Source organism: Staurois parvus, unplaced genomic scaffold, assembly GCF_062004578.1.
Source record: "Staurois parvus isolate SC_StPar_1 unplaced genomic scaffold, SC_StPar_1.0 ptg000832l, whole genome shotgun sequence".
In the NCBI taxonomy this organism is placed as follows: domain Eukaryota; kingdom Metazoa; phylum Chordata; class Amphibia; order Anura; family Ranidae; genus Staurois; species Staurois parvus.
The window spans coordinates 2,117,968-2,262,146 of NW_028318628.1; the positions used below are offsets into that span (position 1 = coordinate 2,117,968).

A 144,179-nucleotide genomic window follows, 5' to 3' on the forward strand; every position below is an offset into this window, starting at 1 on the left:
TATACCTATGCTTAGCTCCCTAAAATGATGGACCAGTAGTCACCTGAATTCAACACCTCTTTCTTGCCAGAAAACTGGGACAAAGCCTTTACCTTAATGTAGGGAATATCTTTGGCCAGTAAAGCCCAAGCGACCAGTTTTAAAATTCTCACCCCTTGTATAAATGACCAACTGTCCTCCAAATCTACCCTTCAGTCCCCAAAACGATGTTGTTGGTGTCTAACTCATCCAGGAACGCTCATATATCTGGTGGTCCTGTTCCTCTATAAAAGAATTCTGGGATAAAACTCTTTTATTTATACCTCAAGTTCCTTCAGGCCTATATTCTTTTATTAAGATAGACACCATCACCATTTTTTTCCAATGCAAAAATCATTAACATCAGATTGAAAAAAAAAAAACTGGATTTTTGCTTGCAGGTGATTGGATGGTTGAAATGCTTCATCTTACTTGGCTAGGTAAACATACCCTTAGCACAATGAACAGTCTCTATATTTTTGGTAAATGGTCCCTACTGGGTTGACTGCAAGGTGAATGTTCATTGAGCTTAGTAAATACAGGAATTTTTATTTATTTCAGTTAACCAATCTTTATATCTGTGTGCTAGTGTTCATACATACTCTACAATACACAATATACTGTGTGGGCCAGTGAACATATACAGCATAAAGCATCTCCCTTGCCCCTTAGCACACCACAATATACAGATGTGATTGAGATCTGTGTTGCGGTGCACTGATTGCAAAGATTGCTGCTTCGTTTGTTCAGTGTGCTGATGCATGTTAAGGGTTCCTTAAAGTGAATGGGCTATCTTAAATCTATTAATCCAATGCTGTGTGGCAACATATGAATGTGTGCTGATGTGTATGTGTTAGCCAGTGGATAGGTGTGAATGGACCCTAATTGTTACAATACATGTTACAATCACAATCAACTTTAATTTTACCAAAACTGTAATATGAGGACCTTCCTGAACTATGGAACTAATCTGTACCCAATCAGCCAGGTCCTTGCACTGAATAGTTACATAGTTGGTAAGGTTGAATAAAGAAGAGAGAGAGAGAGAGAGAGAGAGAGAGAGTGTGTGTGTGTCTGCTGTTGCTGACACCACCAACTGTAGAAGGGAGTCCACACCCTTACTGCTCTAACAGTAAATAATCCCTAATGCAGTTTAAGATAATTGTGTGGCCATGTCCATATGTCCTCTTTAGAGACCTAAGATTACATAGTTTCCTTCGAATTCTAGAGCCCCAATTTAAAGGTTTGTATTTTGCTATCGTATCCCTAGCATCTCTTCTCCAGGGAGAATAAGTTTAATATTTGTAGTTGTTCCTCATAAATGAGATCCTCCAACCCCCTTATTAACTTTGTTGACCTTCTCTTGACTCTGTCCAGTACAAGGTCATCCTTTCTCAGGATTGGTGATCAGAACTGAATGGCATACTCAAGATGTGGCAGAACCAGATTTTTGTAAAGTGGTAGATTTATACTCACCGGCCACTTTTTTAGGTACACCTGGTCAATTGCTTGGTAACACAAAATACTAATCAGCAATCACATGGCAGCAACTCAATGCATTTAGGCATGTAGACGACTTGCTGAAGTTAAAACCGAGCATCAGAATGGGGAAGAAAGGGGATTTAAGTGACTTTGAACGTGGCATGGTTGTTGGTGCCAGACAGGTTGGTCTGAGGTTTTCAAAAATTGCTGATCTACTGGGATTTTCACTCAAAACCATCTCTAGGGTTTACAGAGAATGGTCCAAAAGAGAAAATATCCAATTAACGGCAGTTGTGTAGATGAAAATACCTTGTTGATGTCAGAGGTCAGAGGAGAATGGGCAGGCTGGTTGCTGTGACATTCATATAGTTGAGCATGAAAGCATGGATCCATCCTGCCTTCTTTACATGGTTCAGGCTGGTGGTGTAATGGTGTGGGGGAGATTTTCTTGGCACTAGCAAGGTGTACCTAATAAAGTGACCGCTGAGTGTATAATCTCTTGAGTAAATACCCTTTTCAATGCATGCTAATAGTCTGCTAGCCTTGCTTGCTGTAGCTTGGCATGCTGATGCTCAGTCTGTTAACTACTAGGACCCCCAGGTCCTTATCCATCTACAATTAACCCTAGTGAGCAACGTGCAGTCGTATTTTTAGCTCCTATGTGCATTACTTTACATTTTCCTCCATTGAACCTCCTCTGCCATCTACATGCCCACCCCTCTATTATAACTAAGTCTTCTTCTAAAATTGCTATGAGGAGCGTTCAAGTCAAACTGGAACTTTTGAGTTTATATAATAAAAGAACAAATTTCAAGGAGTGGAAATTTCATTTATTTTTCAACACTCTCTCCTGCTACATTTATACACTTATCCCAGGGTTTACCTAATGCATGGAAAGTTTTGACGATGAAAGATTTATCAGTACGCCTGAACCATCCTAGAACAACCTGCTTCACTTTGTCATCAGTGCTAGAATGCTAGTATAAAATAGTGCAGTGCTAAAAAGTGTATGGGTATGATAACAATGATAAAATGATATAAAGGAATAATAATCAGCACATTGTAAAGATAATGACATAAGAAACAAAGTGATGTAGCATCAATAAACACCGCTCTGTGCACTGACCAGCTGGTAAGATATGGGGGGCCTCCGTGATTCGGCAGCATAGCGTCAAAGGCGTGCAGGCTCCTCCAAGACGCGTTTCTATTTCAGGTACTTATATAGCACCATCAATTTACGCAGCGCTTTACATATATATTGTACAGTCACATCAGTCCCTAACCCTCAAGGAGTGTAAAATCTAAGGTCCCTAACTTACATTCATACATACACATACTAGGGCCAATTTAGACAGGATCCAATTCACCTACCAGCATGTCTTTGGAGTGTGGGAGGAAACTGGAGTACCTGGAGGAAACCCACGCAGGCACAGGGAGAACATGCAAACTCCAGGCAGGTGGTGCCATGGTTGGGATTCAAACCAACGACCCTAGTACTGCCAGGCAGAAGTGCTAACCATTTAGCCACTGTGCTGCCTCTACTTGGGATTCGTACGAACGTACTTCCTCAGTTGGGGTATGGCATAATGACGTTCTTATGTCATTATCTTTACATTGTGCTGCTCTGGAAGGACATTGTCCATCACTTTGATTTTATACATCCTTTATGATTATTAATAAAATCCATTTTTAAAATACTACACTATGGGCATTCCCCTTATGGCTCTTTGGTGAGCTTTTAACCCCACAGAGCTCCCCCTGGTGACCATCCCTGGTTTATGAAGAGGCTGAATGCACGTCCTTTAAGTGGACCCCCGGATGTAAGGACACCCTGACGTTATGCACCACTCCTAAGCTGCACCATCTTAAGAGGGATTCCAGGCAGACCTCCACCTGATTAAAGATATTGCGCATTCCCTTTGTGCTTCCGGTGAGTGTGCATTTTATCTATTTGTTGCCACCCACCACCCTGTCTGATGACTGATATACCACCAGGATTAATCGTGTCACCTTGGGGTCCATTCATGATTTTTGACTTCTAAATCGCATTTGAATTTATGGACTTTTTCCCTAATATTTCATGATTAAGAGCTATTTTATGATGGTCATTTATGGTTTACATTTATCCCTTGCATTTTATTGATTATTATTCCTTTATATTATTTTATCATTGTTATCACACCCATACACTTTTTAGCGCTGCACTATTTTATACTAGTTATTACTGAAGGTTTTATGGTCTCCTTTCTGGTGCATTCTCCTTGTTAGTCAAGTGCTCACTTATATACCTTCTTCTATGGTGCTAGAATGCTGACCTCTGAGGATTTGTCTCTTGGGCAATTTCACGACAGGTTATGCATCAATTATCCAGGATAAGCTGTTCTATGTGCTGAATGTTCACAGGAATGACTGCTGTGGTCTGGAAACCACCACGGCCAGGATCAGACGTATGGCCATCTTTGAAACTGTGGCTGAGTGTCTCATCACCGCACTGTGCTTAAAGTCTCCTATAGGTATCCATGGGTTTTATGCCTTCATTCACAAGAAACTTCATCACCACACGCTGTTCCATGCACATGCTAACACTGTTGTCTGCCATCTTGAATAACGTCTTCTAGACTGGCCCATGACATGTGTGCAGCCTATCAATATATTATATTATACTTGACTGCATGTGTACCTCATCCCTATTATACAATACAAAAAGAAACAAAACCTGATGGGACTTTACTGGTATATAATGCAGACAACCTCATGTTGTACATAAAACATGTTTATTGAAATATATCTTCCAAACACATTGTATAAAAACAGTACTTGACTAATGAGCCCAAAAGATCACAGCATAATGTTCTGTGGCATCAATATCTTCCAGAGGTCGACGCGTTTTGCTTATAAGCTTCTTCAGGACCCCAAAACTGGAGGCAAAGAAATCAGATGCCCTAACTGGTAGATGTATATACATATAGATCATTAGTTATACAAATACAATGTTATATTGTTAATGTCATTGGCGCATGCGTTCTGAAGGGATGGCACAGCATGCGCAGAAGTGATGTCATCGCAAGCTCCAGCAGTAGGAATGGCCCAGAAGGAAGATGGGTGAAGATGGCGGCACTGGGGAGCTGTGACAGCGTGGCTGTGTACGGGTAAATCTGTCACAATGTACAACGTGGTGCACAGCAGTACATTATGACCTAAAGCTGCAGGGGGCCATTATTATTATTTTTTGGGGGGGCGGTTTACTACCACTTTAGCTGAAAAAAAGTACCTTTTCCTACTTTCATCCTCCTCCAGATCCCTCTTTTTTTGCTGCTGTGACCTGACTTCCTGTTACAGGGTGGCTACGTTCATTCTCCATAGATCCACCATATGTAGGAAGGTAGTCACCCTCTCTTGTGCGCTGCTGACATGGACTATGGGATATATTGTGTGCATAGGGCAGCGTACATGACTGCAACTAACCGAGCTCACAGAGAATGTTACCAGGAGGTAGACAAACACAGCAAGAAATCATTTCCCCACAACTAGATGACAGGACCAGGAAGTCGTACAAATGTATTATATTTTACATCTATCAGTGTCACCTTCATACACGAGGACATATTTAGTTACAAATAAATCCTTACACGGGACGGGTCAGCCGTCACCACACAACAGTAGCCACAGCTCATGTGACTCTCTGATAGCACATGGCAGGAGCCGCACCACGTGTCCCAATAGCTGCCCCTCCCCTTCTCCCGGCTTGGATTGGGTGACGTGTTTTGCCTGCGTTCTCCTGAGTTGGGTGTCGCAGGCTGCTGACGTCCGTCCCGGTCACCTCTAGTGAGACTGTCATAATGTACCGAGCCCTGAGTACCGGCACACAGCGGGGGGTGAGGGGTGCTATATGTAGAATGCAGGGTGGAGGGGTAGAAGTGAAATGAGGGCATTGTTATGGAGGGTGGCTGTGTCCATAGAAGTCCATGGCTTCTGTCATAGGAGACGTCAGCTGTGTGCCTTGTATTGCAGCTGCTGATATGATGACTCCTCATGCTGTCTGTTTTCTTGTTCTGTATAGTTTATTGAATGTTACAATATAAATGTAAACCATGATGTGTACATATGACGTCATTCTCTCTGTTTTCAGTGCTCTGCCCTGCGCAGGTTGCTCAGCACTTTGGTGGTGGCAGAACATGACACGCAGCAGCTCACCCCCCTCACCCTCAACGCAATATCTGCTGCCAGGAGACTCGGAGGGGAAGTGTCCTGTCTGGTGGCTGGAACCGACTGCAGCAAGGTGATCGTCCTCCACTGACACTGGACGCATGTCTGCATGGCTCTCCTTATATGTGTCTGCTTGTCAATTAGCACACCATGGATCATCGAGTAATGTCTGAATCTTTATTGAAGAACAGTCACATGACCGAGAACATTTGTTACATGCCTGATGAAGGGGCCCTGCATGGCTCTGAAGTGTTGCACTATGTCCTCCGTGATATGATCAAAGATTTTGACATTACTGTGTTGTTATGGTTTTGGGGTTGTATTTGAGATGTGCAAAGAGAGATCACACAAATACTTATAAGTAAAACATTTATTACAAGTAATGGCAGATGCAGAAAAAGAAAATCTAACAAGAATGCTTAACTAAAGATGCTGTTTCCGCCATGGGTCCCTCCATTATATGGCGTGGCTGATGATCAGAACAGACAGATGCTTAACGCAAGCTCTGGGTCGAGACAAATACTTCCAGTCTAGCTGTGTGTTATATACTGGACTTGTGTGCAAGCAATGGACTACCCACCCCCCATGCAAACAAAAAGGAGAGCAGTGGTCTGCCTTGTCCAAATAGTCACATTCCTTTGTTATTTAAGGTAATCAGACCTTGTCCTCATATAGCCCTTTAATCAAGGCTTGGAGGCCAACATTAATAAGGAAGTATGTAATATACAATTTCCCCATCAATTACTCAATGATCCATGGTGTGCTGTTGAATATGTGCATTTGATCTGTGATGTCTCAAGTTCCAGATGGTGGTTGTTTCAGCACCCGTTATTCCTAAGCCTCATCCAGGAAAGTGTGTGTAATGGGAATATAGATATTTACATGTCAATTAGATCTCCAAGCTGCATCTTAGTATCTGCATCATACTGTAGTGGTGAAAGAGACCCTGTCACCAACCTAAAGCAGAACTTCACCCAGAGGTTCCATTTTCTACCTCCTCCCTCCATCCCTTTCCACTTTAGGAAACTTTTTTTCTTTTTTAGTTTGGGGTAGAGGCAGTTACCTGGTTTTTACAGGTATCCACTCCCACGTCCACCTGGATTGCCTAGGTCGGGTGTCGGCAACCCGCGGCTCCAGAGCCGCATGTGGCTCTTTTTCATCTTTGCTGCGGCTCCGGAGCACACTGCCCACCAGGTGACAGGCAATAGGGTTTCAGTGGTCGGCAAGCCGCGGATCGCAAGCCACATGCGGCTCTTCTGTGTGCCGGGCGCCCGCTCCCCTCCCTCCTCTTTGGCGGCCGCCTCAAAAGTCAGGACTTTTGAGGCTTTTAATCCGGCCCGCGGAGCGTGGAACATTAGCTGTCAGGATGTAGGCGGGGCAGCCAGGATGTAGGCGGGGCAGCGTGACGAACTCCTCTCACAGTCCGCTCTGAAGACCGGAACACAGCGCGGGAACACAGCGAGAGGAACGCGCGGAGCAAAGGTAAGTGAATTGAGACAATATGGGGAATTAATTACTATAGGGGGGATGAATTACTATGGGGGATGAATTATTATATGGAGGATTAATTACTATGGGGGATGAATTACTATGGAGGATGAATTACTATATGGGGGATGAATTACTATGGAGGATGAATTACTATATGGAGGATGAATTACTATGGGGGATGAATTACTATAGGGGGGATGAATTACTATGGGGGATGAATTACTATATGGGGGATGAAGCTAACTGCACGATCCTGTATATAGCATTAAGGTAAGAAACAATATATGCAGTGTCGGATTTGTTTTAAATGTTGCAATGGTTTTGCGGCTCCCAGTCTTTTTTTTCCCTTCGGAAACGGGTCCAAGTGGCTCTTTATGTCTTAAAAGTTGCAGACCCCTGGCCTAGGTGATCCAAACAGAGGTTCACCCCCCCCCCCCTTTGACCACAGCCTTCTGGGACACGTCACAGGTCTCAGAACGCTGCAGTACCATTCACAAAGTGTGGCTCACTCGTGCAGTGGGAACCCGGCTGTGAAACTACAAGACTTCACAGCCAGTTTCCCTTGGTAAACATGCTAGTACCAGGGACCTGGAGAGCGGTAAAACACAGGCCTGGGTGAGGATGATGCTGGATCCCTGGATAGGCAAGCATCATTTTCTGAGATGTGCTGCTGTGTCCTCCTTTCACAGAAACCTTCCGTCTCCAATCCCCCCGTTTTTTTCCAATATGACGGGGGGTGGTTATAAGAAATAAAGGACTGACAAGTTGCATCAAGAGCGCTTAACTATGTGTACCCTTTTCACCCAGATCCTCCATTCATAGAAGCCATACATCTTCTATAAATAACACATGATTGGAGGGGGTGGATCTATCAAACTTCCAGACATCCTTCATTCATAGATTCTGTTTTATTCATTGAAGCTGTAGTACGACTTCATTGAATGGAGGAGATGGGCGGAAAGGGTGGGCATAGTTGAACACTCTGAATGAAAGCCTGTCACAACCCCTTATTTCTTTAAACCCCCGCCCCCCCCATACACGCACGCACGCACACACCGGGAGTGGAGGGGGCATGGGAAGAGGAAGATTTCTGCTAAATGAGGACACGGAAGCACAAGGGACACATCCCACTAAAAGTAAGTAATATCACCCAAACCGTACTCTCTGCTCCTCGCACGACCTCCTGCTCTCTAGCTCCCTTGTCTCTTCCTCCCATGCTAGTCTTCAGGACTTCTCCAGAGCTTCCCCCATCCTCTGGAACTCTCTACCCCAATTTATCAGACTATCGCTTACTCTGCTCTCTTTTAGGTGATCTCTGAAAACCTATCTCTTCAGGGAAGCCTATCCTGCCCTCAGCTAATAATGGAATATTCTATTCCTCCTACCAGTCTATCCCCCACAGTTATTACCTTTTGTACCACTAGCCCCTCCCTCTTAGATTGTAAGCTCCAAGAAGCAGGGCCCTCCTAGCCCTCTTGTATTGAACTGTATTGTTGCTGTATTGTCTCCCTTTATATTGTAAAGCGCTGAGCAAACTGTTGGCGCTATATAAATCCTGTATTATAATAATAATGCCCCTCTCACCCTCTTCGTCATAGCTGTTGTTAGATCGGCTGTGGCAGGAGGGGAGAGGGCAGGTCAGACTTTATAACTAAGGTTAGGAAGCAGTTAGAACCTGCATATACTTTGTCCCATAAAGTACAGAACTGTAATATAAAAATTATAATGGTAGAGCTTTTTACTTGCAGTGCTCCTTTTGAATGGCTATTTTTTTATTGACTTTGATGCTTCTCTGAACTTGCTGGGCAATTACCACTCCTGAATGTGTCAAATCTCTAGCACAACCACCCTTCCTCCTTTGTGCTTGCACATCATAGTTCTTTCCTCTTCTGAAAGTGTCTACTGTCTGAGCTGATCCAACTCCCTTTCCCCACCTTACATAACCTTTCATGTAGCTGCTGGGGGAGATGTTAAGGGTAATTCTATAGAGTGCTACTTGACAACTCTGAGTCTTTGGGTCTGCTGACATCCTGTCTGATGTTGTGGCACCCAGCAGCAGTCTCGTGGTCCATTCACACTAGCCACTAAGTTATAATGCAGTGGCTGGTATACAGTTTTGGCATATTGCACTGTTACTTTTTTCAGTGCACTTCCCTTGCACACCACTGCACTGCATTGGTTTAAACCAGGCACACAGGAGACTAGGCATTTTGCCTTGTCATGTGGTAGGACTGTGCTGGTGTTGATGAACCCTTAAGGGGTGCTTTTACAGGTAAATGACATGCATACAATATGTTAAATGCACATATAATTTCATGAGAAGATAAATGTTAAAATAAACGGTTGACAGGGTCTCCTAAAGCAGAACAAAAGTCCATGATACTTTACGTCTCCTTCAATGGTCCAATGTTTCTCACTGGTACCAGCATCTTTTATCCAGCTTCTTCTGGGTGCTGGAGTGGGATGATTTCACTCCTGCGCATGTGCGTGAGTTCAGTCATCCCAGCACACATGACCTATGCTGGAATATAAAATGAGCTGCAACTGTGCAGCTTGGTGTACATTCCAAAGAAGACTGTGAGCAGTCAGGTAGGTTTATTTTATTTATAAATAAACTTACACCAATCCAGGTATTTGTGCTCCTATCTCAGTATCATTCACTGCTCTGCCACTTCGCCAGGGTGTTAGTTTGGCTCATCAACACCACACACTGAAGATAAGAAACTGCTCAAGATGGCTGCGGTCCTTATAGGCTTTATGTCAAAATCCAAACACAGAAATCATCAAACAGCAGTGGAGGAAGGAAGAACATTGATGCATTTTGCTTCAGGATAACTATGTTGTATTATGACTAAGCATTTGGAAATAGCAAAGTGCGAAATGCATCAATGTTCTTCCTTTCCCCACTGGTGTTTGATGATTTCTGTGTTTGGATTTTGACAGTAAAGCCCATAAGGAGTACAGGTAACCGGAATAGTTATTAATCTTCAGGATTATTTTATTATAGAAGAGACATTTCTTCAAGCTCTTATTGCTTGCACTGCAAAAAAATTACTTAGATACTCCCCTCTCCGACTAAATACTCTGCTTGGTAGCTAAGCGCTTGTATTCGTTGACAGCTTTATTTAAAGTTTTACAGACAGAGCTGTTATAAAGAATTCTGAACTGAGAGAAAATGGATGTTGCTGTGACATCTTCCATTGGAAACTGCTATTATAATTTAGTTTTGAAAATGCTAATTACCTAAGTGACTCAGAAGCAGGTAGTATTCAAATCCATAATAAAGTTATTGTTTCTGATCTCCATACTTCACTTATTACCTTAGAATAAAGACTCAGAAAGTACTGAAGATAACACATTCATTTCACAAATTTAACACACCAGGATTAGAACTCTTCTTTTTTTGTGTATAAATGAGAGTGACATTTATTGTTTGATGTGTTCAGTGAGAATGAAATGACAATTACTTGGCTAGATAGAGATCTTTATCTTTGTTAACGCCTTGTGAACTGAGCCTATTGGATCAACCTGTCAGCAGGGGAATTGACACTTTCACAAAAAGGGATTAGAAATGACATCAATCATGTTTTTTTTCAGCTCTCCTGGGAATTGTGCATTTACCTGTACCCTGAAGAGTTCATATGGTACCATCCAACCACACATCCCTGTGGCTTCTTACTTGGCTGCTGCTGTAGGGAATCTGCATGTGGAGTTTAAGATCCTGATGAAGTCTAGAGTGATATCTTCTTTAACTTTATTTTATTACATTTCTAGGTAGCAGAGCAGTTATCAAAGGTTGAAGGAGTTTCCAAGCTGTTTGTAGCTCAACATGAAGCATATAAAGGTTTCCTACCAGGTGAGAATTATATTTTTGAAGGAGTGCTAATGTCACAAAATGACTGCTATATCTCTGTGCCCTTTTTATATTTCTCACTTTTTAGTCTGCATATTCTCAAGCATTAAAAGAGAAGCATGGGTTTCTATCCCCCCCCCCCGAATTAGACTTACCTAGGTAGATGCAGCATCAGTCCAATGATGCACCTGTCCCCCACCAGATCTAAGTGTGAACTCAACGATCACATGATCGCTGTGTTCCCACATCCACTCTGAGCAGAGAGCGGTGACTGTCAGTCACCGCTATCTGCTCTGCTTCCCCATTCCCCCCCACTCGCTAGAGCACTGAGGTGTGGAGGGAGCAGCTGGCTCATGCTCTCCAGTGGCTTGCTGAGAGGATGAGCCAGGTGACACTCCAGACTCTGGGATGGATCTCGACTTTAAAGTCGGGATCTTTCCCCAGCCTGGACCAACTGAGTGAACTCCACTCCTATGATCCACAGGAGAAGTACAGCCAAAAGGGCTGACTAAAATATACTATAAATTCCAGCTTCCATATGTACCAATATGCAGTACTATGTAAAGTTGTGAAAGAATGCTTTCACAAATGAAAGTTCATAGTTTATTTTTTATCAGTTAACAAAATGGAAAGTAAAAACAGAAGAGGAATCAAAATGAAATCAGAATTTGGTATGACCATCCTTTGCCTTCAAAACTGCATCAATTCTTCTAAAGTAGGTACACTTGCACACAGTTTTTGAAGGAGCTCAGCAGGTAGGTGGTTCTAAACATCCTGAAGAACTAACCACAGATCTTCTGTGAATGTAGGCTGCCTCAGATCTTTCTGTCTCTTCATGTAATGCCAGACAGCCTTGATGATGTTGAGATCAGGGCTCTGTTGGGGCAAAACCCATCACTTCCAGGACTTCTTGTTATTCTTTACACTGAAGATAGTTTTTAATGACATTTTCTGTTTGTGTGGGAATACATTTTGTGGCCACTGACACTCCTCCCTGATGGTATGACATGAAGGATAAGTATCTGCCTGTATTTTTCAGCATTGAGGATACCATTGATCCTGAACAAATCTACAGTTCCATTTGCAGAAATACAGCCCCAAACTTGCAAGAAACCTCCACCATGCTTCAATGCTGCCTGCAGACACTCATTGTTGTACTGCTCTCCAGCCATTCTGTGAACAAACTGCCTTTAGTTACAGTCAGATATTTTATATTTTGATTCATCAGTCCAAAGCCCCCGTTGCCATTTTTGTGCATCCCAGTTCCTATGTTTCCATGCATAGTTCAGTCGCTTAGCCTTGTTTCTATGTCCTACACTCACCTGCACAGTAAAAAAACATGCAAACCACTTCAAAATGCCTCATAAGCTACTCTGCCATGTTTGTCGCTTGTGGGGCAACCCATTCACATCAGTGGGCTGCCCTATGTGTGTCACAGGAAAAAACAACCAAAAACCTTGTGCTCTCACTATGCTATGTGTGAATGGGGCTTATAAGTGAAATTCATGTGTTTACAGAAAAATTACAGCTGAGTGTCTCTGTCCAGTCCCTTTAATGTATTTTTTTTATAAAGCTGGCTATGCACTATGCGATCTGATTGTACAATTTCCTTTTATATACCAAAATTATGGAATAGGAGGACACACCTGAGCAATCCATTAAAGTTGTATCAAATCAGTCAGGTCCTTGCACTACATAGTTGATGGTAGATCTAAAGGAGATTGTACAGTCAGATTGTACAGTGTATGGTCACCTTTAAGGAAGAAGTAGGAATGTGGGTGAAAATAAAGAGTTGGTACAGTGATGAGAGAGGCATTGTCAAGAGGGGTAAACACAGCCTATTCTGTGATGCAATAAGATGGTGCATGATGGGATATGAAGTTTCCTGGATGGTCAGGGCTCAGAATACATTCTTTTTAAATTTTAAACCGAGAGGTGCAGATTGAAGGCTGCCATGGACTAAGTAAGTGAGAGATAAGCACATTGGGTTGGCTTGGGCAAAAAAGACATTAGAAAAGTCTTCTTTTTATTATGAAAAGTGAAATTCTGCCTGGAAAGGTGAACTTAGCCTTTATGTCATTGACATACATTAAATATTACCAGTAAAAGAGAAAAAGAGAAACAATACATGGTGCAAAAGCTGCTATGCAGTAATAAAATATGCCTTTGCTGCAGCTGTGAACTGCTTTTGTCTATTTAGTCCATACAACTTTCAACACTGTTCATGAGGCTCTCAGACTTTGGTGCAATATTTTTTTTCCTCTGTGTACCATTAAGGAGATTTCACTTCCTGACCTGTTGAGATTTAGCGTTATTCCTGTTTAGTTGTTGCCAGGATAGGAAATGAAGGGGGATCTCTGTAATGGACCTGTGGATAGCAGTAAAACCTCAACAGGTACAGGGGTTCTAACCCTTCCCCTTCTCTATCCGAAACTAAGAGAAAAAAGGTTTTGGTTGGACACATACTTTAAAGATGTACCTCTGTCTAAACCCTACACGGAGTGCTTCTACTGTAAGCGGCTCTGACTGGGCAGGAGTAGTGTTGGAAGATTTCTATAGTATCCTAAACACAAAGAAATCTTGATTTGTTCTACTTGCACTGTCAGTTGGAAGGTGGACATGTTGCTGAATTTTTATAGAGCTCAATTGATGCTGGAGAGGCATGGTCCAGGTAAATATAGTCTTAAAGGACAAGTATAGTTGTTTTCAGATATTAAATGTAGAGATTTGTTTAGTGACTAGAGGAAGAGCACACCAGGCTTGCAATTGCTCAGCCTCCTTTATCCCTATAGTGTTTAACTTTGTTATGCCTCTCCATTTTCTGGATTTTCAGTGTGGTCTTTCAGAGTGTGAACTGTTGCATGTTTGCAGGTCTGTAAGCTTTTAGTCATTTACATATTTATTTGTTGTGCTTGATCAATAATATATATAAATTGTCTCCTGAACTTTTTCTTGGCATACTTCTGTATGATCCATTATTAAAACAAAGTCTTTCTTATTAGAGGAGCTGGCTCCCTTGATTCTGGAAGCACAGAAACAGTTTAAATTTACCCACATATGTGCTGGAGCATCAGCCTTTGGAAAGGTGAGTGAACTTCTGTCATGGCTGGACATAGAGGTTGTTTTGAAATGATTTCATCAAGGCTAAAATGTTCATGTATGTATTGGTCTGTTCACCCAGTGTAGACTTGAATTTTAGCTTAAAATGGTTCAAAAGCCTGAAGGTTTTTACTTTTAATGTATTCTTTGCATTAAGGTAAAAATCCTTCTGTGTGCTGTGTGCTGCTCCCTCCCCCCCTTAAATTTACCTGAACCCAATCTAGATCTAGCAACGTGCACGAGTGCAGAGGCTCCACTCTCTCTCCTCATTAGCTCAGAGACATTGGCTCCTGCTGTTAATCACAGCCTGTGAGGAGGGAACAGGGGCGGGGCTGAGCTGGGCCTGAGCAGGCAAAAGTGGCTTGCTATGGGGGCTCTCAGTGGGGAAGGGGGGGGAGGAGAGGACAGTGCTGGTGGGGGACCCAGAAGAGGAGAATTAGACCTGCCCTGTGCAAAACCATTCATTGCACACTGCAGGTAAGTATGACAAGTTGTTTTGAGAAAAAAAAATGAGCCTTTAAAACCAATTTAATGTATCCAGAACAGTAATCATTTGTGAAAAAGATTTTTTGAATGCACATAACATTATCTATATGCTAATCTGTTTTGACGGTTTGTTTCCTTTTACAGAATTTACTGCCAAGAGTAGCAGCAAAGCTTGACGTAGCACCAGTATCTGATGTTATTGACATCAAGTCTCCAGATACATTTGTGAGGACAATTTATGCCGGTGAGCAGACCTGTACAATCTAATCACAATCAGCTTTTTGATTCAGGTGTTTACCATTTGAAAAATATTACCAATTATTCCTTAGACCTCTGTCACACGGGCGGACCGGTTGGGTGTGTCTGTCAGTTTTTTAGGCGGACCCGATCAGACGCTCACATATGTCTGTTTACACCCACCAACTTCCAAACCTATCCACTAAGAACAGATGGAATAGGGATCCGTTTCACCATCCATCTGGCGGACTGGATGGCCATTGGGTGTAAATGAAGAGGTGGTCCGTTTATATCTGACTGCCCCATAGACAACAGTGGGCTGTGTCTGCTCTGCACAGGCGGAGCAGACATGGACCTGTCATTCGTCTGCTGAGCTGGGATCAGTGGACAGATCCCCCGCTGAGCAGGTGGATCCACTTGGCGGAGTCCACCCGTGTAAAAGGGGCCTTAGACATTCACATATTATTGCTTTCAACAGGAGGTTGGGACTCTTGTAAAACAAGTAACATTTTTTTTTTTTTCCTATGCAGTCACGCCTTTGTAACACCTATGGGTTTGAGTTGGAAGGACTCCCTTTTTGGAAGTCCAAGTGTGCTAGTTAGCATTACGGTGCATCCTTAAAGTGATATCAAAGGCATTAACCACTTGCCCTCCAGAGGATTTACACCTCCTTCCTGACCAGGCCATTTTTTGCATTATGGTGCTGCATTATTTTAACTGACCATTGCGTGGTCATGCAACGTTAAACCCAAATGAAATTTGCGTCCTTTTTGTCCCACAACTTGAGCTTTCTTTTGGTGGTATTGATCGCCTGTGTGTTTTTTTTTTTTTTTTAAATCTTTTTGCGCTATAAAAAAAAATTTTGAGAAAAAAAAACTATTTTTGACTTTTTCCTATTAAACATGTCCAGCAAAAAAATTAAAAAAATCTAATTTCGTCATAAATTTACGCCAAAATATATTCTGTTACATGTCTTTGCTGAAAGAATCCCAATACGTGTAAATTAATTGATTTACGTGAAAGTTATAGTGTTTACAAATGGCAGTATATATACTGGGATTTTTTTTCCATTTCTCCTAGTAATGGCAGCGATCAGCGACTTATAGTGGGATAGTGGCGGACATTCTGAAACTGGGAGAGGGGGGAGAACGGGCTTGGTGTCACTGACATCCCCAGGGACACCAATACAGTGATCACTACTAAAAAAAAAAAAAAAAAAAAAGAAGGCTGAGAGGAGCATTCTTGAGAAAAGAGGATTTTTGGAAAGCTAGATTACCAGCCTTGTCCTTAGTCTTAAAGTGAATAACAGGAAACTATACAAGTTTGGAAGATAAAATAATTGGCATACATTCATATTCAAATCCTACAGTTCTGGATTTACTCTAGGAAGGAGTTAAAAAGGTGCAGGTGACGGCTTTTATGGGTTTTCTAGAAATAAGACTGACAAAGTTCTGGTCAACTTCTAGTCTTATATGGTGGTCCCATTTAGGGCTCCCTGCCTCATAAAGTACCATGGCCTCAAGGTTGATGGCCGCATCATGAACAAAGAGGGCAAGTGCTTCGTGGGAGGAAGTCTTTAAAACTGCGGTATGGTACTCAACCCATGCTTTTGGGAAATGCTACTGTTTCAAAATGTTGTTCAGCCAGGACCTGTCCTCCAGAAAGAGAAAGTTTTGCAAGTTAGTGCCTCCCCCACCATCCCCCAAAGTATGTTTACCTGTTTATTTCCTCAGGTAGCTGTCCTGGAAGATGATTTGGGAAAACCATGGTTGCACTTACTGGTAACATTACTTTCAGGAATCTTCCAGGACAGCATCCATATTCCCACCCAGATGTTTTTGGTTTAAAGTGATGGTGTTTAAAATTGTTGCATTTGTACCTAAAAATTCCCCTGGTATACATTGGTGGAGGTTCTTTACTTACCACAGTTGAGAATGAATGTTACTGTGCACTGTCTGTTAGACCATGGTTACTTGTTATAAAATCACCAGCCCTTCACTGCCACTCAGATATTTTCTCATAATTTTTACATGTCACAAAATGTTTCAAGCCATGTAATAATTATTGCCATGGTTGCCTACTAATTAGAACTTTGCCCAACTAGATTGTAAATAATTCTCTCAAGTATTGTTAATGTTGCCAAATACATATCATCCTGATATTTATATAGAAATCTAAAAGTTCAAAGCCTAGTGCACTTTTCTGAACATGTTTTATGTTACAGCCATATTTAGAGCGTAACATGAAAGATGGTGACATTGCACAACTCCTGACCCTCAAACCGCTCCCCATCCCCCTTACCTAAAATGCAGGGTTCTTCTCCCTGTTTTCTTTTTCTCTTCTGTTGTTGTCTCTTCTTCTGTTTTCATTTGAATTTGATGCTTCTGTGTGTGGATGTCTGCGCAGCCACATCATATATTCACAGATCCATTCACAAGGATTTGTGAATGGAAGACTACAGGTCCCATCTGCCACCGCGCCATCCAATAACTGAAGGTCCGTTTGGACCTATGAGTGGAGCAGTCGTCTGCAGGAACATGTGCATTGGTCCTGCTATTCAGTAACCGCAGATGCAATGCTCTACAGGCTCCAGTGCAAAAATTCAATAAATGCATTTACGTTAATAATATAAAAAATGTGCATTTATTAGATTTTTTACAAAAGGTGGAGCATGCGATACACAGCTTGAGGTGACATAATTCCTTTATAGTTATCTATAGCTGAGATTTGTGCACTGGTATGCCTATTAAAGTGTATGTATGTGAATGTTACGTCTGATATTATTGTAGCCTAAATGTGTCTAGTAAGGTATGTTGGTGCCCCAAACCGTAGCCTATTGTGTTTCAATGCCTTTGAACATGAATACCTAATCGTGCTAGTCCCCCTCCATTACTTTTCTATGCAAAGGAGATTGGTGCTAGCATCCTCAGTTTGCATCTAACTCTATCTCAATTTAGGTCCCAATTGATCCTAAGTGTGTTGTTTTAGGTATCGTTCCAAAGGAGGCATTACCTATGAGATATAATCTATTATGGACCAGCGCCCTGTATACTGCCCGTAAGCGTATTTTGCAGAGGTGGCTCTCGCCTACCCCTCCCCCAACACTTTCACAATGGAGGGATATAGTGAATTCCACTTTAAAGCGGGAAGAACTAACATATAACCACAGAGGCTGTCCCGGGAATGTTCATAAAATACGGAGGTTATCCTCTGCTGAATTAACCTTTATCCCCACTGAAGATTAACATGATAATAATACATTTATTCTCCTAGTAGACTCCAATTTGGAGTGTTGTCCTGCATAGGGTTATATAATCTTAAGAGAAATGCATGTTACTTCCTGATGTGGAAATCTGTCCTGTTAAAGTAAAATAACTGTCTTGATAAGCTAAGTATTAGTTGTAAGATGAAAATCTTGGTTGCTTTATTCTAGTATGATCCCGATGGAACAATGTTTCATGTAAGCCGTCAGTTTTCTTTACTCGCCATCATATGATGGTATTGTCTATGTCTACTTTTATTTTGTTTTTTTGTAAATGGGGAAAAAAAAAATTTTTTTAAAATAAAAATTACCTTATTAAAAAAAAAATAAAAAAAAGATAGATACAGGTAAGCCGTGCCTATGCACAGCATGCCTGTATCTCTCCATAGTCAATTTTACAGAAAAGCTTCACCCCCCTGTCCATCTTCACCAGGGTAGTTGACAGCTTCTAGAGCAGAACATACACATACAGGGAAAGAAGTTTGTGCTGTCTATGACGTCAGTTGCAGCCTGGAGGGCAAGAGGGGCTTGCTCATGGACACACATATCAACTGGTTTACAAAAAGGCGTTTAACGTAAAAATACTTTATTAACGTTTTCTATATTCTGAGCCATCTCATATTCATGATGTAGTTAAAACTGAACTCCAAATACAAATTCTAAATATATACACACACACACCTCACAATTTCAAGTCCTGAGATAGTAGCCAGGGCTTAAGTTACTTGCCACCAATTGCCCCACCCAAACCCTACCCTGCTCCACCCCCCCATTCCGTCCCTAAACACTCCCTCATAAATTATCTCAAAGAATAGCACTGTTAAATGGTTTATGCAGAGTTAAAAGAAGATATGAAGGGGAGGAAGGAAGGGAGGAAGAAAGCAAGGAAAGTAGAGAGGGAAAGAGAGGAAGAAAGGGAGGGAGGGAAGCAAGGCAGGGGTGGAAGGAAGGTCGGACTCACATGGATGGTTCCCGCCTCACATGCTCAGTCAGGAGCATTACAGAGCTGCCGGCTAGTCTGTGTACAATTTTTGCCCACACATCCTTTTCTGCATGGCACGAACTGGAGTGTTGGCAGGCACAAGGGGAGGCAGAGCAGATCCAGCCTCTTTCCTCTCCTATTGGTGTGGAAGATGGGGGGAGGGGCTGGGCACTGAGGAGAAAGAAACTGAAGGATAAGGGATGGTCGCTGCAGTGGTGGGGGCAGCGACAAGCACCAATCTCCTATGGCTTTCAGTGAAGCAGCTAGAAGCCGCTTCTCCTCCTCTCCCTCGGCTTTTAGCTGCTTCATTGAAAGCCATACAGGTCAGTGCTTGTCACTGTCTCCACTGCTGCCTCTCTCACCCACCCCTAGTCCCGTCGCTGCTTGCCTCCATGTTATTTCCACTTCCCCCATGTGAGCGGGTGAGTGATATTTTTGAGGGCTGATATATATAAAAAAAAGTTTTTGTTTTTTCATTTTGTGTGTATTAAATGCTCTGTCATACCCCCTTTACATTGGTAAAATGTGTGTTGTGGTGCCATTCATTGTAGCGGACATGTGTTTATCCATTGAGTGCACTGGGTTTAAAAAAACCAAAATAAATAAGTGCATGTATAATATTTAGTACATTGAGGTGCACTGATGCCTCTTTAAAATGATTTGACTGCCTTAACCACTTTAAGACTGTCCTATAGCAGTTTTATTGCTACAGGGCGGCCCTCCTGTGTATATACGTGATTTTACACTTCTGCCATAGTGGGTGCGCGTGTGCTGCCAGTGGCTCGCTTCTGCTGTGAACACTCTGCGAGTCCCGGAGAACAGATGTTGGCCAGCACCCGCTGATCGTCAGGCAGGAGAAAGAACAGAGCTCTGCCTATGTAAACAAGGTGGGGAAGTGAAGGATTGTGTGGCCCTGCAAAGCTGGGAACATGATCCTTCACTTCCCTCTAGTACAAGCAGCACCTAGTGTATACCAAGCACTTGGCTAGGCACACATTTAACTCTTTGATTGCCCTAGATGTTAACCCAACAAGTGTCATTAGTACAGTGATCAGTGCATATTTTTAGCAATGATCACTGTATTAGTGTCACTGGTTCCCACAAAGTATCAGTGTAAAAATGTTGATCTCAATATTGATCGCCACCATTACTAGTATAAAAAAAAATTAATTACTTTAAAAAATTCCAGTATATGTCCCATAGTTTGTAGACGCTATAACTGTTGCGCAAACTAATCAGTATACACTTATTGGGATTTTGTTTACCAAAAACATGTAGCAGAATACATTTTGGCCTAAATTTTATGAAGAAATCTTAATTTTTTTCATTGGATATGTTTTATAGTAGAAAATAAAAAATGGGGTTTTTTTTGTCTTTTTTTTTTTTGTTTTGTTTTGTTTTTTCAAAATTGTTGGTCTTCTTCCTTTTTATAACACAAAGTAAAAAGATCAAATACCACCAAAAGAAAGGTCTATTTGTGGGGAAAAAAGGGCATAAATTCCATTTATGTACAGCGTTGCATGATCGTGCGATTGTCAGTTGAAGTAACGTAGCTCCATATCGCAGAAAATGGTCTGGTCATGAAGGTGGGAAATCTTTCGGGGGTCAGGTGGTTAATGCAGTATACCTTGACATGCATCATTGCACAGGAGCATGTTCATAAAGCAGTGAATGTGACATATCAAACACATTCAGGTGGTTCAACATTCCCTGTAATTTAAAGAACATGCAGCTGGAGGATTCACCCACAGTTAATATTTGGTGACATATGGTCACATTACCTGCTTTACAAATATGCCCTGTGGTGAAAGGGGGCTTGGACTTTTCATAACTGTGTCCCTGTTTAGGAAATTTCACTTAAAGAATATCTATAGCCAAAACTTATCCATCCAAAACTGGAAAATAAATTGGTCCCAATTAGACAAATTTGACACCTGTGAGGTCCCTTGCTGGTGCTGGCATCTTCTTCCTAAGTTCTTCCAGGGGCCAATCTTTGGCCATTGCAATTGGCCGGCATGGGATGATGTCACTACTGTGCATGTGCAGGAGTGCAGCCATCCCAGCTCCCTAACCGTGTGCTAGAATGTAAACTGAGTTGTGCATTTACAGCTCTGTGTACATTCTACAGTAGACTGCAAACGGGCGGGTGTTTTCTATTGCAGAAGAGACTTTGTATGTCTCTTCTGCAATAAACACATTGCCTGTTTGCAATTAGTTTTTTTTTTTTTTTAATAATTAACCTTTAGTTCCGCTGTTCCCCGCAGTACAGGCATAGTGGGCATTCATCCCTGAGCTGTCCCAGTGCCTTTTTAACCACTAGCCTACAGGGCACTTATACCCCCTTCCTGCCCAGGCCAATTTCCAGCTTTCAGCGCTGTCGCACTTTGAATGACAATTGCGCGGTTATGCAACACTGTACCCATATGACATTTTTAGCATTGTTTTGTGACAGAGCTTTATTTTGGTGGTATTTAATCACCTCTGGGTTTTTTATTTTTTCTTAAACCAAAAACCACTGAAAATTGTGAAAAAAAAATTCTTAGTTTTTGTTATAAAGTTTTGTAAATAAGTGATTTTTCTCCTTCACTGATGTGCGCTAATGAGGCTGCAGCGATGGGCACTGATAGGCTGCACTGATGGACACTGATAGGTGGCACTGATGGGCACTGAGGAGGCACTGGTAGGTGGCACTGATGGGCATTGACAGGCATCACTGATGGGCACTGAAAGGCAGCACTGATACATGGCACTGATCTATGGCACTGATAGGCAGCACTGTTAGGCGGCACTGACTGGCACTGTTAGGCGGCACTGACTGGCACTGTTAGGCGGCACTGACTGGCAGTACTGATAGGCGGCACTGATTGGCATTGATGGGTGGCACTGACTGGCACTGATGGGTGACACTGAAAGGCAGCTCAGATGGGCACTGATATGTGGCATTGATGTGCACGGATATGTGGCACTGATGTGGCACTGATGGGCACTGGCACGAGGCACTGACATAAGGCATTGATGGACACTGACAGGTGGCACTGCTGGGGCTACACTGATCATCAGGACACACTGATCATCAGTGCCCTGATGATCAGTGTACAACCTCTGCGGAAAACCAATTACTAGCTCTCATCTCGAGCTGTCAGCGTGACAGCTCGAGAGGAGGGAAATGCCAATAACCGGCATTTCCCTATTTACATGTGATCAGCTGTGATTGGACACAGCTGATCACATGACCGAGCCGACATCTTCGACTCTTTCCGCGATAGGTGATCCGCTGTGTCCGAGGGACACAGCGCACCGCCGATCGACGCGTTCTCCCTGAGCCGAACATGCGCAGTGAGAATGGGAGGACGTCATATGACGTCCTCCCAGAACAAGAGAACCACCTTGTGCCCGTCATATTACTATATGGCGGGCGGGAGGTAAAAACCTGGCCAATCTCAGTGGTTTCTGTGGTCCCCGTCGGCTGGAATTGCTGGCTGTCTGTGAAAGCAGGGACCCAATGCTAAGCCCAGGGGCTGAAATGATCAGCTCCTGGGCTAACAATCTTGCTACACAGCGCTTCATAGCAGAGTGCATTTAAAACTGTGCTTCCACATTGTGTTTACATTCGAAGGCATTCCATGTCACAAGTGACATCACATCATTTCAAGGAGGCTGGGACAGAGCTTTTCTAGCTCCCAAAAATAACATTCCCTCCCCATGTTAATTCCCAATGATGTTGGATGACCTGATTGACATATTGCTGCGAAAACATCAAATTCCTATGGAAGTGAATGCAATGTTGTTCAAATTATATCACAGATCTGTGAAAGAATCCCCATCATGCTGATTTGTGGCCTTCTCTGCTAATGTTAAATGTTCTTAATGTTACGCTTACAATTGATGCAAGCCTTTTTTTCCCCTGCATGTGAAGCAATGTAGTGTTGAAAAGCTACATAAAAATGACTAATTTGATACATTTTTATTAATCATTGTGTTGATTTTTATCACTTTGTTGATGCATTGGGAAAAAGGAAGGTTAATGCAGTTTTTTAAAACGTATTTTGTACTATGTATTCCCATTAAAAGCAAGAAAATATAAAGATCTCTAAAAAAAACATTGTCAAAAATGAATAAGAAATGCTTTGTTTCAAGTGGGTTTAGGGCGAAAAATGGCCTGGGAACTCAAGTGGTTAAAGCTGAAGAACACTGCATCTTCACACCACAAACCAATATTTATTTTCAAAGCAGACGTACCCATCCCCACATATTTTCATGCTTTATTTTGCTTTGAAAAACACCCACTATCATTTCTGGCCGTGGCCATCTTGAGTAAGGGCAGATGATTAATGTAACATTTACTTCCTGGAATCCATCTGCCCTTAGCTCAGGCATAGATGCAGGCAGGAACTGTGAAAATTCCTCCTCCCATACTGAAGACTCCTGGGATGTGTGATATCATTTTTTCCTAGGCCTAGAAATCGGGAAGTAACTGAAAAATGTAAAAACCATGAATATAATATACTTTTCTATCTATTTACTAATGGTAGCAGAATAAGGATTAAAAATAGTCAATGTTGATTGAGAGAGTGAAGTTCTGCTTTACCTTCTGTCTTTCTGCCAAATTAGAAGGTGACAAGAAATCTCCTTAATACAACATGGACAACATTTAATACCCGACTGAGATCCAGCCCTTTACAGCAGTATTATAAATGTAGGGTTTCATTGCCAGTTTTCTCTCTTCCTGTTCTATTAATATTTGTTTCTATAAGTGTAAGTTTTGTGTGACATAGTGTGATGATAACATATCAATGGCTTTTTAACATTGAAATGTCAATATTTTTGCATGCCAGTTTGATTACATAAAGACTTGATTCTGAAATGAAAATATTACTTGCATGAATGTTCATATATTCATGCTGTATATCTTTTTATTCAGCCCATCTGTGTTTCCCCCTTACCCTTAGATAGACCCTTTGCATATTTTGCACAGAGTAATATCAAATGTTGTCTGCCCACATGCCCTGTTAAATATTAATAATTCCTGCTGTTCTGAGAGCTCGTCACAACAACATACAATCCGTGTCCTTGGGATGAGAAATCCCAGTGGGAGGACACAGCAGAGTATCCACCTCCACCAGTCATGTCCCAAGTGTCAAGCACAAGCCTGGCCGGGGCAGCTGTCACACAAATGGCACAAGTCCTGATTGTTACGGAGGCTGATATTCTTTACTGCTTAGATAGTTTCTGATTTTTTCTTTTTCTTTCTGATTCTAATAACAGATATTCAACAATATTGGTAAAATTGTCAAAGCTCTCTCTGGTTGTTTAATCGTTTCCATACCGGGCACTTTTACCCCCTTCCTGCCCAGGCCAATTTTTAGGTTTCAGCGCTCTCACACTTTGAATGACAATTGTGCGGTCATACAACATTGCACCCAAACTAAAATTTTATAATCTTCTTCACACAACTAGAGCTTTCTTTTGGTGGTATTTAATCACCACTGGGGTTTTTATTTCTTGCTAAATTAACAAAAAGAGACAGAAAATGTTGGAAAAAAAAAACCTGTTTCTGTTATAAAAGTTTGCAAATAAATAATTGTTCTTCATAAATTTAGGCCGAGATGTATTCTGCTACATGTCTTTGGTGAAAATAACCCAAATTAGGATGTATTTTTTAGTTTGTAGGAAAGTTATAGAGTTCACAAACTATGGGATATATCTGAATATTGATCAATCCTGAAGTACAGACAGCCAATCTAATTTCTTGAGGTCCAAGAATGTCAGAATAGTACAGATATCCCCCAAATGACCCCTTTTTGCAGAGTAGACAGTCCCACGTACTTCATAAGAGGCATGGTGTGTTTTTTTAAGTATTTTTTTTGTCATAATTTTTCGGAAAATGAAAAAATTTAAAAAAGTATTTTCACTAATTTTCTTTTACATACTGTCACCAGTGCAGTACAGCATCATCATATAACTAGTATGGCGGTGATCAGGGACACTGACTGGTGACAGTATGAAAAAAAAATATATAATTTCTTTTACATTTTTTATTTTTAATTTTTTTATTACATTTTTTTTCTTAAGATTTTCTTTTCATATTTCACTATGACCAAAGTAGTACAATGTTACCATAGTAACATTGTACTACTTTGGGGAAGTGATCAGTATTTTTTTTTTTTATACACAATTTGCTTATAGCAAAGAATTACTTTGCTATAAGCAAGCATTTACCTGAATGACATCGATTCATTCAGGGTTTTTTTTTTTTTTTTGTGCTTAGCTGTGATTTGGCCAGGGCTAATCACATGACACAGCTGGGCTGTGATTGGCCCAGCTTGTGCATGTGATTGCTGTGACCATTCACACTAGTATACAATGGATGGCATGAATGAAGCCATCCATTGTATACAACTGTCATGTGACCTGCTGTGATTGGTCACAACAGGTCACATGGTGACGGCAACGGGGCAGGTACTCAGATCTGTCATCAGCCGTGTCCAAGGTACACGGCCGGTGACAGATCGCGCTGCTGCGCAGCTCTGCAGGTGCGCAAACTGCGCATGCCCGAAAGGACGCCATATGGCGTCCACCCAGAAAGGTAGGGGCTTTTGCCGGCCGCCATTCGGCCGTAGGCCGGGCGGGTAGAGGTTAAGGAAATGTATACATTTACCTCCCTTCCTTTACTCTTGTTATCCTTCTCGGACCTTCAAGACTGTTCCTCTATTTTTGTCTTGAATACTTATTTATTATAAAATATGATTTACTCTTTAGTTATGAGTACTTGCTCTAGACCAGCAATGGGCAAACTACGGCCCGCGGGCCGTATACGGCCCGGCGGACCTTTTAATCCGGCCCGCGGAGCGTGATACATTGGCTGTCAGGATGTGTGTAGGCGGGGCAGCGTGACGAACATGAGGGGAGCTAGGCTCCTCTCACAGTCCGCCCTGAAGACCGGAACGGCGCGGGAACACGGCGAGAGGAACGCGCGGAGCAAAGGTAAGTAAATTAACACAGGGGGGACTTGGCTTACTACTTGGGGGGGAATAGTACTATGGGGGATGAAATACTATATGAGGGATGAATTAATATGGGGGATGAATTACTATATGGGGGATGAATTACTATATGGGGGATGAATTACTATGGGGGATGAATTACTATATGGGGGATGAATTACTATATGGGGGATGAATTACTATGGGGGATGAATTACTATATGGGGGATTAATTACTATATGGGGGATTAATTACTATGCTTACTATGGGGGAATATTACTATACTTACTATGGATGACACATACACATCATTCATCTACTCTTGGTCCGGCCCCCGGGTCCAATATATGAACCCATTGCGGCCCTCAAGTCAAAAAGTTTGCCCACCCCTGGTCTAGACAGTTTTAATGGCTGGCTGACACTAGGAATCCTACAGGAACGTGCAGTGCACTCCTGTGTGTCTCACATGCAGTTTGTTGCGATTTGAGCACATTCACTTTGAATGGGCTCAATCACACTGCAGCGCACCAAAAGTAGTGCATGAACAACCTTTGGAAGCTCATTGCAATCAGATTTCATGGTACTTCTGCAGGCAAATGCATTACATTTGCGACCTGCATTTGGGGTATCATTAAATTGGCACTGACACCTGCTGCAGATCTCAACTCTAGTGCATATTGAATACTGTGTGGGGAAACGTGCATGGAACGTGGGTTTCCCACACCCGCTTTCTGGTGTGATTAGGGCCTAAAAGTTTGAAAGGAAAAAATTCCAAATATTTTTTGGTTGTTTAATATACTTCAGTTTGCTAAAATAGGACAACCTTGATATATTTGGGAAATGAAAGACCTTGTCCTCTCCTCCCTAAGCAGACACGACATGTACCATAATATATGGTTGTATTAGATTGATTTGATGCGGTAAAGTCCTTCTCCAAGGAGTTTCCATATCCCATATACTGTTTCCCCGAGCTCATCTGTGAGAGTGCTATCCCTTCTCCCTCCTTCACCTGTATGTCCAGCCATTTTCCCCCATGCTTTCCTCTGTCCACTATTGCCCCTTCTCCCCACTCTAAACCAACCCCCCCCCTTTTTTCATGACACTATTACAGCAAAGGGATTAGAGTTACAAAGCTAAAATTAAGTGTCAGTGCACATTAGCAAAATATTAGCAAAGCTCTAGAAGTGACCTTCAAGGGATGTTATTAATACTTGAAAAACACAACTTCAGTAAGCCTTGGCAGGAAAGCTAGCAATGTGTGGATTTGCTTAATAAGTAAACCAGCTGCAGTATTGTGCTAAGGTGATTTTGTAAAAAATGTCATAATAGGTACAATCAAATATTTGAAAAAAGGATTCAGACCTTGAAGAACAATGATGGCCTGCAGTGTCTTCCAACCAATCCAGTTTACTGATGTACTCAGGGGAGTTATAGAGACAATGGGGTGGGTTTATGAAATACTTTGAGAGTGTTCACACAAAATAAGAGTGAGAAATGATGATTTATTTTATCTGCACACAATTGGATAATTGATGTTAGCAAGAGATTGCTTTGCACATGATTGGTTAATTGAAGTATATCTTCACTCTTTCTTATGTGGGCATTCTCAATCCTTTAGTAAATTAGCCTCCTTGTATGAGCCTATAGTATGTTGTATTAGATGGTCTGAGGAATTTTATGAGAAAAGGTTAAAGAAGAATTCCAGTTATGGATACATACCGTATTTCGCGCTCCATAAGACGCACCTGACCATAAGACGCACCTAGGTTTTAGAGGCGAAAAACAAGAAAAAATTCTGAACCAATGGACTGCAGACATAGTACAGGAGATGACCAGAGACTGCAGACATAGTACATAGGATGACTAGAGACTGCAGACACAGTACAGGGGATGACCGGAGACTGCGGACACAGTACAGGAGATGACCGGAGACTGCGGACACAGTACAGGAGATGACCGGAGACTGCGGACACAGTACAGGAGATGACCGGAGACTGCGGACACAGTACAGGAGATGACCGGAGACTGCGGACACAGTACATGAGATGACCGGAGACTGCGGACACAGTACAGGAGATGACCGGAGACTGCGGACACAGTACAGGAGATGACCGGAGACTGCGGACACAGTACAGGAGATGACCGGAGACTGTGGACACAGTACAGGGAAAATACCAGGGACATAGTACAGATGTCCAGAGACTGCAGACAGTGCAGGGGATGACAAGAGACTGCAGACAGTAAAGGAGATGACCAGAGACTGCGGACCTTTGGGGAGGGGAAGCGGGTACCTGAATTCGACAGGTACCCGCTCCCACTTTCGCGGAGTCGTCCTTCCCTCTTCTTCCCGCGCTGGCTTCTGTGACAGCCAGGTGCCCACTGCGCATGCGCGAGAAGTGCTGCACTTTGTGAATGGCCCGGCGCCTTCTTGGACCTGTCATATGTCCCAGAAGACACCGGACCATTCACAAAGCCCAGCGCTTCTCGCACATGCGCAGTAGGCACCCGGCTGTCACAGAAGCCAGTGCGGGAAGACTGTACAGTGCTGGAGCTAGGAACAGGTAAGGCCCTGCAGGAGAGAAGAGCTGAGCGGTCGGCCCGATATTCTGACATGGTGGCGGCAGAAATACCGGACCTGCCGCTTTATATTCGCTCCATAAAACACACTGACATTTCCTCCCTTTTTTGGGGGGAAAAAAGTGCATCTTATGGAGAGAAAAATACGGTAGTTAAATTGATCCAGCTTGGACCAATGTACGAGGTGTGTTCAAGTCAAACCAGGACTTTTGATTATACAGATATAAAAAAAGGATGCTAGCGTGGCAGTACTACATGCAGTAGTGAGTGGCAAGTGTGTACTATTACTGAAAAGCAGAGCACATGTGGGTCAGTCCAGAGACCGTTCAGCAAGATGGCGGACAACAGTGCTAGTGTGTGCATGGAGCAGCGTGTGGTGATGAAGTTTTCTTGTGAACAAAGATGGCCATCTACAGAAGACTTCGAGCACAGTACGGTGATGAGACGCTCAGCTGTAGTAAGAGATTTGATTGATGTCAACGTTTCAAAGACGGCCGTACGTCATTGACGATCCTGACCGTGGTGCTTCCCAGCCCACAGCAGTCACTCCTGTGAACATTTAGTGCGTGGAACGCCTGATCCTGGATAATCGACGAATAACCTGTTGCGAAATTACTCAAGAGAAAAATCTTTCTGTGGGAACGGAACATGATTATGAAGTGAAGCAGGCTGTCCTAGGATGGGTCAGGTGTACTGACAAATCTTTGTATGCTGAAGCTATCCAGGCATTCGGTAAACACTTGGAAAAGTGTATAGATGAAGCAAGGGGAGTATGTAAATAAAAAATAATTGCAGTTTCCACTCCTTGAAATTTTTTCTTTTATGATATAAACTCAAAAGTCCCATTTTGACTAGAATGCCCCTCATATATTCCAAACCTGACCAATGCCCCTGGAAGCTGAAAATCACTGAAGTAGACACTGCTACTTCAGTGATCGCCACTTTGCTTCCAGGTCCGGCACCAAGATGCTGTCCTGCTGCAATCTGAACGCAGGAGGTCAACCACTCGACAGGGGCACCATTCTCTGAATGAATGCAAAGCGTATGCTGATTGGATGAGTTGAAGAAGCTGGGTGATGACATCTCACTAAGCACCTTGTCCAATCAGAGAATGCTTTCCATTTATTCATTCGGCCCTGAAACGCTTTAATGGGAGCAACTGAAATATGTCCGAAAACACGTGTTACATGGATTTTGTGCATTATTTTTTGGCTCTCTTCCTCCTAGTAATTTATCTTTCTATTGGCTGAAACAAAAACACTTTGAAAACACCCATAAAACGTGTACAAATTTGCAAAAAGAACACTCTCTCAGGTCATGAAGATTGTGATTGTTTACAATGTGTAACAATGTATTAATGTGTAAGAACTGTCGCAGGCAATCTGGGTTACCTATAGGTCATTTTATGTAGTCATTGTAGTATATGAGAAGGAAACTAAAGGTCCTGACTGGTGGTGGGCACCACCGGTTTTCAGGGACAATTCCTCCCTTAGATAGGTTTCTAAATTGTTTTTAATTTCTTTTCTTCACATTTTACTTGCCACCTTTTATAGTTGTTAACCCCGTATGCCTGTAAGTGTTGCCTACCTACTGCTTGAACACTTATGAAATAAGAGAAAGGCAGAGGGTTTGGTGTTTCTCATAACAGCTGGTTTGGTGTGTTCTGTCTTTTTTTTTTTTTTTTTTATCCCCTTGTGCATTTTGGAAAATAAAGGCCATACTGTCATTTCTATTGTCCGTTCACCTTTACTGCAATACGCACTGAGAGAGTTATGTACATGTTACTCTTTGCCAGTTTCTGGAGTTTACCAGCAACAGCTGTAGATCCAGCAGTAGAAGATGTGGTAAATATGTGTGCACCATATGGTGTGGAGACTGTAGGCAACATGGCAGCTGGCCTGCAGATATGATGTGGCCATTTAATGGGAGAACAAACATTTTGGCAACATGAAGATAACCATGGAAAATGTTCCAAATGACTTCAGTTCTGCTGGGAGTTAACAGCTGTTGCCAGTGGCTGTACAGCATTCTCTTCTGCTTTTGCTTTTTTCCCTCTTAACAATGCTGTGGGCATTAATGGTGGCACTGTTCTACAAATTGTCTATCCTGCCTTTGAAATAGATCACTTTGAATTTCCATAAAATGGAGTGTAATAATGGTACCTAAAGTGTGGCTAAATAACATAAATTACAGTTTCATTTGGCATTTCCCTTGACATGAAATAGTATGGGTATAAAACAGAGTATTCTCTGTATCCCCGGCTATATTGGAACAGCTATGCAACAGGGAGGATGAAGACTTTTGTCCATTCACTTTATGACATTCTAGCATTCCTTGAGTATGTATTCTACAGTATTTCTGAGGCTTTGTATGTCCAGGTGATCCTCCTAGACCTAAAGTTACTAGAAGTCAAGCTACAGTAGTATTGTACAAATCACAGGATCTTGAGTACCAAGGTTCCTAGTAACTCTCCTGGCTCTCATCCTACCTGTCACAACGCTCTTTCAGCGTTACCTATAATGCTACCACCTCCCCCTCACTCCCCCTCTCTGTTGGGGTCCCTCACTGTCCTCGGGCCCCTTCTCTTCTCCATCTACACCTCCTCCCTTGGCCAACTCATACACTCTCACGGCTTCAACTACCACCTCTATGCCGACGACACACAAATCTATCTCTCAACCCCCCACCTCACCCCCTCGGTCTCCGCCCGAATCACACACCTACTGAGCGACATATCAGACTGGATGTCGCTCCACTTCCTTAAACTGAACCTCTCCAAAACCGAGTTTCTTGTCTTCCCCCCAGCCCGTACCCCACCCCCCATTGACTTCTCCATCACGTCCAACAACACCACCATCAAACCCGCCCCGCAGGCCAGAGTACTTGGTGTCGTTCTGGACTCCAACCTATCCTTCCAGCCCCAAGATCAATTTTTAACAAACTCGTGCAGACTCCACCTCCGCAACATCGCCAAAATCCGCACGTTCCTAACCCCAGAAACCACTAAACAGCTCATCCACTCCCTCCTCATATCACGACTCGACTACTGCAACTCCCTCCTCACTGTCCTGCCTCGCCGCTGGCTATCCCCGCTTCAGTCGATCCTGAATACGGCTGCCAGACTCATTCACCTTTCCAACCGCTCCGTTTCCACCGCCCCCTCTGCCAATCCCTCCACTGGCTTCTGATTGTGCAACGGATCAAATTCAAAATCCTAACACTGACGTACAAAGCTGTCCACCATACTGCCCCGAACTACATCACTGACCTAATATCCAAGTACCGCCCAGCACGCACACTCCGCTCCTCACAAGACCTCCTTCTCTCTAGTTCCCTGGTCTCCTCCTCCCATGCCCGCCTCCAGGACTTCTCCAGGGTGTCACCCATCCTCTGGAACTCCCTGCCCCAACCCATCAGATTATCACCTACTCTCCTCTCCTTTAGGTGCACCCTGAAAACCCATCTCTTCAGGGAAGCCTACCCCACCCCCTGCTAACTTACCGACGACCTCCACTCTTCCTACCACTCCATCCCCCACAGCTATCTCCTCCTGTGCCACCATCCCCTCCCTCCTAGATTGTAAGCTCAAAAGAGCAGGGCCCTCGATCCCCTCATGTTTTGCATTGTATTGTTATTGTTCTGTCACATGTTCTGTCTCCCTTTGTAATGTACAGCGCTGAGTGAACTATTGGCACTTTATAAATACTGTATAATAATAACAACTATAGTTGGTGCCTAAATGCTTTTCTAATGTTATTAGAACCACTTATTTTTTGTGGCTCACTCTTGTGAAGACTGAGAGCAGTGGCTTTCTTATTCCTGGTCACAATCCTGTGCAATGTCCTTTTTGTCTCTTTCATTCAGTTGACTATGTTGACCGTGCTTATGCTTATCAGACGTTTTCCCAGAAACTGTATATGCCGTCATAACCTTTGAAACTGCACCTCGCAGCACGGCAAATAAATTGGCAACTTCAGTCACAGAGGCACCAGCTAAGTGGACACCAACAATTTGCCCTCTTTGAAGCTCAGTAAGCTCTGACATGACTCTGTACTACTAGTAGCCCACACAGTGAATGACGTAAGTGAGGCTTCCCACCTGTTAGCTAGGTGTCTCATCACACAGCAGAAGCAAAAGCCTGTTACATCACTTCCGCTTTCAACGTGAAACATGTTGTCCCTTTCACAACTGCAAATTGTGTAGGCTTCCAATTTTTTTTTTCTTTTTTTCCCCAACCCCTGTAATTTTCATCTTCAAGGCTATCTTGACTTGATTTAAAGGCATTGTACATTTTCAAATGTTTTTGTTGCTCCAACTAGGTATTAGTGTAGTTGTATTCCCAGTGTCCCAAAATATTGTGAAACTCCATGCTCAGAGAAATTGTATCAAGCCTTGAATAAATAAGTGTCGGTGAGACTGCACTTGCTTATACCCTGAATACAAGGTAACATTTTTGATGGAAAAATATCTGTTGCGCTTTCCCTTTAAGTTTTAAACCTAAGACAAACAACTTTGTGCTCTGAAATTAACATCACCATGAATAGTTCAGAGACAATAAAATGAATTTACAATCATGTGAGAGAAAAATTCCAATAAGCATGTGTCCAATGAAAAACTGCATGTGCAGATCAGTACTTCAAACATGCCAAATGCACTACACCGCCACCTTGAGACAAAAGTCTCTTGCCAAAATCAAAAGCCCCTGACAACGTTCTTAGGGACGAAACAAACTGGGTGGAGCCTACACTGCTGACATTATCATGTCCCCTGGTGCTTGCGAGTGGACTTTGAGCTTGTTTCAGTTTTTGTCTTGTGAGTACCTTCTATACTGAATAAATGCAGCAGTTTTATACAGTGTTATACTATCTGGTCTGCTGTTTCTCTCCTCATGTACAATGGCTTTTGTCTCTGGGTGGTGGTCTGGGGTTGTCACATTTTAGAGTATTGATCTGCGCATGCAGTTTTTTCACTGAACACATGCTTATTCATTTTTTTTCCTCACATGATTGTATATTTTTGTCTTTTAATTATTTAGTGATATTTATATGAGAGCACAAGTTGTTTGTTATATGTTAAAAATGTGAAGGGGAAGTACAACACAGATTTTTTTTTTTCCATCATATTCTCTGTGCTGTTTGCCTTAGCTTGTAATGATGGGCACACATGTGTGGCTGCAGTTTGTAGCGTCACAGCTGATTGATTCCACTATGTCCATTTATTCTTTCACCTAGATTGTCACTATTTGCTAAAGGGACAGGCAACCTCTTCTTCGGATCACATAGCATCCATTCCTTGCCTCACCATTTCCTCTGTGTTGCATCACAATTGTAGGAGTGCTAATCTGATGAAATAGTGATCTCTCTGTTAATTGCTGTGCTTGCTGGTGTCTGTGTCAGACCTTATTACTAGCTTTCACCCACAGAACACTAGCCTGAGAGACCCAGTGATTGTCAAATATGTAGTTCCTTCACAGGAATTGTCAGTTATTGACTACAGTCAGAGGTCATGCATTAACCTGTGCAGTGCCATGTCGCATGCCTTATGTTTGAACACAAACAAATTGCTGACAAAAGAATTTTAAGATTTACTCTAGTATGGACAGTGCGTAACTGCAAGCAACAAATGACACCATGAAACTACATGGTCAATGCATATCTTATGAAGGTATAAAACACAAAGTGCAGGTAGGATGGTTTATAATGTAATATAAATAAGAATGATATAATTATATAATAAAGGATCATGCTAGTCATTGCAAAGCTAATCAGGAAGTAATATAAAATTATTTTAGTAGTTGTGTGAAATTGCAGTGAGTGTAATGTAAAAACATCCGCTGTTCAGAATGAGAGTGCCTTGCTGATCCTTACACAGGTAAGCAAAAAGCTTCTAGAGTTTTTTCAGTATAGTTTAATATTTTCACGTATTTTACAGCTTTTTATTAATGACCACTTTAAATTCAGGTATAATAATGAATGCATGTGTGTCCATAGCAATCCCAGTAATGATACCTTTCTATACAGTGTGCATACTCAATAGATAATGAGATCTGTGCACTTTCTCATCTTGGATCATTTTGTTCTTGTTTGTAAAGGTTTTGTTTCCCTTCAGACAAAGTATTCACCTTGATGTCCTTTATTTTTTATTATTTCTGTAGGAAATGCTTTGTGTACAGTGAAATGTGATGAGTCTGTAAAAGTGCTCACTATCAGGGGTACATCCTTTGAAGCAGCTCAGAGTTCAGGAGGAAATGCAAGCCTGGAAAATGGTAAGAAATGATGACTATTTGTTTTCTAAACTATGACATATATTGGTAATAATTAAATTATAAGGCGTAATGCACACAGGCTTAATCAGTTTAATTCAGCAGGGACAGGCTGAATTAAGATCCATGTATGGGCAGGCTGGTTGTACCCAAGTTGATCTATCAATCAAGTTGTGTACAACCAGCCTGTCAGGTTCTTCCCAAGCGATCAGTGCTGCCGGCTATAGCTATAGCCGGCAGCACTGATCTTTGTATTCTGATGGCAGGGAAGGCTCCCCACTGTCAGAATACAGTAGCACAGCAAAAGGGATTCGGGGGAATCGGATCATTTTCTTTCATTCAACTCGCTGGTTGAACAAAAAGAAAAAAAAAAGTCAGCGTATGGGCTTTTTTATGGAAATAAGCAGCATTTTTTCTGCCACAATTTGGCAGAAAAAAAAACACCTCTCGTTTTATTTATTTATTTATTTATATATATATATATATATAATATATATATATATATATATATATATATATATATATATATATATGCACATATGTCATGTGAGTGCATTCTGTTGGCCGGAATATTAATTTATTCTAGCCATTGCAATACATATACTTGCATACACGCACATTTATATGTATTTACGCCTGTTTTTCTCTGCTCAGAAGCTATTCTTAAAACGCGTGGCTTTGGTGTTGTGTGGTTTGGTTTTTTTTTTGTTTGTCTGTTTGTTTTTGCCTGCTCTTTAAATATGCCTATGTGTGCACATAATCTAACATAAAGGTGCTTTTACAGACCGGAATGCCTGCTTGAGTGTTTGCTTGAGGCTAAAGTTATATTAATAAGATGGCATGCTTTTTGCTAGATTCCCAGAACAGTTTAGGATATGTTCTATGACACTTACCTGGGTTTTTAAATAATGTGTTTTTGGACATATGGCCATGCGATCTAAAAAAGTGAAGATAAAAACAAGAAAATGGACATATAAAGCATTGGTACCAAAGTTGTTTTGTAACACAAAATATTGTTACTGCTTTAGTGTCTCCACCTCCACCGGCTGGAAAATCTGAGTGGCTGCAGCAGAGTCTGACCAAAAGTGACCGTCCAGAGTTGACTAGTGCTAAAGTTGTGGTCTCTGGAGGTAAGTTCGCAGTGGAAGCTCCCTATACAGTGCTGGGTCGAAAACAATTTTTTACATTTCTATAAAAATGTATAATTCGGTTATAAACCTGTTATTGTGAAGTGTAAAAAATGACTGCATCTCACATTTGTATTGTCTGTTTTTGCATCACAGGTCGAGGGTTAAAGAGTGGCGATAACTTCAAGTTGTTGTATGATCTAGCAGATCAGCTGCACGCTGCGGGTAATGTACAGTTTATATTTACACATAGTACATCTGCTTACAAGGGAAGGGGGAGAATATTCAAAAATTTCTGCTCTGTCTTGAAACCTTTTTAAATCTTGGATCACAAATGAAGGCATATGCAGGTTTCCAGCTCCTTCTCTGCTGGTCTTTTTGCACTTTTGCATACCTTAAAAATATTATACAAAATTGTTCAGTCAGTATTTGGTATGTTTTTTAGCTTCAGTTACTGCTGCAAGTATTTTGGAGTATACCCATAGCAGTTTTGCACATCTGGATCCTAAATTTTTTGCAAATCTTTTAAATGCTGACTTTCTTCCATAAGTCTAATTGCATGATATGCAAATTATTTAGGAGCTGGGGGTAGGGAGAGGATAAGTGGCACTTTGATTTTTGGGTAAAGGTCTGCTTTGATAATAGTGGATGTTCCAAGTTTATTTCTTTAGCCACTTGACCTCCAGAGGATTTACCCCCCTTAATGACCAGGCCTCTTTTTGCTACTCGGCGCTGCACTAATTCAACTGATAATTGCGCGGTCATGCAATGCTGCACCCAAGTGAAATTTACGTACTTTTTTTCACACAAATAGAGCTTTCTTTCGGTGGTATTTGATCACCTGTGCGCTTTTTATTTTTCACGCTAGAAACAAAAAAAGCCAAAAATTTTGAAGAAAAACAATATTTTTTACTTTCAGCTATAAAAAATATACAGTATACTCAAAGTTGGTTAAAAATTTAGGCCAAAATGTATTCTGCTACATGTTTTTTGGTAAACAAAATCCCAATAAGTGTATATTGATTGCTTTGTGTAAAAGTTATAACGTCTACAAACTATGGTGTATATATACGGCAATTTACGCCATTTTTTTGCTATACTGCGCTAGTTTAACGGACAACTGCGCGGTCATGCAATATGGTACATAAATGAAATTTACATCCTTTTTTTTTCCCCCACAAATTGAGCTTTCTTTCGGTGGTATTTGATCGCCTGTGCGGTTTTTATTTTTTGCGCTATAAAAAAAAAGGCTGACAATTTTGAGGAAAAAAAACTATATTTTGGACTTTTTGCTATAAAACATGTCCAGTAAAAAAAAATTTTAAAATCAAATTTAGTCATAAATTTCTGCCAAAATGCATTCTGCGACATGTCTTTGCTAAAAAAAAACCCAATACGTGTAAATTAATTGGTTTACGTGAAAGTTATAGCATTTACAAATGGCGGGAAAGATACTGGGATTTTTAGTTTTTTTTAATACTAATAATGGCGGCGATCAACGACTTATGGCGGGACTGCGGCGGACATTCTGACATTGGGGGGTACTGACTTGGGGTCACTGACATCCCCAGTAACACCACTACAGTGATCAGTGCAAAAAAAAAAACACTGACACTGTACTAATGGCACTGGGGAGGAAAGGGTTAAGTTTATTTTTCAGGGAAAGGGTTAACTGTGGGAGGGGAGTGTTTTACTAGGGTGCGGGGGTGTGTACTGCAGGGAACACCTCTGATCGAGAGAGAGAAACTCTTCTGTCCCGATCAGCGTGTCCTGGAGCTGTTAGGGAACTGACAGAAAGCACAGCTACTGCAGCTGTGCTCTCTGTCAGCGATTGCCGCCGATCGCCGGGACATAGCCGGTAACGACCGGCTGTGACCCGGCAACTGACATCCGTGGCTGTGATCGGCGGGACAGGTAGGGCGGCGGCGCGCCTCGCGCGCGCCCCCTACCTGTTCACAAAACACACGTTTTAAAACGTGCTTTTGCCCAGCCGTGCCACCCTGCTGCCGTATTTATACAGTGGCTGGGCGGCATGTGGTTAATGACATTCTACTTGGTGCATTTCTAGAACCTAACCATAAAATTGTTTTGCTGGCTGGTTTTCAGGATTCTGTTCTGGTAAATTCTCTAGGTGTCCAGAAGTATGTGCAATTATTTGGAGATCATGTTACACTAATTGCACATTGGTGTATCTCATTCATCAAGCTTTGTAACTGCTAAAAGTAATAGGCTGCAGCAAACCTTTCATTAGGGTATTTGCACACTGTACTGATGTATGGCCACCGGACATTCCTGGGGAAAAGAAATGCAAGAATGAGATGTATGCCTATACAAGTGTGAAAATTCTGCTAGCTTTATTTTAATCAAGGGAGTGATGTATGTGTGTATTTGCATAAAAATGCTGACCAGCAACTCCGATTTATGTATTTTTTTTTTCTTAACTGATCTATATGCAATGTATGTTTATACTCCTGTGTGTATAGGCACATTGAAAACAATGGTCTGCATTTACATCATTAAAAAAAACAAAACACCTGTATACCTAAAAACGCTGCATTTTTAGGCAGTAGTGTGCAAGAAACCTTACAGAGGGGGTAAATATCTGAGAAATCAAGACTTTTTGGTTTTCAATTTGAAATCGTGTAGTTATTTTTTTGTCATTGTGATCATATAATTCTTGTATGTGACAGAAAACCCCAATTTACATAATTGTTAGGTTACATGAATAACAAATAACATACATTGCAAATACCTTAAATCTATTTTATTTCCAAGCTCTAACACTATACAGTATATTAAATTCTAGGGTGGTGTGAATATATATGCAAAGCACGAATGAACAGTTGGTACTACAGGGCCATTTTATAAGTGAGAAGAAAACTGTATTATTTATGTCAACCATCTTCTCATTTGCAGTGGGTGCCTCCCGTGCTGCTGTAGATGCTGGATTTGTCCCCAATGATATGCAGGTGGGGCAGACAGGAAAAATTGTAGCACCGGTGAGTACTAATATTTCCAAAAAATATAGTATTGTTGATGAATATAAGAGCTTTCATTTAATCTGGCTAGCCTTATTCAGACTTGGATTCCAAAAGTAGAACAAAAAGAATTATTTAGTAATGTATGGCTGCACAACAATCACATTGGGCCTCCCCTTTTTAGAAACCTCTACCAAAAACAGATTTGGGTATATTAAGGCAAGGCTTGATAGACTTCTAGGCTTTCCTTACTATTTGTGAATGCAGAGTTCTCATTTACTTAGTTACTTTGTTTTGGGTAATTGAACATATAAAAAACCAGGAGTACAGTGATGGCAGCGTATTTATATCATGACTTTTATACACTTAGAGATGTGTGCAGTCCCCCCATGCCATGTATTTCTGTACAGGTCTCATACTGGCAAACATTATAGTGTTTTTATTAGTCCTCATACACACTGGACGTTTTTACAGCGGCTATTTTTGGCTTTCAACGTTTTTTTTTCTACAGACCGTAAACCTCCAGCATGTTATCCTATCTGTCCATGCACACATAGACTGTAATCAGCGCTTTTTGGCAGGGGCATTTTTTGGCTGGAAAAAAAAAACAAAACGCGCGAACACTGTAAAATGCTAATGCAAAAGCGTTTAAAATGCTAAAACACTAACTTTTTAGCATGACTTTACACAGCTAATGTTACCACCGTTATTAAAATGCCCCGTGTGCATGGAGACTTATTTTTGTCAGAAAGCATTAGCATTTCAAATACATGCTACTACCCAGTGTAATGATTACATACTGTGTTATCTGTGGTACCTGACTTCTTCCTTGTGGAAAATAAAGACTTAAAACGTGCAGTGTGAAGCATAACTAAAGGCAAGACTTTTTAGTTCTGTACGGAGTGGAGAGTAATTTATTTATTTTTTAATTGCTGCCGTGCCTCCATTGGGGGGATTCACACTCTATTTGTCATGTTTACTGTTATCACTGAAAGTGGAAGTAAATGAAAATCACAGATTTTGAGTTGTTGTCAGAACAGTAATGGAGGGGAAAATCTTCCAACAGGGACACTAGTTCTGATGACAACTGGGGACTCCTCTCACTTTGGTGTTCCCCTCAAATTCCTGTTTTGTCTGCGGGACAGGAAGTGAGGGGAAATCTGACCAATGGGACACAGATGGCAAAAAAAGAAAACTGGAAAGGAGTAATAACTTCTACTTTAACCACTTGTCAACTGTGTAACTGGGAAAATACGTCATGATTTTGACATTTAATATCGGGATTATGGCTGCAGCTAGGTGTTGGGTATTAAATGTTTCCTCGGACGCCAGTCTTTCTGATAAAACTGATGAGCAGTGGATTCAGCGCTGGATCATTGCTGCTTTCTGGTGGTTCCTGGGCTTACCTGATTGATCGGTGAGCCCGAGAACCAATCTGGCTCTGGCAGTGGCTGGTCACAGAGGTGAGCAGAGGAAAGATTACTACCGCTCATTTGTATGGTCTAGGAGGACCAGAGCAACATCATAATATCACTTCTGGTTCTGGCCAAATGTAAACATTGTTTTTTATTTTTTTTAAAGCTTTAGATATTTTTTCTTAAATGTTTTCCATTGTAGAGGAGAGATGTTGTGTCTTTAAAGACCCCGGATCTCTCCATAAAAAGGACCTATCACGCTCTATTGTTATTGCAAGGGAAGTTTACATTGCTTGCAATTGCAATAAAAGTTATCAAACATTTTTAAAGGGACAGTGTAAAAAAAAAAATATATATATATTTATTTTTTAAAGCGCTGCACTTCACTGTGAACGTCAGAGGAGAGCAATCATTCTAGCACTAGAACTCCTCTGTAACTCTAAACTGGTAACCTGTAGAAATTTTTAAAGTGTTGCCTATGGAGATTTTTTTAATTACCATAGTTTGGCTTCATTCCACAAGTGTGTGCAGTTTTAAAGCATGACATGTTAGGTATCTATTTATATGGCGTATCATTTTTCATATTTTAGAAAACAAATTGGAGTATATAGAGTGTTTTTGATTTTTTAAATTAATTAAAGTGTATTTTTTCACAAAAATGTAGTTTGAAAAACCATTGTGCATATACCATGTAACAGCAGTATTAGACCCAAACCAAAGATGTAATATATCAATATATTGTGGTGGTTGCATTTTGTTTTTTTTTAGGTCCCCCCCCCCCCTCTGTTTTCACCTGGTGATCCAGCCAACAACCCACCTCCTATATTAGGGTTCTACACTCTGGATGAAGAAGCACAGGAACACCTTTGGATAGCATTGTCAGTTTAGGGGGAAGGGAGTTTTAGATGTACTAAGATACAGTGAAAAAATAAAGCCAAACTCCAGCTAACATTTTATAAGCAATTACAAGAAAATTTTTTTTCTTTTTTTTTTTTCTCTTTGGGATAAAGGTTTTACATAAATAAGTAAAAGCTGATCATTGTAAGCATCCCTGTCAGTGATCAATGGTTTGTGTCAACTGCTACATCTGCAGGACAGTTTGTTCTTTTGAATAACAGCAGAATTACTGAAAGGATCACCAGGTGAAAATAAAAGAAAGAAAGCCTAAAAACAGAACAAAATGCAGTCATCACATCTAAGAATTAGTAACTACTTTAGGTGTACTTTTTAATGTAACATTTTATATGAATATTCATGTATTTATATTGTAAAGCGCTGAGCAAACTATTGGCACTAAATAAATCCTGTATGATAATAATAATGTATTTGTGCATATTATGACAGTGCTAAGTGCTTATGACATGTTTTTATATATAGTTATGACATGTGTTGGAGCGATTAACCCTGGAAAAATAAATACATTTTTACCAATGTCTGCCAAACTGATTAAGTTATAATGTTGCTTATGCTTCCATCCACTTCTATATAACCTGGGCCTATTAAGTGCATCAAAACTGCAGCATGCTATTTGAGCTAGTGTGAATAGTACCACTGTAAAAATAACTTACTGATTTAACATGTGCCATAGTACAGCTTTTTCTTTTTAGTAATTTATTATAACATTTTAGTTATATACAAAATATGTAGGTTGGGTACATGACTAAACAAAAAAAAATAAAAATGATAACATTTTAGTTATGAACAAAACAAGATGGTACAGACATGAGGTCCAACTGACAAATGGATCATAGGAGGTAACAGCATGAAGGATGATTTGTTTTAAGTTGCATGAAGGTTTCCAGTATTAAATAAAAACTGCATGAACATACTGATAAGTAAGGCAGATTTTCTTACAGTGTAATAGAGGTACGTCTGAATCAAATCCTGATGGAAGAAAACGCCATGACTAATAGTGGAGTAGCCATAAAGTGTGATCTCCATCTAATTTTTATTTTCACTTCATGAGAGGGGAAAAAAAGAGGACAAGAAAATGGGGGGGGATTCATGAAGGAAGGAGGCTGTCAGCTGACATCACAGATCTGGTCCAGGCTGGGGAAAGATTGCGACCATATGGTCGGGATCCACCCAAAAACCTGGACTGTCATCTGGCTCAGACTTGGCGATCTGCTGAGAGCTTGGGCCAGCTGCTCCCGCCACCTCTACTGCCCGGTGCTCCAGTGAGTGCTGTGGTGGTAGAGCAGAGAACCAGAGACTGAGGGTCATGAGACCGAGACAGAGCGGTGGGAGAACTGAGCGGTCAGTAGTGTTTAATCACTCAGTTCTCAGCCTTAGATTTGGCGGGGGACTGATGTAACATTGGTTCGAAGCTGCATCCACCTAGGTAAGTATGATTTAAAAAAAACAAAAAGAAAAAAAAATATATATATATAATAATTATTTCAGGTACTTATATAGCGCCGTCAATTTACGCAGCGCTTTTACATATATATGGTACATTCACATCAGTCCCTAACCCTCCAGGGGCGTACAATCTGAGGTCCCTAACTCACATTCATACATAGTAGGGCCAATTTAGACAGGATCCAATTCACCTACCAGCATGTCTTTGGAGTGTGGGAGGAAACCGGAATCCCCGGAGGAAACCCACGCAGGGAGAACATGCAAACTGGTTGGTGGTTGGTATTCGAACCAACGACCCTAATACTGCCAGGCATTTAGCCACTGTGCTGCCCATATGGACTCCCCTTATCCCAGGTGCCTGCTTGCAAGGTCAGCTTCTCTTAAGGTCCCATTCACACTTGCAAATGAGGCCCTGTTCAGGTTCTCACTGATTGGCTGTGGGAGACAGCCCCATTGAAAGCAATGGGAGGCAGACATTTCCCACAGTTAACTGTGGCTGCTCGCTCGTGGAGCAGTTACCTGCGAGTGATTGGGCCTGGGCTGTTGTGTAATTCATTCTTTAAATTGTCAACTCTGAGGGGAGTTGGGGAACCCCAGAGTCTAAGTGCGTAAAAACACCTGCCTGCCCAGTGTTGGATTCACATTAGGGCTCCTCAGGTCTGATGCTGTACAGTGGTTGATAGTAGTGAGTAAAAATGTTCCTATTTCTGTGGAGATATAATGGATGTGCCCTTGGCTATTTTTGCAGGATTGCATTTGTCTTTTGCTCATAGCTAAAGCCAATAGCTTTCCCAACACGTCTCTCTTAATATGGAATATTCTTTTTTTATGGGTCAAGCAATTTCTGAAGGAAACGCTGTAGATTTGTTAGTTCTGAAAGATGTTTGACTAGAGTCTAGTCTCTCCTTATACAAAGTATTGAAGTAGGCAATATTCGCAAAGCTTTATCCACTGTCAATTATTTTGGTTTGGCTCAATTTGCCACAGGATTTTGGGGCTTTAAGAGCCTCCCACAATACTGGGTGGGACACTGAGTCTTTGTCCTTTTCATTGAGGAACAGAAGCAAATGTGATCTTTGGGATTCTAAAAATATGGGGTTCGTAACAAGAGTGCTGTTTAGCTGTTTTGGTGTTTTAGAGCATGGTTGACCAATTGCTTTGCTGACACTAACAGGTGTTTCAGGGGAAGTGGTAATGGTTAACAATACTAAGGTTCAAGCCAGAGTAGGAATTGTTAGCTGCTGAGTTTTACAGTTTAGTCCTTTTTATTGAGATGTAGCTTGTGCAGAGGGTGCTTGACTTGATCAACTTTAAGTAAGTGTAACCACTAGAGTCCCAGCACATTTTTTTTTTTAATGGTTCTGGGATCATGGGCTTTTAAATACACACACTCCCAGCTGCTATAGTGGCCTGGAGCATGTACTCCTGTTAAACTGACTGTCGACTTTCAGATGAAAGTGATTAAGGCCCCTTCCACATCCACTGCAACATGCCACTGGCCCAGCCATATATCTTGGGTTCTGCTGTCCCACCTGCAGGCCCAGGACATCCATTGTGGGTGTCGCTGGGTAGAGCAGAGAGAGCTCAGCAAATGTCAGTTCCCTGATCCTCCCTCCGGTGAGTGAACTAGGAAGTGCCTCGTGCTCTGTGCTCCCTTGATGTCTCCATAAAGGGAACCTGTCGCCACATAATGGGCTATTGGTCCCCTATGGGATAGTAATAAAGTTATGTTATAAAAAGAAATGGTTTTATACATTTAAAGTGACAGATTAAAAAAAAACACGCATGCGTTTGGGGTGCTTTATGTACAAAAAAGGCAATTGCCCTACACATATTCTTGATCACCATACACGTCGCAGCAAGAAAAATAATGGTAGGCCCATTATTCACATTTAACTCTAAACTGATATCCTTTAGGGGTTTTTAACCTTTTCACTGCCAGGTCCGTTTTTGAAGATTGCATAAACCCCTAAAACATTATATAGTTTCTGAAAGCAGACACTCTAGGGAATAAAATAGTGGTAGTTTTTTAATAAACACAATATTACCCCAAATTTCAGTAAAAAATACACTTGAGTTAATTCTAGGGAACACAAACTCAATAAATTACCCAACTGTTTGGTAAAATATATGATGATGAGGTTGCATTGAATAAATTGATACCCAAATGTCAAACCCTTAAGTTTGCATGCGCCCGGAAAATAGCAATAAACGTCAGTACCCTATATTTCCCATAGGTTTATTATTATAGTACAGTATGTATATAGCACCAACAGTTTACGCAGAACTTTACAACATAAGGGCAGACAGTACAGTTACAATACAAATTAATACAGGAGGGATCAGATGGCCCTGCTTGTTAGAGTTTACAATCTAGGAAAAAGAAAAGGTCAATTGATACAAAAGGTGATAACTATGGTGGATATGAAAGTTATAGGAGGTCTTCCGCATGATTGCCAACATCTCTAATATCAGATTCGCTTATGACAAATTCTCCCCCTGGGATTGGGATTTTGTAGGCAATATAAGGACAAAGTTTTTCTTAAAAAAAAGCAAATAAAAATAACTTTTAATAAATAATATTTAACCACCTCCCGTCTGGCCGTTGTATATAAACGGCCAGACGGTGGCAGTGCAGGGTCGGGTGGCCGTTTATAAACGGCCTCCCCGCCCCCTGCTTGTTCGCGCTCCCTGGGAGCGCACAGCACCGCGATCTGGTGCCTGCTGTGTCCTTCCGGACAAAGTGGAAACCCGATCGTCGTACGGGACCTCTGTGTGAGGTCCCGATCTCGTGACATGCGGTGTAGTAAGCAAGATGTCACTTCTGACATCATTGCTTACTACGTGTGAAATCTGTGAATGATCACAGAGGTCACATGGTACAAGGCCATTCACAACAGCCTTGTACCATGTGACAAGCTGTGACCAGTCACAGTTCACACAGTAGTTCTCAATGGCTGCAAGAACGCAGCCAGAGAGAAGGAGGAATGATTGCTTTTACAGCCTTGATGGGTGTAAAAGCAATCCGTGTAAAAAAAAAAAGAAAAATCTTCATCACTCCCCACAAGTAGTACAGTGTCACTATGGTGACACTGTACTGCTAGGGTGACAGTATGTAAAAAAAAAAAAAACATAAATAATAATATAAATTATAATTTTTGGTTATAAACTAATTTGGGTTATTTTTGTTTTTACTAAAAAGATAACGGAATACATTTTGGCCAAGATTTATGATGAAGCATTATTTATTAGCAAAATTTTACAAGAAACACTTTTTCAAAATTTTTGGACTTTTTCATTTACATAGCAAAAAAAATAAAATCCCAGTGGTGAATAAATACCACCAAAATAAAGCTTTATCTGTCTCAAAAAAATGCTAAAAAATTCATATGGGTACAGTGTTGCATGACCGTGCAATTGTCAAAGTGTGATAGCACTGAAAGCTGAAAATTGTCCTGGACTGGAAGGGGGTAAAAGTGTCTGGACTTGAACTGGTTAAGAGATAACACATAATAATTTTCACATATCAGTCAATTGTTACAGGAAACTGATGTACAACATTGTATTTATGAAAGCAGAGACTCTAGACCGAGTATCCGATGCGTTTCGGAGGCAACGCTCCTCCTTCAGGGGTAACACTGCATACAATACAATAAGATCTGTAGCAAAATTAAGAATATACATTTTTTTTACATTATAAAAAAGGAAAAACACTTTTCTTGCATAATATCAATAGAGCTGAAATATTATGATACAGCACCATCAGAGTAAGAGAGTGTTATCGGAACCAATGTGGCCATATATCACCATACCCCTTCTTGATTGGAAAAGGGGGGGGGGAATGATGAGAATTCCCAAAAACCCTGAAAGTCACCCGCAAGCAAATGCTGGGATCTAACTATGGTGGATGGGCTGATGGAGAAAATACAAGTATAGTTAATAGGTGGGGGCAGGATAGGCCTCTCTGAAAAGATGAGCTTTTTAGGGATTGTCAAAAAGTGGACCGAGTAGGAGATAGTAGAACACATTGGGGAAGGAAGTTCCAGAGGATGGGAGCGGCTCTGGAGAAGTCCTGGAGGAGAGTATGGAAGGAGGTGACAAGAGAGCTAGTGAGTAGGAGGTCTTTGGGGAACAAAATTATTTGGTTGGTATTTTGAGATGAGGTTAGTGATGTAGCTGGGGGCTGAGCTGTGGATAGTACTCATGATGGACTGAAGTGGGGTTAGCCTATGTAAAGGTAAGCCAGTGAGGAAGGAGTTGCAGTAGTTATACATTTATTTTTTTATTTCATTACAATCACAAGGGGGCTGACAAGCCCCATGGTGATACAACAGAGGCAGTGACAGGTTCTCTTTATTGAAACATTAGAGGCCCAGTAGAACCCTGATGCCTCCTTTTGCCCTCATCAGGGTTTCTTACCCAGCGACTGCCCCCCAGGATTTTGACAGCACTGACCCCAGAAGTGATCAGAACTGAGCACTTCCAGGTTCATACAGCTTAGAGAAATTCAGATATCTCACTGCTCTGTATCTTGAATTCCCTGAAAAAACATGGGCGAGCCCAGGGACCACAAGGGGGAATTAGGAGGAAGAAGCAGGCTTTGGAGAAAGCGGGTGGCCAACAAAAACTGCCAGGAGACATGCATGACAATCCTAAGGAAACCACTGCTCTATTGTCCACTAGTAATATAGCAATTCCTAGACAGCAGCTCCAGTCTCCTGTGAAAAACGTCAGCAGCTACAAATACTGTAGATACTGACCTTTAACCACAAGCCTACAGGGCACTTATACCCCCGTCCTGCCCAGGCCAATTTCCAGCTTTCAGCGCTGTCACACTTTGAATGACAATTGCGCAGTCATGCAACACTGTACCCATATGACATTTTTATAATTTTTTTGAGACAGAGCTTTCTTTTGGTGGTATTTAATCACCTCTGGGATTTTTATTTTTTCTTAAACCAAAAACCACTGAAAATTGTAAAAAAAAAAAAGTTTTTTCTTAGTTTTTGTTGTACAATTTTGTAAATAAGTGATTTTTCTCCTTCACTGATGTGCACTAATGAGGCTGCAGTGATGGGCACAGATAGGCTGCACTGATGGACACTGATAAGGAGGCACTGGTAGGTTGCGCTCCCTGAGCCGCGCATGCACTGTGAGAATGGAAGGATGTCATATGACGTCCTATCAGAACGAGAGAACCACCTTGTGCCCGTCATTGTACTATATGGCGGGCAGAAGGTAGTTAAAAGAGCAGCCACGTACCTGTCCCCCGATCCAGTGATGAGTTCACACCAGCTGGGTTCACCGGCTGTCCTCTCTCCCCAGCGACGGGATCTTAAGTGTGGGCACCTGGTTGTGACAGCTTGCGGCTTTACAGCCAGATATCCTCTGCACATCTGCGCATTCTGAATGTTCCTGTAGTCTTCTGGGACCTGTCGTGTCCCAGAAGACTGAGGGGGGACAACTTCCGCTTCTGATTGCCTAGGCGGTTGGTGCATAAGTGGGAGCGGGTACCTGTAAAAATTGGACATCCGTTCCCCCTCCCTCCCCAAAGGTGCCATTTCCTCAAGGGGAGTCCTTACCTAAAAGCGGAACTTCGCTTTAAACATCAGGAAATCTAGTTTGGTTTGTGGCTAAGTGGCAGATTATTGTGATTATATTGCTTAAACATGATCAGTTTCTAGCTGTTGCACACTAATTATGCAGATGTCTGTAAGAAGTGCTGGGTGTGGTGCCCATAGCAGCCAATTAGATTCTTCTATGCACGTTAACTAACTTTCTGGTACATGGTTGAGCCCAACTGGTTGCTATGAGGCAATAAAAAAATGTCTTATTCATTGCAAGCCCATCATAGCAGAGATCAGCATAGAACAAAAATATTTTGCTTTAAATTATAACCTAGATTATATGATTTATGATGTATTTTATATAGAATACTTTTGCTAGTAAAGTGAAGAAAATCTAGTGAATTTTTCCAGTGTACAAATCACAGATGTACACGCAGAACACTAATGAGGGTTGTACGAAGGTATATGTTGGCTTGTTTTTAATGAGAATGAATCTTGCACTGTTCTGGCCACACAGGAGTTAATAGGGATTAAAGGGGGATCCAGAACATCCTGGCCAAATTGCTTTTATGTTTAACCCCCAGGGAGCAGCACGTCAACTGCTTTCAGCTAAATGCACTGACATATGAATATTTTACAGCAATCTAATGTTTTTTCCGGCGGCCCCATAGGACCTGCGAATCAATTTGCGAATGTTGTTCTCCTGCAGTTAAAGGCTGAGCTGGATAATTTGGGATGAAAGAGGCTGTCAGCCCAGAGCTTTTTAAGGGCTTAATAAGAAAGTAAAAATCACTCCCACCTGATATCCATCCCATCTACTTAAACTTTTATGCTCAGAAATGCTCCTCTCCTACCGCTGCTCCACACAAACACATCTGTGTGGAACTTGTATGTACTTCATCCGTATACTTGACCTGTGCTAGATTTCTCAGAAAATACTTGGCATGAGTCTGAGTAGACTAAGTAAAACGGAATTATGACTTCATCACACAAATCCTGTTTATTAGTGACAGTCCTGATAGAAATAAAATAGTGACACAGAACCATATGCTGTATTTATTCTTCAAAAAAAAAAAGTCTATACACCTCAACTACTGGCCCTGTCTAGTCTTCATGAAATTTTCTTAGTGTGTTTTTTGCCTCCTTGTAGCAACCTCTATGAGCTCCTGAACCTCTCCTTTTCCCTTCTCCCTGACATTATTTTGCAACAAGCAGTGCATTTTGGTTGCAGTCATGTGTACGTTTAGCACTCTACAAATCTAATAGTGCACCTCAAGAGTGAGTATGAGATGGTAGCTTCATTCCTATTGTGCTCAAAACTTTGCGTACCCTTGGAGAAGTGGCAATATACAGTATGTACCGTTTTTAAAGTGAGTGAGAAGGCAAAAACACATTTCTTTTACTTCTCATGGGATTCATATTCAACTGGTAGGTCATAATAGAATTGCACAATCCTAAAACAAAACATAGCAACAAGTAAACAAATGAAATGTCCCCTGTTCAAAAGTCTGCACTCACTTTTGTTTCCAGCGATTTAGACATGAATGGCTGTGTGTTGAGTTATTTTGAGGGGACAGCAAATTTACACTGTTATACAAGCTGTACACTCACTACGTCACATTGTAGTGTCATTTCTTCAGTGTTGTCACATGAAAAGTTAAAATAAAATATTTACAAAAATATGCGGGGTGTACTCACTTCTGTGAGTACACCCCGCACATTACTGTGTGTGTGTATAAGATACAGTCAGGTCCATAAATATTGGGACATCGACACAATTCTAACATTTTTGGCTCTATACACCACCACAATGGATTTGAAATGAAACAAACAAGATGTACTTTACCTGCAGACTGTCAGCTTTAATTTGAGGGTATTTACATCCAAATTAGGTGAACGGTGTAGGAATTACAACAGTTTGCATATGTGCCTCCCACTTGTTAAGGGACCAAAAGTAATTGGACAATTGGCTTCTCAGCTGTTCCATGGCTAGGTGTGTGTTATTCCCTCATTATCCCAATTACAATGAGCAGATAAAAGGTCCAGAGTTCATTTCAAGTGTGCTATTTGCATTTGGAATCTGTTGCTGTCAACTGTGAAGTTAAGATCCAAAGAGCTGTCACTATCAGTGAAGCAAGCCATCATTAGCCTGAAAAAACAAAACAAACCCATCAGAGAGATAGCAAAAACATTAGGCGTGGCCAAAACAACTGTTTGGAACATTCTTAAAAAGAAGGAACGCACCGGTGAGCTCAGCAACACCAAAAGACCCGGAAGACCACGGACAACAACTGTGGTGGATGACCGAAGAATTCTTTCCCTGGTGAAGAAAACACCCTTCACAACAGTTGGCCAGATCAAGAACACTCTCCAGGAGGTAGGTGTATGTGTGTCAAAGTCAACAATCAAGAGAATCGAGAGACTTCACCAGAGTGAATACAGAGGGTTCACCACAAGATGTAAACCATTGGTGAGCCTCAAAAACAGGAAGGCCAGATTAGAGTTTGCCAAACAACATCTAAAAAAGCCTTCACAGTTCTGGAACAACATCCTATGGACAGATGAGACCAAGATCAACTTGTACCAGAGTGATGGGAAGAGAAGAGTATGGAGAAGGAAAGGAACTGCTCATGATCCTAAGCATACCACCTCATCAGTGAAGCATGGTGGTGGTAGTGTCATGGCGTGGGCATGTATGGCTGCCAATGGAACTGGTTCTCTTGTATTTATTGATGATGTGACTGCTGACAAAAGCAGCAGGATGAATTCTGAAGTGTTTCGGGCAATATTATCTGCTCATATTCAGCCAAATGCTTCAGAACTCATTGGATGCCGCTTCACAGTGCAGATGGACAATGACCCAAAGCATACTGCAAAAGCAACCAAAGAGTTTTTTAAGGGAAAGAAGTGGAATGTTATGCAATGGCCAAGTCAATCACCTGACCTGAATCCGATTGAGCATGCATTTCACTTGCTGAATACAACACTGAAGGGAAAATGCCCCAAGAACAAGCAGGAACTGAAGACAGTTGCAGTAGAGGCCTGGCAGAGCATCACCAGGGATGAAACCCAGCATCTGGTGATGTCTATGCGTTCCAGACTTAAGGCTGTAATTGACTGCAAAGGATTTGCAACCAGGCCTCCATCAAGCCTTTCCATTTTAGCGGGTTAGTATAATACTCATTATGATCCCTTTTGCCTTTATGGCATATGTTTACAGCACATGTGTTTATTACTCTGATATGTATTATTTATGTTTTCATTATATCATACGTTTGTATTTTGATTTATTTTTATGGGGTATGCTTCTTAAGTCCCATTTACGCTGTTTTACCATGCTGCTTTTGCCTCGTATATGGGAACTATTCTCATATATATGGTGGATATTTTATTGCACCAGTATTTTATTTTTATTTTTATCATCCTTTTAGTTTCCATACGTTGGGGCTTATGAGTTCAATACCCCCCTATATTTGATATCAGTATACTTACCAGTATATATGTTTACCCTGGTTTTGGTCATTTTATACCTTTTGGTGCACGTTTCTAATATTCCCCCCTCTTGTGCACTATACATTTGCATTGGATACCTCTTGGGGTTATCCTTATGGTATCTGGCAAATACACCGCTGCTTCAGAGGTTTATGATGTCTGGCATCAGCATCTGTGGCTGGGGCAGCGCTGGTTAACTGCATTATATGCCCATGGTAAAATGGCGCCCGCGCATGCGCACTTGTGGATTACGGACGTTCGGACTCCGGCAAGATGGCGCCGTACCAGTGCGCATGCGACGGCTACGGTATATACACACACGAGGATACGGTCATGGCAGTCCTATGCTCTACCTCTGAAGAAGTGCGTGCGCACGAAACGCGTCAGATGGAGCCCAGGACGCCGTTGACACTAAGCCGCCGGTGCCACGTGGAGGCCCGGCGGCCACCTTTATTTCCAAGGGGTCAGTGTGTTTGCTCATACTTGCCACTACTATGTTTTATTGTGCACTAGTGTTTATAATAAAATTTCTACCTACTACACTATGAGTGCTTCCATATGTCTCCTGTGAGGAGCTTTTCAACCCTTACAGCCCTAAGTGATCCCTGTGTCAGTTCCTGAGAAGGGGGAGGCTGATCTTGATTGATTCTTCTCTGACCTGCTGGACCTTTCTTTCACCACATGAGGGCGTAGGATCTCCATTTTTCCCGGCTACTTCCTTGACCAGACCAGAAAGGAGAGGGGGACCTTCAGGATATATGCTCACATGTGTATTACTTATACGCTTTCTGGTTAGTGTGTATTTCTACCATTTGCACTGGGAATCAAGGAGCACCTTTATCGGACTGTGTTTCATCATTATTTTAATGTTCATTTTAATGTTCTTTTTAAACGCTGCATTTTGTCTATACATTAAGTGAAAGTTTGATTTAAGATTATTATTCTGTCCCATTACTTTTGGTCCCTTAACAAGTTGGAGGCACATATGCAAACTGTTGTAATTCCTACACCGTTCACCTGATTTGGATGTAAATACCCTCAAATTAAAGCTGACAGTCTGCAGTTAAAGAACATCTTGTTTGTTTCATTCCAAATCCATTGTGGTGGTGTATAGAGCCAAAAATGTTAGAATTGTGTCGATGTCCCAATATTTATGGACCTGACTGTATATGTGATTTTGCACAGCCCTGTAGCAGTATTTCTGCTATAGGGTGGCAGGAAAGCGGTTAATATTCAAAGCACACACACACTTTCTGGTTGTGGCCATCTTGAGTAATGGCAGAAGCTTCATGTAGCATTTATTTCCTGAAATCCATCTGCCCTTAGTTCAGGTAGAAGGGTGTGCTTTACTGAGAAAACCCCTGCTCCCTCCTGAAGACTCCTGGGATGTGTGACATTCTTTGCCTTGCCCCAGAAACCAGGAAGTAACTGAAGAAATGTAAAAAAGAAAACGTTGAACAAGTAAATATGATATACTTTTCTATCTATTTACTAATGCTAGCGGCATAAGGATTAAAAATAGTCCATGTTGATTGAGAGAGTGAAGCTCCACTTTAATAATAAAGTCTTTTTCAAGTATACTAGACTGGATGAACTTTGTGTCTTTTTTTCAGCCAGATTAACTGTGTATACTAAACTCTATAAATTGGGAAAGAAATGGCAACCGAATGTGTTGACCTTTATCAGCCAGCTGCGATATTTCTATTTGAATACAAGGGCTAAACCTTGATTAGCTGCTGTTTTTTCAGCTCCTCCTCCTTCACTTCTTTCCTAGCACTTGTCTTTGACAACCAGCTTAATGACCAAAATAGTGGGAGTTAGCTCTTTATATCTGTGTACACTTTCCATAAATAGGTATGATCAATATATACCTACAAGGATGACTTTTAAGGGAACCAAAACCACATGTGCATGCTTTAACTGACATCAACTTTCAATAGTTAGAGCGTATCCAGTGGGTAAATGGTTAGCACTTCTGCCTGGTAGAACTAAGGTCGTTGGTTTGAATCCCAGCCACGACACCACCTGCCTGGAGTTTGCATGTTGTCCCTGTGCCTGCGTGGGTTTCCTCCTACACTCCAAAGACATGCTGGTAGGTTAATTGGCTCCTGTCTAAATTGGCCCTAGTATGTGAATGTAAGTTAGGGACCTTAGATTGTACACCCCTTGAGGGTTAGGGACTGATGTGAATGTGCGATTTATTTATTTTATTTATTTCAGGTGCTTATATAGTACTGTCAATTTATGCAGCACTACATCTATATATTGTACATTTATATCAGTCGCTGACCCTCAAGGGGCATACAATCTGAGGTCCCTAACTTACATTCATACATACACATACTAGGGCCAATTTAGACAGGATCCAATTCACCAACCAGCATGTCTTCGGAGTGCAATATATATATATATATGTAAAGTGCTGCGGAAATTGATGGTGCTATATAAGTACCTGAAATAAATAAAAATAAATAGAAACGAAAATGTTGTATACTGCAGCTTACCAGTCCTTAGGTGTGGCAGTTGGCTTTTCAGATTTCTGGCTGAGAACATTTTTCAGCAAGTACAGAAAATACCTGTTAATCTTGCCAGAAATGGAGTGTACTTAGCCCTTCCTGTGAGATTAAAAAAAGAAAATACAGACATTCTTAACTGTTAGTATGTAAATTACTAGTCCCATCAGTCTACTATGTAATGAAGATGAGCAAAGACGACATTTGTGCAGTTCATCCTGTGTGACAATCATGGCTTCCTCCATAGATACAATAGAGAAATGATCATACATAGGAAGTGTTATTCGCAGGCTCACTAGGTGAAAGTAGAAGGAGAGCCTGAAAAAGAAATCTGAAGTAGTCACTATATCTAAGGATTGGTAAGCTGCAATATATTACATATTTGTTTTTTGGTTTAGCTATGCTTTAACCATTGAAGTTCTTTGAGTCTATGTTTAATCGATGGAAACATGACCCTGTAGTTTTGGTTCACTGAAAAGGCAGTCTTTCAGGTAAATGCCGATTTATGTCTCTTTATGGAAAGTGCACCCAAGCAGCAATGTACCAGCACAGAAAATTGTTTACTTTTATTGCTGTTTTCTATAGAGATACCACACACCCTGCACTGATACTTTACATTCAACACTGATTTAACTGAATTAACTTTACAGCTCCATTTTTCATAAGAATGTTTTTATTTCCCTTTTTATGCTTTGTTTTTTTTCTCTGTCTTGAATCATCATCTTTTTTTTTTTTACTAAAAAAGTAGCAATCCAAGATTTGTTGCTTAATCTTGCTAGTTAATAACTCTGCTGTGTTGCTTGCAGGAACTATACATTGCGGTTGGCATCTCAGGAGCTATCCAGCACTTGGCTGGAATGAAGGACAGCAAGGTAAAATGTGTATTTTGAATGACATCTTGACTGACCTGTATGTTTATATCTTGATTGTATAGTACAGGACACAGGCTTGATATCCATAGACCCTGGGTTATAGGCTGGCATATTCACTTTTGCTATTACTTTTTATCCCACGGGTGAGTAATTTTCCCAAGGGGCCACTTGAGAAACTGGGACTGTTGTGGAGGACCGAACTTCATTCTTCTCAATATTAGTTTTGGATCTGGGAAGGTCCGTAAGTAAGTAAACATAGAAAACAAACACCGGGCACTAGGAATAATTGGTACAACTGCTCAGGAAATAGGTCTTTTTCAGATGGTTGGTCAAGAGATTGTAAAAATGGGCAGCTGAGGCCTAGTTTTACCGTCACCTGGCCTCCCATCCGAGCTGTAAAAGAACAGCCAGAAGGGCTGTTCACATGCTGTGGCCGCAATGCTTTGCTTCAGTGCATTTTTAACTCTGGATTCAAAGTTTGAGATGTGGCACTTCTTGTCAAACTCTTTTGTTGAGTTCAGTGGGGCCGTGCTGCAACTGCATGCAATGCACAGGATTGTGAGCGGTAGCGTGGCATTATAGGGTTAAATCAGGTGTTGAGGAGGTGACGTAGCACCCCCTTACTACCTGTCAAATGCACTGTGACTGGAAGGAGAGAGCCCGAGATGAGTGCAGCCGGGATTTCTGCAGATACTGACTGGGAGTGAATAACAGGTGCACAACTCCTGGGGTTTGTAGTGTGCAGGCGCTAACACAAGAAGAACTTGGTCAGGTAGGTAGCAGAGTGGTGGAAGGCATCCGTATGTCTCCTAGGCAATGCTCTGCCTCCAGAATCCAGCTTCACTGCTGTACCGATCAGCTCCTTCGGCTCTTTCCTTCCAGTTCTTGCAGCTCCCCACAGGGACATCTGTCAGCACACCTCTCAGCCTGTCAGCCAAGTCCTTACTTTGTAGCAATGAAGTGGTAAATATTCCACAACAGAGAAATTTTAACATTGGGTCATTGAATTTCTTGCAGCAATTTAAAGTGGAACATCACGCAAAAGCGGGCGCTCCGCTGTTATGCCTCCTCCACTTCCCTTCCCTCTTCAACTTTTGGCACTTTTTTGGGGGGGTGGGGGGGGGGGGGGGGAGTCAGTACCTGGTCCTGACAGGTATCCGTCCCCACTTCACCTTGGCTATTCAAGCAGAAGATTGGAAGCCTCTCTTTGCCCACAGCCTTTTGGGATACGTCACAGGTCCCAGAAGGCTGCAGGAGCATTCACAATGCACAGTGGGAAGACACAAGGGGGTTTATTTACTAAAGCTGGAGAGTCCAAAATCAGACTCCCTTCTGCATAGAAACCAATCAGCTTCTAACCTCAGCTTGTTCAATGAAGCTTTGGCAATGAAACCTGGAAGCTGATTGGTTTCTATGCAGAAGGGAGTCTGATTTTGGACTCTCCAGCTTTAGTAAATAAACCCCAAGGAGTCACAGCTGGCTTCCCGCACTAAACATGCCAACACAGAGGAGCCAAAGACCGATGAAGAACTGGCCTGGGTGAGGATGACGCTGGATCCTTGGACAGGCAAGTGTCTTTTTATTAAGTCAGCAGCTACAGTATTTGTAGCTACTGACTTTTGTCTTTCTTTTCAGGGTAGAGATTCTCTTTAACTATTAGTAATGTATTGCGGTTAAAATAAATAAAATACTTAAATCACTTTGCTGTAAGGTATGTGTTATTTGTCATAATGATTGGTACTTTTAGCCAGTTCTATTTGGCACTCATTTGTTGTCACTGCTTCAGATAACTGTTCTAACAAATAACAATTATAACAACTTAGTGAATTGAGTCTAGCAGCCATTGGAAGAGCAAAAAATGCAGAAACTTATGTAACAATGAAGAAATCTTTTTTCTTTTTCAATTTATATAATTAATCTAAACTGATGAAAGGTAAAATCTGGTTGATTTAGGTCATTGTAGAGCATTTCTGTTTGCCAAATGGCAAGACCTCTCTGATAGCCTTTGGTATGTATCTTTTGGTCCATTCTCAGGGCCTGTTAAGTGGGTCTGCCTCCAGTGAAACACCATTTGTAAATCAGCCTGCTTTGGTTTGAAAACAAAATACCATAATGAATACAGTAAACCTTCATTCTGCAAATTGTATATTTACACCAGACCTAGTCAGTGAAATTGTGCAACAAACAGAGAAACCCAGAGCACCCAAATTGGATTGTTTTACTGATAACAGAGTGAAAAAAAATGTTTTCTCAATTATTTGTGTGTTTTTGTACTTTGGAATTTACAACTTACATTAAGGCTAGGTTCACACCTATGCAGTTTGTGTTTGATCCATTTCTGCAGTGCTTTTTCCGGTGCATTTTTGCACATGCATGCCACCCCTCTCTGTCAATCCCTCCACTGGCTTCCCATTGCCCAACGGATAAAATTCAAAACATTCAAAATTAACTTTTCTAAATCCCAAGCGCTTAATGTATCATTAAAACCGGAGGTGGTTAAACAAGCGACATCAAATTTTCCCTTTACCTGGCAACGAGAAACTATCACTTATTTAGGTATCCAACTACCATCCCATCTTACCGAACTATATGCAACAAATTTTCTACCCCTCTTACGTAACATTTCCAAAGACCTTCAGACGTGGAATAAACCTTGGTTCTCTTGGTTTGGTAGAGCAGCCATACTTAAGATGAACGTGCTCCCCAGAATATTATATTTACTACAAACAATACCAATTCAATTACCAAATTCATTCTTTCAATCATATAAAACGCTCTGCTCCTCTTTTCTTTGGTATAATAAACGCCCAAGAATCAGCTTCACCCAACTCACTATGCCCAAGAAGAATGGAGTTATTGGATTACCGGATATTTCTCGTTACTACAGGTCTTGCCACCTAGCCAGATTAGTAGACTGGACCACGAATCACATTCGTAAGATCTGGGTCGGTTTGGAGGCTGATTTTTCGAAGATACCACTTTCCACCTCCCCATGGCTGAAAACCGCCCATGTCCCTTCTGAATTTCGGATGCACCCACTTATAGGTCCCACTTTACGATGTAGCGCGCAAGTGTTTCAGGAAAAATTTCTTTCTTCCTCTCTGAGCCCTTTCACTCCGATCAAATTGAACCCGGACTTTATTCCAGGGATGTCTACGACCTTTCTTGCTGGGTATAAACGGGAAGATAACCTAACAGTACGTCAATTTCTCAAAGATTCTAAGCTCTGATCTAGAGAAGACATTACAAAGGCGTGGCCAGCCCTTACCTTAACGCCTTGGATGTATAGACAAATCCACCATTTTCTACGTAACTCCCCACATCTAAAGGATTATTCAAGACCGCTTACTGCTTTCGAAAAACTCTGCTTTACAGATCTCCCACAGAGGCATGTAATATCCAAATTATATTCCCTATTGGAAAGTTCCAATACATCTCACTCACTGAAGGCCTGTGCAGCCTGGCAGCATGATCTAGAAATTTCAATCTCACCTGAGGAATGGAACCACATTTACGATCACATGCATAAAGGTTCCATATGTGTTTCTACACAAGAAAGCAACTACAAAGTTTTTTCCAGATGGTACAGAGTTCCATCTGTGATTCATAAATTTGATCCTAAAGTGCCAGATTTATGCTGGCGATGCTCCCAGGCAAACGGTACTCTTCTCCATATATGGTGGGAATGCCCGCTGCTGCAGCCCTTCTGGAGAAAAGTTTTGGACACCATTAGACAAGTAACCACTTACACCCTAGACTTTACACCAGCACAATGTCTACTCCATCACTCCTCCCTTCCGGTGAGGATTTACCGTAAGTCCCTTGCATTACACGTTAAATGCGGCAAAGCAGTGTATCCCTGTTCATTGGCGATCAGCCTATATTCCCACCGTACGAGAGTGGATTCTTAGGATCCAGAGGATTGCTGAAATGGAGGAACTGATCTCAGTGGCAAAAGATCACCCCGAGCGATTTAGGAAGACTTGGGCTTGTTGGACCCATTTCCAATCTACTGATACTTACCTTGGCTTGCTGAAGGATTGAACGAGAAAGACTTGGAGACACAGAAGGCCTCTAGAACTTTCACCTCGGCAATAACTCCATTAACGGTCATTCACTGAATTATATCGCTAATTAAAAAGATGGACTTAGATACAGCCAGGCTGTTACTAATAGATGTAACTGGTTTGGTTATGCTTCTTTAAATATGAACCTCATCATCCAACCACTCCCCCCCCCCCCCCTTTTTTTTTATTTTATTTCTCTCTCCCTCTCTCCCCATTCCCCCCTTCTATTTGTCATGTGCGTCTCCTCCCACCTCATTTTGATATCTCATCTCATATTCTTCCTCCATCCCCACGCTCCTCTCTTTCTTTTCTTTCTCTCATTTACACCCTCTTTTCTCATAGTCTAATTAGCTATTATTCTCATTCGGTACGGAACACTCATAGCTATACAGATGTAACAATATTCTACAACAGTAGCTCACATTTTTTAGAGATGGAAATATATGTCATAGATGCCTTGAGAGGATACTTTTGTCGACCACTTCAGAATCCGCTTATGTGTACTCTCCTTACATAGAGCCTAGTGTATACCATAATTATCTAAAGTACATGCTACTGTCAGTATTGCTATGGTTACGTCTATCACTTTTGCCTTACTGTGGAACTCCGTCCTCTGATGTTCTACAAATTAATATATTGTCTTGATCCCGTCTGCGTTACGGGAGAACGTACAAGAAATTTTGCACGGACTGCGATCCGTATCTGTCTATCATTTGTTTACCTTTCATACTTCAATAAAACGTTTTTTGGAAAAAAAAAAAAATTCAAACATTAACAATATCATATAAAGCCATTTATAACTCTGCCCCAAATTACATAAACGATCTTGTCTCTAAATATCACCCAAACCGTACTCTCCGCTCCTTGCAAGACCTCCTGCTCTCTAGCTCCCTTGTCTCCTCCTCCCATGCTCATCTCCAGGTCTTCCCCAGAGCTTCCCCCATCCTCTGGAACTCTCTACCCCAATTTATCAGACTATCGCCTACTCTGCTCACTTTTAGGCGATCTCTGAAAACCTATCTCTTCAGGGAAGCCTATCCTGCCTTCAGCTAATAATGGAATCTTCTACTCTTCCAACCAGTCCATCCCCCACAGTTACTACCTTTTGTATCACTTGCCCCTCCCTCCTAGATTGTAAGATCCAAAGAGCAGGGCCCTCCTATCCCTCTTGTATTGTTGCTGTATTGGCTCCTGGTATTTTGTAAGGCGCTGAGCAAACTGTTGGCGCTATATAAACCCTGTATAATAATAAGCGTTTGACGCGTTTTTGATGTTTTGCTTTTTTTTCCCCAACTTGTTGCTGAGTAAAACTCATCACATGCATTTCTGCAGCATCTCCATTGAAGTCTATTGAACTAAAAACACAATGTTTTGCGTTTAAAAAAGTCCCTGTCTCTGAATAACTGAATGGAAAATGCATAGGTGTGAATCTAGACTAAGGGCCAATACCACCAAAGACTTTTGTTTCTAGCCTTGGGTAGAGTGGGCAAAAGTTATAACTTTATAATAAGGTTTGTATTGCTGTCTGGGTTTTATTGGTGAAGATTCCACCTCTACATTTGTCCCTGTTATAATCGCCACTGGGGCAAAAAGTAAAGGGAAAGCCAAAATGTTACTGTTGTCACAGATGCAGGAGGTGAGGGGAAATCTTCAGGGAGGGACATGCAATTGGTGACAACTGTTACAGGTGGGATTCTGCTTTCTGTTCAGTCTGCAGAATGTAAAGTGGAGGAAATTTCTCCAGTGCAGAGACACAGCAATAAGAACATAATAGCAGTTCTATCCCTTACCAATGCTATCCATGTTAAAAAGAAATAAATATCTAAAAATGGAATGTTTGGCTGGAGTTCCATTTCCTTGGACAGCACAGTTTGTGTTAAAAAAAAAAAAAAAACTAAGATCATGATGTGTTTTCAATCTGCAGACCATTGTTGCCATAAACAAGGATCCAGAGGCTCCAATTTTCCAGGTGTCAGATTATGGTTTAGTAGCAGATTTATTCAAGGTAAGTCTTTTTCCACTGTGTCATTTGAAGTTATTGTAGCAGTATGTCCTACTGTCTACAGACATTATCTTATGAGATCTGGAAGGCATATTTTGGTACTGCTAAAGGCCTGTTGTAAACTCTTTACACATGGTATTGGTATGTTACTTACCATTAGACGGGCTGTCTATTGAAACCTGCAGGTCTTGTGAATGAACTAGGAGAGTGCTCATCCAATCCATCTCAGTGTTCATTCAGAACTACACGCTGACAGCAGCAGTGGCTGATAGTAGTTGTGATCTATTCATTCAAAGGAAACTATAAATGAATTATGTGGCGGAACCCTGCATGGCCGGGCTGCTTTTAAAGGATAAGTTCTCCTTTGGGAAGATGTTAAATGTTCAACCGTTTTGAGGGAGTGAGGATATTGGAAAAACACCTTTATTTCAGAAGAGAGATGGTAGTAAAAAAAAAAACCCAAAACATCTCTTTCACAGTTCCCCTTTAAGTAAAGTCAAATACACATTTTAAGTATCCATGCATGCTTATTACAATGTTTGACTTAATATATAGATTCTTGCACAAACATAGTTGACATTAGTATTCTTTAAGGCCTATTGTCTTGTTATATTATGTAATTGGAAACTGCTTGAACGGCCATTTCCAGAAAGTTGTCATCAGTGACTGCTACTATGATTTTTCCCTTTTCCTCTTCGGCCAGTAGTGCACCCAGATATTACCATCCACTACTGGTTTAATACACTGCACTAATGATGACCAACAAGCCTGAAACATCTGTACACTGTTTGGAATAAGTAGTCCAGTTGGATGGGGGGGGATTTACTAAAACTGGAGAGTGCAAAATCTGATGCAGCTCTGCACAGAAGCCAGTCAGCTTCCAGGTTTTATTGCCAAAGCTGAAATTATGTTGAATCTGTTTTTATTCATTTCCAAAAGGAATGGCATACAAGTAGTAGGGTTTACATTGAGATTCAACCAGTAGGCAAAGTTACAGAAAAACAGGTATGAAATATCTCAGATCAGCAAAAATCCAAAGTAGAGCTTGAACATGTAGAGGTTCTTATATAAAGCACAAGCAACTTTTATGAACATGTTGATAGTTTGATGTGGTTATTAAAGAGGCAAACATAGCATGAGAGAAAAATCAGATTAACTGCTTCCCGACCGCCCAATAGCAGACACACTGCTACAGGGTGGCAGGGGTACGCAAAATCACGTATATATACACATGATTTTACATTTCCAGGTAGGTGCGCGCGCCCTGCCTGCACCGCCATTCGCAGCCATCAATCACCGGGTCCCAGCCGGTGATTACTCGCTGGTGCCCAGTGATTCACGAGCATCTCCGACAGGGAGGAGAACTGTTTGTAAACAAAACAGTTCTCCCTGTCAGCTCATGCACACTGCTTTGGATGGCTATGCACAGCACAGCCATCCAAAGAAGTGTGCTTACAGTGAAGCATACAGACAAAGCCCACAGTAAAACAGCACATAATTAACCCTTTATTCACCCCTCATGTTAACCCCTTCCTGCTCAGTGCCATTAGTACAGTGTCAATGCACTTATCACTGGGGATGTCAGTGACACCAAGTCATTTCCCCCAGAATGCCCACCGCAGTCCCGCTATAATTCGCTGATCGCCACCATTGCTATTAAAAATAAACAAAAATCACAGTATATATACCGCCATTTGTAAACGCTATAACTTTCATGTAAGCCAATTAATTGACACGTATTGGGATTTTTGTATTAGGAAAGACATGTAGCAGAATACATTTTGCCCTAAATTTGACAAAATTAGATTTTTCGAAAAGTTTTTACTGGACATAGTCAAAAAAGTCTTTATTTTTTTTTCATAGAGCAAAAAATAAAAAAATGCACAGGCGATCAAATACCACCAAAAGAAATCTCAATTCGGGGGAAAAATAGGATGTAAATTTAATTTGGGTACAGCGTTGCTTGACCATGCAATTGTTCAGTTAAAGCAACACAGCGCCGTAACGCAAAAATGGCCTGGTCAAGGAGGAGGGTAAATCCTCTGGAGGGCAAGTGGTTAAACGTATTCCAGTACTCTTGTCAGCATTATGTAGAGCATTTGAACTCCAGAACTAGTGGGTTTCTAGAGGAGTTTTTTTAGCTGTAAAAACGCTCTAATGCAGCAAACTGGCGTCTTTGGACTTTTTGACCCCCCCCCCCAAAAAAAAATCCACAAAAAAAATGCAAACGTGGGAAAACACCATTATTTGTGGCAAAACGCTAATGCAAAAGTGCTTAAAAAAAAAGTGAAACACTCACATTTTTAACGTGACTTTACACAGCTAACATTACCAGCGTTATCAAAACGCCCCGTGTGCATGGAGGCTAAAACCTGCAATGAAAGGCTCCTGTGGCCAGGAGGGAGAGACTTTCAATGCTGGATGTAAAAGGACACGGCTGTTGGATCTTAGCAGTTATACATCTGTGGAGCGGGATGCTGGGATTGTTTAACTAAGTGCAAAAGGACAAAATGAATAAGTACACTCTTTAGGAATACATACAGAAGGGCTTCTTAGTTACCTTTAACCCATCTCTCCATAACTTTTTCCAGTTCTATTGTCTTGTAGGTCCCCTTGCTCTATTGCAGTTCGCAATAAGTAGCATTATAAATGATTTTATGGCTCTGTCCACTATTCTAAAATGAGGGAAAAAGCATTTTATCTTTTTTTAATGTAATAAAAGTAATTCATTCTGGTACCTTCTATTTTAAGGAGAATGCTGCATTAGCTTTGTTTTATTTAAACACACAAAAATTGCACATATCCTGTTTTTTTTTCTTTTTAGAATGGATCACAGCTCAGTGATGTCTTATGTGTCCAGTCCTTGGTCTACTGGGGAAAGCAGGTGGCAGTGCCAGTTTTTAATGCCATTTCTGAACTGACGCCTGCTGGCTGGATCTAAGACACCACCACTTACAATGTACACCATGTAGACAATTTCCCCAATAAATTTTGTAGGAGCATATTAATTCCACCTGATGGAAACACAGATAGTGTAAATAATTCAAGGATTATTTTCTACTGAGGATCTTGAGTGGAAACAGTGGGACACCTCTATTCCCACAGCCATTTACACAGTAAACAGAAATAATCCAATAACTGCATTCTCGATGTATCAGAAGATATTTCAAATGTCTAGCTGTTTTCTGCTATTTTGCATCGGTTTATTTTTTAGTAGCTTTATTGGATACAAGATGTTCCAAATTAATGCTTGATATATAGCAAACATTTTAGTGCATATGTTCTGAATACTTCCTGGATGATGTCTTGCTCCTTCGTTTTTATTAGATCTAGTTACATGGTAGGCAACATGCTACATTAAGTCCTTGTATGTGGAACCTGAGCTTCCAATAACAAAAAAAAAAAAAAAGTATCAGATAACTTTTTTCCTTTTTCTCTGCAGTGTGTATATAGTCAGAGATTATGCATATTCAAGGAAAAGGACTGAATTCTTCACCTGTTAATGCTGAATTAAACCCCAATTCCAGTTTTAATGTTTGTGGGTTTTTTTTGTAGGCGGTGCCAGAAATGACAGAAATACTTAAGAAGAAGTAAAAGGAAGTTTCACTTGCCAAGTAATAAAAAAAAAACAGCTGCTTTAACAAATCTTTGTAATTACTGATACATACTTTACAGGATACATTATACCAAGCCTGATAATTATACTTTTTTACTGATGGTGTTTAAATGGTTTAGGAATAACAGAACTTTAATAAAAGCTGCTTGGAAAATTCACATTGTGTATGAGTTTTATATGTTAAAAATTCTGTTAAGGGGACTACACTTCCCATTTTACAGATTTAAATGGTTCTGCTCAGTTGATCCTACAAATATTTTGTAACTCTGCTCTCACACCTGTATTCAAAGTTGGTTATGTTGAATAAAGACAATGGTCCATCCCGTTCAAGCTGTAGCCCTGTACACTGTGTTTGCCAAGAAACACACCTCAATTTTTCTGGACTTATCTACACTCTCCACCCACTGTGGAAGAGAGCTCCACGTCTTTCTGCGCGAATAAAGAACCCCCTTATGCAGTTTAATCATTTTGGAGCTCAACTCTTTGATCTACAGATGAATAAAATCTAAAACAACATTTGTAAACGTCAGAATGGCTGCATTTTACAGGGAACTCTTGGCGGTCATTTCAAGAGCTTGGATTTGCTGGCAAGTACAAGGAGGTGAATGGCAACAAGGTGTCAGTACTAGAATCTCACAGTACTCATCTGAGAGCAGATAATTCAATGTTTTCCACCTTGTTGCAACATGTATACGCAAACACAATTTAGCACACCAAGTATTTTTAGGAAGATGATTGTAAAGCAAATGAACTGAGGACAAATAGTAAAAAGAAATGCACATTTATTTGTTCTTAAATTAATAATTTTATTATTTGCATTTCCAAGTACTGCCAAAATTTCATTGCATTCAAAAATATTGCAGCATTTGTAGAAAATCTGTAGTTATGGGTAAAGGAAATATATGAAAGCCATAATATTGCAATAAAACAGATGCTCCAGTAGATCAAACATCTGTGTGCAGACTATGCCCTGGGTACAGCTTCTCCAAAGTTTGGTTGTACAGTAAAAGCATGCGGTTAATGGATCAGTTCTGTAAACTCGATTATGAGGTCCGCCATAGAAGACCTATTTTGGAATTCATATCTCCTGAGAATAATGAATGGTGGCTTCCGAGGATGGTGTCTGTTCCAAATAAAGGCCACAGGGACACAGAATTCAGATCTACTTTGAGCGATATCTGGAGTAGATGCCAGTAAACCTCTCAACAATGTCAAAAATCTGGTCATGTTGCATGAAGCAGTCATAACTGTCTGTTAACTGAGAATCTACTGCTGTGTTATTCACTGAGGAGGCATGGATCTAAGGCCTTGCTTCATTTCAACTCTGCGTCTATCTTATTACTTTCTAGTAAAGGAAGATTAAGGGGAATCACTGACCTATCATGAAACATTCCAAATCCTTCACGATTTACTCTGTTGTATATGTTTATGCCTTGTCTGGGACTAGGTGTACGGAAATTTGCTGGGTTACTTAGATGTAAGCTAGTTGGATCTAGACCTTTCTGAATGAAGGAAGCATCATCAGAAAATGAAGATAAGAGTTCTTGAACAACCGCATTATTCACTGTGTGTCGGATAGTCTGCGCCAAGGGACAGTAGTCTGTGGACTCCTCCCTTGTACTGCAATCTGTGGATGAACAGAAGACCTGGCTGCTGATACTCTGTGCTAGTGTTTCAGAGCTCTCTGGAGATCTGGACACACTCACGGATGTTATGCTGCTGGAGCTGCTGGTTTGCTCCTGGCTGAATGGGACATCTGCTGAGTAGAGGTCAGATGATATGTTGGGGTGGTGGTGAACATCAATAGCAGCTGTGGTGATGATGCATGTTCCAGGAACTCCACTTTCTGTAGGGTAACACAATATGAAACATTCAAAGATACACCTTTTATATGATTCTCACTTTTTCTACACCTGCATTTTTCTCAAGATGGAAATGGCTTTAGCACCCATTCACAGATTTTTTTTTTTTTTGGTTTGTTTATTTTTTTTTCTCTCTATTGCTCAGATTCCATCAGCAAAAACCCAACCGTCATTCTTGCTTCTGAAAAATCCATAACTTTGAAGGCTCCTAGCCAATCTCTTGTACCAGCTGGATAATCTGAGTGATATGAACTGAACAGATAACTGGAATGCAACCAACATAGGACCTTCTAAGTGGACATTAAGGATCCAAAGCAAATCCAGCTTTCTAAACGCATGGGTCTGCACTTGTTGATGACATCAATTTCAAATTGGTTCTGAGATCATGCAGAATTCACTAACAGGTGAATTTAACCGGCCGTTGACCGCCTCCTGACCTGCTTAATGCAAGCAAAAACCCAACACAGGCTGTAACCAACCCAACCAGGACAGGGGCTTTTGGAGGGGACTGCAGGCTAGCCTCTTGCCTATCAGCCCTGGCCTTTGAGGGGGCTCTATTCTTTGGGTGGTGTGTGCCTGGGGGACCTTTGGCATTTTACTTCAGATTCAAGTCCATGTCTCCCAAAAACACAAACTCTGAGAAATGGAGGACCCGGGTACAGATTTGATTCCTCTGTTTTGTTTGGGTATAGAATCAACAGCCCAAACTTGCATTGATTGCTTCAACCCCCTCCTAGTCTCAGAGACTCAAAGCAGAAAATTATAATCGGTTTAAAACAACCTGATGATGGAGTCTTCTGCTGTTCTGTGTAATCTGTTTATTAAGGTGTTCTGAGTTTACTTATAATGTATACCTGTGTTTGCCTATTCTGTGTAGGTGTGACGTGCCTTTCTTTCTCCCATTGTATAATTGCCCCATTGTGTGCCTCCTAGGTGTGAATTCTCATCTTTAACTGAGTAACCTATTGTTTCTGTTTGTAATCCTCCTGGAGATTCCTACAGGGTGTGATTAGTCTTGTGTCAACTTTACCTCATTACCTAACCATTTTGAGATGTTAACCCCAATGTCTAATTATTTTTCTTTTACAAAGAAGTTTATTGTAGAATAGAGAACATCAGAGAATCAGTCAAAAATGTCTAATTATTTTTTATTGTTCATGTGAGGACTAACCCGATTTTTGAAGTGTATAAAAACCTGTATTACTTTTTAATAAAGTTATTCCTTTGGTTTTACCTCAACATCGTGTCTGTGTATGATGCTTGGGATAAAGGGCTGGCATTTGCTAATCAGTCACTGGAAGGGTTTGGGAGGAAGGGGGCATGGTTTGGCAGAGGCACCCAGGCAAGGTGCCAGGCAGTCCATCACAAAAGGCCCTTATTCTCCTTTCCCATTTCATGGGACTGTCTTGTAATAAGAGTAATACAGAAACTGCCATTGTTGATTTTCTGCAAAAAAGCTGCCTGTCATACCAATACTTCTAGATTACAAGAAAGCATCAACATGAAAAGGAGGGCTGAGTAACACTGACTTTTGCTGATCTGGAACAGATATGCATATCAGTAATCAGATGGTACTTAAGCCAATGGTTTATTAAGTTGACCAAGAAACTAACATTTTTGGATAGAAGGCAGCAATGGAAGTCTGTATTTGTCTCACAATATGTTTCCAAATAAAACCCCCCCCCATCTATAATATGTTTATATACAAATACTGCTCTCTTTGATATACTCCCAGAATGTTATTGGTTTAACATTACAGGAATGTTTAACCCCTTCACGCCAGCCGCATGCAAACGTGCGGCCTCCCGGCCTATGGGCATAGACCCCGAGCGGCCGCACATTTGCGTTCATGTAACAAACATATGTTCTGACAGCGTGCGCCCTGCGCGCTCCCACCACACATCACATGTGTGGTACTCACGGAAAGGTCCCGGTCCACTCTTTCAATCAGGACCTTTCCCGATCATGTGACCGGCCGTGACGTCACGGCATCCACATGACACTAAGCCCCGTCCACCTCCCCGCGCAGGACGATCCGGCGTGAAGGGGTTAATGAATCACCAGGATATATATATTTGTTTGAAAATAGAAATACATGTATATATGTTTAGCATACAAGTCTGTATACTTACCACTGCTGGGCTCATTATAATACTGTGTTATATAATTATTCATGTCATCCTTTGTAATTACCTCTGTAAAATAGAATGCAAAAGTCTAGATTAGCAAACTAAAAAGGGGTAACATATCCGTTACAAGCAATCTATGCTATTTATAAACAAAAAATAATTGCCTAATGGAATAAGGCTTCACTGGTATAGGGTGTGCAGTTGAAACCCTCTACTGACCTTGGTGCCTAACCCCTACCCTGGGAGGCTACCTAGAGAATTTTCTCCCACTGTTACATGACTAAATAACATGTTACCAATATAATAACATTTAAAAAAAAATGTGAAAACTGAGTGTTTAGAGCTCCACTGTGTGAAGAAACAAAGTTACACTGAATAAATTATTCTATTATACAGTTGTTTTGCAATGCCACACCACACATTGTATATCTCAACAATAAAATAAATTCCAAGAAGATGGAAACAGGATTTTTATACGTGCCAAAAAATCCTTTGAGTGACACAATTAAGTCTTCCACCCTCAGTGTCTAATCCTCCTGTAGGCAACATTATAACCTGACCAGCACAAAACCTGCAAGCCAGCTTGGGAAAACTCTGCTACAAAACAGAGGCATGCTGCTAGTGGGCAAAGTAGTACTAACAACATAAGAGTGGTGAGATCTGTGTCTGTCAATGAACTCCAAGAAATGGAATTTACAATGGGTACAAAATTGCAAACTTCTTTCTTGTCCATTGAAAGACTTTCTTTGTTGGAACCTTCAAAAAGCAGTCTACTGGAGGAATGGGTAATGCCGCAAGCAAATCTCTAACAGACACAAGAAAACATCAGTAAAATGGGAACTGCCTACAGGGAAATTTCCTTTTGGTGAACTGAAACCAGACAGGGATGGACAATGTCCTAGTTGAGGTGAAAGGAAGAAACTACCTTAAGCAAGAAGAAAGTCCTGGGACTCCATACCACCTTGTCTCTATGCAAAACCAGAAAGAGGTTCCTAGCCGGGTAAAGCTGCTAGTTTAGATAATTTTCTCACAGTGATGATGGCTACAAGGAATATTAGCTTGTGGGTGAGAGAGAAATGTCTCTAATGGATTCAAGATGGTGGTTTCTAAAGAGCACAGAGAACCAGAAGGAATGAAAGGCCAGGGTTCCCTGAAACAGAATTGAAAGGGAAGAAACCTGACCTTTGATAGTGCTGAGAGCCAAACCCAGCTGCAGAAAGATAAGGATTTGTACCAAGGAAAAATTCCTAAAGTGGAAGCCCCAGGACTCACACCAAAGGAAGTAAGCCTTCCACGTCCAATTATAGATCTTATGGGATATAACCTTCCTATCCTTTAGCACTATAGGAATTACAGGTTCAGGGAAGCTCCGTCTCTTAAAACCTGGTCTTCAACAGCCATGGTGTTAAAGCCAGCAACTGCTAAGCAGGATGGTAAAAATTGGTCCTTGAGACAAAGATTCTGATGAGGTGCCTAATGATGAGCTCATGGAGCATCCCCCAGGAGTCTTACCAGGTCAGCATACCACATCTTTCTGGGGCAGTCTGGAGCAATAAAGATCACCAGAATGCCCTCCATCTTAATCCTGTGAAGCAGACAAGAAAGAAAAAGGTATAGATAAAAAAAGTGTACTGATCCTATGCAGCCACCACAGCATCCAATGCTTTTGCTAGAGTATTCCTTTATCTTGAGACAAACCTGTCCAATTTGTTGTGGAACTCTTGGTCTCCAGGTTCAACATCTTGTGCTCCACCGCTGGGACAAAAGGTCCAGAAACAGCTCTAGGTGTACAGACCTCTTCCCAGGTCCAAATGCTGTCAGCTGAGGAAATCTGCTTACCAATTGCCTAAACCTGGAATATACATTATGGATAAAGCAGGAGCGTGAAGTTCTGCTCAGGGCAGTATCCAATCTCTCTTGTTGTGCGCTGAGACTTCTGGCTCATTCTTGATGGTTGATGTACACCACTGCTGCAGCATCGTCTAACTGAATCCAGATCAAATGACCTTACAGCAAAATAGTTCCGACACTGCAGAGTCAGCTAAACTGCTCAAGGTTCCAGAATGTTGATCAGGAGATAAGACTCTGACCTCCAAGAGGGTGCTCAGGACCCCTTCTAAGCTTCCAAAATGTTCCAAACAACCAGGGTTTCAGTACCAATTTCATAACCCTTATTAGGGTTTCCACATTTTGTCATATTACAATCAAAAACATAAATTTATTTTATAGGGATTTTATGTGATAGACCAACACAAAGTGGCACATAATTGTGAAGTGGAAGGAAAATGATAAAATGGTTTCCAAAATTTATTTTACAAATAAATATCTGAAAAGTATGGCGTGCATTTGTATTCAGCCCCCCTGAGTCAATACTTTGTAGAGCCACCTTTCGCCTCAATTATAGCTGCAAGTCTTTTTGGGTACACATCTACCAGCTTTGCACATCTAGAAGAGTTACATTTTTGCCCATTCTATATAAGATTGGATGGAGAGCATCTGTGAACAGCAATTTTCAAGTCTTGCCACAGATTCTCAGTTGGATTTAGGTCTGGACTTTGACTTGTTCAATTGCTTGGTAACACAAGTTGCTAATCAGCCAATCACATGGCAGCAACTCAGTGCATTTAGGCATCTAGACATGATGAAGATTACTTGCTGAAGTTCAAACAGAGCATCAGAAAGGGGATGTAAGTGACTTTCAACGTAGTATGATTGTTGGTGCCAGACAGGCTGGTCAAAGTATTTCAAAAACTGCTAATCTAGTGGGATTGTCATGCACAGCCATTTCTAGGGTTTACTGAGAATGATCAGAAAAAGAGAAAATATCCAGTGAGCGGCAGTTGCATGGATGAACATGCCTTGTTGATCTTAAAGGAGAATGGGCAGACTGGTTCAAGGTGATAGAGATTTTGGTTCATATTGACATGAGTTACTGTTGCCTTTCTAAGGAATGTTTCCAACACCTTGTTTTATCTATACCAGGAAGAATTAAAGCAGTTCTGAAGGCAAAAGGAGATCCAACCCGGTACAAGCAAGGTGTACCTAATAAAGCTGTGAGTGTGTGTATTATATATATTAAACACACACACAGCTCAGCATAAATGAGTACATCCCAACAGATTTACTGGAAAACCTTAACTTTCCTTTCAGAATCAACATTTCCTATGGGACACTATGCTACAAAATACTCCTACAAATGTGGGCCATTGATTGCAAACTATATTTGTTAATTTGCACATACAAAAAAGTATTTTTCCTAACAAATACATTCAGGACCATGTTGCAAAAATGAATACACCCCAATGAAAGTCTTAGGAGCAAAGCTAAAATTTTAGACAACAAAGTCCTAAATAACAAGAATTCATCTACAGGAGAGTCTAATTATTCATTAAACAGGTGTCCAGCAGACAGTCGATTATAAAAGGGCATTACTTAAAAAAAAAAAAAAAAAAAACCCTTCTCCTTTCATGGTGTGAGCAATGGCACCACATGGAAGAGAAGTGTCACAAGGCCTGAGAAAGAAAATAATTTCTTTCTTCTCTTGGATGGCTGGAAGTGACCAAAGTAATTGGGCGCAATTCACTAAAGCTTATCGCATGAGTTAAGTCAGTCACATGACCACATATCGCATGTGATACTGAAAATGTCAATTCACTATTGCTAGTATTTTACCAAAAATAGCAAAAACACTCAGTAAATACTGCATAAAAAGACCTTACAGTCAATTCACAAAAGGAATTAAATGCATGCGTTAATTAAGTAGTGGTCCAGGCATGTGGTATGCACTCTGTCAGTACTGTCATGGTTGTTAAGGAATGGGTGGCCACAGAGTCCTTAACAACCTATGAGTCATCAGCTGTCAGCTGGGTTCCCCACTGACAGCAGAATGTAAAAAAACAAAAATTGCCGGCAATTAAAAAATAAGTGTACCCCCCCCCCATTCATACCAAGCCGAACTGGGCTGGTATGGGTTCTGAGGGGAACCCGCACGGCAAAATAAAATTAAAAAAAAAAAATGGCGTGGGAGTCCCCCCCCCCCCCCAGTCTCACGTCTGACGTCACTTCAGACTTTCTCAAGACCCATGACAAAAAAGTCGGAAGTGACAAAACGCGTCAGAGACGTGACGTCGGGTGTAAAACCGGAAGGAGCGGCACGGCCATCTTGGATATTGAAGTTCAGTCATACGAACTGTGGGAAAGGATGGACGCTGTTTTTTGCTAAATGTAAGCTACAATAAAATTGCGCTTTTTTCTTATATACTCCACTGAGCATTGTCTTCTCTGCCCTTTTGAGGAGCGGGGAAGTCCGGATTGAGCACCTCAGGAAGGGGGAGTTATGAATTACCCTGGAGGATTGTAATGCCTTGTTTAACTGAAAGAGGGTAATGGTATTTCATCCTGCAAGAGTGGTGGCACTATTTGGGTTGATGCACATGATCACAATCTGTTTAATGTAGAATACCTTGGAATGGTTGTGAATTTTATTATGAGGGTAATGGTGTTTAATTATGTTAGAGTGTTGACACTGTTGTGGATTTTGCACATATCACAAAGTTGAAGTGTGTTAATTTTTTCTCACGAGTGTGGGGTTAAGAGGAGTCACTTTAATTATCACGAGTGGTCCTGCTCATTTTGTTTTTTAAAAGATAATGCACTATATTTAGCTTCCTTTTTTTGAGGTATCGTGGATTGGAAACAACGTATTAGATTTGGTTTAACGTTTTGAAAGATCAGTGTGTGGACTTTTTGATGGACCTTTATACACTCATATGATATAGTTTTTACTATTAATTGTATTAGTTATATTTAGGGGTAGGGGTTAAAAGACTGTAGAAAAGGATATATTTATTTACACTGCAAAAGCAACCCAGGCTTTGAAGGAAAAGAAGTGGAATATTCTGCAATGGCCGAGTCAATCATCTGATCTCAACCTAATTAGGCATGCATTTCACTTGGTTAAGGCAAAACTAAAGGCAGACCCACAAACAAAGAACAACTAAAAACAGCTGCAGTTAGAGCCTGGCAAAGCATCAAAGCATTACCAGTCTTTGGTAATGTAGATGGGTTCCAGACTTCAGGCAGTCATTGTCAGTAAAAAATTCTCAGAAGAATATTAAAAATGAACATTTTATTTATGGTTATATTAATTTGTCCAATTACATTTGAGCCCCTGAAAATGGAGGGACTGTGTATAAAAATGGTTGAAGTTCCTAAAATTTGCACTTGATATTTATGTTCAACCCCTTGAATTAAAGCTGAAAGTCTGCACTTCAAATTCATTTGGATTTATTTTTTCGTGTTAATTTATTCTGGTGGCGCACAGAGCCAAAAGTATGAAAATTGTGCCCGTGTCCATACAGTTTGGTATGGACCTAACTGTAAATCTATCCAATTTCTTGTTAAAGAGAAAAGCTAGCAGACCTACATCTGACATCCCCCAATGCAGACATATGTCCAGGGGACACATCTTTACCATTACACCAGGTGCATATATCTGATGGGAAAATCTGCCTGCCAGTTTCCACCCCAGAAAGGTTCACTGTTGAGATCGTTGGAACCCAATGAAGACCTACAGAGTGACAAAACATTATGACAAATTTCCACTGTAAGAGGAAAAAAAAAATCTGCCTGCTGACAATGCTGGTGACAGAATCCACCTTGACAAACACAACACTCTGAAGGATGTAACAGAATCACCTTTCCCAGAGACCAATTGGATTTGCCCCATATTCTGCATTTTTCCTGTTACAAGGCACTTGAGTGGAATTAAGCAAATGGGACCACTCTGAAAGTGGACACCATCAATCTCAGCACCCACACAGCTCCTCAGAGGATTGAAGCCACGATTGAAGTTGTTCGAACCTGAGTTTCGTCAACTTCTCCAGGGGGAAGGAAAATGTTGGCTTGTTAATACTGATAACTATGCCCCCCTAACATTTATTTTACTATAGTGCAAGCAATGTATAGCCTACATGAAAGTAGCAGCTATGAATTTAGAAGCAGTGCAGCATTGTTGCCACACCATTACAGGATTCTACATTATGGGGACTTCATGGTATTTGTAGAACTTCGCAGGGGGAGCAGGGGGAGTAAGAAAACTGAAAGTACCCATTGTAACGGAACCGACCCAGACTGCGCTTAAGTACTTCCGTTAGAATACCGCTTCCCAGTCCAAACACAGACAACAGACACCACAGCCGACCATACAAGACTAGACAACACTAGTCTTGAAGTAAACCAGGAGGTAGACTACTTTATTTGAACCCAGATACAAGATATATAAACTCAGGGGACAATCCCCCCTCCCTGCATACTGACACAGGGCGGGGCAATCTACATTTAGTAACAAGAGACACACAGGTATACAAACTTCACACCAGCAGACAGTCCCATCAGGAGGGAGGGCTGCTGGAGACACCACCCCACTAAGCTAATACACATAAACACATACATTGCAGAATAGTTTGCTCCCAAGCCAGACAAACAATAGAACAATGGGATCCAGCTACATAACATTAATCAATCAACAACCCCCACCTATCTCTTAAACATGTCTACACAGTCTGAGACAAAGCCCACACAATATTAGGACAGATCACCCTGTACCCCTAACAGGCACAGGGTGAGTTACACATAAGAGGGATATGGGGAGCTGAGACAGGGGTCTCCCCACCTCTCCAAAGTGAGCTGGGTTCCATGGGCCCCCACCCAAAGTGACTCCTGTCACACCCATGCACTTAAAATGATGTGCTACCACACATATGTTGTTAATCTGAAGTCACAGTTTTACTTTAAGGCTCTACAGCTTCTGTTTTAGTCCCAGTTTTGCAAGCTAAGGGTGAATGACCTGAAAAAAAAATGCCACAGGAGCTCAGATTTTTCAGACTTTCAATGACTGCATGCTTGTTGTGCAGGCCAGTGACTACAAATGTAGTAAAGCCAGGGCCAAGAAGGCAGTCCAAAAGTTTTCATGTAAAACTGAACTCCAATCAGCATTACCATTTTAGTTTCAGGTTTCAAGGTATTTCTCTATTAAATTAACATTTTAGGAGAGTAAATAGTTACCTTTTAAATACTATTTTATGACAGCACAGATTTTAGGTGTATATTATTATGTTACTGCCAAGATGCTACCACATGGTCAGCACAGATTCCCTCAGCCATGACATACTCTTCAATATGAAAAAGACTGATAAAACCTCATGATGGAAGAAACAGTAAAAAAAAAATTGTAATCGTTTATTATTAAGTATTCCCTATGTACCATATAAGGAATATTGCATCTTGAACAGAGAACCCCTTAAGTTTTCCCTGAACTGGGTCACTGAGAGGAGCAAGAAATCATTACAGTTACTGTGAGTCAGGAATTTCATGTTGGTAAAAAGCATCATCTATGCCTGTGGTTTATCAGATTTAAGTGCTTGGATGTTTCAAGAGCCGGGTACTGGTAACACAGTGTTACCCTCTGTGCTTGTGGTTTATCAGCTGTAAATGCTGTTGTGTTTCAGGAATGTTCTCGCTTCCCAGCGAGCCATATATCCCACACTCCTCTGGGAGCCACCGATGGCTCTCTACAGCACTCTGCGGTTTACAGGTGAAACAAACAGATGTTTTCCGTTCAACATTTTCTCCACTTTATATGACCCAAACCGCCGACTAACTTCTCTGCATCCTGAAGACAATCAAAGTTGACAATGAGACGGAACAAGTCTGCTCTCCTGGTCTGGACTGGGTTTTAAAAGCTTTTTTGGCCGTGTTGAGGCTGAATTGCCTGCAGTCAGGGGAGGGCTGCGAGCTAATGTGAGAGTTTAGAATGAGCATGAGTGTAGCTGTGGGCTGTCAGACACTAAGAAGCATACACGGCAGCACAGCTATCTGCTGTTCAATCTTTTCATCTATAATTCACACTCCCTGACACACGACCTCACAAAGCTATGTACAGTCCAACCCTTTCATCACACCAAAAGCCGATTATCTTTGCAGGTTATCATTTTATGTATATATGTGAGAAATTTTAAAAGGAGGAAGGGAAAAATGATATACACATCACAACCATTTTAACATTACATTGCCAAAAGGTTGCCACAAATTTATAACCTTGTTTTATTACCGATTAATCACTAAAATCAACATGAGTTTACAAGATATGCCATTAAAAAAAAAGACCTAAATACCTAGGATGCGGCTCATAACAAATTTCGTTTTTTAGGTTTACTCTCCCCAATAAAAGATTTCAGTTTGTTTTTCAGTTGAGTTGTACAGTTTATAGGTCACATTAAAGGTGGACAAAGTTCTGAAATGATTTATCTTTGTCTCATTTTATTACTTCACAGAAACCTGACATTTTCACAGGGGTGTGTAGACTTTTTATATCCACTGTATATTTAACCATTTTCCGCCCGCCCTATGGCCAAATGGCGGGCGGCAAATGTCATCAGCGTTCCGGGTGGACGCCATATGGCGTCCTCCCGCACATGCGCAGATTGCGCTCCTGCAGAGCGGTGCAGCAGAGCGATCTGTCACCGGCCGTGTCCGATGACAGATCTGAGTATCGGCCTCGTTGCCGGTACCATGTGACCTGCTGTGACCAATCACAGCAGGTCACATGACAGTTGTAAACAATGGATGGCTTCATTCATGCCATCCATTGTATACTAGTGTCTAGCTGTGAATGGTCATGCACATGTCATGTGATTAGCTGTTGCCAAATCACAGCTAAGCAGGAAAAAAAAAAAAAAAACCCTGAATGAATCGATGTCATTCAGGTAAATGCTTGCTTATAGCAAAGTAATTCTAAGTAATTCAAAGTAATTCTAGCAAATTGTGTAAAAAAAAAATACTGATCACTTCCCCAAAGTAGTACAATGTTACTATGGTAACATTGTACTACTTTGGTCATAGTGAAATATGAAATAAAAATCTTAAAAAAAATTAAAAAATTATATATATATATATATATATATATATATATATATATATATATATATATATATATATATTTTTCATACTGTCACCAGTCAGTGTCCCTGATCGCCGCCATGCCAGTTATATGATGATGCTGTACTGCACTGGTGACAATATGTAAAAAAAAAAAAAAATAGTGAAACAAATTTTTTTTAATTTTTTCATTTTCCGAAAAATTATGACAAAAAAAATACAACTTCAAAAAACTCGCCATGCCTCTTATGAAGTACGTCGGACTGTCTGCTTTGCAAAAAGGGGTCATTTGGGGGATATCTGTACTGTTCTGACATTCTTGGACCTCAAGAAATTAGATTGGCTGTCAGTACTTCAGGATTGATCAATATTCAGATCTATACCATAGTTTGTGAACTCTATAACTTTCCTACAAACTAAAAAATACATCGTAATTTGGGTTATTTTCACCAAAGACATGTAGCAGAATACATCTCGGCCTAAATTTATGAAGAACAATTATTTATTTGCAAACTTTTATAACAGAAACAAAGAAAAACTTTTTTTTTCAAAATTTTTGGTCTTTTTTTGTTAATTTAGCAAAAAATAAAAACCCCAGCGGTGATTAAATACCACCAAAAGAAAGCTCTAGTTGTGTGAAGAAAATGATAAAATTTTAGTTTGGGTACAGTGTTGTATGACTGCGCAATTGTCATTAAAAGTGCGAGAGCGCTGAAACCTGAAAACTGGCCTGGACAGGAGTAAAATTGCCCGGTATTGAATTGGTTAAAGGACAAACAAGGTTTTTTTTTTATATTGCCTTGCAAACATATTTTTGTTACTGAAGATTAAATGTAATAAGGGGGAAAAACAGACAATTTTACTTTTTTTTTTAAATCTCTCAGGTTGCTTTAAAGGCTGTTTCACTCTGCTGTGCTACGGTTTGGTCACAGTCTGGGTGCAGCACAGTGTACCCGCAGTTTTCATGAAGGTTACCTGCGGTTTCCCATAGACTTCTATCATCTCCTGTGTTTTGGATGCACTTTCGCAAATCGCATCAATGATGCAGCATGTAGGACTTTTGGTGCGCTTTCAGAAAATGTGCCAAAAACTTGGGACATTGGAGAAGTCTATAGTAAACCACAGGTAACCCACACAAAAAAAACCAAAAAACAAAATGCGGGTACACTACGCTGCACCTATGTTGTGTCCAAACTGTAGAGCAGCAGTGTGAAAGAGGCCTGACAGCATCTGTCATCTGCATTGGAAATTTGTACCTTTGGTCTGGAAATGAAAGAAACATAATAGATACAAGAGTAACAATATTCTTTTGTAGGTCTCGGTTTCACACCTGAGCTGTGTTGGTAAACACTGAGGCCCATTTACATCTGGGGTTTCTGGATCTCAGCTAGAATCGCTGTGATTCTGCCAGCGATCTCAAAATGCACTGCAATAGTGGCAAAAGCACCACGTGTGTTCAGGTGCCATTTGTTTTTAATAGCACCTAAAGTGCTGCAGTTCTGCTGCTATTGTTGCACAATAAATTGAGCTGTAATTGCAGCAAACCACATTTTGTGAAGCTTGCCGCACAAAAAGGAGTAGGAGCTTCTTTTGAGTGACAAGCTTCACGTAATTGCAGCTAAATTTATAGCGAGATAATCACAGCAGAACCGCATTCAGGTGCCATTAAAAATAAATCGCACCTGAACACACTTGGTGCGTTTTGCCACTATTGCAGTGTGTGTTGAAATCACAGGCATAATCACAGTGATTCTGCCTGAGATCCCAAAACTCCAGATATGAATGAGGCCCGTGTCATACGGTTCTATCAGCAGCAGCTGTTCGTAATGGTGTATTTTTACAGCAACTCATAGCGTAGTTTTAAAAGCTGAGGGGGGGGGGGGGGGGCAGCAGAAGGGTAGAAGGATTGGGAGTACTACACATGTCCTGTACTGAAGAATTTGTTTGGGCATGTGTAGCATGATCTGTGTCCTCAACTAGTTAATAAAAATCAAAACATGCTTAATAAATAAAACAGTGCAAGGAGCAAAGCACTAACTGCAACATGTAGTACCATGGCAACCAATCAGAATCCACCTTGTAAAAGTCTTGCCTCTGTACAGTGAACTCTGATTGGATACTACAGATAACTGTACATAGCGCTGTGCTGCTTGCACTATGTATGAAATAAGGCCCAAAACATGAGGAGCAATGATGAGGCAGTGGTACTAAAGAGATCTGGGCATTGACAGGAAAAGTGAAAACTGGAGCTTTTTTTACTGGTGTGAATATGGCTTCCTGTCACATGGGAGGTTGGGGCTGTGAGAAGATGCTCAGTGCAGTGGTGTATTTTGGTTTTGTGCTGCCCTAGGCAAGACTAAAATCGGGCACCCCCGCATCTAAATTTGTCCCACCCCTTCCTGTTTAAGACCCACCCCTTCCTATTTAGGCTCCACCTCTTCCTATTAGAGCTCCACCCACTGACAACGATGGGTCACTATTCCTTCCACTGACAACAACGACGGTGCCCCGTCGTTGGGGGTCGGTGGGGGGAGGACGAGTGCCCCGTCGGTGGGGGGAGGACGAGTGCCCCGTCGGTGGGGGGAGGACGAGTGCCCCGTCGGTGGGGGGAGGACGAGTGCCCCGTCGTTGGGGGTCGGTAGGGGGAGGACGAGTGCTCCGTCGTTGGGGGTCGGTGGGGGGAGGACGAGTGCCCCGTCGTTGGGGGTCGGTGGGGGGAGGACGAGTGCCCCGTCGTTGGGGGGAGGACGAGTGCCCCGTCGTTGGGGGTCGGTGGGGGGAGGACGAGTGCCCCGTCGTTGGGGGTCGGTGGGGGGAGGACGAGTGCCCCGTCGTTGGGGGTCGGTGGGGGGAGGACGAGTGCCCCGTCGTTGGGGGTCGGTGGGGGGAGGAATAGTGCCCCGTCGTTGGGGGTCGGTGGGGGGAGGAATAGTGCCCCATCGTTGGGATCGGTGGGGGGAGGAATAGTGCCCCATCGTTGGTATCAGTGACACCAATGATGGGGCACTATTCCTCCTGCTGACACCAATGATACTTACCTTGCTGACCCCTGCTCCAGCCTGGGCTCGCTTCCTCCCTCTCCCATCCACAGCCAGCATACCTGGCTGCAGCAGCACCATCTGCACGGCCCAGACACTTTACAGTCAGCTGTCTTCCTTCTCCGGCCACCTTCCGCTTCACTCGCTCCAGCTGCTCCCTCACTAGATCTTCTTTGATCTTCGTGCTGCTGCTCGACGACTCCTCTTCAAGCTTCGCCTCCTCTCCAGTGATTGGCTGCCTGTGTGCCTTTCCTGAGCTACAGTTCCCAGCGGCCAATCACCAGCGAGGAGGCGGAGCTTGCAGAGGGAGGGACAAGCTGCTATAGGCTGTTGAGTGATCCCAGGGGTGTGGCCAGATGACAGGGGCGGCATGTCATCCCGCCCACACATCGCAATCCAGGGAAATGACACCGGACCCGCTGACCGGACAACCTCTTTACCCCTCCTCCAGCAGTGCTTCGTGGACCGGATTGACATGGGACTGGGACACAGAGTCGCGGACCCAGGTAAGACACAGCAGCCTGCCCCTGTACTTACTGTCCCTTCCGTGGGAAGGGGGGGGGGGGCGGTGCCGCCGTGCCGCCCCCCTAAAAAGTGCCGCCCTAGGCAAACGCCTTGTTTACCTCGCGGCAAATACACCCCTGGCTCAGTGCACAATCAATGTTTGTATAGAAAAGGTTCAGTTGGTTAAGGAGTAAAGCAAGACTGCATCTCGCATACTTGATCTCGATCTGTATGAAGCATACATTATGAGAGAAGCTAGGTTAAAAAATAATAAACTTGGGTTCAAAATGCAAAGGTTGTGAACAACCTCTGGTGTGACCATGACACCAGATTTATAACAGAAAATGAGGAATAATTCACAGCACCCTTCAAAAAATTTCCCAATGGTTCAAAACATGTTTTGTATTTTACTATATGTATGCAAAAGCTGGAACTTGAAGAAGCAGCACATGGACAGCATTGCTAGTTCTGAATTTCTTACGAATAACATGTACATGTATAAAAGCAAAATAATTTAGGTCTTAGCTTTTGCTTGAGGTCCAGAATACACCCATAAACCATCATACAAATCCATAGCTCCAGTGAAGACTGGCCTCCCTTCTATATGGACAACCTGAGTGCTGGCCATTGTAGTCTTTCTCCACTCTCAATTAAAAATAGGAAAGAATGTCGGCTGCTCTCCACTTAGCTCCTCTTACAGTACTTTTTATAATCATTTTGAACGTGTACATCTACAGATGAGCTTTGCCGGTTAAATATTATAAATGTACATAAAGATTGAATGGAATCACAAGTAAGCAAACATAATGTACAACAAACATAGTATTGAGTTCCAGCAGAAACAGTCAGGAATTGTGTCAGTAACTAGGATGAAACGACCACAGTGACAGTTGGAAGGAGGGGGGATGGTAGGAAAAAATAAAAATAAATCAGGGGGGGGATTATTAGGGCCATGAGGGATGGGGTAAGAGAAGGAGGGAGGGGCAGTGGACAGAATTGCTAACCCAACTATAAAACGCAGCAGTTCTTGGTCAAAACCCGCCAGAAGGTAGCGTGAGGTCCATGATCTCCAGACTGCCTGGTATTTTTTGACCTCATGCATTAGATGTTCTTGGATCTATTCATGCAGCTGAATAGTGTTAATTCTAGATCTCACGTCTCACTCGGGGACAAAGTGGGGCAATGCCATGCTTTAGCGATTGTTCACAGTACATCAGCAATTTAAAAGGTATGCTTGTTTATTCTGGGTGGCTTAAAGTGGTTGTAAAGGTTCAAGGTTTTTTTATCTTCATGCATTGTATCTTATGCCACCAAGTGTGAAGAAACGAGCCAATCTGTCCACAGTTGTGGAAACACTGAGCAGAGTGTTCCAGAGATATAGTGAACCATTCTAGTGGGGGCAAGGTACCACCTATTGATAACTTTATAGTTAGTTTCCTCTGGCTGTACATTTGTGGAGATTGGTGGCGTCTCAAATCTAAGCCCAGGCTTGGGCATCCAATTCTGTGTCTAGATCCATCACCCACTTTTCAGTGTACAAGGGTGGCTGCTGGGACAGGGTGTTAGAAGCTGCAAGTAGGGGAAGAGATCATACCAAGGGCATGTGGGTCAGAGGCACATTTAGACTCTAGGAAAGGAGCATCCTGGGACCCACAGGGTATCGGATGTTAGTTTGTAGAAAGTGTATAAAAAAAAAAAAAAAGTTTGTTGTGGGGGGGGGGGGGGGGGGGGGAGTTCTTTTTCTTGCTGTAACTGAGCAAAGGATTTAACCCCTTACAGTATTTTTTTTATTAGTCAATGGTTTGACTGCATACAGTAATGTCTCCACCCAAAAACCAGCCTATTCTTGATGCGTTTCATCACTCCTACCTTGCTCACAAAGATATGGGAATCAATTCATTGATAATTAAAAATGCAAGAGGCACTAAGTGGAGTGTGGCTGACATTCTTTCATATTTTTCATGAACTATTATATTTGGAAACAATAAAATATAACTAGATTCCCAGGAAAACCCATTTAGTTGGTAAAGGTTGAATGCAGAAGAAAATGTGAAAGGTCCAACAATATGCACTGGCACAATCACATCTGTGAATAAACCACTACACTGAGATAGTTATAGTGATACTAAAGGCAATTAAAAAAAATAAATGAAAAACGTGTCATTCTTACCTGCTCTGTGCAATGGTTTTGCACAGAGCAGCCCCGATTCTCCTCTTCTTGGGTCCCCCGGTAGCGCTCCTGGCCCCTCCAAGCAGCTTGATATGGGGGCACCCGAGCAAGCATGCTCCTGAGCTGCTGCCCCAATGCGTCCATTCACACACGGAGTCACCCCTCTCTCCTCATTAGCTCGCTGGCTGTGACTGACAGCAGCGGGAGCCATTGGTTCCCGCTGCTGTCTCAGACAATGAGGAGAGGGAGTCTCAGGACAGCCGAGACTCCAGTGCACATCGCTGGATCGAGAGGGGACTTAGGCGAGTATTGGGGGGGCTGCTGCACACAGAAGGTTTTTTACCTTTATGCATAGAATGCATGAAAGTAAAGTGGCTGTAAAGGCTGAAGGTTTTTTAATCTATATGGTTTGAATTGATGACTGTTAATGATCACAGAGTGAAGTGATCAACAAATAAGAGTTAAGTTATTGTTAGTACGGTATAAATAACTGTCATGAACTGACTGCACCCTTGGTTATCGTTATCTTTTAGATTGTAAGCTTGAAAGAGCAGGGCCCTCGATCCCCTCATGGTTTGCATTGTATTGGTATTGTTCTGTCCCCCTCTGTAATGTACAGCGCTGAGCGAACTATTGGCGCTTTATAAATTCTGTATAATAATAATAATCTTCTGTCTATGAATACTGGGAGGGAAATTTTTCAGCAGCAGGTTGTATACATCCAATACTTGTGTAGATACTGTTCATCAATCAGTATGTTTTGTACTCACCATGAGCTAGTTCTGTGATACTTTCTGTAGCCTCGTCATCAAAATCCCTGTTTGCCAAGACCTTGAACCTGTCGCTTTTGTTTTGAAGGTCATGTGGAAGTTTTAAAGCTCGTTCTCTCTCTGCAACCAAATCCAGGTCTTGCTGAGCAAGATGTGCCCTCAGCTGCCTGATCTCAAACTGAAAAACAGAAAAGATGATAAATATTGGCTCAGTCAACATGGACTATTTTTAATCCTTATGCTGCTAGCATTAGTAAATAGATAGGAAAGTATATTATATTTACTTGTTTTTTTTTTTCAACATTTCTTAAGTTTTGGTTTGAATGCCTAGGTAAAATGATGTCATACATCCCAGCAGTCTTCAGGAGAGGAGGGAGGGTTTTCAGCTCCGCCTATACCTGAGCTAAGGGCAAATGGATTCCAGGAAGTAATTGCTACATAAATCATTTGCCCTTACTCAAGATGGCCACTGCCAGAAATGCTAGAGGGGTGTTTTTCAAAAATATTTCTCAGTAAAATAAAGCACAGAGACATGGATGGATGGGGGAGTTTGCTTTGAATATTAAAAATAAATCAAATAGCATCTTTGGTTTGTGGTGCTCAGATGCAGTGCAGTTCCACTTTAATAAGATATTTTGGGGTCAATTCACTAAGAGATAAATACCACATGAATTTGATTTAAAATAACTCATGTGGTATTTAAAAAGTAGTCAATTCACTAAAAAAACTTGCAGTATTTACCGAATGTGTTAAATAATATTTATGCTTTGCGATATTTACCACTTAAATTTTGCGTTCTTTTTCAGGTTTTTTTGCAGGCTAACACTGTACCAGAATGCACACAGAAATACTGTGAAACTACGAAAAACATTGTAGTGTACTTCAATTCACAAAATGATCTCCCTCTGATGAAACGTTACAATTTATTTTCATTTCTGAGCTCTGAGGAGAACATTTGCACACTGATACATTGTATAGTTTTCACTTTCTGGCCAGTTCAGAGTTCCTCTAATTGTTATTTTGTACATTTCTAAAATACTGCCGGCAAACAACTTGTGATAAACAATGAATGTGTGTTTTTTAATGAATTGACCGTAATGAATTATCTCATTTTTTTGGGCTCTTATTATCTCATGCAATATTTCTGGAAAATGAATAACGTGACCTTCCTATCGCATGCAGTAACCTTTAATGAATTGACCCCTTTATTCAGAAAAGGTTGAATGGCAGGAACTTGTATTATTGTTATTTTTCTGTGCAGGTCAGACCAACATACTTGCCTAGACCCAGAGTGGTAACGTAAACAGGCATAGAGAATTAGGCAAAGATTCTCTCTATGAAGGAAGTAAAGCGGTATAAAAAGTTAAAGATTTGGCTGAATCATGACCTAGGGTGCTGGCTATAGTTTGGAAAAAATAATTACTGCCATCTAGTGTTCAAAAATCAAAATGATGGCATATGAATTTTGCCATAATTCGACTCAAACACAAGCAAAAACAGACTAAGTAGTATCACATGCAGCTGCTTAATCATATCATTTAGATGTATGTGTATCCCACCACTGGTTTTAGCAATCTGCCAGAAGCTTTTAGCATGAAGAGCCTGAAAATGGCAGTATCAGAAGTTTAGCTTTACAGAACACAATATCAGCCAACAAATCTAACTGTCATTATTCATGTTCTTCCCTCTCTTAGGTTGTTACTACCAGTCTACCTAAAAATATATGTACTTTATATTTTGTATACCATAACAGGTATTTTTAGAACAGGTACTAAAAAAACCTAAAAATAAAAAAACTTGTTGGTATTTCTACAGTACTGGAAAGTTTGGGTTGCGTCATCCAGTGGTTGCAGTTTTTTTTATATTATCAACAAACAAGCTCAATATCGTATGCAGGAGTAAACAATAAAAAGTTCAGTATAGGTATAGAGATGTATTCAGGCTGTACAACATTAGTTTGACTTTTGTTTTTAAGTTAGTTTTTTAAGTGAAGAATAGGGTTTAAGAAAGTTATATTGAGTAGAAGAGGAGAAATTTTGCAAATGATTGGAAAGATGTAGGAATTTTTGTAATTTAAAGAAACTTTTATCACCTCTCCCAGCCAAGTTATTCTGTGCATCTCCGTTGACCTGCAAGGCCATGGCCTTTGTGGTTGGTATGCCAAGTAGGTAGGGATCTCTGCATTTATATAATGACTGCTTGGAAAACAGAGACATAATTATTGACATGCACCAAGTGACTGCAAAAGCATGCCAGGCAGTAACCTGTGAAGCAAGCCAAGGCATAGTGTGCTTTGAATCAAAGCTAAAACATCTGCACAAAGTATAGCTGCAACGGAAAGGAAAGGTAGCCTGTTCACCATTGGTGTTAGGATCAGACTGCCTTCCAATAATAGAAAGAACATATTCTTCCAATTATGAGCTAAACTGTGCAACAGGAATGTTTAATTATCCGTGAGAGCTGGAATAAAATAAAAATTGCCTCTAAGCTCGTGGTTGCTACTTAACTATAACTTTGTATGGGTTTGTTCATCAAGGCTTATAACATTTTTGGGCTCTACAGATTCAGCTCAGAAATATGTTGTGTTTAGTTTTTGACATGCTTACTTTATTTACGGTAAGTTTTTCCTAAGAGTAATATGGAGACGGACTTTGCCGATTTCCCTATTAAAATACAAATTGCCTGGCTGTTATGCTGATCCCTTGACTTGAGTAATTTGAGTGTCTGACCCGGGACAGGTATGTAGCCTTGGAAAATATGAGTAAAATCAGAAGTCCTTATTTGCATACTTTTTTCTGTAGAAGGTTTCCTTTAAATCTGACCTCCAGCCAAACACAGAGATAAAATACAAATCATTTGGCAGGTAAAACATCTCCCCTATACTCAGGCTACACTTAAGTAATTGTGACAAAACATGCAGGTCAGGGACGCACACTATGACATCACACCAAAAATAAGGGGGGTGCATACATTCAGCAGTAGGTTGGTACAATATTGAGTGTTGAACTCTTAGTGCTGCGAGAAGCACAGCATTTGTAAGGTATTTTACTTTATGGTTTTATCTGTTTTTAATATATCGTGTTACACTATGACTCTCTCAGTCTTTGACTTGCATATTTATTGAAGGAACACATGCAAAAAGCCTGTGGAAAAAGAAAACCAATACTGGATTTAATAACAGTGCTTCAGCTAACTGGTCATCTCTGTTTGGTCTGGTGGGACAGGTCTGAACAAAACAAACACCTGCATATGCTGCACATTGATTCACACATTGCAAACAAACAATCTGTGCTTGGACACTTGTTTTACTCCTGGGAGTTAAACATCTGAGGACTGGACAACATTGTAGAAGGACTTACACAATGTAAGGATTGTTTTTACACATGATATATATTTGCACCTACTTCATACTGACGTTTTTGAACAATTATTGTATCTATCCTTGTTTATTTTATTAATTGCGCAGAGCACAGTTTAATTTTGGTTTGCATTTTTATATCACTTGTACATATACATTTTTTTTATCCACTATATTCTGTCTTGGTAGGAAAGGTGATTTTTTTTTTTTTTTTTTTTTTTTTTATCTCTGGCGCAATAAATCTAGACTTACAGGTCTTCCCCCTTCCCACAGCCCATGACTGGACAGTGAAGGGAAAAGCAGCACACTATTGAACTCTGCCATCTTCTCCTGACTGCATGTTTTTGATAAAATATGAGCATTACATCACACCTGACCATCCGACTGGCTCTTTGTTCTACTTCTCCCTTTCCAAACCTGACCTGTAGAGAGGACTGCAAGAGGTCAATATCAAATCAAATTCAGGTACTCACATTACTTGCACTAATAATAATTATGATGTTTTTTTAACTCAACTCAACTCGACTCTCTAAGTCCATTGAGGGATACAACTTAAACATAACAAGCAACCTAGGGATTTTACTGTGCCATCTACAGGGGAAATGGACACTAGGTACATAAACTAAAGGTCAACTCTTGAGGCTATACAATTCCTTCCCAACTCACACCTGCTCAGTTGTAGCATGTAGTCCATAAAGAGAATGGCAACATATGAGGGAAGCGAGTTGTGTCCCTCAATAGACTGAAAAAAGGATTTTATTGTGAGTACTAAAATCCTACGTTATCTTCCAAGGAGTGACACAGCTTGATGATGAGGAACCTACAGACATCCAAAAGCAGTCCAAACTAAATGTTGTTTAAAAATGTAGTTCCATGCCCACAGTCTGTTCATAGATGTACTTTATTGATGTATTAATGTATACATATGGCTTCATTAATTTGCATATTGTATATCTGCCTGTTCTGCTTTAAAGAACATCACATATCACTTGCTGCACATCTCTACCACACTGTAAGCACTCAACTGCCATCTACACTCAACTGACCGCTTGCTCTTGGCACATCTGTGTTAGCCTTTCCAGCTGCTCCTCCTGGATAAGCTTGGCTTTCTCATACTGCTGCACCACAATCTCCATTTCTACTTTCACAGGTAAGACGTAAGCTGCAGAAAACAAGCAAAAGAACATGTGCACAGTTTACTAACTGTAATATTTTACAAAAAAAAAAAAAAACATTTAAAATGCTTAACACTTATTTACGATTATTCATTTCTACAAGATTAATAAAAAAAAAAAGAAAGAAATACAAACAAACAATTCTATGGCTGCATGTAACCAAAATATAGCAACTGACCACACCTAATCCACTATATATGGATAGTACTGTATAGCAAACGAACCTGACTCACCATCAATAATTCTCTTTACTCTCCAAATCCTCAGGGAAATGAAGAGACTGATGGCATCCCATGGACTACTTGGCCCATTAGCCACAGTGGAAGCAACCATAGGAGCTAGAGAGAGAATAATGACAGCTCCATCCAGTACCTGTGCAACACACAGAACAAAGTAATATAAAAAGAGGATACAGGAACATAAAGAATTACCATTTTCAACACAATAAGTGGCCTGTTGTTGGTGTAACATGAGATCTTTTACTAAAAAAAAAAAAATGACACTAATTTGAAACTCTAGACAGGTTATCAGATATTCGTCCTGCTGAATGGATTAGAAAATACTTGCTTTGGGCTATGGGTAATACCTGGTGATCCTCCCATGAGGATCATTGTGGAGACACTTCCACTAATAAAGTGACAACCCTGTGTGTCTAACAATTGTTCTGCATTGTCACTGAGCCACACACAGACTCGCAATGGAGACTGCCCTAAAATGATGTACATGCAGACTGTATGCATGTGGACAGAAGTGGCTGCAGACAGGCTTCAGGAATGATAATATTTAACAAAGGTTTAAGAAAATATAAATTTTATTTTACAAAGGGCATTTGTTTATGACTATTTTAGCAACTTATGGTGCAACTTTGCCAGGCGACTTCCTGGTGATTTGTTGGCGACTTGATGCAACTTTGAAGTGACTTTCATGCCAAGGTGTGGGGTCCCCCTCCAAAATCCATACCAGACCATTATCCGAACATGCAGCCTGGAAAGCCAGAAAAGGGGGACAAGTGAGCGCCCCCCTCCTGAACCATACCAGGCCCTCAACATGACAGGGGGGCTTGTACCCATGTTAATGAGGACAAGGGCCTCTTCCCCACAACCCTGGATGGTGGTTGTGGGGGGTCTGCAAGAGGTGACTTGATCAGATCACTCCCCCCGTGAATGAGTATGGGGTACATAGCTACCCTTACTCATTCATCAAAAGAGCATAAAAACACAACACCTTTTTTTGACATTCATTTAAAAAAAAAAAAAAAGTTGTCCCCTGAAGTGGATCCGACATCAATTACGATGAAAGCCTCCAACACAAAAAAAACAAAACAAAAACAGTTCTTAAATAGCTAAGGGGCAGGGCCACCTGATTACATCACCAGATGACCCCGCCCCTTAGCTTATTTCAGAACTGTCAGATGGCAGAGCTGTCAGACTGCGGAAGCCTTTTGCTGGAGCAAAGCTCTTTTTTTTTGGGTTGAAGGCGTTCATCGTGATTGACGTTGAATCTACTTCAGGGGACATTTTTATGTTTGATTTTTTAATAAAAAAAGACTGGTCAAAAATTGTGTACTCTTTTGACACTTTTGTAGTGAATGATTAGAGGGGACAAGGTGCATTGGGAGAGGGGACAAGATGCATTGAGGAAGGGGGGGGCTGCTCGATGGTTCTCCCCTTTCCTGACCTACCGGGCTGCATGCTCGGATTAGAGTCTGGTATGGATTTTGGGGTAGGGGGGCACTCAATTTTCTTTTCACATTTTGGCATGGGGTTTCCCCTAAAATACATACCAGACCTGAAGAGCCTGATATGGATGGGGGGGTGACCCCACGCATTTTTTTACTCAAAATGTTTTAATGTCGGATCCAAATCACATCAATACAGATGAAGATCCGACTTCCATTAAAGTCCATGGGCAAAGGTCAGGCAGAAGATGCCTTGAAGTAGTACCAGGAACCTTTTCTAATGTCAGAGCAACTTCAGTAGTGCTAATTAAGGCAGCTCTCATTGACCAACATGGGATTTCACGTCATGTGACTTGGGGTCTCACAAAATCGGATCCCAAGTCCCCGCAGTGTGAACCAAGCCTTAGGGTTTACATGCACTTAAAGAAAAAGAGCAGAAATACTCACCTCAACTTTATTTTCAATATAATCCCATATGCCAAGGATGGTAATTCTTAGCACAGTCTGAATAAAAGATTAGAAAAAAATATATAATACATACAAAGAAAATATATTTTTCCTATTTTTGCATGTAGAGATAACACATCACTATAAACACAATCCCTGGAATTCATAAAGACTGCACAGGCAGATTTTGTGAAAGTGTCTCTCGTGCATTCTAAAAGTGGTGAAGAAAGTGTCGAATTTATGTGCCAAATTCATGTACCAGTCTAGAACTAGTACTTGAATTTGGCTCATGCTGCTCCACTTTTAGAGTGCATGAGACTTTCAGGAAATCTGTCTGAGCCAGTTTTTCCTCTGTACACCAAAAGGAGAGTTGGTCTTCATTAGCTCCACTTTTCTATTTGGCACATTCAATGTGACACAATGTGGAAATGATGCATTTTAGAACTATCTGAATTTGGTGCACAATGCGCTGTCAGAACCAAAAGTGTTGCAAATGATTTATGAATTTAGCACAATACATTACCAAGAGGGATTAATGCCAGAACAGTGGCACAGCAGCTCTATTGAATTCCTCCCAAAATATCTAAACAGATTACACTGGCAAGTGAATGAACTGCAGTTAAAGTACAGCAAAAGTCTCTTTGATTTACTAAAAGTAAAGAGGTGTTCATTTTTCAAGGGAATTTTCTTTTCACTCAGTGAATGTGGTAAAAATTTACCTTGCAAAGAACACATAATCATGTGTAAGAAAAAAAAATTATTAGATGATGGACGTCAGCAGAACCTCACCTCATTCACTAAGCAAAAGAAAACTTCCCTTGCAAAGTGAACAGCCTATCTGGCCATAGTACATCAACATTTTGTATCTGTTTCTGCTAATGCAGTTGCAATTTAAAGCAGAAATAAATCCATCACCTTTACAGTTTCCCAAAGCAGTTGCATAAAATACATGCCCTGAACAACAACTGTCACAGTTGCCTGTGCTCTCAACTGAACTACTAAACCATTAAATAATTGGTGTCATAATTGCTCAGTGCAGTTTCTGGAGATCGTAATCCCTATAAAAGAAGAACAAAATATGTTTCCATATTATTCTATGTTAATCCCCCATAACCTCTAAGGCTAGCCTTGACTTTTTGAATTCCTCCCATTTGTTCCATCTTGTATGGTGACTCTCCATCTTATCTTCATTCAAATGATAAAGTTCCTCCAATTTACATATTTGATCCACCCTATCCACCCAGTCCTTCACTTTCGGCACCTCCTGTCTCCTCTAATACTTGGGTATAAGTCCCTTAACAGCAGCATTGTTAATTGGGGAGGAGGGGAGTGTTAGATGTACTAGCAGATTAAGATACACTAACAACGTGAAGCCAAACTCCAGCTCACACTGCACACACACCAGCAGGTTTTTCGTCTTTAGGGATAAAGGTTTAACAAAAATAAATAAATAAAAAAAATCTGATCATTGTAAACACTCCTGTCAGTGGTAAATGGTTTGTCTCAACACTCTTAACCGATACACTTGCAGGAAAGCTTGTTCTGTCAAAAACCAACAGGCTTACTGGCCAGATCACCAAGTAAAAATAAAAGAAAGAAAGTCAAAAAGGGAAAACAAATGCAGCCACCACATCGAAGAATTGGTAAGCTGGAATATAATAAGTGTTTGATTTTGGGTTGAATACCGCTTTAAGAGCTCTAACAGCCATGCTGACACTGCTAAATCTGCAGGCCTCGGTATCATCAGTACCAAAAGTAGTTCCAACTCAGATCCAGCACCACTTCCACCAAACCTTTCTAAAGAACCATATAATGACATGTAAAGGTGCAGAAGAACATCGTAATTAGATTGGTTTACTGAAGTCAGAACAAGGAAACATGAAAATAACAGGGAGGTATTTTGTCCTTAGTGTCATGTTTTTTTAAACCTTTAAGTGACCTTTAGAGGTGAAGTGACAGTCAACCAGTTTTGGATTGATTGAGGTACAACCTTGTGTCTGGATGCTCATGGACATGACCAGCAGACCTATGTTGGGAGAAATTCCAATCAGATTGCTCCTTTTCAGTCAAACAATGCTGACCTCTTTTCTTCCTGTTCTCCTCTCCAGTGATATACTAGAACGGTTGTTAAAGGGACCCTTACAAATGTACAGAGTGCTCTGCAGACAGCTTGCTCAGGGGATGGTTACATTACCCCTGCCTGCACAACTAACCACCATTGCAAGCTTATGGCAGCTTTGACTGGAATGTCAATGCATCTATCCTGTGGGGAGGCTCTTCTCTAAACAGTTTTTTAATCTTTAAGTTAAGTAAAAATGAAAGAAGAAATAACATACGGAAAGTAGCCAAACCTTATCAGCAATAGTGATCATTTTAGTATCCTACCTCCACAAAGAACATCGACAAGATAGACAGGCTTATCCAGTGGATGATCCCTGAACACTGTGTTGCATTCGAGACTAAAAAAAAAAAAAATTACAAAAATTATGAAAAGGTTAAGTTTTTATACATTAGATTGTAAGCTTCAAAGAGCAGGGCCCTCCTATCCCTCTTGTATTGATCTGTATTGTCTCCCGTTATATTGTAAAGCGCTGAGCAAACTGTTGGCGCTATATAAATCCTGTATAATAATAATAATAATAATATACTGCTCCCCAAGCTACCTTTTCACAAAACATTAGCAATGTCATAAAACAATTTCTACTCTACAATAAGCAGTTGATGTAGATCAGCCACTATGCTATAGGAAAAGAACACAGTGACCCTCCATCAGATCTTGCATGAGAAAAAAAAAAAACCCAAAAACAACATTTTGACAACAGAGCATCTAAGATCACACAGGTAAATGTGAAACTGAGTCTAAAGCAGCAACTGCTGTCTGAGAATAAACATACAGTACGTATAAGCATAATTTCATATTTATTTGTCAAAAAGGTCTTTACAATAGTATTTTTAATACTGGTCATAATAAAGGAATTAGCAATATACAGAACCTCTAAACTTGCCCTTTCCTATCAGGAGCATTATTATACACTGAAGGTATGCAGTATCACACAGAATGCATTCTGAGATGGAACTCACACTGTAGCAGCTTGGTGTCTATCAGCAGTTCCACTGTCATTAGGACCACCACAAGAATGACACAGGCCACCAAAAAGCTGTTCACTCCAGCACTCAGCAGAAACACGTGCCACACCGTAGCCCTTCTCCCACAGCATGGCTTCAGCCAGCTTGACCTACAAAGGAAATGATACAAAAAAGGTATCAAATTGAATCTGAACTTTAGAACTTACAGCGCCACTTGAAGGGCCACTACAGGACTCCCCAGTGTCTCACACAGCCGATGGGTACCGGGATCAAAAGAGCTCATACCGGCTTTGGTAAAACTGCACTGAAACAATTAAGGCCACACTCCAGGAAACCCAGCTAAGGTACACAGATGTGAGATACGGCTTCAGCCAGTCTCCTCCCAGGTCACGTCCTTCTGATGTGCTTCGCTCCACCCATAGGGCATAGCCATAGAGGTTATAGGTATCAAATTACTTTAAAAGTGTTTTTTTAAGGGAAAGACGTCAGCTTAAAAAGGATACATTCACCTTCTGAAAAAAATGTACATTATTTTGCAGGTAATAAATGTGCATTTATTATTTTTTCTAAGGAGCCTGCAGAGCATTGCAGCTGCAGTCAGCAGATCATGGGTGCAATCTCAGGCTCCAGCAGAGTCTCAGGATAGCCGTCTGCCCACCAGCGCCCTGGTAGTTCATTGAGAACAACACACCATCTGCTGCAATGGTTGACAGTAGTTTTAGTCCATTTATTCACAGGACATTGTGAATGAATGACATGGACATGTTAGCGGAACCCTGCTGTCCATGCTATTTTGAAATTGTGACACCAGGTGTGGGGAGAAGATCCCTGGCCTGCTGTCATAGGGAGGGGAGATTGGGAGGGGGAAGGGGGTGCTGGGTGGGAGAGAGAGAGACTGCAGAAGCTGGAACATGTTACATGCTCCACACTAAAAATGGATGGAACATGCAACATGTTCCAAAAGTGAACTTATCCTTTAGTAACATGTTACACCCATATTTACTCCGACCCAGTCCCTCATTGTTACAGCGGGTGAGGAATCTTCTCCCCGCCCCCGCTGTCACAATTCAAAAACAGCACAGCTGTGCAAGACTACATACATACACACATATACACACACACATATATATATATATATATATATATATATATATATATATATATATATATATATATATATATATATATTGTACATTCACATCAGTCCCTAACCCTCAAGAAGCGTACAATCTAAGGTCCCTAACTCACATTCATACATACTAGGGCCAATTTAGACAGGAGGCAATTAACCTACCAGCATGTCTTTATAATGTGGGAGGAAACCGGAGTACCCGGAGGAAACACACGCAGGCACAGGGAGAACATGCAAAATCTTGGCAGGTGGTGCCATGGTTGAGATTCAAACCAACAACCTTATTACTGCCAGGTGGAAGTACTAACCATTCAGCCAATGTGCTGCCCCATTATTGTCAGGATCCCTGCAGAACTTGGACCGTCCCTATGATGTCAGCTGACAGTGGACTTTAGCCTGCTGAATCTGCAGCACAGGAGTCGGAAGCTGAATCTGACCCCCAGTGATGGAAGACACGAGCAATACTCGCCACCACTGTGCAAAAATTAATATACCAAATGTGATGTCATTTAAATATTAGGTGAATTACCTCCATGTGTCTAGTACTTTTTAAAGAAGTAGGGCCAAAGCTCTTATGGCCCTGTTTCTATGGATCACCTGAGTGAACTTCTTTCTGTACAGGTGATCCATTTTCCACCAACAGTGGGCTAAACCCCGCTGTTGGCTGACATCACTGAGCCACTGGGAGACTAAGCCAGCCACTCCTGCCCCCTCCACAGCCTGGCGCTCCAGTGAGCGTTGGAGGGGGCAAAGCAGAGAGTCGGTGACTGATAGTCAGCGCCTGTCTTCTGAGTGAAGACTGAGAACTGAGTGATCAATGGTCTTTGATCACTCAGTTCTTGGTCTTAAAAGCAGCAGGAGACAGATTCAGCATTGAACCAAAGCTGCATCCACCTAGGAGAGTATAAAGGTTTTTATTTTATTCCCAAACTTCTCTTTCAAATTAATCACTTGTAGAACAACCAAGAATTAAAATCAAGTTTTGAATAAACACAGCAGTACATACTGTGGATTTGCCATGATGATATACAAATGGTTGTCACATTCATAATTCAAATGCTAGCTGTTCCTCAAACTGCAGAAAATGCCTCTTTGGAAATCACCTGCAAAAGAAGAAAAGCAAGTTATTATACCTACATTACAGCACCAAACATAATTTGTGTCAAGTGCATGTATGATAAGAAATGCGAAGATGCAACATTTATAGGTATAGGTATGATCTCACAGTTACCACACTAGTTTCCCCAGACAATGCCTTAATCTGCCTCTCTTTTTAGAAGGATGGCACCATCCTTGGTCAGGCACTATCTGGACTGAGATGCTGGCTCACAGACGACATACTGATGTAAATCATGGTGCTCGTACAGTTTTTGGCCATGATCACAAATGTATAACACAGATCAGCTCTTCCATGGCTGCCTCTCACCTTGTGACTGGCTAAAAATTTACAATCTCAGTAAGATTGGGTAAATGTTTCTTCTGCCTGCAGCAGACTCAAAACACCCTCTCAAACTAGACAAATACCTTTTTATATATTTTTTTTTAATGAAAGTATAATTAAATTTTTTGCTATGAAGCATCACGGACTTAACTGTAGTGTAATGCGTCCCACGTCTTGCTAGCTGCTGCATAGTGTAGGAGTCTTCTCCCAACTACCGCCAGGTCCTCCCACAGAACTGATCTTCTGGCACTGCTGGACAGAACATCGGCTGCTGCTAGTGTGAAAGAGTAGCACCTCTCACCACCTCTTCTGCCCACTTCCTTCATTTATACAACTGTTAGTATTCTTACCCTGACTGCAAAGGGCCTTGTGATTAGAGGAGATGCCCATCATCTAATCACAGAACACTCTGCAGGTCCACTTTAATATTATAAGCAGTGCTTTCCTGCAGCTAGTATCTTGTCTTTGGTCAGATTTTATTATTATCCATATTATACAGGATTTGTATAGTGCCAACAGTTTATGCAGCACTTTACAAAATGAAGATAAGATATTACAGTTACAATACAATTTGGTACAAGAGGAAACAGAGGACCCTGCTCGTTAGAGCTTACAATCTAAGAGGAAGGGTTGAGTGATACAAAAGGTAATAGCTGTGGGGGATGAGCTGATAGAGGAAGTAAAAGCAGTTTACTAGTTAGAAGCAGGATAGGCTTTTTAAAGAGAGAGGTTTTCAGGGACCGTCTAAAGGTGGACAGATTAGGAGACAGTCGGACAGATTGGGGTAGGGAGTTCCATAAGATGGGAGAAGCTCGGGAGAAGTCCTGAGTCAAGGATAGGAGGAGGTGACACGGGAATTAGAGCGCAGAAGGTCTTGGGAGGATCAAAGAGAGGTTTGGTTGATATTTTGAGACCAGGTTGGTGATGTAGCTGGGGGCAGAGTCAAAGGGTGACAGTAGTATTTGCGAAGGAACAGGATCCAGGGGACAGGTGGTTAGGTGCACTTTAGAAAAAAATGTTTACCAACTTCCTCTATAGTAGCTGGGTTAAACAAGGGAAGTATTGATTGTGCAGATGGACAAGGAGTGTAGAGTGAGGGAGATATCTGTACAGTGGAGATCTTGTCACAAATTGCATCAGTCTTGTTTTTGAAGTGATTAGCGATCACCTGGGCAGTGAGTGAGTTAGTGGCTGGAGGTAATGAAGGACGAAGTAGAGAGTTAAAGGTAGAAAAGAGTTGACGGGGATTGTGTGAGAGGGTGTTAATGAGAGTGATAAAATAGGTCTATTTGGCAGTGTGGAGACAGGAATTGGATTTTTGAAGGGTAGATTTATTTTGGTCGAAGTCTTGCTCAGTCTTAGTCCTACGCCATAAACACTCTAGAGCACCTCTACGTTTTTTGAGGCATCTGGTATTGTCTGTTTGCCAGGGCTGTAGCAGTCAGGGCCTAATTCTATGTGTAGTGAGGGGAGCCAATTTGTCCATGGTAGATGACAGTGAACTGTTGTAGAAAGAAGTGGCCAGGTTGGGACAAGGCTGAGATTTTGTCATAGATACAACCTGTTGCAGAAAAAAGAAGAGAAGGGTTAAGATAGCAAAGGTTTCTATGGGTAATATTCAGTAGTTGGAAGCCAAGGAGAGAATTAAGCTAATAAGAGTGATCAGAGAGAGGAAAAGGAAAGTTGCTGAGGTTGCAAGGAGTTCATAGGTAGGAGAATACAAGGCAGTTACCATGAGAGTGAATAGAAGCATGTGTCCATTGTTTTAGGTCAAAAGAAGTGGTTAGGATCAGAAGTTTAGAAGTAGAAGTGTTAAGGTTAAAAGGGATGTTGAAGTCACCGAGAATAATTGTGGGAATTTCAGAAGAGAGAAAGTAAGGTAGCCAGGCAGAGAAGTCATCAAGGAAGCTTGATACCGGTCCAGGAGGGCAATAGCTCACAGCAATTCTTACAGATACTGGAGAGAATAGACAAGTACAGAGCTTCAAATGAGGAAGGGGACAGAAAGGGAGGTGAATGAAGGACCTGAAAAGTGCTTTGAGGGGGTAGGAGGATTACAACTCCACCTCCCTTCCGTCCACTAGGGCTGGGAGAGGGAGTCCAAAGGAGACCACCGTGGGAGAGGGCATCGGGAGAGGGAGAGTCAGATTCATGAAGTCAGGTTTTCGTAATTGCAAGTAGGTTAGAGGAGTTTGTTATAAAAAGGTCATGGACAGAGGTGAGTTTGTTACAGACAGAGTGAGCATTCCAAAGGGCACAGGAGAAGGGGAGGCTGGTTCCAGTAAGAAGTGAAATAGTAACCAGATTGTGTGGATTGCAGCCATTGTTAGAGGATAGGGGATGCTGGGTGTGTTGGTCAAAGGAAAACAATGGCAGCTGTAATGCAATGCTGGACACAATAACCAAAAGCAAGTCATAGACAAACAATACACAGGTAGTCACACACACACACACACAGGTACGTTTAGCCAGCACTTACACCATTATGCTAAGCATTTGAGAGACCCACTACCAAATGAACACCTGCCCTGGCACATCATAGCATTCACTTGGCACTCCAAGAAATAACAATCCAAATGCAGTATTCTTGCACTGTCAAAACCTCCACTTTTATTATCACACGACACACAGAAAGATATATCTTATAGTCATCACAATCTGCATAACACACACACCAATAATAATGTGAGCATGAAATAGACACATCTTCTGACAGCGTTACAGCATAGAATTAATACATCACCAAAGCTATGGGAAGATGGGAAGGAACAGACCCCATTGAACCATAATTCACAGGGGGTCACGGAAAAGCCTTAAACACGACCAATCGATGAGCCCATATAGTCTTGACAAGAGTCCCACCGTCAGAGCATCCCCTTTCACATAGGAATGCTCCAAACTGACCGCGTTCAGGCTTCCCGTTATATACTGTTTTTGGCATCTTTCCCGAAATGGGCGGGCGCCACGCCAACTCTAGGAGGAGCCAGCAGAAAGGTTCCATTAGTCACACCCAACCACTTTACTAGCAAACAACGTCTTATCTAGCAATATTACACTTTTGCCACAAATAAACATTTTTAAATGCACAAACAAGTTCTTATCTAATTTAAGCAGTCTAATGTAACATTTCTAGATGTCACAAACACATTCAATCCCACAAACACTTCTTATCTGCTTTAAGCAGTCTAATGTCTTGTGACTCTGTTCCTTTAGCCTAGAGCAGTGGTCGGCAAGCCGCGGCTCGCGAGCCACATGCGGCTCTTTACACGCTTTAATGCGGCTCTTGTGTGCCGGGCGCCCGCTCCCCTCCCTCCTCTTGGGCGGCAGGGACTCTGTTTTTTTTTTGGATCACGCTGCAGCCAGGGCAGGGCGCTCAAATGCAATGATTGGCCAGTCTCGCTGCCACTCACATCCTGATAGCCAGTGATTGGCTGTCAGGATGTGTGTAGGTGGGGCAGCATGACGAACGTGAGAGGAGCTAGGCTCCTCTCACAGTCCGCCCTGAAGACCGGAACGGCGCGGGAACACGGCGAGAGGAATGCGCGGAGCAAAGGTAAGTGAATTGACACAGGGGGGACTTGGCTTACTACTTGCTACTTACTTACTACTACTATATGAGGGATGAATTACTATAGGGGGGATGAATTACTATGGGGGATGAATTACTATATGGGGGATGAATTACTATATGGGGGATGAATTACTATGGGGGATGAATTACTATAAAAACTTATTGAAACTAAAAACAGTGTACCATCCTATGTATTTTCAGTTTTAAAAATGTGGCTCTCAAAATAAATTTCAATCGTGGTTTTGGCGAGATTTGGCTCAGTTGAAAAAAAAGGTTGCCCACCACTGACCTAGAGAAACTACATCAATGTCATTTCTCCTGCTTCTGGCATATGGGCAACAATGCTTTATTGTAAAAGTTCCCCAAGAAACAAAGGGTCCAAGGCCAACACATTTCATAGGCATTACAGCGGCCCAGGATTTGGGGAAATGTCTCCACATGTTAGGAGAAGCAGAAGGGTAAGGGACGTAATGTGGGAGTATGACTTATATGGAGGGACAGGTCCCAGTGTCCTGGAGGTTTTGTTAGTATGTGGGTTCAGAATTAGCAGAAGTTGATGAGTGCAGTAATAAGGTGAAGACAGGAATGAGGGTGATATATATAACTTGTGGGGTGGAGAAGAGGGGTGAAGGAGAGAGTTTGAAGAGAGACGATACAACTGTGAGAAGAGAAGTAGGGAGTTCACATTACAGAGTGGTGAGATTAAGAAGTAGACTTGGTAAGAGATAAAAAAGCTGGATGGGAAACAGGTCACCTATAGCCTGTTTAGTATTTGGAGTTGTCTGCTGTGGCTTCTCGCTTTGTGCATACGCTGAAATGCAGAGCCGAAGTGCGATGCTCAATATTTAATCCAAGATTAACACTTTATCCAAGATGATAGTTGCCAATGCTACCCCTGGCTGTGCTTCCCCCAAAAAAGGCCTAAATGTATACTGAGTTGGGTGGGGGTACAGTATTGCCAATTAATCAATTAGGAATGCATAGGAGAGTCATGGCTAGCAGGGCAAACTTCTCACACCAAAGGAGGACTACATATACCTACCTAGGGTACAGCACATTTGGAGGGAGGTAGATTGTCAATCTTTACAACACTTGGATAGATGGAAGGACTACTGCAGTCAAACCTTTCCATGAACCAATTGGTTTCAGTTGAGTGAACTACCCTGTCATGAAGCAAAAGAGGAACAAATCAACATGCAATTAAACTAGCTACATTTCTCACAATATATTTATCTAAACACAACTGATATTCCAATTTAAAGAGCTATGCCACATTTTGAAAAAATATATGGAATATGTATACAGAGTACTGGATTATTAATAGATTTTGCAGCCTGTCCTGTGCCTAAGTGTACATTGTACACACTACACTACTACTGTACAATTGAATCTACGGAATGAACTAAACAATTCTCAGCCCACAACATATACCTTTACATCAATTATGCTTGAGCACTCAAATTGAGAACAATGGCTGCTAGGTTTTGTTTTACTGAATGTACCCATGCCAAATTAATATGGTTTTTAAATGTATGTGATCAAGGGACCTTTATGAGATACAGTCCCTTTATGAGTGCAGATCAAGCTCGACGAAAGTACTGCCAGTTCTTTTGGGAACATTTATTTATTTTGTGCAACAAAGCACATTCTGAGGTATAACTGCTGTACAAAGGCAGGAATGATGTACCTGAGAAGGTAACAAGGCGACACCCTCAAAATTCTCAACAATTCTGAAACATTAAAGTCCTTTCATTGAGTTGTTTAAATTGATAGCGTAAACTTGAAAGAAAAGAGCAAAACAGAGTGTGTACTTGGATAGTGCAAACTTTTCTGAATAAATAGTGATAAAAGTTGCATTTACAGATAATGTGGATGAGAACATAAAACCAGCAGAAATCTCCTCCCGTGGAATACCAAGCCATAGCAGCCTTTACTTTGTCTACTTTCATTAGGCCATCGCGTTTGGGAAGTGGGTAGAAGCAAAGATAAACTTCAGGAAGGGACACAACCCACTACAATCCCAAGGGAAGCCACCATGGTCTGCTTGTAAGACAAGTGCCAAAGCACTGCTCACCCACAGAGATTTCCATACAAATCCATAAAGGCACTCATAGGTCTTTCAGCAGAGATAAGTCAAAGTAACAGTGTTTTTCATCATTCCACAGGAGCTGTCCTTTTTTTAGGACCCAAGATGGCAAAGGGACTGAAAATGTATCCTGAAACAGTAAAGGTACTTACAATTCCAGGATATATCTTCTTACTATCATGGGGGATTTGTAGTGTCTCTGTCCAAGGTTTGCCTAGTGTCCCTTCCAAATGCTTTGCTCCTACCAGTCCCTCATAGCGGCTGCCCATTAATGATGTAACAATGGTTGCCGTGACTTGGTACTCCAAGGTAGGAAGTTTCTCATGGTTCATGCCCTCATCCAACTTATCTTTTGCAAATTCAACAATTGGAGCCTCTGACTGCTTCACCTGCACTTCTATGGACACCCTGGCCTCAAAACCACCCACCAACCTCCACCTCCCTGTTGTACCCCCATGGACACTCCAGCCTCAGGGCTGCCCCCTGCTGTGCCTCCATGTTCACTTCAGCCTGAGAGCCTCCCCCTACAGTGCCTCCATGGACACTCCAGCCTCAGGGCTGCCCCCTGCTGTGCCTCCATGTTCACTTCAGCCTGAGAGCCTCCCCTTACAGTGCCTCCATGGACACTCCAGCCTCAGGGCTGCCCCCTGCTGTGCCTCCATGTTCACTTCAGCCTGAGAGCCTCCCCCTACAGTGCCTCCATGGACACTCCAGTCTCAGAGCCACCCCCTGCTGTGACTCCATGTTCACTTCAGCCTGAGAGCCTCCCCCTACAGTGCCTCCATGGACACTCCAGTCTCAGAGCCACCCCCTGCTGTGCCTCTATGTTCACTTCAGCCTGAGAGCCTCCCCTTACAGTGCCTCCATGGACACACTGGCCTCCTCAAAGTGCCTATTTGAAGTGACTGTGGCTACAGAGCTTGAAACTATAAGCATTTTCTGCCTGGTTATTAGTGAAGCACAGTACATTTAAAGATTTCTGCTATCACAACACGTCTATATAGCTGTTAAGGTTTTTCCAACCCCTCTGAGTTCTACCAGAAGTTGAGCTAAAGTAAAACTTTTATGTAAACAATTCCACTGTTAGACTGAGGGGTGTAAATGGTTTTCCGGTCCAGCAGACCTTTCATATATGGGCCCTAGAATATCCAAGCCGTGAATTGAATCAGTGACGGCTCTCTCTGCTGTTTAAACTGAGCTCTGAGAATAGAACAGTTAGAAAAGATGGAGGTTGGTGGTTTAGCTCCTATTTCTGTCCTATACCTTTCCAAATGTGTCAGACTATCTTTAGCAGTGAGATTTGTATGAATATTTTCCAGAACTATTAAACTGTATCTGGAGATCTTTCTTTTTTAGTAAGGGATGGAGTTGAAGGGTTAGAAGCTCTGTCAGGTTTTATTGCGGTCAGTCTCACCAAAGCTTAAAGTGGTCGGAAAGTTTAAATTTTGAGTTGTCACTGAAAATTATATAGAGGGTAAATTGTCCAATGATGACACTTGTTCCAGTGACATCTAAAGCAGACCACATGCTATATAATCTAATTAAATAATCTTCATTGGATCTACAAACTACCATGTAATGGAAGGTCTGCACAATAGGCTAGACAATGAATGAATTTAGAATTGTCCTCCTTGTATATAGCTTTAGTATATATAAAGGAGATTATACAATCAGGATTGTAGTGTGTATGGCCACCCTAAGGCTTACCATAGATATTAAAATCTGACCACACAATCTCCGTATAATAAACTTTAGATCTACCAAATGTATTTAATATGAGGAACTTCCTATGCTATCCAATCAATCTGTAGCCAGTAAGGCAGACCCTTGTACTATATAATTGTTATATTTAAAGGAAATTGTACAATCAGATTGTAACATGTGTGCTTAAGAACTCTTTCACGTGGATGGCCAGAGGGTCGTAAAAATGGTTGGTTGAGCCACGGTTTTAACTTCCCCTGACTTCCCAGCTAAATTCTACTACTGCAGCTGGATGAGGCTGTACACATGCTGTGACTGAGATGCTTTGCTTCGCAGCCATTTAAACTTGGCTTGTAGAGTGACAGCCGTCACCGCCTATGAAATGCGTCTATTAAAGAGTATGTAAACCCAACATTTCATATTCCTGATATGTGCCTGCTGTACTATGTACTTGTATGAAAAAGTATCCTGTTATCTTTGTATTGCTTGTGTGAAATTCCTGGTGTTCCTGCCAGTCCCTCTGCTTTCATATTAAACACTGACCACAGTAGGCATAAGAGCACAGTGTGGTAAGTTCTCTAGCTGTGTTAGAAACTCAGTGTGGTCTTCTCCAATGATCAAATTTGTGCTCATACCTCCCCAACCATTCACTGGGAAGTGCCGTGTGCTGCTGTTTATCCTCACCCAGCTCTGTGATCACTTATAAAATCTGAATACCCTTTTTTCCCTGTTTTATATGTATGCACAAATGTTTTCCCTTACTTTTCTGTTTTAAACTGCAAGGGTTGTTTTACAAAGTAAGGGTTCATATATACTTTCAGATGGCCTCAACCGCGAAAATGCTTTTCTTGCAGTTGCAGTGTGGTTTTTCAATACAAAATACCCTTTGGGATTAATAATAATAATAAAAAAAAACAACATTCAGGAGGTGACAGGGTAACCTTATGAACACCTTGCAGACACTGCTCTTTGAAAAATAATCCACTGTACATCACTTTTCAGAGAGTGGTAGACACTGCTGCCTGTGTAAAAAAGGCCTTAGTAGGGATTTCCCTTACTTTCTGACAACTTGCTCTCAGTTCTTGTATAAGTAAAAAGAAAAACCTGTGAACAGGCAGGCTGTTTAGCAAAGGAGGCATGCAATGTCTCTGCTGCAATAACACAAACTCACCTGCTTGTTCACAGTTCTCTGTAGAATGAATAGCTCAGTTTACATTTTCAGCATGGAACCAGGATGAATGAACTCATGCAAATGTGTAGGAATGACATCATTCTGCGCCAGCCAACCAAGAAAGCCAAAGACCCGGCATCTGAAAGAATCTGGGGAGGGTTCTCATGGATGTCAGAGAGGTGGTCCGTATTCCTGCTTTAAAAAAGTATAGCCAAAGCATTTTGTCAATACTTCTCTTCTTGGTCACAAGGAGTGCACTTATTTCTGCACTCTTGTGACCCAGATTCAGCTGACAGCGGGCTAAAGCCCACCGTCAGCTGATGTCACAGAGTCAGTCCAGGCTCTGGAGAGATCCCGACTTTAATGTTGGGATCCACCCAGATGCCTAGATGGGCAGCTGACTCAGCCTTTCAGAGAGCTGCTGAGAGCCTGAGCCAACTGCTCCCACCCCCTCCACAGCTCAATGCTCCAGTGAACACAGGGGGGGCTGATGACTGACAGTTACCAGCTCTCTGCTCAGTGAAGACCGAGAACGGAGAGATCAGTGGTCTTTGATTGCTCGGTTGTTGATCTTAGAGATATATAAACTATATTGTCAAAAGTATTGGGATGCCCCTCCAAATCATTGGATTCAGGTGTTCCAATCACCTCCATGGCCACAGGTGTATAAAATCAAGCACCTAGACATGCAGACTGATTCTACAAACATTTGTGAAAGAATGGGTCGTTCTCAGGAGCTCAGTGAATTCAAGCGTGGTACTGTGATAGGTTGCCACCTGTGCAATAAGTCCATTCATGAAATTTCCTTGCTACTAAATATTCCACGGTCAACTGTTAGTGGTATTATAACAAAGTGGAAGCAAATGGGAATAACAGCAACTCAGCCACAAAGTGGTAGGCCACGTAAAATGACAGAGCAGGGTCAGCGTATGGTGCGCAGAAGTCACCAACTGTCTGCAGAGTCAATAGCTAAAGACTTCCAAACTTTGTGTGGCCTTCAGATTAGAACAACAGTGTGTAGAGAGCTTCATGGAATGTGTTTCCATGGCCGAGCAGCTGCATCCAAGCCTTACATCACCAAGTGCAATGCAAAGTGATGGATACAGTGGTGTAAAGCACATCGCCACTGGACTCTAGAGCAGTGGAGACGTGTTCTCTAGAGTGAACAATCATGCTTCTCTATCTGACAATACGATGGACGTGTCTGGGTTTGGCAGTTGCCAGAAGAACAGTACTTGCCTGACTGCACTGTGCCAAGTGTAAAGTTTGGTGGAGGGGGGGATTATGGTGTGGAGTCGTTTTTCAGGGGTTGAGTTTGGCCCCTTAGTTCTAGTGAAGGGAACTCTTAAGGCGTCAGCATACCAAGACATTTTGGACAATTTCATGTTCCCAACTTTGTGGGAACAGTTTGGGGATGGCCCCTTCCTTTTCCAACATGACTGCACACCAGTGCACAAAGCAAGGTCCATAAAGACATGGATGAGAGAGTTTGGGGTGGAGGATCTTGAATAACCTGCACAGAGTCCTGATCTCAACCCAACAGAACACTTTTGGGATGAATTAGAGCGGAGACTGAGATCCAGACCTTCTCCTCCGACATCAGTACCTGACCTCACAAATACACTTCTGGAAGAATGGTCAAACATTCCCATAGACACACGCCTAAACCTTGTGGACAGCCTTCCCAGAGGGGTTGAAGCTGTTATAGATGCAAAGGGTGGGCCAACTCAGTATTGAACCCTATGAACTAAGACTGGGATGCCATTACAATTCATGTGCCTGTAAAGGCAGGCGGCCCAATACTTTTGGCTATATAGTGTAGATGAGTACGCATGTTTATTTGTTTTTTAGACATCCCGCACTTCCCCTTTAAAGCAGAACTAAAAACATTTAACAGTTGCAAAAAAAAAAACCCCAAACCGTTACAATCCCGACACATGCTGGCAATGCTGTCATATGGGCCTGCGTTCCCAACCAAAGTGTCACACCATCAGATGTCTGGTGTCATAGCTGATCACATGTGCAGCATCATGGCAGCTGAAGATCAGAGGCTAAGATGGCGGCTTCCTTGTCTGAAGAGGACAGGAGGGTTTAGTTCCACAATAAGTAAATAAAGCAATGTCAAACGCCTTATCTCAAGAATGAATGTAAGGGCTCAGGAGCTTTGTCCTCTGAGGAGTGACTGGCATTTAGATTGCTCTTCAGACAGCATTTGACAGGCGGTGATGTGTTGCCTCATCACCGGCTATTTTAACCCTTTGCACCCACACTAGCGCTCTGCAGCTTCATGCCATTATGGGGTGTTTGCAGATCAGACCCATTCACTTGAACAGGTCGCATTCAGTGGGCATAATTCCTGTTGTGGTTCTGAAGCAAAACCATGGCATGTGTACACCACCGGCCACTGCACATAAACAGAGCAGTAAAAACGTGGCTCAACCTTCCGATTTCACCGCCCCTTAACAGCTAGTGTGAACAAGCCCTAAGGGTTACCATACACTTTACAATCAACTTCAGGTCTACCACAGCGATGTCATAAAGACACCTACATAATCCATCCTACCAGATGTTGGTGGATGGAGATTGTAACGTGTGGTGATCATGAGACATGCCTCCAGGATGCTCTGTGTCTTCTCACTTCAATGAGATGTGACGGATGTCTCCTATCACAGGCCTCCCCCTGTCTGTCCATGCCCCAGGTCACGCTCCCCGCCTTTCTATCGTACTTGCCCGGAGACACTGGTGCAGTCACTGTCCCCTATGGCCGTACACAGCCCTGCTTCCGGCCTGCCATCCTCCCATTATCACACCGACCCGCTCCTCCTCCACTTTCTCTCCAAACGTCTCCTTGGAAACCAGCACTCCGCCACAGGACCGCAGGCGAGCCAGGGCCACGTGATCAGGTGTCCTGGCCACTCGGTGAACGCTCCAGCGGTCAGCTGACCCATGTCGGCCTTGGTGACGCAAGAACGTGCTGCTGGGTTCAGCTCAGGCTATGGAGCTCCGAGGTGGCGTGAGGTGTACCGGGACGGCCATGTTAGATGTGGGCGAGTCTCTTCACAGTTTAGGCGGAGATAATCTGCTTGTTCCATTACCGTTCTGTGACAGGTGCCGGCTAATCGGTATTATCAGAGACAGGACAGCCTGGGAAGGATGGAGGATTAGCGCACAGCATCAATACTGGTGGAGCTCTGGGACAACGTGTACATAACGTACCACCATTGTGAATGGCCAAAGATTTATGTGTAATGCATTAAATGGATTAACCACTTGTCTGCCAGGGCAATGGTTTCGTGTTCCACACACAAATTAACCACTTGTCTGCCAGGCACTTATACCCCCTTCCTGCCCTGGCCAATTTCCAGCTTTCAGCGCTGTCACACTTTGACAATTGCGCAGTCATGCAACACTGTTCCCACATTACATTTTTATCATTTCTTTTCACCCAAATAGAGCTTTCTTTTGGTGGTATTTAATAAAGACTGGGTGTTTTATTTTTTGCGCTATAAACAAAAATGCAAACAATTTGAAAAAAAAATTCCCTTGTTTCTTTTATAAAATTTAGCAAACAGGTAATTTTTCTCCACTGATGTGCGTTGATGAGGCTGCACTGATAGCACTGATGGGCATTGATGAGGAGGCACTGATGATGCTGCACTGACTGATGGCACTGCAGGGCCCTGATCATCAGTGCCGATCTCCTCTGTGCCAGCATGAGGAAAGTGCTACAGATAACCGGCAACTGTATTTACAACGTACTCTGCTGTGTCATTGGACACAGCTGATCACGTGGTAAAAGGCCACTCTTACCTGATCAGTTGTGTCCATAGGACATGGAGAGCACCAGGGGCGCACAGGAGGGCACATTCTGGGAGGACGTCATATGATGCCATTATTCGGCTATAGCACGGTCACCAAGTGCTTAAAGACAAGCATTATATTTAAAAATATTCCTTATTAGTAAAAAAAAAAAAAAAAAAAAGATATAAGTCCTCTCTGTGCTTAACAAATGCCTTTGCAAAGCCAGATAATACCTTGAAACCTAATCGCTGTACAGAGAGCAGAGCTGTGGAAGGGGACCAGCAGTCCCCTCCCACTATAGGCTGTAGAAAACTAGAGGAAGGGGCGGAGACAAGACCAGTCACCCTGCACATGGAGGAAACAGCAGTAACCGGTCTTTATTACAGGAAGCTCTTATGCAGGGCAGAGGTAAAGTTTTACACTGTGACAGCGGGCATCGTGATTGACATTGGATCTACTGCGGGGGACATTCTTTTAGTTTTTTCCTTTCATAAAGTACTTGTTTTGTCATAGACAGTGTCCTGTCTTTTTTCACACTACACTTTTTGTTTTTTTGTGAATGAGTAGGGGTACCATGTATCCCGTAGTCATTCACATAGGGGGGGGGCCAGGATCTGGGGGCCCCTTTGTTAAAAGGGGCTTCCAGATGCCAATAAGCTCCCCGCCCGCAGACCCCCCACAACCACCGGCTAGGGTTGTGGGGAAGAGGCCTTTGTCCCCATCAGCATGGGGACAAGGTGCTTTGGGAGGGGAGCTCCCCTGCCCAAAAGCACCTCCCCTATGTTGAGGGCATGTGGCTGGGTATGGTTCAGGAGGGGGGGGTGCTCGCTCGTCCCTTCCCCTTTCCTGACCTGCCGGGCTGCATGCTCGGATAAGGGTCTGGTATGGATTTTGGGGGGGGGGGACCCCTACGCTATTTTATGTAAATTTTGGCATGGGAGTTCCCCTCAAAAGCTATACTACCAGACCTGAAGGGCTTGGTATGGATGGGAGGGGGGACCCCACGCTGTTTTTTAAATTTATTATGGTGCCGGCTTTTAAATGTAATTACTGCTTTTTTTTTCTCCAGTATAGCTCAGAAATTCAGCTGTCACTTCCCCCAGCTAAAAGAAAGAAAGTTTTCTTTTAGTTTATTTCCCTGAGTTAAGAGAAACAATGTTTCCTTTTAGTTTCTTAAAAGAAACAAAGTTTCCATTAACTCCAGGGAAAGTGACAGCTAATTCTATGAGCTATAGTGTAGAAAAAAAATAAAGCCAGTGATTGCATTTAAAAATCGACACCGACATACACTTCGTATTACAAAAAAAATTAGTAAACCGAGGCATTATTTTCAATGGTTTTTCAGTCGTAAACCAAAAATTACATTAACCGAGGTGTTTGTAAACCGAGGTATTACTGCATATTCTTTCCATCTTTTTCTATTCTAACCTTTTCTATTTTTTTTCATTCTATTCTTTCATTTTCTCTTCTCTTTTATTTTCTATTCTATTATCTTCTAGTCTATTCTATTCCTCTATTTCCTATGCTATTTTATTGTATTCTTTTATTTTTTTGTTCTATTCTGTTTTGTTTTACTCTTTTCTATTCTATTTTATTCTATTTTCAAATTTCAGAAAATAGGCATATTCTTTCTATTCTATTTTATTCTATTCTAATCTGTTGTATTTTTTATCTTCTATTTTATTCTATTCCTTTATATTCTATTTTATTCTTTTATTTTCTATTCTGTTCATTTTTGCTCTATTCTATTTTGTTTTACTCTATTCGAATTTCGGAAGATGACTATATTCTAACAGTAATACACATAGGGGTTGATTTACTAAAGGCAAATAATATGTGCACCACAAGTGCACTACAAGTGCTCTAGATCTGAGGGGAACATGCAAGGAAAATTTAAAAAACAGCATTTTTGCTCGCACATGATTGGATGATAGAAATCAGGAGAGCTTTGCCTCATTTCAGAGCTTCCCCTCAGACCTAAAGCAACTGCACTTTCAGTACACGTGCAGTGCAGAGTGTATTTGCCTTTAGTAAATCAACCTCCCTGTCTTTAAAGGAAATCAGCAATATGTTTATACATCGAATTCAATTTCGATTCAGATTTTGGATGAAATTTCATTACGTTATATCGATTTAGTTTAAAACCAAGCACAGATCATGCTTAGTTAGCTGCTTCCCCGACTGTAGCAAGCCCCCTCTGTGATAGCAGCTAGTAGGTGACAAGTCCTTTAAATGGAGATGTCAGGGGTCTAGTAGGTCCCCGATGTCACCTGTACCCTCCACTGCAGGTTGTGTTTGATTACTCTCATAGATTCAGCACTTTACCATGGTCCCAAGCTTCCCAGGGGAAAAGGAGAGCATGGGAGCCCACCGACGGCTCTGCTGGTAGTGGGGGAGCATACCTTCAGAGCTCCATAAAAATGTCTGGCCTGCTGTAGAGCCACCCAGATCACTTTTACCTGAAAGCCCTTCAGCTTTAAAAAACAATTCCAAGCTCACAGCTGTAGCAGCAGTCATAGGCTTGCTTTAACACCTTGACCATCAGGATATTTATAAATGTACCCTGGTAGACAAGGGATTAAAGGTATAGTTCACCTTTACAAAAACAACCCAGCCTATTTCTGGTTAAGGAGTGCCTGTAGATAAAAACAAACTGTGCAGCTTTGACCAAAGTTGAATAAAGCCCTTGCTATAGGTGTATTCCATTTACATACTTCCTATACTTTCTTGAAAACTACCGGACACTTCCTGAAGCAGCTCTCAGTGGACCAACCTAATGACACCTCTGCTCCTTTGAGCCTTGCATACTCTGTCATCACCTCCAGGGGTGATTAGACCTTAGCCACAAGGCAAGCCCTCTCATCATCTCTGCCTCCAATCAGGTACGTGATACTATCATCCTATCAGTACGTCAGAGGCCAAAAAAGGTTTATCCCTGTTGGATGCTTTGTGTCAGCAAATATCAGCACTCACTCAAGTCATAAAGAGCATGCAGGATAGTTATTTTCAGTAGGAGGGTTGACTCCAAACTCTTATTGCCTTCAACACTTCACCTTATCAGAACCTGCCTGGAGCTTCAACTTCTAAGGATGGCAAATTAGTAACATCTACAGTTGTGATGCCACCACCAGAACCCAGGGTTCCCACTCCCAAGCGGTTAGCGTTGCAAAACATCTGTAAATTTACAGTTTGTAAATATCTTCTAAATTACAAACTGTCCGTAAATGTCCATTACAGACAGTGGCTGCCCGAAAAAAAATATAGCCGTGGGCTGGCTTCAGAATTGTGCACGAGTAAATACACTAAGGTAAAGGGGGACACTGATATAAAGGTTTCCCCATATATTAGTAACACCCCCCCCCCCTTACCATAGTGTATTCACAGTTTGGAAGGTGATCTGCGGTCCCAAGAGACCCTCCCCAGATCAGATCTCCTGGCGTTTCCCCTTAAATCAGCGTCCGCGGAGTTCCAATCTACATTAAAATCCACACGGTTCCTCCATACTCCTTAAAATGTAAAGGGGACCCTGATGTTAGGGGATCTCTGATGTAAAAGAAGAACACTGCGGACTTGTATGTAAGGAGGGTTGGTGATTAGAGACCACATTACATCAGAATTCCCCTTTACACCATAGTCTGCAGCATTCCCCCCTTTATCATTGTCCACAGCATTCCCCTTACATCAGGGTCTTCAGAGAGGACTGTAAGTGGGAATCCTGCAGATGCTGATGTAAGGGAGAACTCTGTGGACTCTTGTGCAAGGAAGGGGGGGAGGCTCTAGTGACCAGAGACCCCCTTACATCATGGACGGTCTGCAGTGTTCCCCTTTACATCAGGGTCCTCAGAGTTCCCCCTTATTCTGTAAGGGGGGACCCTGTGGACTCTGATGTAAAGAAAAACTTTATGGACTGTAATGTAAAGGGGAGCTCTGTGGATTCCTGTGTAAAAGGGGTGGCTCTGGTGAGTTTTCCTTTACACCAGAGTCTGCAGCATTCCCCTTTGCATCAGAAATCTTTTTCTCCTTTACATCAGAGTCCACAGTGTTCCCTTTTACATCAGGGTCCACAGAGTTGCCCCTTGAATAGTAAAGGGGAACCCTGCAGGCTCTGATGTAAGGTGGAGCTATGTGCTGGGTTATATACACCTTACGTTCATGTAAAAGTAGAAATACGTGTTTTGCCTTTTGCTATACCTGAAGCACATTGCTGATTGCACTAGCTACATGTGTGTAGCCTAAATATTGATATTTCTGATGTAAACGGTCATTTTGGCTGACTTTTTGAACTGTTAGTAAAATATGGCTGTCAGTAAACTGGTTGTCATGTCATTAAAAAAATCAGCTCTGTCAGTAAATGTTTTTTATGTTGTTTCATTAAATTTCACTTTGGTATGTTGGCAACCCTGCTAGCAATATGGTGGCGGCAGACTGAAATTCAGGGCTTTTAAGAGAATGTGTGCCAGCTGTACTTCTCCCTGCAACCTTGGGTTTTCTCCCTTAAATGAAGGTCAGATTCATCATATCCCTTCTATCAAGTCCTGGGCACACAACCTTTTTTAGAAAACCAGCCAAGTTCTCAATACTGTTAAAGCATATGAAGAAATAGTTCAGTTGTACAATGATCCTCCACAAACTGCAATGACTGAAGCTACAGGCCAACAATCTGTGGAAAACTATACAGTTATGTTCCACAAATGGGCTGCAAACACAGGTTAGAATAATGCAGCATTGAAATATCAATATCGGTTCAGCCTGAGGCACTTAAGGACAAGCTTGCCAGAATCAAAACTCCTGAATCCCTAGGATCTCCTCCAGTTATCAATCCAGTTGGATTGTCATGTGCAGGAATGTTGGGTCAGTTCTTACTGACCAACATTGATTTTTTCCCAGAGTTCATCATCCACAGCTGCTGGCCTGTCAGTACAGACAGCATCCACTTCTGAGGGGGAGCCTATGTAAATCAGCCACCTTTGTCCAGTCCTGTCTCCCAAAGAAAAGCTGCAATGTCAAGCCAACCTATTTCTATACTGTGGAGAAGCCGGCCATTTTCTGCACAACTGCCCTGTCAGGCCAAGTAAGTCTGCCCCTCAATGTCCCACTTACCTCCAAGTTTAGGAACTCTGTCAGCTCACGTTGCTCTTCCAGTCTCATTGCAGGTGACTGGAAGGGAAATTAAGCTTTAAGCCATTGTTGATTCTGGGGCATGGACACTTCTCTTGCAAAAGAGCTGCACATTCCCTCATGTGCAAGAAGCAAGAATCAAACATCCATTTGAAGGATGGTACATACCCAAAATCAGGACCAATCACACAAGAAACTGTTCCCATCCGAGACACAACTTATACAGGTCATCAAGAGTTCTTTTTCTTTGACGTTCTGAGTTCACCCATGTTCCCAAAAATGCTCGGAATGCCCTGGCTACGGGCCCATAATCCTTAGGTTAACTATAATAATCTTTCAATCAACCTACTGCTTCTGTCCAGGTTCTACAAATCTTTCGCTATGCCTCACCATCCAACAAGTGTCCAATACCAGCCAGTTCGTCCCTTCAACCTACCACAATATTTTAGACGTGTTCAATAAAAAGAAGGCATGCACATTTCCATCCCATTGAGTTACTTCCTGGTGCAGAAATCCCCTTCGGCTGAATCTTTCCTTTATCCATGCCAGAGCTGGAAGCACTCTGACAGTATAATTGAAAATCTGGAAAATGAATTCATCCATCCCTCTTCATCCCCCCACAGGAACTGGAATCGTCTTCATTGCAAAGGATCATTTACTTCAAGAAGATGATGGACAAATTTAAGACAGCTATTCGGATACACTTTGGGCACTTCCAGTATCTAGTAATGTCGTTTGAACTTTGCAATGCTTCTTACCACTTTCCAACACTTTCTAAATTATATCTTCAAGGAATATCTCGATTTGAACAGATACAGAAATCATGCCCACCATGGAAGGTGCCGCAGAAGGCAAAGTACCATCGAAAACATGTTGAATGTCCACTTCTAACCAGTTTTTAAAAAACAAACAAATTGAAAGCCTCCCCAAGTAAATCAATTTCATAACGGTCCAATAAGGGGGGGGGCATCACCATCAGAAAAGTAAAACATGGAGTAACTGAAGAAAAAGGGATGCGGAAAGAGGGAAGAGAAAAGAAAGGAGAGGAGAGAAAAGAAAAAAGGGGGGGCCTATGTGGGTGTTATTGGGGGGGGGGCGGAGGGTTAAGAAATGGAAAATGAAGCGGTTGGAAAGAAACGAAGGAGAGGGCTCCCAAAGTCCGTCACTCCCTCGTAAAAAGCCCTTCTGATCATATAAGGGTGGTGCAATTACAGATCACATCACAGATTCACAAAAAGTCCTCCAAAGCTCATGCACAAAGTCACTGCTTCAGGGGGGGAGACGAAATGCGGAGTCATAGGATCGAACTGGGAGTCATCACATCTGCATAGGTCAGAGTGGTTTTGAAATTGCTCCATTTCCTCAATCCTGTTAAGTCTGGTGTACCAGTCCTTGAGAGAAGGGACATGAGTTTGTCTCCAAAAATGAGGACTACACAAATGCACTGCATTTATCATATGCATTATATAGGGTTTAAAGTACTTATATCCCATAGAAGTGGGATGGTGAATCAAATACTGCAAGGGTGTGAAATCCAGCTGGTAGGTGGTTACTTGTGTGATGATGTTGTGCATGCTACTTAAATATAGTTGTAGAAGCTCACATTCCGATCAGATATGGAGCATCGTATACACAGCTTGATCTCTCTAAGCTCAATTTTTCCAATAAATCTTGCCTAGCTTGGGTCAGGGCCTCTAGAGATGAAGACGCCTGACTACGCTTGTGTGCGGTTCCCAGGGTGTGGATCTGCTTCATCAATCTATCTAGGGAGATTTGTCATTCTCTCTTTCAGTTTAGTGGATAGCGAAATACAATATCCCCAAAAAACAAATTTATGAGCCAACCATTGAATCATGGGTGAAGTATCCATGGTGACATTATATGTAAAATAATACTGAATATTGCACGTCAGAGAGGAGAGAGTGACTGGATCGCTTAAGATCATCATGTTCTGGGAACTCTAGGGTGCGTATGATTGGGATGATGATTGGAAGTATACATGGGCTCAATGGTGGCTTTAGTCATATATTTTAGGTCTGGTTGGGATAAGAAGATATAATCGATTTGTAAATGCATAGCATGGGGATACAACTAATATGTGTAATCCTTGCAGGTAGGGTGTCATACAGGAGTTGTGGAAGAGAAGGGAGCCTAGTTTACCTTTGATCTTTCAGAGCACTCTATAAGGCATGGTAGAGGAACCCGTAGAGGAGTCCAGCAAAGGATTCAGAGACACATTGAGGTTACTGCCCAAAATCAGAATCCCTGAAAGAAACAGAGACAGCAAATCCATGAACCTTTGATTGAAAGGGACATGTTTGTCATTTGGGCAGTATATGCTAGCCAAAGTTACAAGACAGTTACATAAAACACCTTTTATGAAAATGTAGCAGCCCTCAGGATTGATCATTTGGTCTGAGACATCAAACAGGAGAGAGTTAGCTACTCTCTGATGACTCCCTTCACTTTGGAATCTGAAGCAGATGACTGGTATAAAAAGGCATACTTATGGTTTGTGAATTTAGGGATTGTGGACAATTTGAAATGGGTTTCCTAAAGAAACACCACTTGGGCTCTGTGTTTCTCTACTGCAAACAAAACCATAATTTTTTTTTTTCATGGGTATTCAATCCCTCAGCTAAAGAACCTTAGGCGTTTGTACTGGGGACAGTGCTGAACTGGGAACCATGGAGGTAAGGAGAGGAGGAAGGGGATTGACCAGGTTAAGTTGGTCACAAAATAAAGGGGTAAACAAAAAAAAGGGGGGGGGGGGTGTTAAAAGGAGAAAAAAAGCATAGACGAAAGTAAGAAAGGAAAGGGAGAGGAAAAGCCACTTTGGGTGAGTATAGACAAAATGTATAAAAAGAATCTTGGGCATCATTTTTCTGATCACACAACTTACCATCACATGCAGTTCCACTGGTCTCAAGAGGCTCAATCTGCCTTTGACAAGTTGATGGACTTATTCACCTCAGCTCCGGTTCTACAACATCCTGACCCCCCTTTGCCTTACATTCTTGAGGTAGATGCATCAGAAACTGCAAGAAGTGCAATACTGTCACAACACCAGGGTCCAAAGGCCATGCTCCACCCTGAGGCTTTATCTCCTGAAAACTGAGTCAGGCAGAAAGGAACTGTCAGTATTTGAGGAATTGAGGTACCTGTTGGTAGGTACAACACACCTGGTCATGATCTTTAGTGACCATAAAAATCTGGAGTACCTTAGGACTGGAAAATACATGAAACCTCATCAGGTCAGGTAGGCCAATTTTTCTCCAGATTCACCCTCCATATTACTTACCGCCCAGGATCCAAAGGATAGAAAGACAGATGCATTGTCTTGCATGTTCCCAGAAACTCCAGAATCTGCATCTACTGGTACTAGTTGTACCCCCGCAAACTTTTTTGTGGTTGACTCAACCTGACTTAAAGTGATACTAAACCCAAGAGCCCACATTCACTATACCTGGTCTCCCACAGTACACGCAACATGGAAATGCAATTATTTTAGTAAATATAAACTGCTAAATACCTGTTCTCATGTAGGAGGAGTTTTCTTTCTGCTCTAGGAGGATGTGAAACCTCTGACCCTCTGTCTGGACAGTGTTGATTGGCCCTGTGCTGATCACATGCACCCTCCCAAGAAAAAAAAAAAAACCTCTCTAGTAATACACACCAAACTGAGCATGTCCATGTGACCACGGTCTGTATCAGGTGGTCATTTCAGTAAGAGGAGGGGCAGAGAAGAAAGGATCAAACAGCCTTTTTACACAATGCAGAGGATTAACCCCTTAGGTTCCACAGTGAGTGTAACAAGCATTCTTTATATAGACTGATTTTACTGTTGTGGGTTTAGTAACACTTTAATGGCATCTATTGAGCAGGCTTCCATGCAGTGCCCTGAGCTCGAGAATATTTTTCTGAGAGAACATCTTTGTGCCCCTGAAAATAAGGCCACCTGTCCATAAAACCTTTCATGACCACCAGTTAGCCCGATATTTTGAAGCTAAGATGACTGAGATGATCCACCTGTCTTTTCAGTGGCCCTGCTTCAGAACTGTAGGAATTATGTGAAGACCTGCATGACCTGTCTTCATAGTAAGACCTGCTAAGGCCTCTACTTGTTCCAAGTCTTCCCTGGGAAATGATCTTCAAGGGCTTCATTGTAGACTTACCTACCTCTGAAGGGTACACCACCATTTTGGTAATTGTGGATTGGCTATTCATAATTTTGCCAATTGTTGGCACACCTTCAGAAACTGCATGTATTTTTTTTAACCAGGGAGTGACTACACAGGATACTCAATAATATAATTTCAGACAATTTCTGGCAGAGGGGTGCAATTTGTCTCCAGGTTTTTGAGGTCTCTCTGTAAAGCCTTGAAGATCGAGATCTGCCCATCTTCCCCAAAGTATTGGACAAACAGAACACAAAAATCAAACCTTGGAGCAGTATCTTCGATGCTTTTCAGCTTTCTCACAAGACAATTGGACTTCGCTACTTCCATTTGCAGAGTTTGCATACAATATTTCAGTTCATTCGGCTACCAAGGTGAAGAAGTGGATCTTAAGGCAGAGTCAAAAAATGGGGAAGTCAAATCCAGTACTTCATTAAGTGAAAATGGTACACTCCTGAGGAAAACCCTTGGGAACCAGAGGACAACGTACATGCCCCCAGGCTTCTTCAGGATGTTGTCAACAAGTATCCAGAAAAGATGGCACTATTGGGCAACCGGAGGCTGCCCGTAGGGGGGGGGGGACCAGTGTCAAGGTGCTGCTGTCCAGAACAGAGGTGCACATCATGTGAAGACACAGGCCTGGGGCGGTTGTCAGTATCCTACATGAATGTGGCTATTTGCCTGGAAATGTGCAGACACATTGCACACGCACTTCCAATTCTGGAACTGGCATCAAATACCCTGTTTAAAGAAGGAAGCAATGCCAGAGGATTGCTGGATAATCTTCAGCTTGTTCTTGTGTATCCTGCTTTCTCTTTACTGACTTAGCCTCATTACGGACTCAGACTTTCTGTCTGCTTGACCTCTTGTTGTGGCCAAGGCTTCTTCTGGCCACCCATGTATGACTCTGGATTGTCTCCTGACCATTCTTCTGAATTCTCCTCCTAATTTCTGTGCATGATCTTAGCTCTGTTCATGACTACTCTTTTGCTTTACATCCTGTTAACCTCCCATGTATGACTAGACATGTGCCTTCAGTTTGCATTCATTTTTCAGACCAAAATTTCATTTTTCAAAAATGCAGAAATGAATGGCATCGATTCCGGAAAAAATTATAACGAAAAAAATAATGAATGCATTCATTCATTTGTTTCATTTGGATTGCATCATTTTTCAATTTGAAAATTATCCAAATTTATTGTGAATAGCTGTGGCTGTTAAGGAGCAGGCAGCTGCTGCATCCTTAACAACCATGACTCATCTGCTGTCAGCGGGATTCCTAGCAGTCACTAGAATGTAAGCAAAACAAATGCAAGTTAAAAAAAAGCATGGGTTTTCCCTAAAAATCCATACCAGACCCAAAGGGCTTAGTATGGATTGGGGGGATCCCATGCCAAAGTTTAAAAATAAAATGGTGTGCCCCCCCCCCCAAAATCCATATCTGACCCTTATCCAATCATGCAGCCCAGCAGGACTGGAAAGGGGGTAATGAGCGAGTGCCCCCCCGATCCATTCCCAGCCACATGCCCTCAACATGGTCGGTGCTTTGGGGGAGGGGGGCTCCCCCACCAAAGCACTTTTTCCTCATGTTGGTGGGGATAAGGGCCTCTTCCAAACATCCCTGGGCAGTGGTTGTCGGGGTCTGTGTGTGGGGCTTGTCAGAATCTGGAAGCCCTTTTAGCAAAGGGGCCCCCAGATCCTGAGTCCTCCCCATGTGAATGAGTATGGGATACATACTGTAGTACCCCTACTCATTCATCAAAAAAATGTCAAAAGTAAATAAAAAGGAATCCGGCATGCACATGTCTATATATGACCCCCAACTTGGATCTCGACCTTGACTACGCCTCTCCAGTTTTACCCTGTCAGTTTGATTTTGCTTCCTCCAGGGGTGTTATCATAACATTTGCTGCTGCAGTGGACCTGCTTTACCACAAGTGTCCCTTGTTCCCACAGTCACTCCTGATCAACTTTCTGAGAACCATTTAGCTGGAAACTTCCTGAAGTGGATCTCAGTGATGCCCATGCTCCTTTGAGCCTTGCACTCCCTTGTCATCAACTCTAGGGGTGTTTGAATCTGAGCTGTAAGAGAAGCCATCTGCCTTCAACCAGGTACATTATACGCTTTTGTTTCTGAGGTCCTACAATGTGGTAAACTGCCTTTTTCAGTTTAAGGTGGAGGCAGTTGGCACTGGTGTATTTGGACTAAGTGTCACCTTTAGACCTTTTAGCAAAAGTAGCACTGACCCTCCCCTTTATTTGAGTCCCCAAGAAAAGCCAGGGCCAGGGATGTCTACTAGGCACTACCCCTCATCTTCAAAGCCACAAGCTTGCATGTTCCCCAATTCAAACTTAAATGTTTATGTAGCCAGAGCAGAAGCTGGACAAACTGCCAAATTTCCTAGGGCACCAACATTTTCTCTAACCTCAATCCCCCTGCCACATGATGATCTGCACCATTACAGAAGCAGTATCATATCTTCTTGTTTACACTATTTTTGTATATTGGGATTGCAAAAGCTCTCCTATGACCAGACAAGAATGTGTTAGATCATATGACCTGACAGGTGCTGATTAGTATTGTATTATTGTTGGAAAAAAAGCTAAGCCACTCATTACCTTCTTCCTGTACCCATGTGATTATTATTCAATAGGTCCTGCCATTGGAACTGATGTTGGGAAATGCTATTTGGAGCTGTTGAGGAAAGTGCTGAGTCATAGAAACTTGTCTCCTTGAACTTATTTGTCTTCTGTACTTTGTAGAGGTAGCAGTGGATTAAACTGGGTTGTTGCGGATAAAAAATTAACACGTGTAATGAAGCTGAGCAGTAATAACAAACACAGTGCATCCAAAGGCAGCAATTGTTATCCCAGTTCAGGGTAACATGAAAGGTTATCAGTTTCTCTGTACGTTTTCACTTTATGTCTTGCTTGTCTGACATGTTTTAGTTCACAGGTGATGAGATAAGTTATGATCATGGGGCCCCTGTGTCCTTGCCCAAACTCAAAAAAGCCTAAGAAAAAGGTACCAGGGGCATCTCATGGGGCCCCCTACTGACCCCGGGCCCTCGGGCAGTGCCCGAGTTTCCAAATGGTCAGTCCGCCTCTGGCTGTGATTCTCATCTCTTAAAATCAGTGCAGTGAACTAAGTTGTTTTGCTTTTTTGGAGAAGTTTTAGATTCAGATCTGAATTCAGGATAATTTAGTCTAATTGTTTGTATTAGTAAATAACATGGACCCCAGAAGAAGTGCTCTTATATGACATGAGATGACAGTCAACATATACAGCCACTAGAAAGAACAGTGATCTTAAGTCTATGTAGCACATGCAGTTGATCAGGCAAGTTAGAAAAGCTGCCTGAAAGAAGCCAAAGCATTTGCTATAGCGGCTTCCTTGTTTGGGGCTGATTATTGTGTCAGGGGTCTGGCTCAGAGACCAGTTTTTATTGCAATAGAGAGGCTCCCACCGGCCAGCTGGATAAGTACATAAGCAGGTCACCCTGGCGGATGACGCGGTCTCACCTGAGGTGCAGGGTCTAAGCACTAACTGATATTCACCGGTGTTCCTGATGGTGGAGATGGGTTTTGCTGCATGTTAGTACTAGGTCTGAGTCCTTAGGATTGCCTCACCAGGAGGTGAGCAAGCCGGGGTCCAGTAACAGATATAGCAGACAGGGATCAAGCAGAAACTTAGTAAACAAGTCAAAAGTTGGTAGCAAGTGGTTGCTGGTTGGAATCAAGCGAAAGCGTAGTTGAGAAACAAGCCAAAGGTCGATAACATATAGTTAGGTCCATATATATTTGGACACAGGCACAATTTTATTTTTTTTTTCAGGTATTTACCAAAACATATTCAAGCTATAGCTATATAATGGATATGGGCTGAAAGTGCACACTCTCAGGTTTAATTTGATGGTATGTACATCCGAATTGGAGGAAGGGTTTAGGAATTACAGTTCTTAAGAATAGTTATCCCCCAAAAGTAATTGGACAATTGAATCAAAAGCTGTTTCATGTCCAAGTGTGGGCTACTCCTTCATTATTTCTTCATCAATTAAGCAGGTTAAAGGTCTGGAGTTGGTTCAAAGTGTGGTATTTGCATTTGGAATCTATTGCTCTGAACCTACATCATGCGTTCAAAGGAGCTGTCCATGCAAGTGAAACAGGCCATTGTAAGGCTTCAAAAATGAAACAAATCCATCAGAGAGATAGCAGCAACATTAGGAGTGGCCAAATCAACAGTTTGGTACATTCTGAGGAAAGAAGAACGCACTGATGAGCTCAGCAACATGAAAAGGCATGGACGTCCACGGAAGACAACAGTGGTGGATGATCGCAGGATCCTTTCTATGGTAAAGAAAAACCCATTCACAACATCTAGACAAGTGAAGGACACTCTCCAGGAGGTGGGTGTATCATTGTCAAAGTCTGCAATCAAGAGAAGACTTCACGAAAGCAAATACAGAGGGTTCATCACATGGTGCAAACCATTCATAAACCTGAAGAATAGAAAAGCCAGATTAGACTAGCATTCTTTGGATGGATGAAACTAAGATTAATCTGTACCAGAATGACAGGAAGAAAAAAGTGTGGAGAAGGCTTGGAACAGCTCATGATCCAAAGCACACAACGTCATCTGTAAATCATGGTGGAGGCAGTGTGATGGCATGGGCATTCATGGCTTCCAGTGGCACTGGGTCATTGGTGTTTATTGATAATGTGACAGAAGACAGTAGCAGCTAGATGAATTCTGCAGAGTATAGAGATATACTGTCAGCCCAGATTCAACCAAATGCAGCAAAGTTGATTGGACGGCGCTTCACAGTACAGATGGACAATGATCCAAAACACACTGTAAAAGCAACCCATGAGCTTTTGAAGGAAAAGAAGTGGAATATTCTGCAATGGCCAGGTCAATCATCTGATCTCAACCCAATTGAGTATGCATTTCACTTGCTAAAGGCAGAAAGGCCCACAAACAAAGAACAACTGAAGACAGCTGCAGTTAGAGTCTGGCAAAGCATCAGAAAGGAGGAAACCCAGTCTTTGCTCATGTCCATGGGTTCCAGATTTCAGGCAGTCATTGCCAGTAAAGGATTCTCAACAAAATATTAAAAATGAGCATTTTATTTATGATCATATTTGTTTGTCCAATAACATTTGAGCCCCTGAAAATGGAGGGACTGTGTATAAAAATGGTTGCAGTTCCTAAAATTTGTACTTGATATTTATGTTCAACCCCTTCAATTAAAGTTGACAGTCTGCACTTCAAATTTATTTGGATTGTTTCCTTTTAAATTTATTCTGGTGGCATACAGAGCCAAAAGTATAAAAATTGTGCCTGTGTCCAAATATATATGGACCTAACTGTATGGTTGCAGGTTGGGTTCAAGTGCTAGTGTAGTCGAGGAACAAGCCAAGGTCACTTACAAATAGTAGTGAAGATACAGATGGCAGCTGGAGAGACAGGGGCAAGATAATTGCTACAGAAGAGCACAATCTGGCAAAGGCATGGGTTAAATAGAAGGTACAAGGGAGGAGCAAGGAGTTCAAGGTTCACCAGAAACAAGGAAGGTTGTCCAAAAGATTATACAGTGTTCATAATCTCAGGTTGCCAGCAAGAAGAGTTACTGCCGGACACTGCAGAGGTTGTGGGTTCAGATCCTGGTCCTGACAAATGGAGTTTGAAAATCACAAGCCCTAAAGAGACTAATATCTGTTGTGTATTCACATTTACACCACACTAATCTTGGTAAAAAAAATTTGAGTCCATAGCCATTTGCAGCTCCTTATGTCTACTTTATCTGCTGAAGAGTGGGATGATATCTGCTCCTCTCATGAGTTGGTCTCTGGAACAAACTCATTTAATTTTACATCATCCACCAAATTTATTTGACCCACATACACCTTTATATAACAGGTCATCTACTAACTCCTGATTGCCTAAGATTCTCCCATCCCAGAGATGATTTTTAGACACTTGATCTGGAGCTGCCTAGTTAAGGCAGACTTCTGGAAAGAGGTTGTTAAATTACTTACCAGTTTAGTACAACAGCCACTTCTTGGCTGTTTTTTTGGCAGAGGAATAGCATTGATACTTTTGTAGAAGAATTTGTATTCAATATATATTAATTGACGCTTACAGTACAAAGGTATAAGTGTAAACCCTCATGTACAGTATACATAGAAAATTCACAAAACATTACATAATCCAAAAGCCCTTATATAAAGATTTTTCTAAAAGACACATTGTCTATGTCTAGCAAGGCTATAGCTCTGTGATGGATGAACCCTGCCTTACCCAGCATCTCACAATGAAAAGCACTGCTGAACCAAAATTGTACCTTACAAAAGAGTCATATATAAAAAGAAAATGCATTTGAAGTTTCATAAAGTGTCGGATGACTGGTGTGCATACACCTCTACAGTGAAGATAGATTGAAAGCTCCAAATTCATATGGCTATGATATTCTATCTTGAAATAATGCAACTTATGTTGCAGCTGTGTTTGTAAACCCAATTACTAATGTGTGAATAGCTACCCTTTTGCCTTCAAAATGTAGTTGTGTAAGGTTTTTCATATTGGTGCAAGTAAATATTTAATAATTACCTGTTGATTCTGTCAGTCTCTCTCTGGTGTCTCTCTAATAGGGTGACCCCAGCTTCCAATGCTGCAGTACGACCGTCTTCCTCCTGTGTGAACTACAGACAGCTGTGCTCTCATCTATTTGGCTGCAGCCATTGCCCGTGGTGGTGTATTAGCAACTGTTTTGACCAATTAGTAGCCGAGACGCGGACTTCCCAATTACTGTAATTGCCCCTTTTGCACTATGACGTGTTACAAGAAATGGAAAGATAATGAATTTACTGGCAGGATTAACAGGTAATGTTACAGAGGGGAGTCAGAAAAACAATTTTGTGTTAATAATATTGACAGGCTGCATCAGATAAGTAATGTTTTGTGCCCATAATTCCTTAGAATGAAGGAAATTGCTAGTTTCCACTTTTGCAAAATCTGCAATTTTACCACAATCACTCCTCTCACCCATACCAATCACATATATAACATGGAAGCATACATGAAAGTGACACCAACTACAGTAATTAACCAGATATCAGTGACTTGACTAAAACAGCAGTTAATGCATACAAGATTAAGTATTACCAATAACTGGCAACATCTGAGTCAGTCTTGTGATCTTTACAATTACTGGCCAGTGGAGGAGACCTGATAAAAGTAAAACAAGAGTAACCGGTCTGTTACTTCCTAACCAATTTCTGAGAAACACACTCACTATGGTTAGAAGATATGCTAATATGAACAACCACTAACTCTAAGACAGTTCTGCAACTTAGTTTAAGCATTGTGTGATTGTATCTTATGAAAACGTTTTACTGTAAGGGCAACATTTTGGAAACATTGGAAACATTGCACTCACTGTGATGTGATCGCTTCAGAAACTTTGGACTTTGAATCTATGGTGTGCTGCCAACATATGCTTTTATCAAGCGTGCAACAGGAATATACAGTATCCATGTATCTTTAGAAAGCCATCACTCTCACTTTCCATGCAAACAACAATTAAATTATATACTACCACTCACTCTAGACCAGTGGTGATCAGCTTGAAAATAAAGAGCCTCAAGTATGGCCCTTGCCACTTTAAGACGGTCACAAAATAGCTTGCGTCAAGGTTGGTAACCCATTCAAAAAATGTTTTGCAGAGTACCGAAACATACATTGAAGAGCAAATGAGAGAAAAATAAGCCCCATCATTGATGCCATTGGCTGCACTTTTTATTCACAAACAGGTTCAAACAAGGCCAGAGTTTTACTGAAGCAATCACAGTAATTGCAAAATTTTGGAGGTGTACAGGTCCTCTTTCTCAGTGATTACCTCTGAGTCTTGTCTAGATCCAAAAACATGGAGATTTGCATCTTTTTCCATTTTTTTGGATCGGATTCATCAGAAGTAAAAAGATGTAAATGGCTGGTTGTCCATTTACATCAGACTGCCCATAAACCTAACAAGGGTCTGCCTCTAGTCACAAGTTAGGAGGAAAACTGAATGGGCAAAGTTGTCACAAAAGTAACATCTATTCTGTTCAGCTCTATGTTATCAGGGGACAGCCATCGGCGCTATATAAGTACCTGAAATAAATAAATAATCTAAAGGACCTATACAGAAGTAAAAAAAAAAAAATGATCACAAAAGACTGCCTGGGCCGAATTATACATTGTTTGGCAATTTTAGTGTATACAATATACATGCTATATAAATAAAATACATTTTGACAATTTAGCATTTAATGACAAGAGAAAAAGGCAGGGATCTCTGCACAAAAAGTTTAAGCACACCTTCTGGCACACTTTTTTTTTTAAGGAACATAAAGTCTTCCCTCTTTTTCTTCACTAACAAAACCTAAAGGTAAAGTGGGCATTTGACAGGTGTTGGGGAGGCGTTATTGCACCTCCTCACAACTTGAATTCCCATGTAAATGCTGCAATACTGCACATCAATCACATGCACTGCACACAGCTGTGGGGAAGTTTGCAGTGCTTCGCCATGTCAATCTCTGCAGCCAAGGTTAAGAATGCCTCCGCTGTGAAACAAAGCATCAATGAACAGCCCAGCCAGGCTATAATAGCAGGATTTAGGTGGGTGCTTGGAGAGCAGTAAAATCACAGTTCAGCAGCCTGTTTTTATGCGCCCTCCCCCCAATCCTACTGCCTGTGTGAATCCCTAAATTCAGAGTTGATGTTTATATTTCAGCAAAAGTTATTTTAAAATACAGAGCCTAGAAGTTGGTTATTATAGTACACAGGCTATGGTGCTTCCTGAAATGGGGGCTCCACCTTTGATTTTGGCAACTAACTGGTAGGCTACAGGTGCCTGACTGGAGGTGAGAGCTCTCAGGGTGAAAAAAAAGCAATATTTATTAACTGTTGATCCTGGTAGTAGATCTGTTATCTTTCCACTTCCTGTAGTGGGCCAAGTTGTCCAGCAAAAGTGGCAATTAAAGCTTCAGGAAGTCACTGTCCCAGCTGTTAATGCTTTGCCAACACCTTGCAACTGGCCCTTTAAAGGGTTCTGAAGAACAGTAGGTGGAGTTCCTAATCATGTGTCCACTGTGATTGGTTGCTGCAGTGGTCACATAGTCAGAACTCTCTGCCATCATTAACTGGTTCCCCACCATCCTATAACAGAACTACTGCTACAGGGCTGCGCAAAATCACATATATATATATATATATATATATATATATGTGTGATTCTGCATTCCTGGGTAGAGGGCGCACGCCACTATTGGTGGCTACAGCTGTCGATCACCAGGTCCCTGCCGGAGAATCCCCACTGGCATCCGACGACCGTTGAGGAACAGTGAAAGGGGAAAAGTCTGTGTGTAAACAACACAGATCTCTCCCCTGTCAGCAAGGACATGCTGCTTTGTATTGCTCTGCAATACAAATCAGTATGTTTTTCTAGTAAAACACACACAGCACACATAGTAAAACAGCACACAGCACACAGTGTCAGAATGCCCGTCGCAGTCCCGCTAAAAGTTGCTGATCACCGCCATTACTAGTATAAAAAAAGACCATACAGTAACAATACAATACACGAGGGGTTTGAGGGCCCTGCTCCTTCTAGCATAATAATAATAAAAAATAAAAATTCCAGTATATATATTACCATTTGTAGATGCAATAAGTTTCACGTAAACCAATTAATTTCCATGTATTGGGATTTTTTTTTTTGTAAAGACATGCAGCAGAATACATTTTGGCCTACATTTATGATGAAATTTGATTTTTTTTTTAGTTGATATGTTTTATAGCAAAAAGTCAAAAATATTGTTTTTTTGTTTGTTTTTTTTAAATTGTGGGTCTTTTTTTGTTTATAGTGCAAAAAATAAAAACCGCAGAGGTTATCAAATACCACTGAAAGAAAGCTGTATTTGTGGAGGGGAAAAAAAGGACATAAATTTCATTTGGGTGCAGCATTGCACGACCGCGCAATTGTCAGTTAAAGTAACGCAGCGCCATATCACAAAAAATAGCCTGGTCAGGAAGTGGGGTAAATCTTCTGGAGGGCAAGTGGTTAATAGTGAATGAGAGTTGTCAATGACAGCTTGGTCAGCGTGCTGGGAGCATGCGGTAAGCATGCTCTCAGCACACAACAGCAGTACACCATGGACAAGAATGCGTGAGATGTGGCCATGCTTCACCATATATGCATTTGGCTGGCAGCAAGTAGTTAATCAACCAGCGGAAGGTATAGTCTTCAGCTGGTTAGATGAAAGTACAGCTACCTGTAGTTCACACAGAAGGGTGACTAAGCTCCTGTTGCATTGGCAGCTGGTGGTCACACTTTTTTTTACATTATTATATCTTTTATTACATTTTTCAATACAAAAAGAGTATCTAATGCACACAAGAATAAAAAGACCTTCACCAATACATAAATTCCATTTGCATCATCTTATCCCCTGTCCCAACCTTCCTCTCCCCCTCCATTACCCCAGTCCATATCCAAATTCTTAGTTTCTATCCTTTCTCGTGATTATCAATATCTGTATCCCTACCCTTCTATCGTATCTCTGCCAGGTACTCCATTGGAACTTTCTCTAATGCTCTTCCACCTATATTCCAGCCAGTTCCAGATATATTTAGAATAAACCAGCTACTTCATGTTTTCCTAAATATTTCTATTCTATCTTCCTCAGTATGACACAACTCCTCCATCCTGTAGATATTTTCCACTCTGTTAACCCAGTCATTTATTCCTGGTGGATCTGGAGCTAACCAGAATTTGGGAATCAAGCTCTTAGCCGCACTGATTAGATGATATAGTACCCTGTTCTTATGAAGTTTTACTAAAGGTTCAAATTTATAAAATAAACATGTTCATTGGTCTCTCTGTACAGTAATCCCACATATTTCCTGAATATATTGTAATATTCCCTTCCAGTAATCCTGTATTTCGGGCAATTCCACCATATCTGTACCATTGTTCCCTTTTCCCCACTGGGAAGCCCCAGTTATAACTAACTTTTTTCTCTGTCATATGCTCCAACAACAGTTTCAAAGATCTTCTTCTAGCCAATGTCTCTGGAGCAATGTCCACAAAAATATGCAAGTTTGTTTCCTCATATTTTATTTCGGTAGAGTCAAGCAAACCTTTCCATATTCTCTCTCTATCTTGTGATGAAATCGAACTAACACATCTCTGGGGCTTTCCGCCGTACTTCTTTTGGCTGTCTGATCCTATGTACTCTCTCAATTTTTAACTTTTTCTGTCGCTGATCTTCCCATTATTGGATTATATACCCTCTTTATTTTTTCCTGTAGATCCTCTTTCTGTAGACCCCTGATCCTTAAGTTATTTCTTCTATTGCGATTCTCCTGGTCTTCCACTATGAATGAGCGCTTTCTCTGTTCTCTACGCATCGCCTCCACTTGCGTTTCTAAATTATTGAGTAATTGCGTGTATACCTCCATTCTCTCCTCTACTTCTTCAACTCGAGTTAGTATCTGACCCAAATCATTGCGTAATATCTCCATCTCACTTTTCATGAACATCCCTAGTTTAGTGAACATTTCCGCCATCTCAGTTTTTGTGACATGGCTCCTTGCTGTTCCATATTCCATATTTCCTTGTTCACTTACACTTTCCATGTTTGTAAATTCTTTGGTCTGATTCTCTTCCAGTGTCCCGAATGACAGTCTAGCTTGATCTCCATCATACTTTTTAATTTCTTCATGCTGTTTCTCCATGGTTTGGATCTCTGGGCCTTTTGCCTTGCAGGGGCATGTATTTTCTGATTGTGCTTGTATTTGCATTTGATTGGGGGGGGGATTTGATCCCCCCCATTAACCGATCTACTTTTAATTTCGTTTAAGGATTTACCGTTAGAAGGAAAGACCATTTTTTTCTTTTCTTCTGATGGCTTTTACTGCCTCTGTTGTGTTACTTTAGGAGCAGTAGTAGTCTAGCCAATTCTGCCAGCCACTAAACACCCCGGCTCATGTAGTCCTCATATAGTTCTCCTTCCCCCAGTGCACAGGTGTATTTTAGATTGCAACAATTTATATCTGGAACAGCAAAGGATTAAATGTCCTGCCGTTACCTACGGCAACTCACCACCACCTTCCGAACCAACCGCACAGGACCACCTAATCCCGCTGCACCTCCAGTCCCTACCGAGGTCTCCAAGCCAGGCTCCAGGAAGGTCCAGGCGGATCAGTGGGGGGAACTCTATGTGTCAAATGGCCTGGGGTGTTTCAAGGTCTCAGGGTCTCCCAAGGCTCCTGTCTCATTGCTCTCCTATTCCTTTAGGACCATTTGTCATATTCAAAATTGCCGCCATAGTCCCTTGGGCTGTCACAAGGGTGGTCACATGGTCGGTCACCTGGACGCTCTCACTGTCCCCTTCTCCTCCAGTACCGCTGCCTCCAGCTCCCAATCAGTCAGTGTCCAGGGGGTCCAGTGCTCCTCTCCGACCAACGCCACTCACAACTCTCCCAAGGGCTCCTCTGGGCAGCACCGGTCACCTCATTGGTTGCCACCAGGACCGCCCACACTTGGGGTCTGACACTGCAACAGCCCAGGCCTCAGGTAAGGCAGAAAACTGTCACATATGGCAGGCGTCTGGAGCTCCTACTCCTCACGGCACCATATTCAGGCCCCTCCCCCTCCCTGTAGTGGTCACCCCATTAAAGATGGCTCCCTGAAAACAGAATTTGGCAGGATCAATAGATATTTATTAAGCATTTTCACCGATAAAACACAACTGTAGTATTTAAGTTAAACACTTGAAAGTGAACTGCAGACAGTTTAGTTAGTAAAACTTCTCATGACAATAGAAAGCATTAATTATGATATAGTTGTACAGTTCAGGAGAATGTAATTTATTGTGTCCCAAATTAAACAGCAGAAAGGAATGAAAAAAAAAAAGATTTAGGATTTGCAGTTTTTCTTAGAATACAGAAATACTTAGAAAGGATAGCACATTATATTCCACAAAGGAATGTAGAGATAACGAGTCTTTCCCTTGAATAGATACAAGCCAGCATGAGAGCTGCCCCTGACTTGCTAATACAAAAATATACACTTCTAAGACATCATTTAGCATTGAGAATAAAGAGAATAAAGTTTATTTACCTTTTCAGAAAAAATTAAAAGGTATACACCCTATACCAGTGGTCGGCAAGCCGCGGCTCGCGAGCCACATGCGGCTCTTTACAAACTTAAATGCGGCTCTTCTGTGTGCCGGGCGCCCGCTCCCCTCCCTCCTCTCGGGCGGCCGCCCCAAAAGTCAGGACTCTGCAGCTGTCAGGATGTAGGCGGGGCAGCGTGACGAACTCCTCTCCTCTCACAGTCCGCCCTGAAGACCAGAACGGCGCGGGAACACGGCGAGAAGAACGCGCGGAGCAAAGGTAAGTGAATTGACACAGGGGGGACTTGGGGACTTAATATGGGGGATGAATTAATATGGGGAATGAATTACTATAGGGTAGATGAATTACTATAGGGGGAATGAATTACTATAGGGGGGATGAATTACTATAGGGGGGATGAATTACTATAGGGGGGATGAATTACTATTGGGGGGATGAATTACTATATGGGGGATGAATTACTATGGGGGATGAATTACTATATGGGGGATGAATTACTATATGGGGGATGAATTACTATATGGGGGATGAATTACTATATGGGGGATGAATTACTATGGGGGATGAATTACTATATGGGGGATGTATTACTATATGGGGGATGAATTACTATGGGGGATGAATTACTATATGGGGGATGTATTTTCAGTTTTAAAAATGTGGCTCTCAAAATAAATTTCAATCGTGGTTTTGGCGAGATTTGGCTCAGTTGAAAAAAAAGGTTGCCCACCACTGCCCTATACCATCTTCACCCCCCTTCCCACCCAGTCTCTGTTGTGCTTACCTCCAACTGATGAGTTGTCAGTACCTACAGTACAGCAGTATGGAAATGTGAAATCAACACTATTCTCCCCACTTCTTTCTGCAGGACTTCCATGACAGAGTAGTGCGATGCTCTGTGCACACTGACCAATCAAACTCACTCTGATCCACCTAGAAAGCTCTGCTGGGAGAAGAGCAGGGATTTCAAATCACCAAACAACTGCACCGAGTTTGAGGGCACTAAGAGCTCATCACCTATGAAGCTAAGCAGAGCAGGGACTGGAGGGTGGGGAAGGTGTAGGATGTAAGTTCACCTTTTCATCTTTTCAGAAAAGGTGAACTTACTCTTTAAAATTGGAGCTAAACCTCCTAATACTTTAGGATTGTGGTATTCTAGTACACGTCTACCACACTTTCTACTGTTTGTGGAAGCTAAAGTAATTTTTTTGGGGTCAAAAAGGTACATACATTATCATGCCTATCCTGAATTGAGCAAAAAATTTAACTGATCCATCACAGCTAAAAAAACAGGCCACATTCTGCATGCATATTTCAAGGCTTTCACATATAGTGCCTTGAAAAAGTATTCATACCTCTTGAAAGTTTCCACATTTTGTCATGTTACAACCAAAAACAAATGTGTTTTTTTGGGATTTTATGTGATAGACCAACACAAAGTGGCACATAATTGTGAAGTGGAAGGAAAATGATAAATGGTTTTCAACATTTTTTACAAATAAATATCTGAATAGTGTGGCGTGCATTTGTATTCATCCTTCTTGAGTCAATACTTTGTAGAACCACTTTTCTGCAATTACAGCTGCAAGTCTTTTTGGGGATGTCTCTACCAGCTTTGCACATCTAGAGAGTGAAATCTTTGCCCATTCTTCTTTGCAAAATAGCTCAAGCTCTGTCAGATTGGATGGAGAGCTTCTGTGAACAGCTTTTTTCAAGTCTTGCCACAGATTCTCAATTGGATTTAGGTCTGGACTTTGACTGGGCCATTCTAACACATGAATATGCTTTGATCTAAACCATTCCATTGTAGCTCTGGCTGTATGTTTAAGGTCATTGTCCTTCTGGAAAGTGAACCTCTGCCCCAGTTTCAAGTCTTTTGCAGACTCTAACAGGTTTTATTCTAAGATTGCAAGATTGCCCTGTATTTGGCTCCTTCCATCTTCCCATCAACTCTGACCAGCTTCCCTGTCTCTGCTGAAGAAAAGCATCCCCACAACATGTTGCTGCCACCATCATGTTTCACGTTGGGGATGGTGTGTTCAGGGTGATGTGCAGTGTTAGTTTTCCATCACACATAGCATTTTGTTTTTAGGCCAAAAAGTAAAATTTTGGTCTCATCTGACCAGAGCACCTTCTTCCACATATTTTCTGTGTCCCTTTATGTTCATTTATAACTTTCCTTCCACTTTACAATTATGTGCCACTTTCAAGGGGTATGAATAGTTTTTCAAGGCACTGTACAGGCCTATAAAGTGTTACTAAACCCAGGACCCTGCATTCACTATATCTGGTCTCCCACAGTACACAGAACATGGAAATGCAATTATTTTAGTAAATATAAACTGCTAAATACCTTTTCTCATCTGCAGTTAGAGCAGTCTTGTGACTTCTATCAGTGTCCAGCAGAGCATTGGTTACAGCTTGTAGGAAGAGTTTTCATTCTCCTGTAGGAGGATACAGGTCCCCTGACCATTGTCTAGAAGCGCTGATTGGCCCTGTGCTGATCACATGCACTCTTTAACAAGAAAAAAAAAACTCTCTAGCAATACACACCAAACTGAGCATGTGCAGCTTGCCCCCGACCCCTGTTCTATCAGGAGATACTTAGGAGACACTGGAAGAAAGGGAAGATCAGAGAAGACATGATCGAATATCTTTTTTATACAATGTACAGGATTAACCCCTTAGGTTTCACAGTGAGTATAACAAGCATGCTTTACTACATATACAGACTGATTTTCCTATTGTGGGTTTATTAACATTTTAATTCACAAAGCTTTAAACAGCAGTTTAAAGCCCTCTGGAGGGGATTAACAAAGACTTTCGTGTGCCTAATTTCTATATGCCTACTTAAAGTGATAATACATTTTTTTTTTTAAATAACAAACATGTTATACTTACCTGCTCTGTGCAATGGTTATGCACAGAGTTCCCCTGATCCTCCTCTTCTCGGGTCCACTGCCAGTGCTCCAGGCTCCTCCCCCTTGACCAGTGCCTCCAATAACAAGCCACTTGCTATGGAGGCACTGATGCATACTTGCTCCTGAACCCCTCCCTATGCTTCCATAAGACACATAGAGCCGCAGCTTGGCCCTGCCCCCTGCTCTCTCCTTACTGGCTGTTGTGTCTCGGCCAATCAGGAGAGAGAGACCCAAGGCTCCCGTGCACATCGCTGCATCAAGAGGGGGCTCAGGTAAGTATTGGTGTTAGTGCAGCAGATTTTATGTAATATTCTGCTGGGATCATCCTAAATTTTCTCCCTCTCCTGCTTGCATTTCTGCACCTCGCTATTTGTCCACTCAAATTCCCCTCTGCTCTCCGTACGTATATTTTAGAACTGTTTTTAAATGAGAACAGTGGTGCAAGAGCATCAATACTTTGGCAAATAACATCAGACACCTATAAAAACTGTCACATAGCACTTTTAACATGATTTGCATGGTTGTGGTGTGACAATATTTACACCACAAAACTGATGCATTTCATTTTGTTAATTCCCTTCTCTATGTTTAGTCTTGTGACTTTAATTTTCACATTTCAACAGAGCTGAAAATGACAAAATTTTTGTGATCCTTGTAAGTGTGTGATAACATTGTGAATTGAGCCTAGATTTCTGAAACTCTTCGGACACTCACTGACACCAGAAATAAAACTGTATACTGTTCAATGTCCCAATCCAGCTTAATGGTTAGTCTGCTCATGCAATCCACTAAAATGAGCCCAGGATAGGGCATCAACCCAATACTTGTTTGATGCCTTCAGCAATGTGACCTAACCTTAATGCCTTGCAGAGTAATAGATTATAATGTCTGACGTGTTACTCTGTGTAAGTGAATACTAACATATAATGCTGTCAGTGCTCACAAAGTTGGGTACTTAAAATAGTGTACAACTATGTTATGTTTATGGGGTTACAATCTAAAACAGCCATGCTAAACCAGGGTTCTTTGGAACTCTAGGGTTCCTCCAGAGTTTGATAGAGGATCCTTGAGCTGGTTGACCTCCCATCTGTTGGTGTATCCATAGTTCCACTGGCCAACACCACTTGCCACAGCCAGCAACATGACACCATTATCTTTTTAGCTGTCTGTAAGGGGGGGGGGGGGCATTATTTCCAGTGACAACCAATGTAAGGGGCAGTATTTTCACTGACCTCCATTAATTGTTTTTTTGCAGGGGAGATATATATTGTTATTTATATATATTATATATATATAACACAGGTATGCATTTCAGATACAAGATCAGGAGACAAATGATTTAGGTAATAGTTGTGATTTAACATGACAAGGAAGATACACAAACTTCCTACACATTCTCTGATTGTTTGATGATGAAAAAAAAAAGCTGTATCAAAAATGCAAAAATCTGGAAACGAGAGATGCAAAATACCTTGAAGGAAGATACATCATGTTCTAAGTGCCAGTTTCAATTGGAAAAAAAGTGGTATTGTGGTTAAGGATTCCAGTAGCAAGAAAAGTTTATAAGCTAACTGAGAATAAAACCACAAAGTAAAGGACAAAATCACATGAATGGCAAACTGTAAAGAAGAAAAAAAGAAAGAGAAAAAAAGCTGAAAGGGCTCACGTAGGTAGGGAATGAATTAAGAGGGAAAAAAAGGGAGGATAGGATAAAATGTTGGAGTTTCTCCAAATTCTGTCCCATCAAAGCAATTACTACAGGAGTTTCAGGGTATCTACTGAGAGTGAGGGATGAACATATTGCATCCAAGAGCTTTATAACTTCAGAAACTGCTTGCATCAATCAGTAAGTATGCTAGCTACCCTTTCATTAAAAAAAAAAAAAAAAAAAAAGTCAATTTTTCACAGTGCCTCTTATGTCGGGTAAATTGTTTCTTCCAAGCATGTGCTATGATTTGCGTAGCAGTCAGAAACATATGTTGCAAGCTTATGCTGAGCTTTCATGAGGGAGGCGGACTGAAAAGGAAGGAGTGCTAGCCATGGATCCTTAGGATTGTGAGTAGCGATTAAGCTTTGTAGAAATTTGAGCTCTTTGGTCCCGAACCTACTTAACATTTTATGTGCAAGACACCTTTGCTGGCATTACAGCTGCAAAAGCATTTATCTAGTAGACCAGAGTAAAGATGTGCTAGCCTGGAGGGGACCATGTACAATCAGGTTAAAAAATGTGAAGACCAGTTCAATGTAGGTAATGTAAATGGTACTAGTGGCAACTGTGTTCCATTATTGCTGCCAGTCTTCCTCAGACCTAGACTTGTTCAGTCCTTCTACTTTGAGACATATGTAGATTCAAAAGTGGTCAGCTAAGTGCCAATGGTTTTGTCAGGTATTAATGGTGAGATCCAATATCTAAGTTGCATACAGTATATAGGAAGAATTTTGTGTTGGGCGCTTGCAGTTTGTCTTTAATATCAGACCAACTACTGAGGGACCTTTGCTTTGAGAATGATTATAAAAAAAATAACTTTGTGGGGGTCCACAAGCCATAGGTTACCTGAAAATTATTTTATTGGTTCCTCTGTGGTAAAAAGCTTGAGAAAGGCTGGTCTGGATTGCAAGAATATACAGTATCTCACAGAAGTAAGTACACCCCTCACATTTTTGTAAATATATTATATCTTTTCATGTGACAACACTGAAGAAATGACACTTTGCTACAATGTGACGTGGTGAGTGTACAGCTTGTATAACAGTGTAAATTTGCTGTCCCCTCAAAATAACGCAACACACAGCCATTAATGTCTAAACTGGTGGCAACAAAAGTGAGTATGCCCCTAAGTGAAAATGTCCAAATTGGGCCCAAAGTGTCAATATTTTGTGTAGCCAACATTATTTTGCAGCACTTCCTTAATGCTCTTGGGCATGGAGTTCACCAGAGCTTCACAGGTTGCCACTGGAGTCCTCTTTTACTCCTCCATGATGACATCATGGAGCTGGTGGATGTTAGAGACCTTGCTCTCCTCCACCTTCCGTTTGAGGATGCCCCACAGATAATCAATAGGGTTTAGGTCTGGAGACATGCTTGGCCAGTCCATCACCTTTACCCTCAGATTCTTTTGCAAGGCAGTGGTCATCTTAGAGGTGTGTTTGGGGTCGTTATGTTGGAATACTGCCCTGCAGCCCAGTCTCCGAAGGGAGGGGATCATGTTCTGCTTCAGTATGTAACAGTACCAGGGGCGGACTGACCATTTGGAAACTCGGGCACTGCCCGAGGGCCCGGGGTCAGTACGGGGCCCCATGAGATGCCCCTGGTACCTTTTTCATAGGCTTTTTTGAGTTTGGGCAAGGACACAGGGGCCCCATGATCCCCTATTGCCCGGGGGCCCCATGAGTTGTCAGTCCGCCCCTGCACAGTACATGTTGGCATTCATGGTTCCCTCAATGAACAGTAGCTCCCCTGTGCCAGCAGCACTCATGCAGCCCCAGACCATGACACTCCCATCACCATGCTTGACTGTAGGCAAGACACACTTTTATCTTGGTCTCATCAGACCACAGGACATGGTTCCAGTAATCCATGTCCTTAGTCTGCTTGTCTTCAGCAAACTGCGTTCGGGCTTTCTTGTGCATCATCTTTAAAAGCGGCTTCCTTCTGGGATGACAGCCATGCAGACCAATTTGATGCAGTGTGTGGCGTATGGTCTGAGCAATGACAGGCTGGACCCCCACCCCTTCAACCTCTGCAGCAATGCTTGCAGCACTCATTCGTCTATTTCCCAAAGACAACCTCTGGATATGACACTGAGCACGTGCACTCAGCTTTTTCGGTCAACCACAGTGAGGCCTGTTCTGAGTGCAACCTGTCCTGTTAAACCGCTGTATGGTCTTGGCCACCGTGCTGCAGCTCAGTTTCATGGTCTTGGAAATCTTCCTATAGCCTAGGCCATCTTTATGTAGAGCAAGAATTCTTTTTTTCAGATCCTCAGAGTTTATTGCCATGAGGTGCCATGTTGAACTTCCAGTGACCAGTATGAGAGAGTGAGAGTGATAACACCAAATTTAACACACCTGCTCCCCATTCACACCTGAGACCTTGTAACACTAACGAGTCACATGACATCAAAGAGGGAACATAGCTAATTGGGCCCAATTTGGACATATTCACTTAGGGGTGTGCTCACTTTTGTTGCCATTGATTTAGACATTAATGGCTGTGTGTTGAGTTATTTTGAGGGGACAGCAAATTTACAGTTATACAAGCTGTACACTTTACATTGTAGCAAAGTGTCATTTCCTCAGTGTTGTCACATGAAAAGATATAATAAGATATTTACAAAAATGTGAGGGGTGTACTCACTTCTGTGAGATACTGTATGTGGATATAGTCCATGAGTAAGAGGAACCATTGTAGAGCTACATGGATTCTTGCATTCATTTGACTTTAGGGAAATATTTATTTCAGGTACTTATATAGTGCTGTCAATTTATGCAGTGCTTTACATATACAGTGGGGATCGAAAGTTTGGGCACCCCAGCTAAACATTTGTATTAATGTGCATAAAGAAGCCAAGGAAAGATGGAAAAATCTCCAAAAGGCATCAAATTACAGATTAGACATTCTTATAATATGTCAACAAAAGTTAGATTTTTTTTCCATCATTTACACTTTCAAAATAACAGAAAACAAAAAAATGGCGTCTGCAAGTTTGGGCACCCTGCAGAATTTATAGCATGCACTGCCCCCTTTGCAAAGCTGAGACCTGCCAGTGTCATGGATTGTTCTCAATCATCGTCTGGGAAGACCAGGTGATGTCAATCTCAAAGGTTTTAAATGCCCAGACTCATCTGACCTTGCCCCAACAATCAGCACCATGGGTTCTGCTAAGCAGTTGTCTAGAAAACTGAAACTGAAAATAGTTGACGCTCACAAAGCTGGAGAAGGCTATAAGAAGATAGCAAAGCGTTTTCAGATGTCAATATCCTCTGTTCGGAATGTAATTAAGAAATGGCAGTCATCAGGAACAGTGGAAGTTAAAGCAAGATCTGGAAGACCAAGAAAAATATCAGACAGAACAGCTCGCAGGATTGTGAGAAAAACCATTCAAAACCCACGTTTGACTGCACGATCCCTCCAGAAAGATCTGGCAGACACTGGAGTTGTGGTACACTATTCCACTATAAAGAGATACTTGTACAAATATGGTCTTCATGGAAGAGTCATCAGAAGAAAACCTCTTCTACGTCCTCACCACAAAAATCATCGTTTGAACTTTGCAAATGAACATATAGACAAGCCTGATGCATTTTGGAAGTTCTGCGGACCGATGAGGTTAAAATTGAACTTTTTGGCCGGAATGAGCAAAGGTACGTTTGGAGAAGAAGGGGGACAGAATTTAATGAAAAGAACCTCTGTCCAACTGTTAAGCATGGGGTTGGATCAATCATGCTTTGGGGTTGTGTTGTAGCCAGTGGCACAGGGAACATCTCACGAGTAGAAGGAAAAATGGATTCAATAAAATTTTAGCAAATTTTGGATGGTAACTTGATGCCATCTGTGAAAAAGCTGAAGTTAAAGAGAGGATGGCTTCTACAAATGGATAATGATCCTAAACACACCTCGAAATCCACAGGGGATTACATCAAGAGGCGTAAACTGAAGATTTTGCCATGGCCTTCACAATCTCCTGACCTCAACATAATTGAAAATCTATGGATAGACCTTAAAAGAGCAGTGCATGACAGACAGCCCAGAAATCTCAAAGAACTGGAAAACTTTTGTAAGGAAGAATGGGCAAAGATACCTCAAACAAGAATTGAAAGACTCTTGGCTGGCTACAAAAAGCGTTTACAAGCTGTGATACTTGCCAAAGGGGGCAGTACAAGATATTAACTCTGCAGGGTGCCCAAACTTTTGCAGACGCCATTTTTTTGTTTTCTGTTATTTTGAAAGTGTAAATGATGGAAATAAAATCTAACTTTTGTTGACATATTATAAGAATGTCTAATCTGTAATTTGATGCCTTTTGGAGATTTTTCCATCTTCCCTTGGCTTCTTTATGCACATTAATACAAATGTTTAGCTGGGGTGCCCAAACTTTCGATCCCCACTGTATATTGTACATTCACATCAGTCCCTAACTTACATTCATACATACACACACATACTATTGCCAATTTAGACAGGATCCAATTAACCAACCAGCATGTCTTTGGAGTGTGGGAGGAAACCAGAGTACCTGGAGGAAACGCATACAGGCACAGGGAGAACATGCAAACTCCAGGCAGGTGGTGCCGTGGTTGTGATTCGAACCAACAACCCTAGTACTGCCAGGCGGAAGTGCTAACCATGTAGCAACTGTGCTGCCCTAATATCTATTAAATTGTTTGTTCTAATTATAACCACTGTCTTATTAATCAGACTAGGTTAGCTGGGAAAAAAAACCCAAATGTGGAAAAGGTTAGAGGCCTTCTCCATTTGGCAACATTAGTTACCTTTATCTATTTCTGGTAACACATTTTGTTCTTTGGCTTAAAAATGATGATGTTCCCTTAAAGAATGACTTCAGCTCATGCCTATGCAGGAACTGGCCTGTGTTGTAACATTGTAAGTGTATTATTATTAGCAGTTTTACAGGGCCATTTCAAAATGGAAAAACCTTGTACCACTTACAAAGTTACAGATGTACCGAACATATTTGTTTATTTAGGGAAGTGCTACACTATATGACAAGAGTGATTTTAATTGCTTAAAGTCAACCTCTAGGCAGATATAAAAGACATACAATAATGCAGCTCTGTAATTATTATTATTATTATACAGAATTTATAAAGCGGCAATAGTTTGCTCAGCGCTTTACAGTATAAAGGGAGACAATACAGCAACACTACAGTTCAATACAAGAGGGATAGGAGGGCCCTGCTCCTTGGAGTTTATAATCTAGGAGATAATGATAATGCTAGGAATGACAGTAATCATTAATGCATCATTAAAAATATTTTTAAGTGCATGTAAAGTAAGACTGCAAGTACCTAAATTGTAGCAGTTTCTTGAAAGCTCTGTTCAATAGAGCTGGAGTGTAAGAGGCAGAAAAACGGAGCCAACCAGCTCATGTGCTGAAAAGTAGCATGCTTATAGCAAAAGAAAGCTGAATGACAGAGAGATGAGTTCATCACTATGCTTCCTTTGTCTCCACTGTCCATTCACTGGCTGGGGTTGCTCCAGGACAATCTGGACTCAGGGGAAGTGGGTTGAATGATGCTGGCTATCAGACTGAGGACATCTAGTGAGGAGAAAAAGGACTGTGGGGGAAATTTCTGGATTTTCAATGGGAGTACGGTTTTGCTTTATCTTTTAAAGGTCTATTCATTTTATTTCGTTCGTTTTGGCTGAAGTTCTGCTTTATTAGTTTGGGAGTAACAAAATCATTAAAATTTAATAACGCTCAAAATTTTGTTGGCTTCACACGTTTGTGGTATAATGTCATATTGTATTGTGCATTTCCACAATGCACAGCAACATACTGATTTAGAAAATTCTATCTATAAGGACATTTTTTCATGTTATTCTTCAAAGGAATGGGCTGTCTTAATGCAATTGACATTGCCATATGAAATACTGCATGTTAACATGAGAATGCAAATCAAAAGATTGGTATAGTGCAAAGGCATGATGGATGATTTATTAAATCAAAAATGAGTACAACAGGAATCATCAGAAACTCCAATACCACAAAAACCCTACAGAGCCTGACGCTGACATAAGCTCCAGATAAACCTTATTATATATTGTTATATAATGAAACTACCATTTAATCCAACTATGCATTCATTAAAATCATTCATTATATTTTACATGCCTGTAAGGGGGCTTCTGATTGGCTGTGCCAACTGCTGAAGTCCCCACCGCTTCTTCTTGGATAGGACTACAACCCACTTTTGGTAGTGCGATAGCCTTTGCCATATTGTGCCCAACTCTTTGCCATAGGCCTTAGCACGTCATCCCCAGCCATTAGCCTTTATATTCAAATACTTTTGAAATATTTAAAAACAGGCTTGCAGGTTAACGGTTACCGAAAAAGCACATTGCTTCGGCATAAAACTATGCAGAACTAGATAAACGACAAGGGTTCCATTCCTTCTAAATTATATTTCACAAATGTGTTGTAAGTCTTCATTACTTTACAATCAGAGTTTGATATAGCGAAACAATTTTATCGGTACAGTATTTACAGTTGCACCACGTGCTTCAAGCTCAAACTTTCCACTCCAAGTAAATTTTAGAGAAGTCACATTTGTGATATAATGTCTAAAACTGGTAGGAAAGTTATTAGTGTTAGTAGTTATTGTGTTGAGAGACTGGGAAACTGCTGTGCCTGACTGTTGTGCACCCAATAGAGAACAGAACCTGGGACAAAGCAGTGAGAGTACGCTACATGTCTATGCTAATCTTTTGACAATCACCCAAGATGCTGCCCATTTACCTTGCAGAAAGAAATGGGAGCTTGATGTTGACGAAGAGGATGGAGAGAGATAGGAGGTGGCTTTGGCATCTATACCCCTAATCTCTTTATCCTTTTCCCAAAAGCTATTACAACTACTTCTATTGCATCAAGCATATAGGACCCGTAGTCAATTATTTAGGTAGGATAAAAGAGGCTCTCCCTCATGTCCCATATGTAATGGAGGTGAAGGAGATTTAATACAGAATGTTCTGGAGATGTCCAAATTTAACCAGATATTAGAATGATGTTATTAAAACAATATCATTGATATTTACCACCATCATACCTCAAAACCCTGTAGTATGCCTCCTAGGGGCCTTTAGATGAGGATTTGTTTTCACCCACCAGCTTTATTGCAGTGTTGAGACTCCTCTTCTAAACCGATAGCACATATTTGATTATCACCTCATGCCCCTACAAGACAGCAGTGGATCGAGCAGGTGAAAAGTACTTTGATACTTGAATAACGAATCTTTCAACATCATAACTCCCCAAAGAAATGTATGTCTATATGGCAAAGCTGGTTAGATACTCAAATGATTCTCTATAGACTTTTTCTGGTGTAATTTCTTCTATAACATGAGGTGACAAGTTTAGCTACCCAGTGATAACTGGGAAAAGAAATAACGGTTGGGAACTCTACTTCCAGAAGTATAGGTTTGTTCCTGGATAGCTGTAGATACTGTAGTCTGTCCTTGCACATGACGATTGTAACTTGCCAATTTGTGTAAATATTGCTGTTTGGTTGAATGTTTAACTAAAAGGAAATAATGCTTTGTAGATATTCAGCACTTGTCACAGGTCAGTATGAAGACTCCTGATGAAGTCATGTGTTGTGACGCAACGCGTAGGGTAGGCCGATGACATCAAGCCCCAAACCGGAAGTCTATGTGCCACCATTTTGCAAGTGGGATTACAGCAACCAACTATGTGGAGATCACTCTATAGTGAGTTTTTACACTATGTTGTCCCAGGAGGACACATTTTAATGTGAGTACAATATATACTTTTTAAATAAAGGCTGGTTTGGTTGTACACACTATACTCAGCATTTTTTCCATACATGACTGCAGAGTGGAGTGGATTCATATAGTGTTGGCAAAGAGTGGGAAGAAGTTGTGCCTTATACAGTGAGGAACAGAAGTATTTGAACACCCTCCGATTTTGCAAGTTCTCCCACTTAGAAATCATGGAGGGGTCTGAAATTCACATTGTAGGTACATTCCCACTCTGAGGGACAGAATTTAAAAATAAATTCAGGAAATCACATT

The 144,179-nt window shown here is 41.6% G+C and overlaps 2 protein-coding genes across 5 annotated transcripts; one reads left to right on the forward strand and one right to left on the reverse strand.

Annotated features, from left to right (window-relative positions):
- Positions 1 to 5,235: 5,235 nt before the first annotated feature.
- ETFA (electron transfer flavoprotein subunit alpha) lies at positions 5,236 to 65,107 on the forward strand. Its single transcript, XM_089655296.1, has 12 exons — positions 5,236 to 5,375; positions 5,630 to 5,779; positions 10,972 to 11,053; positions 14,053 to 14,135; positions 14,780 to 14,879; positions 34,832 to 34,942; positions 35,968 to 36,069; positions 36,223 to 36,291; positions 38,983 to 39,065; positions 55,199 to 55,264; positions 61,256 to 61,336; positions 64,889 to 65,107. The coding sequence occupies exons 1-12, from the start codon at positions 5,340 to 5,342 to the stop codon at positions 64,925 to 64,927; spliced, it is 1,002 nt and encodes a 333-aa protein (XP_089511422.1). The 5' UTR covers positions 5,236 to 5,339; the 3' UTR covers positions 64,928 to 65,107.
- Positions 65,108 to 65,714: 607 nt separating this feature from the next.
- On the reverse strand, positions 65,715 to 108,128 carry TMEM266 (transmembrane protein 266). Of its 4 annotated transcripts, none has more exons than XM_089655294.1 (11): positions 108,021 to 108,128; positions 101,291 to 101,411; positions 96,243 to 96,339; positions 94,099 to 94,253; positions 93,403 to 93,476; positions 91,018 to 91,074; positions 89,126 to 89,264; positions 88,764 to 88,879; positions 84,360 to 84,537; positions 68,944 to 69,006; positions 65,715 to 66,795 (listed from the first exon to the last, which is right to left on the reverse strand). In XM_089655294.1, exons 3-11 carry the CDS (start codon positions 96,254 to 96,256, stop codon positions 66,263 to 66,265), a joined length of 1,329 nt encoding a protein of 442 aa, XP_089511420.1. In that variant the 5' UTR covers positions 96,257 to 96,339; positions 101,291 to 101,411; positions 108,021 to 108,128; the 3' UTR covers positions 65,715 to 66,262. The 4 variants fall into 4 exon arrangements, with proteins under 4 accessions (XP_089511420.1, XP_089511418.1, XP_089511419.1 ...); XM_089655292.1 differs by having other exon boundaries at positions 107,937 to 108,120; XM_089655293.1 differs by having other exon boundaries at positions 107,933 to 108,120.
- Positions 108,129 to 144,179: the final 36,051 nt, after the last annotated feature.

Bases quoted from the DNA above. Each gene is read 5' to 3' on its own strand.
- TMEM266 (XM_089655294.1), bottom strand. The intron at 89,265-91,017 runs GTGAGTATTTCT...TGTGTTGCACAG, and splicing joins ATATTGAAAATAAAGTTGAG to GTACTGGATGGAGCTGTCAT. The intron at 88,880-89,125 runs GTGAGTCAGGTT...TGTTTTCTGCAG, and splicing joins AGTAAAGAGAATTATTGATG to CTTACGTCTTACCTGTGAAA.
- ETFA (XM_089655296.1), top strand. From the start codon at position 5,340: ATGTACCGAGCCCTGAGTACCGGCACACAGCGGGGG. The intron at 11,054-14,052 runs GTGAGAATTATA...CTTTCTTATTAG, and splicing joins ATATAAAGGTTTCCTACCAG to AGGAGCTGGCTCCCTTGATT. The intron at 14,136-14,779 runs GTGAGTGAACTT...TTCCTTTTACAG, and splicing joins GAGCATCAGCCTTTGGAAAG to AATTTACTGCCAAGAGTAGC.